Source organism: Anas platyrhynchos, chromosome 1 (genome assembly GCF_047663525.1).
Source record: "Anas platyrhynchos isolate ZD024472 breed Pekin duck chromosome 1, IASCAAS_PekinDuck_T2T, whole genome shotgun sequence".
In the NCBI taxonomy this organism is placed as follows: domain Eukaryota; kingdom Metazoa; phylum Chordata; class Aves; order Anseriformes; family Anatidae; genus Anas; species Anas platyrhynchos.
This window is the reverse complement of record NC_092587.1, coordinates 33,024,795-33,168,973: the sequence shown is the minus strand read 5'-3', so window position 1 is coordinate 33,168,973 and position 144,179 is coordinate 33,024,795. Positions and strand designations below refer to the sequence as shown.

The window sequence follows — 144,179 nt, the reverse complement described above, 5'->3', positions numbered from 1 at the left end:
TTCTCAGTCCAGTAATATAGGTATTTTCAAATTATATAGGAAAGCAAGAACAGGCTATAGCAATTTGTGGAGGCAGGAAAGATGCTAGAAGAGTGAGCTCCACAGCTACATTTCATGGCAGTCCTGTTGTGAGCCTTAGAGATTGTGACTGAGGAAGAAGCTCCTATTTCCCTGCACTGCTGGATACAATCTACAGGAATCTTCTACTAGTAGGTTTGTTTGTTTGTTTGTTTGTTTGTTTAATTTTTTTTCAATACAGCTCTTAATTGATGAAACCCTTATTGTGCCACTCATTTGCCAGAACACTTTTCCACAGTTTTGTAAGAGCATTCGCTATCTCCACAGAAGGTCAGCACTCTTATACCACAAACAAATTATCAAGACAGACAGTACCTTTCCTAGTTCACAACTCTGCTCCAGCTGTTCCCTCAATTTCTTTCCTACGCCATTTCCTCCTGCTCCAGGATCTCTTCCTGCTTCTCTTCTTGATTTCTCCCATACTGCTTTCATTGCCTGAAATACACTTTCAGATACATGGTAAAAGACAGTTGCTTTGTCTCCATTTAATTCATATCAAACAGACAGGGCTTATACATTTACAGCAGAAATGCTGCACAACCTTCATTTCACAGGAAGGCAAAAACCATTACTCCCTGGCTAAGCTCTCTTCCAGGTAGACAGCTGTGTGTTGTTGTTTGTCTTGTCCATTGCTGACAAACAGTGGGATTGAACCTTCCCTTCCTGCCCATAATGTCAGCACTGAATCACATCTGGAAGCACCATGCTGATTGTATTTTAGTTTATTTTCCTATAGGAGAAAGCAGCGTTTGTTACATATTTGTTTTGTAAATTCCATTTCCATTTTAATTAGAAGACAAGTTCCTGCAATTTCCATCATAATTACCATAATCTGTTTAGAGCCAATATGATGAGTACAGACAGGAGAAGCAGCTGTGGTACGTTTGTTTTATGCTGGGTGGAAATCTTTAAACAGATAAGTATTGGAAATAGTTCTACAATCACTCTTTTTGAGGCAATATCCATGTGCAGGAGTTACTTGATGGATGGTGTCTAGTAGAATCTACGTAGCAGGGAAGAAACAGTTTAAAATGTGTCTCTGGATGTATAACAAAGATTATAAGCAGAACTCATTTTTCTGGTTTTGTTGTTTATGGAGGAGATGATATTGAGGATGCTTACATTTTCTTGGGAAATGACTTATATGGGTAGGCATATATTATGGATTTATTCACTATTGAATTTTATGCCTGTGTAACTCAATTGAGTCCAGAGTTAGAGCAATACAGCAGTAAATCAGACTCTATTATTCTTAGCTACTTATATGGAATCGCAAGCTAAATTCACTGTGATATAACCATGAAGATGTGTGTTGGAGGGTGCTTTAAAGAAGCCCTTCAGAAAGCACCATCAATCTTTCTGATTGTACTCACCTCTGATCAACAGCACACTGCAGCCGAAGGAGGGTTTCAGTGGGTACTTCTGCAAAACATCGCTGTCTCCTTAGAGCAGAGAAACTGCTGCAGAAAATGTGGGAGCTCTCCCTGCTCTCGCTCACCTATAGTGGCTTCACTCTTCATCAATATCACAGAACTCAGCTGTAAAGCTGGTCTGGATAAAAGCAGTATAAAAAAAAAATAAAGGACAATGTTAGGAAAGTGGGGGAGGGTCTTATTTTACGAAATGTCTAGGCAAATATGTACCCTCCTTTCCCTCATGCTCTCACACCCTTGTACTTACAAGCCCCAAAATGTGCGTGCCCGGGTGGTCTGTCAGGATCACTTGCGTGCAATAAGGAGGACAAGAGGCTCTGGCTGTTGAGCCTTTACACCTTTTAATTTCCTCTTGACTGGTGATGACAAACCACCTATCAGACAAATCTGTATTCTTTAGGAATTACAGATTTTGCAGAGTGCCCCTTTGCTTCAGAATTGCACGTGCTTCAGACTCCACAAATCTTAGGCAGGGTTGCTGCTGTCTGCTCAACCTTATTTGAAATACATTTTGTAAACATATACATCTTTATGGCTATTGTCCATTTTCCCATTGGGCTAACACAAAAAGGAATGGCATATGTGATGTGCAGTAACCTTGCTGCCCCCATCCTGTGGTCAGACACCAGCGTCTTCCTCTAACAAAATGTATCTGCTGGGCTCTCAGCAGAGTGCAAGCCTCTGGGGAATGAACAAACTCCGTGTTTCTCAATTTGATTGACTGAGAAGAGTCAGTGCCAATAAAGGTCAGTCTTTTAACACTCACTGCAACCTTAACATTTTTTAAAGTCTCTCGAAACACAGCTTCCCCTAAAATACTAATACTAACACTAACACTAACACTAACACTAACACTAACACTAACACTAATACTAATACTAATACTAATACTAATACTAATACTAATACTGATACTAATACTAATACTAATACTAATACTAAAACTAAAAGTTGTGGTAGTAGGGAATTTTTGCAGTATTTCCAAGACGAGCCATTGATTTGCACTCAACTCGATTTTTAAGAAAAAATATTTTTTTGTTTCTGCTATAAATGTGTGCAACCAGAGGCAAAGAGCATTTCAGTTTTATTATTACTATTATTTTAAACAGTTTTTAATAACATTTGAGCACAAATATAAAACAAACTAAATCAAAGGTGTTATTTATGACTTTTTAATATATGTTCATATAGTCACTTCCCCGGCTTGTATTTCTGACCTTAAATTACTCTATGAATGTGTTTAAGCTTTATTTGTTTCATGTTGGCTGCCATTTGCTAAAGTTAATTTTTAAGAAAGTTGTTTATTAATTGCAGGGTAGTATGATTTTAGCAGTACCCTATTAAAAAAAAAAAAAAAAAAAAAAAGTAAAGAAAACATTCTAAATTGCTCTGGTTACAAGTTACATGATGTTTTCATTGCACACACCATTTAAAGAGTCATGATTTGTTTGGAAACCTCTTTGTGCAGATGTACTGAAGCAGCTAATGTGAAGTTAACCACGTAGAAAATGATTGTTTAATAGAATAAAAGGTGTAAGGTTTCTTATCAGGATTTCTCACTAGAGAAACATTAAATGTCCAAAACATTGTTTATGGGCTGGATGGGCTAAGTTAAATTAGCCTGGTTTTCTTGCTACATAAACTAAAATCAATTTTCTATGGTTATTGATACAGGATTTTTTTACTACCAACTCATTTGGAAAGACAAATATGCTCTGCATTAGATGGTGGCAAAGAACTGCAAACTTAGTTATAAACCTTATAAAAAAAAAATTCAGACTAAGGATTGCCTTTTGTCCCATAGTTTTCACAAAAGCATAACATTGGCATTAAGTTAGAGCCAAGCTAACAAACTCCACAATGTATGGGAAATGTCCCCAGCCTTGCAGGAGTCCCAGAATGGCTGAGGTTGGAAGGGACCCCTGAAGATCATCTAGTCCAACCTCCCTGCCAAGCAGGATCACCTAGAGCACATTGTGCAGGATGGACAGGCAGTTTTGAATACTTAGTGTCATAAACCTGGATCCTACCCCTGCATTTAGAAAGTATGTGTGGGTACTATGTGTCCCAGATCTACGGATTAATTAATTTGATGATTAAGTCTATCTTGTGCACAACTTTTGACCTTGTGATGTATAGTGATAGTGATAAACTCTACCTTCAGGATAAATTAAGATATGAAGTATCTTACTGTCTGAACTTCCCTATATATGAAAGAGGAAATAAATATAATATATAATCCTTTAAGTAACGTAGATAAATAAAAAAGCCACAGTTTTCAGATACTCTGCAAACATGCCTGTCTGCTGCCATAACACAGTAGAACATCCAAAATAAGCATCACTCTGGTTTTGACTGCATCCAGAGAAGAGGTCAAGCACGTACTTGGGTATGCATCTCAGCTAAGAGACACTCTTGGCTTCTGAGCTACTACCGCTTAAAGAAAAGAAAAGCCTGACTTCACCCTGAACTATGATTTTCTTGGGAAAACCGTGTTGGTAAATTCCCCAACAAAAGAGTCAGAGGAATACCTGCCAAGTGTTCAGTGTGCCGATCCCTCTGCATGATTTATCAGTCAGTTTGCTACTGTTTAAGCCCTTGACTTGGCTAGAAACTGTAAAACATTAGCCACACCATCTGGGTCTGATGAGAATAAAGCAGAAGGCAGCATTTTCAAAATGACAGAGTCTTACCCTTTCAAATGCTCAATCACTCATACCTTTTTCAGTCTCGGTCGTTTAGGTGAAGTTGATTTTTTTTTTCCCCATAAAAATCTCTCTCACAGATTGATGCTATTCTATTGCTAAGTGTCTTCCCCTCCACACACACTCTGAGGCATCATGTGAGTCTTGAGCAAAACTGATGACAAAAGCAAGCTTGTGGGAGCTTCTGATCAGGTGGAGCTAGTAGAGGATTTCCTGAATGCTTCTCAGAAGCATGGAAGAGGTTAATTTGTTGAAAACAAAGTTTCCCATCAAACTCTCATTAAACTACAGGCAGAATTTGGCTGGAAATCTGTCACAGCTTCTGCTGGTGTGTCTCACAGATGCTGGCTGTCTCAGCACTGCCTGGATCCAGGGCAGTCTTACCATGTGTCATGCTCTAGCACTGGAAACCACTAACTTCCACAGTTTTCATGCACATATCCCATCCACCTGGGAGCACTGAGATAAGAAAGGTAATGTAACAAGGTGTCTGGGGTACCCAACAACCCCAGACCAAGCCAGACAGCCCTTCTATCGTGGCAAAAGACTGAACACCCCCTGGCTAAGCAGGTTGGTTGTAAAGCTCCAGGCACACTCGTTGCTCCTCATGGCTCCAGGACTCCCAGCTCCCCAACACCAATAGGATGCCAGAATTGGCCTTTAAACTCCACACAGCAGACTCAGATTCAATTTCACCTTTTCAATATTTTAATATAATATTTTCATTAAGGTAATAATAATAATAACAATGATAATAATACATTATGAATATTATAATATAACGATAATAATAATAATAACAATAATAAACACTCCCCCCACCCCCCCCCCCAAAAAAAAAAAAAAAAAAAAAAAAAAAGAATTATTCAGAATTTTAGAATTTCCTAAAGAATATAATCCGTTTACTTACTGACTTTGGACCTTTGGACCAAAAGAATGAGAGCTCAGCACCATTCAACATCAGCATCACACAGAAGAGGGAGGGGACCACCATCCCACCCAGATACTAACTAACAGATATCCTGGCCCTTCCACAGTCTCCATTATAAAAATATAAGTAAAAGGAAATAGAAGGAAAAGGTGGCTGAACATTATTATTATTATCATTACTTAAATAGAAAGGCCAATGTCTACATTTTGAGTAAAGATCACTGCCTTTCAGTAAGAAAATCCTAACAATGTCCAAAATCGAGCCTTTTTTTTAAAACAAAACAAAACAAAACAAAAAAAAAACACAACAACAACAACAAAAAGACAATGTTGTGGGTTTCATAGTTCAAAATGCTGACTTTCTGATGTGCTTTAGACAAGCTCCTTTAACATTGCCCTGTTGGGATTTTTCACTAGAGGCTGAATCCCTGGCATGTGTTTTTTTTTCCACTCTTCCTAAGGCCATATTTCCTTACAGCAAGATGAGAATTCACTTTCAAGGCGGCAGCCCACAAACTTTGTAGAAAGTGATCTTTAAATAGGATTCTGATGAATTCACAGAGGATTGGAATGAAACACCACAAAACATTTACCTTGAAGAGCTCCAGTTTCTTAAATCAGATTTCCCAGAGTACATTTACAGTAGCTGTCACCAAAGATAGCTCATTGCTGATGAGCCTCAAATGAGCACTTCAAGTCCATGAGACAGAAGGTGCATAAGCAATCACATTAATGTCATCTAACCAAGCTAAATAACATAAGACAATTTTAATTTGCGTGCTGACAAGAGCTAAATTGCAGGGTTCACCTGTAGCAAAAATAAATCCAGTGGTGATTATCGCTTTTGCTTTTCTTAAATTAGCATCTGCCAAGTACACAATAAAAATTCAGGTCACCAAAGGAAAAACTTATTCCAAAGCCAAATGTCATCATTATTTTGAATTACTGTGACTTATGATACAGAAAGCAATATTTGGTAGCCGCTAGCTATACAGTGGCCTTTTCACAGTCATCTGCAAGAAACAGTAATAGTGTTGATAAAATATGATACATTTTTGTAATGTCACAGGCTTTCAAATACTTGGAAGAAAATCCCTGATAACTGATGGAATGTTTTTTTGACATTCAAATATGCATTTTTATACATGGGGTAGTCAATGAGAAGTGTTAGCTTAATAAATGGTGGTGCTTGTGGGTGCTTGTTGTGATAGTTTCAGGTGGCTTATTTTCTGAGAAATATTGTGGCATTATGTTATTAACATCAATTACAAATCACTGGTAGTTTTAGCTCTATATATTGTTGTACATAAGGATCTCGTCTATAACACATTAGGATGTTCAGCTGTAGAATATAGCACCACTGATGTAGAAGTATACATTTACATGTTTTAATGAAGATGGTACAAGGAGCTCTAAAAATATATCCATCTCACTCAAAGTGTGAAGGTGCTGAACATTGTTTTTTGAAGGAGTGGGTTTGGGTATGGAGTGAGTTAAGGAAAAAAAATGACCCTTATAGTAAAAACTTTTCACAAGAACAATCCTTTTTGGTTAAAAGTTCACCCCACAAAATATTTCGTCAGATCAGAGTGTAATTTCCCATAGAAATTAAAGAAATACAGCTGTCTGTATGCTAAATTCTCTCTCCCCACAGGATGTGTATCACAGTTGGTTTAGGTAATCTCCTGGAATTTCCTTTTCTTTTTTATTATTTTCCCAGGGAAAATCAAAAATAAACAAAACAGCAAAACAAGTTTTATGGTTTCTCATTGAAATTTCAGCTTTGCATAGATAGCTAAATTTCTAGCCTCATTCAGTTAACAAATCATCAGAGAAAATACTGCAGAAGCTAGTACTGGCTCCTTTTTCCTGTCACGTTTTGTGACTTTTTTGTAGTTTAATCACAATACCACCTCTTTTGTATTCCTTGGCTGAGCCTTATGAAAATTCTGAATCTCAGTTCTCATTGATGCTAATGTTGTAGTCACAGCCATTTCAAGAGACAATGGACTCCAGAGTGCCTAGGGAAAATAATCAGATAATACATGAGAACATTAAAAAAGTTTGTTGTTGTTGTTGTTTTAATTTTTTTAAAGGCAAGCATTACTCTGAGATAATTAAAATAATTCCATGAATTTGAAGCAATTGTGTTGTTACATGATTTCTTGTTGCATAATCAAATATCTTTGTACTGAAATCACCCACTTGATTTTTGTGTGATGAGCCCCATGGCAAAACAGAATCTGCAGTGCAACCTCCTACTTCCCTCCCCCTTCCAAAATAAAAGTACAGAGAATTAGAAGTCCCTAAGAAAAATTGGCCTAAATAACAGAGAGACTGTATCACAATTTACAATTCAGTCATTTTTACTGCAGAATGGTTCAGCTGAAAGGTAATCCATATAAAATGGGTGTTCTTTGTAATGCATTTCAGATTTTGGGTGCAGCAGAGATAGAAAGCCTACTATGACATAAGAAGAAACCACACAGTAACAAACATTCATGTGGCAAATCTAACACAGATGTAATCATACAGATAAATCACACAGAATCACAGAATTTCTAGGTTGGAAGAGACCTCAAGATCATCGAGTCCAACCTCTAACCTAACACTAACAGTCCCCACTAAACCATATCCCTAAGCTCTACATCTAAATGTCTTTTGAAGACTTCCAGGGATGGTGACTCCACCACCTCCCTGGGCAGCCTGTTCCAGTGCCTAACAACCCTTTCAGTAAAGAAGTTCTTCTTAACATCTAACCTAAAACTCCCCTGGCGCAACTTTAGCCCATTCCCCCTCGTCCTGTCACCAGGCACATGGGAGAACAGGCCAACCCCCACCTCACTACAGCCTCCTTTAAGGTACCTGTAGAGAGCAATAAGGTCGCCCCTGAGCCTCCTTTTCTCCAGGCTGAACAAGCCCAGCTCCCTCAGCCGCTCCTCGTAGGACTTGTTCTCCAGGCCCCTCACCAGCTTCGTCGCCCTTCTTTGGACCCGCTCAAGCACCTCGATGTCCTTCTTGTAGCGAGGGGCCCAAAACTGAACACAGTACTCGAGGTGCGGCCTCACCAGAGCTGAGTACAGGGGGACGATCACCTCCCTAGCCCTGCTGGTCACACTGTTTCTGATACAAGCCAGGATGCCATTGGCCTTCTTGGCCACCTGAGCACACTGCTGGCTCATATTCAGCCGACTGTCCACCATCACTCCCAGGTCCTTCTCTGCCTGGCAGCTCTCCAACCACTCATCTCCCAGCCTGTAGCTCTGCTTGGGGTTATTGCGCCCCAGGTGCAGGACCCAGCACTTGGCCTTGTTAAACTTCATGCAGTTGACCTCAGCCCATTGGTGCAGCCTATCCAGATCCTCCTGCAGAGCCTTCCTACCCTCGAGCAGATCGACACATGCACCTAACTTGGTGTCATCTGCAAACTTACTGAGGGTGCACTCAATGCCCTCGTCCAGATCATTGATGAAGATGTTAAAGAAGACCGGCCCCAGCACCGAGCCCTGGGGGACGCCACTAGTGATTGGTCTCCAACTGGACTTGACTCCATTTACCACAACTCTTTGGGCCCGGCTATCCAGCCAGTTTCTAACCCAATGAAGCGTGCGCCAGTCCAAGCCAAGAGCAGCCAGTTTCTTGAGGAGAATGCTGTGGGAGACGGTGTCAAAAGCCTTGCTGAAGTCAAGGTAGACCACATCCACAGCCTTTCCCTCGTCCACCCAGCGCGTCACTTTGTCATAGAAGGAGATCAGGTTCGTCAAGCAGGATCTGCCTTCCATAAACCCATGCTGGCTGGGCCTGATCGCCTGCTTGCCCTTCAAGTGCCGCATGATGACTCCCAAGAGGATCTGCTCCACGAGCTTCCCTGGTACTGAGGTCAAACTGACAGGCCTGTAGTTCCCCGAGTCAGCCCTCCGGCCCTTCTTGTAGATGGGCGTCACATTTGCTAGCCACCAGTCAGCTGGGACCTCCCCCGATAGCCAGGACTGCTGATAAATGATGGATAGGGGCTTGGCCAGCTCCTCTGTCAGTTCTCTCAGTACCCTTGGGTGGATCCCATCCGGCCCCATCGATTTGTGGACATCCAAGTGCCGTAGCAGGTCACCAACCAGTTCTTCGTGGATGGTGAGGGCCACATCCTGCTCCCAATCCCCTTCCACCAGCTCAGGGTACTGGGTATCCAGAGAACAACTGGTATTACCGCTAAAGACTGAGGCAAAGAAGGCATTGAGCACCTCCGCCTTTTCCTCATCTCTTGTAACTAAGTTTCCCCCCACATCCAGTAAAGAATGGAGATTCTCCTTAGTCCTCCTTTTTGTGTTGATGTATTTATAAAAGCGTTTTTTGTTATCTTTAACGGCAGTAGCCAGATTGAACTCCAGATGAGCTTTGGCCTTCCTAATTTTGTCCCTGCACAGCCTCGCTACATCCTTATAGTCCTCCCTAGTGGTCTGCCCACTTTTCCAAAGATTATAAACCCTCTTTTTTCTCCTAAGCTCAAGCCACAGTTCTCTGTTGAGCCAGGCTGGGCTTCTTCCCCGCTGGCTCATCTTGGGGCACATGGGAACAGACCGCTCCTGCACCATTAGGATTTGCCTCTTGAAGAGCGCCCAGCCTTCCTGGACCCCTCTGCCCTTCAGAACCGCCTCCCATGGGACTCCACCAACTAGTGTCCTGAGCAGCCCAAAGTCAGCCCTCCGAAAGTCCAATACAGTGGTTTTACTGGTTCCCTTCCTGGCCTCGCCAAGAATAGTGAACTCCACCATTTCATGGTCACTCTGCCCAAGACAGATCCCAACAATCACATCCTCCACCAGTCCTTCTCTGTTTGTGAAGAGAAGGTCTAGTGGGGTGCCACCCCTGATAGGCTCACTAACCAGCTGCGTCAGGAAGCTATCTTCCACTTTCTCCAGAAACCTCCTAGACTGCTTTCTCTGGGCTGTGTTGTGCTTCCAGGATATGTCAGGGAAGTTGAAGTCCCCCACGAGTACAAGCACTGAAGATTTCGCCACTTCTGTCAGCTGCCTGTAGAACTCCTCATCCGTCTCCTCATCCTGGTTCGGCGGTCTATAGCAGACCCCGACCAGGACACTAGCCTTGTTGTCCCTGCCAATCCTAACCCAAAGGGACTCGATCTTGTCATTCCTAGCCTCGAGTTCTACAACATCGAAAGACTCTCTAATATAGAGAGCCACACCGCCACCCCTTCTGTGCTGCCTGTCCCTTCTGAAGAGCCTATAGCCAGGCATCGCAGCACTCCAGTCATGAGACTGGTCCCACCACGTTTCCGTGATGGCAACCAAGTCGTAGCCTGCCCGCTGCACGATGGCTTCCAGCTCCTCCTGTTTGTTACCCATGCTGCGTGCATTGGTGTAGATGCACTTCAGCTGGGCCTTTACCTTATCCTCCGGCCTTGCCATTGCTCCCCCTGGCACAGCCCCAACAAGCCTTGTTTCAGCCCCATCCCCCTTCTTACCTTAAAGCAGAGGCATTCAGTGAAAAGCCAAAAGGCTAACCTGATACTTCATCATTTAATAATATATATATATATAGTTGCAAGAGAGTGGAGAATCAAGATTATAAACATTGCATATTCTAGTTAGAACTGTAGCATTTGTCCTAAAACCATTAGTTCACAAGATGTGCTTCTTGGGTTCATTTTCAATTTACCCTAAATCTACACATATATACCCCCAACTTGCATTTCAGCTCTTTCAAATGTATATAGAAACTGAAAAATGCTGTGCCTAGGTTCTTCTAGGAATCTAAATCCAAATGGATGATAGCAGAGACAGTAAAGATTCAGTCTGTCCCTGGAAGGATTTTAACCACAACTCAAGTTGCTTCATAAAGAAATATATTCAATTTTTTCTATGCCAGACTCAGAGTATGAGAACAGATACTGGGTTAATGAAGATTCAATGCAGCAAAATCGAATGTAGGCATCAAGAACTTCCTGTAATCAGATATTAGAAGTTATTGTTTCATTTCTTTTCCCCTTTAGCAGCAGTGAGACAGAAAGAACAGGCAATTACCATACCCCTTTCTAACTGCCTCATACAGCCACAGCTGAGCCCTCACATACACAACATTAATCTCCTTTTTAAAATTAATGAAGACTAATTAGGGAAAACAAGACTCCACAAGGAGGAAAAAAAAAAAACAAAAACCTTTTGTATAAAGATAACTATAGTAACTGCCACAAAATGCCATTCTGTTGAAGAAGGCCATATACAGTGACTAGCTGTAATATGAACTGATAAATGTTATCTCTTTAGAAGAAGGTTAGATATGTGAATCAAATGTCAGTTTTAACTCTTATTTTAAGTGAGATTAATAGTAACAATAATGGTATGAAGCTGATGGATATTCTGATGTGAGTGAAACCATATGGTGCAAGAACAGAGAAAAAAACACACATTGAGTTTTAAAGAAAATGTTATATTTTAAATATATATATTTTTAAGATATGTGCTGCTATTATAGGGTGTAAATTCTGAAATGTGGAGGTACTGCAGGATAATGAAAAGAGACGTGTTTTCTATGAGTATACTGAAGACAACGTTTTTAGGAATAACATGCAACTGTTGCATACCAGTTATGGTATAGACCAAGATTCAGAAATATTCAGCTGCTAAAACCTGTCCCTACAGAAAAACATATCAACTAACAAAGGGGCACTGGAGGCTGCGTAACTTCTCTCAAGTAATGCTGAGTCATTGTATTTCAGGCTGATATTCAGGGCAAAATCCTCACCTATAAATCCCTTTTAAATATATTTTTAAGCTCATGTCAATCTTTTATCCCAGTATCTACCATGTAATCTCTGTGATCTCATCTCATACGCAAAGACAAATGCGAGAGAGAAATTGTTCCCTGTTCATCAAGTAATCTTCCTAGAACTAAGTCTCTGCAAGTGTCGGGACAACACTACCACCACAATATCACCCACATCAGCTCTAAGCGTGTTGTGATTACTCACTATCATTTGATGTATGGCAATCTCTTTCTCCCCATAAATCAGAAATCTGAGCATCAAAACTGGGATCTCTAAATATTATGTGGGTTTACCAGAGATCAGTCACGTCAGATCAATCTGCTGCCTTTGAAGAGGTAAGTGAGTATCTAGTGTAGTGAGAGATGGAAAACTGCACTTATGTTTGGCATTTGGCTAGGCATAACATAAAATTTTATGTAGAGAATTCTTACTTATACTACAGAAAATTAGGAAAATTGTGAGGTCAGTAAGGAAATGGTTCAAAAGAAGACAAAAATAGTGATGAATGGCAACTACTAGACTGAGTGAAATATTGTGATAAATTTTAAAACAAAACCAACTATGCAGCCCAGGATTCTCTGGGCATCACTCTGTGTCACACAGACAGAGTCAAAAACGTCATTACCATGATTTCAGAGGCACAGAATATTTTACAGGAAACTGAAATGTATGACTTCATTGTATTAAAAGTATAGTGTTATTTTACTAAACCTTAACCGAACTGAAGTTTCTTCCATTCTGCTGGAATTAACAGAAGATTGAAACCCTACAAGCTGATTGTGGAATAATATTGAACTACATGTCATGAAGCAAGTTCAATTCTAAAATACATCCAGTTTGCTGCAGATGTGCAACTGGCATTGACATTTTACCAAAATAAAAATTATAAATAAAATAAAATATATAAAATAAAATAAAATAAATAAAATAAAACAAAATGAAATAAAAACTTTAAAATTGCTTCTAACCATCTGAGAAGTGAGTTAAACAAATGCAACTTTCCAGATGAAGCACTGGAAACAATCACATCACATTGATTTTATGAGTGATGTTGTCTAATGTGTCCAGCTATTTGCATAATAAGCAAATAATAAAAGAAAAAGGAGGACTGCACAGGGCTACTCTGCAGTAAGAATGAGATTAAAGGTCATCTAGATATGGTCACTTTGATTTGATTAACTGTTTCTATGCCAAACCTGTTGGACAGAGACTTAAACAAACAAACAAACAAACAACAACAAAAATGAACACGACAACCAAACAAAAAAACAACAACAACCCAGGTATCTGATGCTGCATAATGTTACTTCAGCTGTGCTGTTACTTCAGAGTGTGCTTAATGTTAAAGTTGATGGGAAAAAAAAAGAAAAAAAGAAAAAAGAAAAAAGAGGAGGATTAATTTGCTGGTATTAATGAACTGGAGCTAGATCAACAGGAATGCCTTCTGCTGACCTGTGTGCTGACCAGCTGTGTTTATGACACATAGGCATTTGGCCTGGCTTGGCAGAACCTTAAAAACTATACTTCTATAGAAAACTTCTATTTAATCTTAATCATAAAACTTTGTGAATAAGTAGAAAAGAATGCCATAATCCCACATAAACTAGAGCAAAGCATGAAGCAAACACACACACACACAAATTAATTACTGTCAGTGATCTCTGTGACTCTCACACAGTCACAGATTTCCTCAGTGACAAGGGGCAATCTTCTCCAGAGAGGCTAGACTGCTTTGTCATCTCTCTCTAAGGACTAGCTGTGATTTTTAACCACATTGAAGATCCTCTGTTCATTTCCTATGTACTGAAATTGATTATAAGATCCTGTAACAGGAAAGATTACTCAGGAGAGACTGCGGTACCAGAGACCAAGTTCTGTTTTTGGTTTAAACATCTAAAAATGGTATAGGCCCACAGGACATCTATTGTGGTTTCCTAGGGTGCAGCTCTCAGATCTCCTTGTAACTTTACTATTCCATATCTCTTTAGATTATTCCATAATCTTTACTATTCTATATCTCTTAGGGAAAAGGGGTCTTCTTTTATTAAGTTAAAGGGGAAGGGGAATACACAATATTTGCCTTGGGGTGTGAGTAAAAGGAAGGCACTCATTTATAAAGTTCCTCATGGAATTTGAACACTAAAACATTCTGTGTGGGATTAGAGGCATGTATGTTAGCACATGCAAACAAACTGGAATAGGGAAGCATTTACTCAAACTGTTGACGGCTGATAGTAAACGTGGGAAAGTAGTATACGTGGGAAATATTAGTTGGAAAAAAAAATAAATAAATATGAACTGTATAGAAGAACTGAAAGATTAGAGGACTTGCACTGCATTGGATAGGAATGGGATCTTCCTAGAAGGAGATTCACTTGAGGAACTAGTTTTAGTACCAAAAGTTTGCCCAGAGACGTTGTGGATGCCCCATCCCTGCAGGGGTTCAAGACCAGGTTAGATGACGCCCTGAGCAACCTGATCTAGTGGGTGGTGTCCCTGCCTATGGCAGGGGGTTGGAACTAGATGATCCTTGATGTTCCTTCCATCCCAGGCCATTCTAGGATTATAGGATTCTATGGTCCACAGGCACATGGGCTCCCTAAATGTTATCTCCTCCTGCCACTACTGGGGCACAACTCTGGGCTAGATGGACGACTGGTCTGACTCAGTGAAGTATTTCTTATGTTCTTACAACAGCTTAATTTTTCATTACTGACTGCAACATGAAGTTTGGGAAGTTGCTAATGAAATCTGCCAGTAAAAGAAAGCTGCCTGCCAATGCAGAGTAAGAATGAGCAAGAGAAACCTGGATAACCTCAAGGATGTGAGCAACAGAAGTATCATCAAATTTATTAATGCAATAATGAAAACCCATGAGTATATTCCTAAGGATTTTTGCTTTAAACTATAGTTGATATATTGGTGAATGACAAAGTAATAGATAGACAAAAGTAATAGATGACAAAGTAAAAGTTAGGATGTGGCCATGAAAATGGAGAAGCACAGCAAAAGTATCTTCAATGATCACATTATTTTCATTTTATCTGTACTTTTGGGGGATATTTTTTGACACTCTGGACACTAATTTTCAAGAAGATTTACCCAAATTATACCAGTATTAAGAAAGAGCTTGAAGGTTGCTCATAGGAACAACATGAATCTTATGAGAGTCCAAATATATTGCTGAACTACAGTCACAGTGCTCCATAGAAATACTAGCTTTAACCTAGAAAGCCTGCATACTGTCAACAGCCCAACTCCAACAATAAACAGTTCATTATGGGCTAAGTTACTGTCAAGTTTGCTACCCACATTCAACCTATTTAATTAAAAACTGCTCACATATCTCTGCTCTTTACCTTGGTCACAACAACAACAAGAAAGGTAGATATCAGGTTTTGCACAAGGGTATCATTTATAGCGACAATATAAAGCAGCCTAGTTTGTTTGCTTATTACAAAACTCAATAAAATTAAAATAAAAAAATAGAATTAAAATCAAAAAATAAAAATAAAAATAAAAAATAAAATAAAAATAATAAAAATAAAAATAAAAATGGGAGGAAATAAGATCTTAAAAAATACAAAGCAAACATTGAGAGGAGAACTTGCCATTAGGAGATATTTAACTTACTAGATTACCTCAGAAAAATAAATGGAAGTATCCATGAATATATTCAGCCTGGAAATGAGGAAAATTTTCTAATTAACCAAATGGTGAGATGTTAAAACAGACAGAAAAAGTCAGAACTGCAGGTCTAAAATCTAACTATTTTTAATATAGGGTTTATCAGATTACAAATCGGATTTAACATTGAGATCATTTGCAGTAACAGTAATCAAAAAAGTTTCATGTACTGTTATGACTGGAAGTATTTATAGATTGCATTACTTACTTTGCTTTTCTTTAAATAAGAAACCAGATCTCTCCCTTTTATATTAAATGTGAGATTAACCCAAAGCCTTATAGCTAGACAGTTCCTTTCATCTTCTCAAGTATTAATCCTTATGATCAAGATTTTGGATGCATGCAATAATCTGTTTACTCTTTAAAACTTTGCAAATTGCATGGTACAGGTGAAGATTTCCAACAATTACAACTTTATTTCTCATTCAAATTCAAAGGATGGAAGAATGCAGATTTGTATTCATTCCTTTCCAGTCTGTGCATACACACTTAATTTAAAAAAAAAAAAAAAAAAAAAAAACTATTCTGAAGAGAAGAAAACAGAATAATTCCTTCTTATTTAGAACCAATTCTGATATCTCATTAAGATCACATCTCAGTAGCTCTCCAGATACCACTGTGGTCTTATTCCAGTATAAGTAGTATAAGTATCATGAAGTATCATAAGTATCATAAGGATCATGAAACAGAAACCTCTTAAATTTCTCTTAACATGGAAAAGCAGATGCAGGGCATAGGTGTACAAAAGACAGACCTTATGAGTAATCTGCACGTTTGAGTAATTTATTTATTCTATGAATAAGTGTTTGAAAGAAAACTACATTCACTGACATAGAGAAGATTAACTAGGAGGAGATGCCAAGCAACATTACTTCTAGGTAGAAGGTCCCTGGAGCTCATGAAAAATTGAAGTGTATGGATTTCACAGGAAGCACATTTCATAACTAGAGAGAAAATTCTGAGATAATGGGAAAAAAATGCATCATCTACACAAAATATTCATATCTTGTCATAATAGAAGAGAAAGACAATGTTCATACTTCCAGAGGAAAATAAAATTTCTTGTTCCTTGCTACAACCTAACTGCAAAAGGAAATTCTAGAATAAATAAATAAATAAATAAATAAATAAATAATTTTTTATATATATAAAGACTCACCATCTGTCATTGAAAAACTTCTTGGCTAGTTTACACAAGATAAATTACTTTAGGCTCTTTCAGATCAGCAATTGACTGTTCTGAACAGTGGATTGATTGAGGGGACAATGCTATACTTGCAATAAATGATGTGAAAGAAGTCAAAACAGACAATAAGGAAACCTACTAAAACTGAAATAAACATTGAAGTGCCAGCTTTGAGTTAAGGAAAGCATATATTTATATGCATAAGGATAGATATGTTTCCCTCTTGCATGTATTAGTGATTTAATCACTGTGTAGCAGAAAGTCAATATCTCCACTCAACCCTCTCCCCAGAAAAGGAAATTAAAGTGCTTTTCAGGGTAAAGAAATGTGGTGGTGACAGTTTCTGTTTTTAAACTAGTAAAGACATGAGGACTTTTAGAGAGAAAAATAGATTTCATTTGAAAAACCTGCCATCTGTACTATTCTGGATTTCTTTATATGGATTTTCTTTCTGAGATAAAGTCATCTGTACCATAACAGAGGATCATGTTCTCATTTACAACAGAGCTCCATTACACAGCTCAAAGAACCTTTCCCATTCATTTCTAATCCTGCCTGTGAACAGCTCTAGCTGAAACTGGGTGAGAATCAGTCCTAAGAGCATGTACCTAAAGAACAGATAAAGAAAGATAAATAAGAAAGAGCAACAGAGCTAAGCTCAATGACGTTAACACCATAACTTAAAAATAACTGTGTTTTTGTTTTGTTTTATTTGAAGCAAAATACAAAGAGCTATAATGCTTTTTCTATTCTCCTGTTCTCTATGGAACATGAAAAAAAATGTCTGCATTGCTGAGTTTTATAAGCTCTAAAAATAAACTGGAAGAAAAAGTCATTAATTGAGGTAGGAAAGAAGAATAACAGACTGGGAGTCTGGCCTTTGGGATTCATTAGTCTCTGCTTCTGTATCAAACATCTAGGGAGTAAGAAAGTATCTTTAGATAACATTTCACAAACTAATTTTGTCTTTGAGCTGTGCATTTCATCCAGCTGAGTAAATATTATTTGCAGCCAACCAACTAAGTCATTACATTAGCTATAGTGAAATTGCTGATTTTGAGCACTTAGAGTGAAGAAGGTCAATAGCAACAGAATGAATTAATAGGCATGTGGCTTTTACAAAGTTCCACAAAGTTTAGCCTCCCCTCATTTGAAAATAATGCTTGGTTTGAATCTAGAATCTTCAAAGGCAAGGTAAATCTTGCCTTGGGTTGCTGTGACAACCTTAACACAGTTTCTGTGAGCAACCTGAAATTGTATCTGAGAATACCGTACAACTACAAGCTCCCTGCCGGACTCAAGGGTAAAGGGAGAATTAAAGGAGAGGATTATTTTATGGCTTTTATAGTCTCTGCAAAAAGAATTTGGCAGGTTTATGAACAGCAAAAAAATAGAATTTAACTTCCGTTGGTTTGGGTTTATTGATTTTTTTTTTTTTTTTCTGGTATTACAGGCTCAGGGTCTCCATTACCCTGGAAGGTTATGTCTACATTGAAACACTAGGACATCAAACCGGTAAACTCTACAGTTTGCCCTGGAGGCTCAGCTTAGCTATAGCAATGCCTGGCTCCATTTAATGCAAAATAACTCTATTTTCTTCATAAGGAAATTAAAACTTATGAAGGAAGAGAAGCAGAGCAGAGGGGAAGAAAAGTGAGTCCAGATTTAATTGAGATATTTACCCTGGTCAAGAAGATAGGAAATATTACTGAGACATCCCTGTTCAAGAAACTTGAGGGTATATCTGTTTATCATTACAATTATTATTTCAATTTCAAGGCCAGGCAAATCAGAAGAAAGGACATATCTAATATCTGCTCTGTGACTCTGTTTTTACTGAAGGATTAATACACCTAAACATCTGAGTTCTCTGGCATGTCAGACAAAATCCTTAGATAAACTTATTGTTAGTAATACTAACAATTCCAGAAGAGATTATACAAAGAGAAGCAATTAAGTCATATTCTGTGTATCATGAAGATGCAACAGTGGGCGGAGATTTTCTTAAGTATGTAAAATAGAATTCTTCATAAATCACTTTTCAAAACAACTTTGGTATTTGGAAAGTCTGTTCTTCAGAGAAGCTAAACACACAGACTTTACTTTGAGTAGATGAGTGCGTCATGAATTGATATTTTGAATGTAGTTAGCCTTTTTTTTTTTTTTTTTAATCAACATTGTTTATTTCAATTAAATTTGGATTAAAACCAGGAATAATAACAACAACAACAACAATAATAATAATTGAATACATTGTCTACAGAAAACACTCATATTCGTCATAATAGGGTAGAAAGACAAAACAAAACAAACAAACAAAGCCAAACAAAAACAATGTTTATAGAAGAATCTTAGACGTCCCCAACAAATCTGTTCCAAAGTTTTCATGGGTCTGAGTTTACCCCACTGCCCTCTCACACACAGCACACACTGAAGTGCATTTCTGAATGAAAGAGCTAAATAATATCATCATCAAAAGAGCTGATGTAAAATGAACATTGCTGAATAATCACAGAAAAGAAAAACTAATATCATATATTGTATATTTTAACAGAATCCTAAGCTTAAAATTGCAGTTCTCTAACTAGGGAACAGAAAACTTGCCATTCACCTTGTGTCTAATAAAAGTCAGATAATCCGTGACCAGATTTTTTATCCTTCTTCATATTGGTTTATTTTACTTCATATATATTCAGTGAATATAAAGATAGAATCATTAAACTGTGCAAGACCAGATATGTTCACACATTTCAGTTCTTCAGAAATGTAGGGCTTGGGATTTACTTCTGGATAAATGAAGTATATTAAAAGGAGTAAATGAATTAGCAAGATTAACTTTGTTTATGAAAGACACTGTCACACATTTCATACAAGCATATATAGACAGCACTAGATTAATGTTGCAAGGTTATGATCTCCAGAAATTTGTACTGAATTTCAGTCTCCTGATGGCAATTTCTTGTAATAATAGGGACTACGGGTCTTCAGAAGAATTGTCAAGATAATAGGTTTTATTTCAATGAATAGTTGTTCTGCTCAGGGGAAAAAAAAAAAAAAAAATCCTGAACTGTTCTACAAACTTAAAAAAAGGTACTCTATAGAAAATATTTTCAAATTCCAATGTCACAAACAGCAGAAAGCAAATTTTTGTGGGGGTTATTTGAAGCTAAATAGCAAAGATCAAAATCTCTGTGGAAGAGAAAAAAGTCTGTCCTGAGAGGACGTGATTTCATATGATCCTGAGATGTTCCATCAGACAGCTGTCTCACGGGGGATCACGTGTAACTCCTTTTGTCCATAGTTTTTAGAACACTGGGTATTAAGCACTCTCCTTCTATTTTCCCTCAAAGCTTCTGTGCTGGCTGCAGATATGTGAGGGATGAATCAGAAAGGAGGAAGCTCGGAGAGAAGCTACTTCTGTTTCTGGCTCATTGTGATATAAATAGTGTCCACAGCCTGGTGCTCTGCCAGCAGTAGGAGCAAAGGAAGTTTTCTCCTCCCCTGTGCAAATAATGCTTTTATCTCAGTAATTCACAGATGGTCTATTAGTATTGAGGGAGTATTACCTTATAGGAGAACCCTGTCTTCAAAGAGCAGATCTATCCAGGTCTTTGTTCAGCAAGGCGCCTAGTCACATTCCTGACTTAAACACATGGGTGACATAATTATTCAATTCTATCAGTAAGTGACAGCAATAAACTCACACAACAAGGCCAAGGTGAGTCTGATAACCTCTGGATTATGAATGTCAAACTGTGACCATGTGCTCTGCTGTCAGCATGAAAACACTGGGAAACAACAACAATCCAGCAACTTGATAGCTTCAGGGAAGGAAGCTTAGTCTGAGTGCCTGCTTATTCAGCCTGTATTGTGTCTGGCTAATGTGTCATATGTGGTCTTGATCAAAAGCCAGCAACATACCATTTGCTTAGCAGAACTGTTGGCTAACACTCGCTTTTTTCCTGTGGTGAGTGGTGTGGTGTGTGAAAAATGTGAAAGGAGGATTTTACTATTTGTATGATGTCACTGAAGGCAGAGAGGAACTGGCTGAAGCAGAAATGCAAAAGACATCCTACCAAGAAGGTGACTCTGAGGAAGAACTGAGTACTCCAGGATAAGCCATGAATATCAGAAGAAACAAAAAACTGTCTCTGCACCCCATTTTCAATTAAAGCAAGATAAAAGCTGAGACAATCTGAAGTCAGCACTCAGAAAATAGGGGATGTTGTTTCGGTTGAAATTATACCTCTAACTGAGGATCTTAGCCAAACTAGTAGGAGTATTAGAAAGAAGACAATGAACTTCCAAGGGTTCAGAAAAGTTGTTGAGGTTTCCCTTGGGAGAAGATTGTTACTGAGTAAGAGAGGAAACGATATAATTTTAAGTTATAGGATTTATTTGCACTTAAGATTTTCTGCATATTTTTCTTTATTGCATTCATGAAGTTTCATTGCTATACTCAACATACTTTATGTGTAAACGGAAATAATTAAATAGATAATAAGGAAATAATTCAACTAGCTAAAAATTACTACTCCTATTTTAAGAATTGGCAAAGTAGATTCCAAAGGTTGTTCTGAAACAGAAATCTTTTAACCATATCACCCATGAAGACAGCCTTACTGCTTCACATGAAGTGCCATTTCCTAGTTCCCCTATCCAATGGTTACCAAGGCTTTTTTAATCGTATCTGCTGTTTGAAACCAGGGAGTATACCACTTGAATGGAAGTGGAAGAAAAGCAGAATAAAAAATAAAGTTATCTATGATCTTTAAACTGTTGCTTATAATTCATTTATATTTAGCAAAAGAGTACCTATCTATAAAATGCACACATATAGTGTTTAGATTAAGATATTATCTTCTTTTTGTTTATTTCAAGCACTTCAAACATTGTAAATAATTAGTAATTTTAAGTCAAAGAGTATTTCCACTGACTTCCCTTGGGCTGCTCTGATGCAAACAGGCCCAAGTATATGACAGGCTTGCACAGTTGGAAGCTGAGCTGCATTAGAGACGTGAAAGGCTATATAGGATTGATTAAGAATTTCTCAATAAAACATTAAGTCAGAAAATGCTGTTGCATCAAACAATCAAATATGATTTTATTATTTATTTATTTATTTATTTTGGTAATGCATGAGATTTCTCCATCTGAAGCAAAGGAAAACTTCACAGTGGAAGAGTATAAGTGAAGAAAAATTCACACCTGAACAATCAGAGCTCTTATCTGGGCTGTGAGTGTTTGATGTTTACAGCTCTTTTATGCATGATTTAAACTAAGAGGCTTTAGTTGAATCCCCAGCTAAAAACTAATTTCTCAGCTGAACTTGCTAGAGATTTCATATACTTCCAAACTTACCTACACTTATTCCTGCACACAATCTCTATACCACAAATACCACAATGAATTCTGAATTATAAGTGATTACTAGTGTTTATTTATATCAGTGTTTCTAGGACAATGTATTATAAACTGGAATCATTTTCCTTAGACAGAAAAGCCAATGGCACTGTACAAGTCATAGCTTAATCGTTTGATGTGCTTTACCCATCTTATGCTTGCAGCAAATCCCAGTTTGATTATATGGTCAGCTGTTTGCCCTTCTTTCCTCTCTTGCTTGAAATGTAATCCTAGATGCTATAATTTCCTGAGAACTGCACTTCTGAGAAATGTTAAACAATATCATCTGAGAAAACAATAGACACCATCTACTCCAAAGCCTTTTCTGTTAGCACAGTTTCCTCTGTCCTCCTTCCCAAGGAATGCTCATGGCAGGACACAGCTCCCCATCAAATTTTCTTCAGCAATAAAGCTAATTAAAAAGCTAGCTATATCTCCTAGAGTTTATCAGCTCTTTCCTGAGCTAACCCTATTTGTAAGACTATGCCATAGAACAGATCTGTGAAGCAATTCTCTTAAAACAAATAAAGGATTTTCCACTCTGAGAATACGAAGCCATCATACCACACAAACATAATGATTTTGAATTTAAATCATAGAATCATTGAATGGTTTGGGTTAGAAGGGATGTTAAAAGATTGTCTAATAACAGCTGTTTGCTGGAAAAACCTGGATGAAGTCATGTAAGTACACCATCATTCTGGTTCAGGGATTATTTCACCATTTTATATATGCTTATTGAACTATTTATAGATAAGTATAGACCTTTAAAGTTATCTATATACACAGAGTACAGATGTGTAGGTTTTTGTATATATTACCCCACTACAGAACCATTAATTATCTTGTATATTGTTATTGTTTTTTGTTTTAACAGGGTATCTACTTAGTGCTACAGATGTCAGTGAGGAATCTGATACAGATAAATTAAACACTGCATCACTGCTGTCTCATCTATTCTATGAAATGGGAAGCCTAGTGTTACCTGTAAGCATAGTCACTAATTTTTGTAATATACAAAACCTCCTAATAACCTCCTAATGTCTCGCTTCCTCTTTAGCATTCTGCTCTATTATGGATAGAATTAAAGGAGCTTGCCACCTCATTAATAGTTTCTAATTCACAGTGACTTATACTTGGATTAATTTTTAGGCTTTTACTATTTTTTTCATACTTGTCTGTTTTTAAAATTGAGCAAGCATGGTAGTTGGTCCACTTCACATGAAAGCAACAGGTTTTTTTAGCTCAAGTGATACTTTGTTTCTTTTTCTGTGTGATAGTAAAAGATTACAATGGCAATTTTCTAGAATATTCAATGCAAAAAAGTAAAATTAATGTAGTTAATTTTAGGTGGCAATCTTGATGATACAAGTAGAAGACTTCAGCAAGTTTCAAGATTTCAGCCATAGCAGCATAAATTAGAGCTATAACTGCTAGAGCTATAATCCTTTCAAAGAAAGCAGATAAATATGACCTGTTTAGAATCAGATTATGATTTTCTCATTGTATTAGTCCACTGTTAATCTTTTCTGAGAGCAATAGTCATGATTACGATTTACAAATTGCTTTGAATGTTTAGTAGAATATGCTGAACAAGATAAATTGTTTAGAGTTGTTTTCAACAAAAAGCTTATTCCTTTCTTCCATAACTAATTTAAAACAAAATAAGTTATAGAATTTAGTAATATTTGGAGATAAATGCCTTATTTAACATAATAGGAAAAATGTTATATTTAAGCAGGTTTCCATTCTTAGGAAGTAGACATATACAGCCTATTGATTTGTTAAGTTCTATTGAATACTTTCTTAAATATCACTCTTTCAGATTTATGAGCTATTTATTTATTTATTTATTTATTTTCTTATTTGCTGTGAAAGAGATATTAAACGACCATTATGCTTTGCCCAATGTTAGCAAGACAAGACTAGATAAGTGGCAAGTTCAGGGCACCACACTTTTAATAAAAATGTGAATAAAAGGAGAAAGTCTAGAAATGTGCAACAGAAATCAAATTCTGGAAATTAGGAAAGAATGAGAGATTGGGGATTATTTTTCACAGCAATAAAAATCTGACTGGCTTCGAATGTATGAATACTTTAAAAAAAAATAAAATACATAAAAGGCTGTTCCAGAGATTATAGTAATTTGTTCTCTGTGTTCGTCTTGCACAGAAGAAGAGGTAATGGTCTGAAATTGTAAAAGAGGAAATTTAAACCTCAGAGGAAAAACAGGGAGAGCTGGGAGCAGGGAGTTGGGAGTAGGTTTACTAAGGTGGTCATTGCACTTCCTAAAGTTGTCTTCAGGACCTGGCAAACACCTGTCAAGAAAGGTGTTGGAGTCATTGAGCCTCTTGCAAGAAAAAGAACAACGGACTATATGATATTTCAGGGTTTCATTAAATTAATCTTATACTTGGCTCATGTTAACTGCACAGCACAATCTAACCAACTTCTTAGCAACAGTAAAGTCACAGTGATACAGACTTTACCAAATCTTTACTTAGCAAGGCTTGTGACTTCATAGCACTTGCTGTACCCAAGTCCTTTTTCCATTTGCCAGCACATGTTGCTGCCTCTTCCTATTTTTATTTGTGGTTGCTAGTTTCAGGTGGTACAGGTTACAATGGTCCCTGAGTTTCTGAGAAGGCCAACTCAAACAGTACTGATCTTATCAATAGCTATTGTATCTAATCTTACACTTACAGAGATTGATAGCTACAATTTGCAATTTCTGAATCTAAGTATACCTGCTACTACATGTACCCTTAGAAAATTATCCTGCCATAATTCTCAAGGCATCACCACTCATAGACAGTAACTGTTCTAAAGCAAATATTTCTGTCCCATACACCCTACCCCTCTCCCCACAGTTCCTAAAGAAAACAAACAAAAAGCTGAATTACATCACCAAAAATGTTTTGATCTCTAGAGGCTCAGCTTTGCTTGCTTGAGCAAATTTCCCCTCTTCTTGTTGCCATTAAGAATTGCCTTTCAGCTCACTCTGTCCTCTTACATGGCTCCCAAGTTCCTCAATAAGCAGTATGTGATGGTGCCTAACAATCATGGAATCACAGAATGGCCTGGGTTGGAAGGGATCTCAAAGACCATCCAGTTCCAACCCCTCTGCCATGGGAAGGGACACCTTCCACCAGACCAGGTTGCCCAGGGCCTCTTCCAACCTGGCCTCGAACACCTCCAGGGATGGGGCATCCACAGCTTATCTGGGCAACCCGTTACAGTGCCTCACCATTCTCTGAGTGAAGAATTTCCTCCTAAAATCATACCTAAATCTCCCCTCTTTTAGTTTAAAACCATCCCACCTTGTCCTGTCATTGTTTATCCGAAGAAAAAGTTATTCTCCATTTTTTTATAAGCCCCCTTTAAGTGTTGACAAGCTGCAATAAAGTCACCCTGGAGACTTCTCCAGGCTGAACATCCCCAACTCTCTCAGTCTCATAGGAGAGGTGCTCCAGCACTCTGATCATCTTTATGCCTTCCTCTAGACCCATAACCCTGCTCTGAACAATTGGCTATCCTAAAGGCTGCTTAATCTGTGGTTGGCATGTAGTTAACACACTTTTTGGCCTAGGTTAAAACAATATCTTTAGAAAATGTCCCCATCTCTCAGGTCTAGTATTTGCCTTTCAGCCTTTCTGTTGAAACTGTGGACTGGCAGAGCCATATACATTTCATGATGTCAGGGGAGAACTAAACAAAGAGAACCAATTTGTTCCTCTTGCTCAGATAAAACCAAACAAAATTTCTCTTCAAGTACCTGAATGATACTACAAGAAACGAAGATGATATTCAAACAGAAATATAATCATTTTTTTCTTATGCTAATCTACATATTTTGCAGTGAATAAACTAAAAAGCAATATCAGAAACCAAGACTAAACCCCAGCATTAACCTCTTCCAGCTAGTTGTTTTAACCACTACGATGTCTCTTTTCCTCTTCAAGAATCACAAATTGTTTCCGCACTGGAGCACAAATTCAGCATTAAGTATGTGGTGAAGGAGAGAGGAGGAAAATTGTCTCCCAGTCAAACGAGCCTAAGTCTAATCATAACTTAATTCTCCTGTAGGTATAGACTAAGATCAATGAATTAATACTTTCAGTTTCCTGAGTGAGAACTACAACCAGAATATAGGAAACTTAAGAGGTAGAAAATGCATTCTCTGTAGAATTTCTTCAGAATAAAAATTACATGAAATACAGTTCTTCCAGTTATAACACCTCCCTGAAGGAGAAAGGTCCAGGATGGAAAATGTAATTGAAAATGGCTAATTTTAATTCCTAATGCTAAAGAAGAGGCATAATTTGTGATATTTTATTATTTTTCTTTATTATGAGATAGTTTTCCCCCTTAAGAAAAGCCTTGAACAAAGGCATTCTATTGCCTGAGGCTATCACTTTCCAGATTCAAGGGAGTCACAAGGAACATTTGCCTTTTCCATGATAGATTTTTTATATATCTTGCAAATATTGCAATATTTCCATGAATGAAAGTAATGATACACAAGCAGTGAAACTACTTTGTCCACAGGTCATGAAGGAAAATAAAGGGAATGAAATGGAACCACAATGGAAGAAGGAGAGGTATGGTGTTTAAATAACAGGAAAATCTTCACTTCATGCTTTTATTCTTGGATCAAGTTTCTGGAAGCATCAAATGAAAGAATAGATTATGCAATATATGGAGGAAGCTTCTAGGAAGCTCAGATTTGTGGGACTGGAGCAACAGAGAAGGGAGATGGAAAGACAGGAGCAGATAAGACCCATGTCCTGATTGCTTATATTGCTATCTTTCAGTTAATAAACTGCGTGGGATTATGGGGACTATTTATGTCACTGGATTCTTAAACAATACTAAAATCTAGCCTTTAGCAGGGCAAGACTATTTCTAATCATTGTTTTGGAAAACATCACAAGAATAAAACTTTCCTTATGAAACCCTAAATTTTCCTGCAGTCATGGCTGCAGGATCGCACACACACAAGATAATAGCAGCTGCCAGGGTTTAAACCAGCCCATCAAAGAGACAGGCTTTGCTCTGAGCAGAACAGGATAAGACAGAACTACAATTAGCCAACAGCCTTTCCACACACTGGGCTTGAAACTGTGGAGGCAACAGCAGGAGTTTTCATGGAGATTATCCAGAGCAAACACAGCTTTCTGTTGCCATAGTAGATATAGTGCTTCTATCTTCTTAGCTGCAGACAAGGGTGGGGAGAACAAATCATGGCCTATTATAATATTTATATTCTGAGGCAAACACAAAAAAATAACCTAATACACACATAACTAGACTGGTTTATTGTGGAGTTAGCCATTTTTTTCTTTTTCTTTTCTATATATCCTTTGGGGAGGGGGAGGGGGGTTGTTTGTTTTTCCACTGCCTTGCACGGCCTACGACAAAAAAAATAAATAAATTATTAAGTATACAGGAGCAAGTTCTCTTTTATATTAATAGGCAGTTTTCATTTAGCAATAAACTGATGACTTACATAGGCAAACATTTCAGTATTTAAAAAAAAAAAAATATAAGAGACTTGGAAAAATCACATCCTAAGGAAAATAAATGTTCCTTGCTTATGCTTCTGTATATGGATATTGAGTAATATTGGCTGAGGTAGTAACTTCCTCGTAGGGAAGAAGGACCCCAATTATGCAGAATTTTACTGAGGAATTTGAGGCACTACTGCCTCTAATAGAAATGGTTTTTTTAGGTCTGGGAGAGTGTCCAGGCTAAGAAGGGTTAATTAATATTCTGAAATCACTAGTTTAGCTGATGATTTTACTATATTGTGAGCTTTTTCTGTCTCATCACACACACAGCTCAGATCTACTCATAGGATAGAAGCTAAAAGAAAGAGGGAAGATTGCCATCCTTTCCACTTGCCAGGATTTTGACCCTAATATTTAAGTTTGGTGTAGAAAATATGATAATTTTACCATTATTTCAGACTTGATGACTACTGTCTCCAAACCATTCATTTTAGTTGTCCTCCCACTCTCACTGCTCCTTGCTCTATCTGTATGATGCAGAAACAAAAGAACAGAATATATGAGAGATGATATGCACAGTAGCTTACTAGAACAAAAACATTACTCATCTCCTCTGGAGAGCTTGGGGACTCATAGAAAGAAGACTAGCTTTCATCCCTGTTCAGAACTTAGTTGAATCTTCATCCGTGATCTGAGATGGAAGTGATGAGGTAGGTTTTGCAAAGGCCATCACCACCATCAGAAGGAAAAACAAGATTTACTCCTCCTCTGGACTTTTTACATAGCGTGCAGTTCTCTGCCCTGTGTGCCTTTCACTAACATAGGAAATAATTTTAGTCTTTATAAAATTTCCTATGATAGGACACTTTGTCTAGTAACTAGGTGAAAAGCTGCTTATTGCCCTGAAGCAATCCCACAACTGATGGCAGCAAGGAGCAAAGGCACAAGACTAAAGCTGAGTGATTTCTTTATTTTTAGCATATACACTAAAAAGCTGTTCTGATGATGCTGAAGACACTCAAAAAAGTGGGCTGTATTCCTCATGTCCCTTTAGCTCAAAAACTTTTCCGGACAGATACAAAGACTGTGCCAAAAGCTAAGGAGTTAGGCCTCTCAATAAGTGTATAGACTGAGTCTCTCTGTGGCTGAGGACCTGGAAACCACATCTTTATTATATGAAGATAATTCTGGGCGCTCTCAGTGTCTTCTAGACCATGTCTTATTCTCTATTATACATGTATAGCGCCATATTCACCAACACAGCCATGTTCCCTTTCTGGCCCAGTGGAGAATGCAGGTAGGCCACAGCACTTAACCTTGAATATAACGATCTTTTGCATCATAACACCTAGCTGAACAATGCAAAATAAATAAACAAATAAAGAAATGAACTGAAAGATTTCAACCTGATGAAGGGCAGTAAAGGGGTGAGTGCCCTTCAGGCCGTGAGAGCCACTAAGACTTGAGTTGCATCTGAGAAGGGTGCAGTCCCTGTCCTCAAGCCCACTTTCCCCAGTCTGAGCATGTTGGCTGTGGGAAACCAGGAGAAGCAGGAGCTGCTGGTGCTTTCCTCTAGCCCTCTGTAACCCTCTGACAGAGCTCATTGTTAAACACTAAAATTTCTTTCTTCCTTCCTTCCTTCCTTCCTTCCTTCCTTCCTTCCTTCCTTCCTTCCTTCCTTCCTTCCTTCCTTCCTTCCTTCCTTCCTTCCTTTCTTTCTTTCTTTCTTTCTTTCTTTTCCAGTCCCTCCCTCTGGACAGAAATCCTGAAGAGTTCAAACGTGGCTTAAGCCAAGTCAGTCTTCTTTCCCTCCCCCTGCCTTTGTATAGTTTGGCTGACAAAGCAAGAAAAGCATAAATGTTTACTCAGTTTTCATTTTACGCTATGCCGTCCACATCTGCCTGAGCACTATTCACATAGCAGTATCCAATGCCTTCAGCACCAATCTTTGTCATTTAGTCACCATGGCTGAAAACTTTTCTGTTTGCCCAGATAAGAATGAGTCCTAACTAAAGTAAGCCTAAAGCAGCAGCAGAAAGCCTTTCAAATTTATCCCTCATTTAATTATTCCTCAAAGGGTTTATAAACATCTTGTTTTGTGCCTGAAGTTGAGATGTTTGTCTGTCCATAAATTTGTGATATATATCACAGGAAGAAAGCAGAATCTGACAGCACAACAATGAAAAAGATAGGCTTTAATAAAAGGTTCTACAGTTTTGCAGCTTGTTCTCTTACTAAAACCTCAGAGAGTTGAGGACAATAACTAAATAAAAATTAAGACCTGATATTCCCAAGAAAATCCAATTTCAGATTTTCAGGAATTTAAAGAGTAAAAGTATTGTGGATGTCAAGAGGAAAAAAATAAAAAATAATAATAAATAAATAAATAAATAAATAAAAGCAATCAAAGTTTTAACATGCTTGCATGCTTAAGTACATACAAATTTTCAGAATAACTTAAGATCCAATAACAAAGAAACAGACAACAACACAGTCAAAAAGATCAAAAAAGTCAGGATTGCACAGAGTAAATGGACCATATTGTTCACTGACTTGAAACTCAAATGCCAATTCATTAAAATAATATTTTACATAAATTCATTTTCCCTGAGAACAGAGTGGTTATTTTGATACATTCAAATACATTTTATATCTTAGATTTTATCAAAATATATAACATCATATATCTTTTTTCATCATCTTAATTTTTACAAATATACTTTACAAGTTCTCAAAAAAGTTCTCTCAAAAATTCTTAAGATTTAATTCTTCCATTTTCTGTAGGATTGAAGGACAGCATATAGATGCCAATGAAGCTGATATACCATGGTGGATCAGCTGAGATGCAGAGGAAAAGGGTTGTCTATCCCAGAAGATTTAAAGAGATTTCACATCTTTCTCCTATCCCAAACTGGAATAAAAAGATGAAATACACTAAAAGATTATGGCTGTAAAACCAAAAGTTTATGGTTAACGCCCTTACCCCCCAAAAAATGTGCTTTAGGTCCAGCAATTTGCTTTCATTGATTTTTTATTTTTTTTTAAGATTATCTTCCTTAAATTTTATATTGAAAAGTTCTTTGTGACACCAAAAAACTTGGAATTTGTAAAAACTGAAAGGAGAATATTTTTCAATTTTGCATTTTTCTCAAATTAATTTTCAGAACATGGAATTTTGTCAAACATCTCTATTATTAACTTTTTGCTCAGATGAGGTTTTGGAAAATACTGAGGAACTTTTCAACTCATGACATTTATGGTGTTTTGCACAGTGAGTGAAGGCCTTTCTTTTTGATCTCTTCCAGATTACTTTTTGACACAGAGAATATTTTTTGGTGTCATCATTTCATGCTTTTGTACAAGTGCACTAAAAAATCTGAATAATTTCATCATGCCAGAAATACAGGAAAAGCACAACAAAACAAGACAAATTTCTCATGGGCTATTTTATGAATTTGTTTAAGCAACATAATGAAAAATTAAACATTTAATATATATTTTTTAAAGGTATTAAAATAAATATACAGAGAATATAAGCCCTACACATAACACTGTGAGGGAGCTGGGTCAACAAAGCACTAATTAACAGCATGAGGCTCTCAGCAGGAAAAATAATGTGACTCAAAAGGATTTACCAGCCTGGAGAAAACATTATTACTTTATGAAAATTCTTATAAACACGGTGAGCTAGTGAATGTATTTTCTCAAGAGCAGCATATTCATGCAACGTGTCATCAAGCCTGTTGCCAGGATTCAAATGTTTCTGTACAGTACAAATCAGTAAATCTTATGAAGAGTAAAGCATAAGGGTGTAATGTGTAACTAGGTACACAGAGGAGCACACATCTATCCTATAAACCCTGTTCTGATATTTCAGGACTTAAAACCCCTTTAAAACAAAGTTTATATGATACAACCACAATAGATGAAGCAAGCATTCCTAGACTGTAACAGCAGTAAACACTTAGAATTATTGGTTTTAAGGAAGTTTTGATATTATTTCACACACACAGGTTCAGCTACAAAAAAAAAAAAAAAAAAAAAAAAAAAAAAGATGCTGTACTGGCTATGTGGGTTAAATAACTCAGAACTGCCCATGGTTGAAAACCACTGTTCTCAGTGTGGAAAGGATAGGAATATTCCTCAGAAGACGTATTTTGGCAAAACCTAATCCAAAATCTAAGGCAGTGGGATAACATATTACCTCCTTGGCAGGCCATAACCATTTTCTGGGAGTAGAAGCTCATTACACCAGCCTCCATTCACTGAATTCTGGGGTGGAAGCATTCAGTTTGCCCACCTGTGCATTGACAGCAAGAGTATGGGCTGCACTTGTACCAGCTCTCTTTCTAAATGCTTCAGACAAAAGCTAGGCTTTAATGTTTGCAAAGCACTTTGAAGATGAAAATTGCCAGAGATAACACTGCAAAAGGTTTGAATGTTCCCCTGGGATGTTTTAATGTACACTCTCCAGCTAATATTCATGAGCAGAGGTTGACTGACTTTCAAAACAGAATCAAATCTGCATCATGAGATTGCTCAAGCCAAAGGTAAACATTTTCACCCAGACCCCTTCTGTGTCAGTGATCTCCCTTAGCACCTCTCCAAAACAACTCAGAATGTCCCAAGATCAAAGATCAGCTTTCACAGCACCTGACTGTATTTATGGTGTGTGCAACAGGAAAAAGGGGCTTGGTACTCAGCCAGAATCTGGGGGACCCTAATTTCATTTTGTTCCTGAGGATAGTTCAAGCCAAGCACTTGCAGGAGAATTTCCAAATATACAAGTTATTCTAGGAGTGGAAAACATACATCTCTACTTTGCCCTTAGAGGTCTTTTCTCCTTGTCTGAATTATAGACTAACATAAGGCCCATAACCTAGGTACCTGAGGGAAAGTTCTTAGACATTAGGAGCTGCCTTGCTAGCTACCTAATGCTATATTCCTTAAGCTTTCCTGACCAAACATTTCATTCAAAGAATCTAGATTTTACTCCCCAGCCCACCTGCCATCCTCTGACTGCAGAATCTTCCTGGGAAGATGGTTTTGAACCCTCTCAAACCAGAGTGTCAAAGCTGTGTCTCCTTCTTGCAAGTGTGATCAGATCATTTATCAAGTTTGCTCATAAGATGGAAACCAAGTAGCTCATCATTACTTAACATCGTTAAGTTTAATAACGTCATAATTTAAATTTCAAGGATGCACTGAAGAAGGGTCTGGGGAACAGCAATATCAAGATGCTAAGCTCCCCCACAGTGCAAACACTTCTTGCATTGCATAACACAGATGGAGGTCTAATGGATGACAAGTAAACCATCTTTTCTGGACCAGGCCTGTTATTGCTTTCCCATGTTCTTCAATACAGTCTACTTAATTCATACTTCCTGTGATCAGGAAGTTATTTTTTGATTGATATTTTGATTGAATTTGGAGTTGCATGCAGTAGAGAAATTGGACGTAGAACTGACCACACAGAAATACACCAAGAGGGAAGTGTTTGAAGGTTTGAGGAAACAACTGACTTACTTCCAGAGGCAAATAGTCAATTTACAAGCAGTTCAAGCAGACGCTCATTGGAGTGGTTTTACACATGGACAGAAGGAGAAGGGCTGCAGCCTCCTGTTAGTTTTGCTTGATAGTGCTCAAAACAACGTGATGAGGGAGGTACTATACAGTTTCACCACAGAGATATTGCTAGCCCTGCCTACAAGCAGTTTCATTTTTCAAAGCTGTTCCACTTACTATGCTTCAGAAGCATTCCTGATACTGAAAAAAAATTAAATCATGCTGTGGAGTAAGCGAGTGTTTTCTTCCACAGAGCCAAGAATGACAAAGTCACGGAGAGGATATTTTCGACATATAAGGATATGTTTTAGACATCCTTTCATGCTCATAAGTATTAGTATAAGTAGCTGAAAGATTTGCTTAGATGTCCATGCTTTTAATAGCAACTAAAGGAAAGACTTCTCAGTTGCTAACTTCTGGGTACGTCATTTAAAACAGAGGATATCAAAAGACTTCGTGAATCACTGAGTGCAATACTCTTTAATAGTGCCAGCATATAATCCTAATCTCAACAGTTTAATGAGTCTGTAATATTTTATTTCATTGATAATAAATAAGTAATTAAGTTTCAGAATGACTTCCCTTATTGATCCTCAGCTGTATAAAGTAATCATATCTTTGAACTATCTATTCCTTGGACAGGTTTATGAAGCAAAAAGTTAAAATTGTCTAAAAGGTCGCTAGAATTTATAGACTGTTCAATTACAAAGAAGAAATATTGGTAATTAGTTAAACAAGCATCTTGCATCTTCACCATCGAATTTATAGCAGATAAGTAAGAGCTTCATTTCTGACTAACTTCATTTCTCTAATCATAAACACTTTGAAACTTCTATTATCTTACTTAACTTGAAGAAATAAAGAAGCAAATGGAAGTGTGCTTAGGACAGGCTAATTACAACTTTGCCTATCAATTTGAGAAAAACTCAGTCATTTAGACTGTATCTCACTGTAACTCTTAGCTTTTAATTCTCCAATAAACAAATAGACATGAGAAAAATGTAATGATATTTCCCATGAAACATTAAAGCAAAAAATTAAAATTAAAATTAAAATCAGAAAAATGATATAAATTTACAACATAACTGCAAAGAATACTGTAGGGAAATTATTCTTAAAAAGATAAGGTGACTTTAAACCATATGTAGCATTTATAACCACTGTGCTCAAGCTGAGTCTTATGTCCCGTGTTTAAGAGCATTTTTTATTAATTTGCTCAGTGGTTGTTCAGACTGAGCAACAACTTAATTAGTTCAAGCATAGTGTCAGTAAGAGAACAGGGGTGAATACCCTTATACCAAAGAAACAGGGATGTATGCTTCTCAAGCTAAAAAAGCCCCTGCTTAAATCAAACTTTTGCTTAAATCAAGCCCTAGGGTCCCTTATGTCTCTTCTGTTAAAAATGAACAGAAACGGGTGGTTTCCCATCACTTATTTCAGAATAAAACAAACTGGAAACTCCTAAGCTGAGAGCTGTCAAGTCCTAAATAGTCCACATTATCTGAAAATTGCCAACAGGTAATTGTTCATCTTAAAATGTTTGTCCAGTGTTTGCAGTACTTCTGGATACTTCAGCAACCATTAGTTTCTTCATTTTTTCCATGGAATGGCATGCGGATGTCCACAGTGTGAAGCAAATTTTCCCTGAAATACTTGAACCCATACACTAAAGTTGCATTGCAGATAAAAGTGCTTACATTTCTAATAATTAAGATGCCAAAATAAGTTTAAAGAAAAATTGCATTACTATCAAACCATGAAATGATATCAAATGAGACCAACAATCAAATTGAGTTTGCTTTGGAAATAAAGACATTACAGAGGAAGCAGAAGAACACAAAATCTTGAAAAACATAAGGGGAAGAGAAACTGTACACAACAACCAAAAGAAGAGCTTTCCCATCAAAATGAGCTCTGCACAGTCTGTCAGTATCAATGTGACCAGAAAATCCATTCTGAACAAAATAGTCACGAATAGACATGAATTTGACCCCTTGGGATTTTCTTCAGGACTTTAGAAGCAACCCATGGGATGAGTAATTTTCTTGCATTTGTGTTGTTTTCTGGGACTTGAAATTTATCTATGTATTCTTTCTATGTATTCTGAAACTTCTCCTTCCTAGGAATAACATCAAAAGAAAAGTAGATGTACATGGCCTTCATCAGCCTGTCCTGGACCTGACAGCATGACCCAGAGGATGTGTTTACCAACACAAAGGTAAGCAAAGGGAACAACCCGACCTCTCTCTCTTCTTCCCTTCCTTCCTTTAATACTCCACTTGTAGTTATATTGTTTGAGAACAGCAAAAGAGGCAGGAGAGGAAAGGCTGGACTAGTGTTTAAAAAACACAGAATGGCATTGGGAGAGAAGAGTTTTAGGACATGAAGGAGCCCCTTTTTCTGGAATGGCACACTGGCAGGAAATGAGCAGGGACACATAGCAGGAGAGACTGGGAGCTGACGGATCCTGTGCAGATGACACCACAGAAGGGAGCTGTGGAGCAGGTAAGGCAGGCAGCCTTGGGCAGGTGGCCTCTGAGAGGGCATGAAAGGCACAGCTCTTCTCAGATGTTTCTGCGTGGAACCATAATTTGAGGCCAGACACCTCTCCCTTTCTGACCCTATATCTGCAACAAGCACAGCAGAGCCACCATGGCTGCTGCTTTTCTGTGTTTTCTCTTCAATTCTGCTTATAAATGTTATTTATGGCTGAACCAGGGCAAATTGCACTTCCAAAATAATGACTTCAGACAGATCAACAGAATCCATTTGCATTTCACTCGTTTTTGGCTTCAGTCCTTGTTTATGCCCTGAGGAAAATGTTGGTAAATTTGGGGAATTGTCTGCTATTGAGTAGACTTTGGCAAAAATTAATGTCATACTAAAAGAGAGTTGTCTGCTCAAAGGAAGGATTGCTTTATTATTAATTTTATTTCTCTATAACATTAATTCTCTAATTCATTTATTTTCAGAAGTAATAATGCCATGTTGGTCATTTGCTATAGTAATAGAGGGTGATGTAATGAAAGTTACAGATTTTTGATGCTTTCCAGTAGGAAGCTGGCTTGTTAGAGATGTTCACATCAAACGATTAAGAAAAATTCTAATGGAAAGAAATCCTCCAATAGAATGGGATTTGGAAAACACAGATTTTTTTTTTTTATTTTTTTTTCTGGAAAAGTTTTTAGGTGTAACAAACAAGTAGGAAGAGTGGAAGGAGGATGAATATTATCACAGAGAAATGCACAGACAGTACTGTCAGTGGGATGCTTTTGCACAGAGCACAAATAGCTATTAAATATTTCCAGTAAATTTCCTCTTTAAATGATTACTCATTTTCTGAGACATTCAGCTCTAAAATGTGTGATTTGAAGACAGATATTAAATAAAGAATTACACATGGCAAAAGGCATAAGATCTTAAAAAGTTAGGCCAAGTACAGATCCTTTATTATTTTGTACTTTGTTGTACATTGCTTTTGCAATTGAACAAGCAATATTGAAAATATATTATAGAATGCAGCATAAAAAAGATCATGGAATTGGAAATGGAATAAAAACATAAATGCATAACTTTATATAATGTAAATATTTTATAGAAAAAAATATTGATAGCTACCTTGGATTTATACATACATATAAAAACACATTGTTTATTCACAGTTCACACTCACTTAGATACCATATACATATGGCCCACAATATTTTTTTATAATCAGGATTATCTTGTGGGCCAAATAACAAAAATATTTCGATTTTGATAGATAAATTATTAAGACTTGGTCATCACAAACCTTAAACATCAGCCATACCATGTCCATGTAAGAATTTGACAACAGACATTGCACACACTTTCGTATGAAAGTCAGAATCCTCACTGAAGTTAGCATTATAATGATTATTTGCATGAAGAATTTTATTAACTACAACAGCATCTTTTTTTTCTCATCTCTTCATACTGTTAAATCTGTTGGTAGGCTGCTGTAGAGCCATAGCTACAGCAGTCTACAAACCTTGTCTCAAAATGTTGTTAATGTTGGACTTAGAGGGATTTTTCCAAGATTCCTAGGAAATGCTGAACTATTCCAGTCCTGCTCTGATCACCTTCTAGGAGTTGTTATTTGTTTTGTTTCTTCTCAAGAATAACATAACGACCAGCAAAGTGATTAAAATATCAAGCACAAAATATTGTTTTATATATATATAAATGCCTTAAGTTTTAAAGTGGCAAAAAGACTGATGAAAGAAGACATGAGCCACCAGCTATGTGCCAAAGCAAGCATTTCTATTTAAAGAGTACCACTACAGCTCTGTCTCTGCTGACAGTATATACCATAAGCACAGTGCCTGATAAGAAAATATTAAGCACCAGAGGACTTCAGACTGGATTAACACACATTATGGTCCAACATAATCATTATGATAATCTCAACCTATCCCTGGAACTACAGGTCATGTAATAAAAAAAAAAAAAAAAAAAAAAAAAAAAATAGCCTGTTTTACTCCAAGGTTTTGAGGAGAAGGAATTAAGACAAAAAGCTTTAAACTGCCCTCCCCTGGGCATTCTGGTATGGGGATGCTGAATTTAAACGTTGTCTCTACCAGCATAGTAGGATGGAAATAGCTCATTAGTTCCTGATTATGTGGCTTTAAAGTAAGATTTTCCAAAGTCTTTCAAATGTAGACACTTAGATCACTTTCAATATGAAGGAGATATGTAGGCTTTAGGATTTTTAAAGCTGTTCTCTGAGAAAAATAAGGGATTTTGAAATTTCTCTGGGTCTTTTAAAGTCTATTTTTTAATTTAATACAAGTTTTGGATATTGCTTCAATATTCAAGTCAAGATACTATTTAAATTAGCCTTATCTTAAACATATATAATTAACTTAAGAGCTTGAATATTAAATGCCTCATGTGCATCTATGTGCAACATCTTATGATTTTCAAGCATGGCTATAAATGTCTTTTCCTGAGAGAAACACATTATCTAACCTATTATCTTTTTTTCCATTACCTTCCTGTAACATCTGAACTGTTTGGGGAATGAGGTGAGACTTCATGCAAAGATGAATGTTACAGAAGGGAAAAGACAGTATTATCAGATGTTATTATTGATGATATTCTCCATAAACCTTATGATTAAAAAAAAAAATAATCAAAATTATAAATTTAATCAGAATACATTTTATCTTCGACTACAAACAGAGCACAGACCCAATAGATTGGCTTACGTGTACCTCTTGATGCAGGATTGATTTTATTTGGCTTTTTTTTGTTTGTTTCTTTGTTGCCTCCTGGGTCCATGAGCCTGGCTATTTCCACGCTGGTACATATGGGATGGCCACAAAACAACCTCTAGTGTCTAACTTTTCCTTCAAAAGATTTGTGTTGCAATGCCAATGAAACTTGACTGCTTTCTCTGGAAAATCTAATGATATGAAAGCCTAGGGTAGATCTATAACTACAGTGCATTAGACCTTCCCACGGCGGATCACCACATCTTATACAAAAGAGAAGTTTCTCCTACAGAAGTTCCTACTGGTTTTATATTTCAACATACCAGTCTGAACAAGCAGTTAATAACCTGCCTTTTTGCAAAGACAATTTAGAATTACCAACAGCCTTTATTTCTTCCAGTTGTTTTGCACTCACTGTAATTGCTAAATATTAGTTTAAATACTGCCATAAGTAAGTCAAAAAGCATTTTTGTTGCATGGAGCAATAAAAAATGGAGTTGTGGGACTTTGATAAAAAGGACGAGGGGTTCATCTGGGAAGGCTCAGGGAAGACTGAAATGGCTGTGACAATAGTAACATTGAAGGACTGGGGAAAGGTGTTGGAGTAAACGTAAGGATTCTGGGTATATTGTTGAGGACAGATACATCCAGGCTGAGGGGAAGCCTGGCACTGAAGAGGCTGAGCAGGAAGGACAGAGGAAGAAGGACACGTCCTCTCCCGACTGTCACTTTTGCAACAAGGATACACGTCTGGAGGAGATGAAGCATGCATAGGACTTCAGCCACAGTCCCTCCACTCACCTGCGCTACTTGTGCCAGGACCATGTCAGCTGTCAGCAATGGATGTGTTCATTGTATTAATTTGGCAGGCTGAACAGAGTGCAATCCAGAACCAGATGCTGCCTCCAAAAGTGGAAGCTGTAATGAGAACTGTTTGTTGGAAACACCATGGATCCTTCCTCTGAGCCCTGCACTGGAAAAGAGATGTAATTTATTCTCCCCTTTCCAACATAAATGCATCTGGACTATCAACTCCAGATTTGCTTTATTACCATTTTCTTTGTTTCTCTTTAATTAAGCTTCCTGGTACCTAAGAGGATAGTAAAAAAAAATTAAAAAAAAAAGCAACAACAACAAAACAAACAAAAAATAACTATGAAACAAAACAAACCCAAATAGCTTCTCAAGCAAAGAATTCAATGTCAGCACATTTACCCAGAAATTAAAGTCAAAGACAAACATCTTTTCCTTAAAATTTTCAGTGTTGAAGTTTTCATCTAAACTGTCATTGCATAAGTAGATTCAGATCACACACAATAATAAATAAAAAAAAAAAAATCAACATTTTCTATATGGTCTTGTATGATGCTTGTTTCTGAAACAAGTTAACAAACTGCCTTCTCAAATCTACAAAATATGTAAATGAGAAGAAAGTGTAGAACTTGGATTGCTGCCCTTGAACACAATCCAGCCTGAAGTTCATAATTCAGCCCAACACAGATCTTAGCTTTCTTGCTATGAGATATTTCAGTAAGGACTCTATTGTTATTATGCTGATGATGGCTCCTAAACTTCTGAAATGTCAAACCATGTTTAGCAGTATGAGACTACTTTTCCTACTATTAAAAGAAAACCAATGATGCCTATATCCTGTGGCTAAAGCATGGGTCCTTTCTCCCTGGATCTGCCACAGAAGGGATGCTCCCCTGAAAACAAAGGCACCACTGCTTCTCTATGATGGCAGCCATGCTCCTGCAAGAGTTTTCAGCTCTTGGATGAAACTGTTCTCCTGTGCCAGTTCTTCCTCAACAGCTGTTCCACTGTCTCGTTCTTCTCTACCTTTCTGATTACTTTGTTCAGCTTTTCCTCCAGAAGTTTACTACTTAATGAGCAACCTTTTTTCCTCTAAATAAAAAGCTCTGTAGATAAAATTCTTAGTGTGAAAATGAAGCAAGTAAAATGATGTTAAGACCATTTGGACTAAAACAAAAAGTATTCTGCTAGTAGAATAAGGAACACTAAATTCAGCTTCATCCTTTCAGACCTGTGACATGAATTGTACCACTCATATGTCAGTACTGGAGAATTTCACAATGAGATGAAACAGAAATGATTGTGCAGTAAAGTATAAGGAATCAACAAATGGTAAACAAATATATATATATATCGCATTTTCAACACGCAGTATGGACTACAGTATGTAATTAAGAACTAAGAAATAGCAAAAAATAGCATTGAGAGTATTCCAAGAGAATACTAATATATATGGTACCTACCCACAGACTGAGCCATTTATAGTATCAATGAGTAATAAATGGACTGTATAATGAAATAATTATCCCATTAAAAATTGTCTACTTAGAAAAGGTTGAGACTTCCAAATTACAGACTTATTCTGTGGAGGAAACACATCAACTGCTTATTCTGTAAAAAATAAGGTTTCAGAGCCAGACAGCAAAGGAAAAAAAAAAAAAAAAAAAAAAAAAGCCACCATCTTACATGAGGGCTCATGAGTCGAGCAGTGGGAGCTAACTAAGATGGCAAAAAAAAAGGCAATATACTGAAACAATCCAAATAGCAAAAATCACTGCATTTTGCTCGAGTACTAGATAGAGTCCTTTAGACCCAGTGAGAAGGTGCTACAATACCACTCTTCATAAGAGTTTACTTACAGCAGAAGCAGAGGTGTCTACAATAGAACAGAAGTAACGCTCCTCTCCTGCTTTGACCTCCTCGAAGTGCTTTATGACCATTTCTTTGTGTTATATGGTCTCCTTCTGTGTCAAGGAGGAAGAGGAGACATCTCCTGAGGGTGTTAAATACCATCCCTAAGGGCTTCAGGGGGCAGTTCTTTCTTTCAATTCACTGCAAAAGTAAACTAGACAATTGCCATCAAGATGGATAAATTTAGGAAAGGATTCACAGCAAGAGAAAATCCAGTTAGATAGTAGATAGCTTTCACAAGAAAGGTGGCCACACATTGGAACCAATGTCTGGAAATGCTGTGCAATCTCTACCCTTAAATATATAGAATTGTTGAAAAAAGCCCTGAGCAACTTGGTGTAGCTTTGAAGTTTGTACTGCTTTGCGTAAAGTGGTTCCAGAGGTCTCTTCCAGGCAAAATTATTCTATGTTTGCATTAATCTTTTCTGCAGATTGCTTATATTATTGATGCCCCCAAAGCTCCTCATGCCTTCATGACTTTTTCTCCTTGGGTCATGCTGTGTTTTCCCTGCACACAGCCAACTGAGAGAGCTCAGAGTGGTCCAGACATTGAAGGAAGCATGACACAAGTCTAGCTTGCCTCCACACCATACACATTTTTCAATCAAATATTTTCATACCATATTATATCTGTATAGGATTAAAAAAGGGGAATTTTATTGAATATTTTCAGCTACAGATACTGTCATATCTATCTAAACAATTGCTAGTGGGTATACAATTTTAGAGGGTTTTTAGCAAGTGAAAATATATTAGCTGAATGTTTACTGTACAAAACAGATGTAGCATTCAGAAATGAATAATCCAGTGATGCATTTATGAATACATTAATTTCAAAAAAACAGTTATTTCTGAACATATTTGAATGCTCACTTTGACATAGAAATAGAAAATCCACGGATGCATTTTCATCTGAGCTTTTTTGGACTATATATGGTATTTAGAAACCCTTAACAAAACCTCACTTTTATCTGTATAGGCAGTTCTGCACCATTTATATATCATAAATAAATACAAATAAATACAATGAAAGTTGAAGAATGAGGCACTGCTGAGAGAATATACTTTTTATATTCTTAATCTTTCATGTTAGTCAGGTTTAATTAGCTCCAATTAAATTTCTATTATGCAAACAGCTTCAATACATTTGTTAAAGGATCTTGTGTTTAAAATACTGATAAACAGAGCCCAACAAATATCAGATTAAGAAAAATACAGTTCCAGATTCAGTCTAGCTTGAAACTGCTGTAAGCTATACGAGAGCAAACTGTGAATTTAGGTGATGTGTCATTAACACAAAGAGGTTCTGTCCCACAGAGGATTTGTTCTCTACAGGACTACTCAAAGAGCCTGTACTAGTATTAGTCTGAGTTGATTCAGTACAGGTGGCTATTAAAGGCAACATGAACCCCCAATCCAGCTGCTAGAAATTGTTGCATGACAGTCATCCTCAGCTGTTGTTCTCTCTCCCTCGAGCCATGACCCAAGTTGTATTGGGTTTGTGTGGTAAAGTTGTGGTAACAGGGGGCTGCAGGGGTGTCCTCTGTGAGAGGAATCCATAAGCTGCCCCATGTTAGATGAGGGCCAGCTCCAGATGGCTTCAAAGGGACCTGCTGCTGCCCAGAACCATGCCAATAAGTGATGCTGTTTACAGCTCTGTGAGAACAAATTCAGGAAAGGGAAAACTCCTGTGCAGCAGCAGCTGGGAGAGTGAGGAGTGAGACCCAGCCCTACAGACACCAAGACCAGTGCAGTGGGAGGGCAGGAGGTGCTCCAGACACGCAGCAGCAGTTCCCCTGCAGTCTGTGGAGAGGCCCCTGGTGGAGCAGGCTGTCCCCCTGCAGCCCACGGGTCCCACGCGGAGCAGATCTCCACGCTGCAGCCCCCCCATGGGTGGAGGAGCCCCCGGTGGAGCAGGTGGATGTGGCCTGGAGGAGGCTGAAGCCCATGGAGAGCCCCTGCAGGGGCAGACCCTGGGCTGGAGCTGCAGCCCGTGGAGAGGAGCCCACGCAGGAGCAGGAGGTCTGGGGAAACTGCTGTCCATGGGGGACCCGTGCTGGAGCAGTTTGCTCCTGGGGGATGGACCCCGTGGTACGAAGCCATGTGGGAGCAGTTCTTGAAGAGCTGCTGCCTGTAGGCAGCCCCCACAGGCTCAGTTCGGGAAGGACGGCATCCCATGGGAGGGACCCCGCAGGGAGCAGGGGTAGAGAGTGACCAAGAAGGAGCAGTGGAGGTGAAGTATTGACCGCAGCCCCCATTCCCTGTTCCCCTGTGCCACTCAGGGAGGAGGATGTAGAATAAGGTGGATGGGGGAAGGTGTTTTCAGGGGGAGTGAGAGAGTGGTTGTGGTGGAGCTCAGCTGCCGAGCTGAGTAAATTCTCCACAGAAGCCTCACCAAGGAGCATCCCTGTCCTTCTCCCCATGCACCCATAACTGGGGCTTCTCTGTGGTCTTGCTGCATTAGCACCAAGGTGCAAATAGATTCTTATGGCAACTCCATCAGATGAGCCAGTACGTTTAAGGGACATTTTTTTACAACATTTCCAAACACAACGTCTAAAACTCAAAGTTTTAAATAAAAAAATAATAATAATTAAATTAAAAATTGGCTAACCATTGGACTATTGCAGCTCAGGTACAGTAGCAAAGAAATATTTTACCATGTTTGTGGTTAACTAACAAATTCTAATAACTGATATTGAGCTTGCAAGATGATTTGATCATGTTTCCAATCTATGTAGAATTAAACTCCGTGTTACATATCAAATAGGTTAGGTCAAATTCCTAGAAACAGAAAAAATAGTATTGCAATTACTCTTGGATTTCATCACCTGAAATGTATTATCTCAAATATAAACTGTTTTCTAGGCAGTACACTTAGGATGCTCAGATACTGAATCTGACACAGAAGTTCGCATCAAATCTGATGTAGATAATATAATAGATAAGAAATAGCCTGATGAATTGCAATGATTTCACATCACAAGTGTCCAAATTAATTCTAGAAGAATGAACTGAGATTCAGCCTACAGATCCCTTTCTACTATGCTTTTTTTTTTTTTTTTTTTTTTTTTTTTTCCCAGCACTCTTTCCTGTCACAAGGAATGGAGTATCCACCAAAAAACAATAATGCAAGCTCTTACATGACATGTCTGAAATGTATGTTTGGGCTCTCCCTATTTTCTAACACAAAGCTGGATAGATGTCCATCAAGTAATGACCAATGTTTTGGTGATGACAGCCATACTTCTGAGTACAGAAGGCTAGACTGGCTTTGAGTGTCACTAAATAACTGCATGGTCTGACCTCAGAAAAATGTGAAGGATGGCCACTTTACATAATAGGATTTTACCAATAAGTTGTTGAATCCACATTATCTTTGTTATTCATTACTTCTAAAGGTAAACATTAAATCTGAATAGAATATAGTCCCACTTAATAATGGGGCATTTCAACCCGAGGCAGGGATCATGATATACAAGGAACTAATTTAGAGTTGTCCGGTAATCTGTATTTGCTAAATACTCCCCAGGGCACAGCTGTGCTACTGTCTGCTAAAAAAATAGAACAGTCCCCAATTTAATGTGCAGCTGTGGTTTGGGAAAGAAAAAAGAAAATGAAAACAACAACAAAACCGACAGGGAAACATGCAAATCCTGTACTTACTCGATCTTTTTGGAAGATATATCTATTCAAAGTCCTGTAGAAAATCTGAATATCCAGAAAATCTACAGAATATAAGCACAATGAAAATAAAGCAATTAGGAGTAGTGTCTAAAGTTGCAACCCCCCCGGGTTAAAAGTTTTTTTACCATTAGCCTTTTCTAGCCTTTTCTTACCATTTCTACTAAGAAAATTGGTAAAGAATAGGCATGTGTTCTGGAGTATGGCATACTGTCACACCAGAAGGTCTGACATGTAAAGTAACTCTAGGCCCAAAAGCCCAATACCTTTTATTTCTCTTCAGGCAAGCAGAAAGAATCCTAGCCAAAGTTATCAGACACCATGACAATCAAAAAGAACAATCAATCAAGTCAGGCTCTCTAACATGAAATCTTCATATGGAAGGATGTCATGTTCATGTTCATATGGAAGGATGTCATGATGACAGATCCTCTGTTCATCAGAAATTAAGACTTTAATTAATTATAGTATGTGCAAGTTCGTGTTGAATTATTGAATAGTTCTGAAAAGAGAGAAAGAGAATGAGAGAGAAAGACTACCAAAAAAAAAACAACAACAACAAAAAAAACCACAAAAGTCACTTTTTTAAACCTTCAGATTTTTTTTTTTTTTTTTAATAAAGAATGAAATAAATAAAGGCACTACACTTTGGAATATATATATTTCCAAAGTAAAATGGTTTATCTTAGGTCAAGTAAAAATCAAACAAAAAAATACTTGTTCTTCCAGCAAAACTAAATGTATATTAGCTATTCACTTTGCTCTAAACTATAGACTAGTACTTTCAAGCAGAAACAAATTGGAAAGCACTGAAATGAAGGAAAACAGGTGCCTTTTCAAGAGAGAAACCAGCCCAAGGCAAATCAGCAAGGAGATCATGAACATGATGGGGATGAAATGCACAACATCTAAATATCTTCATGACAGCCCCTGCTGGCAAAGTTCCCACAGAGGCCAGGCTGTTATTGAAAATGTTTTTCTTGGCAGAACCATAAAATGACACCTGATCTCTCTAGGGATGGGGTTGATCCCAGCTGGATCCCCAAAATGCCACTTGCAGGAGCCTGCATCAGCAATGACAAATAAGATGCCACACTAAAATACTTATATATTTTATATTTTTATATTTTTTATATTTATATTTTATATTTATATATATATTTTAATGAAAAGCTACTCATAGACTTTTAGACCCACAGCTTTAAGTTTTGTTTTTAAAGCCCACTTCCTCAGGTATTTACTACTTAGCTTATTTACATTCACTTTTCAGAGCTGGAGTGACCATGTGCTGAGATGCTGGGAAGAAAGACCCTGTAGCACAGGGAGGTAGGAGGTGAAGCTGTGTTAGTCCTCCCCCCCCCCCCCCCCCCCAACTATTCACATCTCTATAAACAGAACAGTGTAGCTGGTCTTACTTTTCTTCAGTCACTTTCTCTTTTGTTTTTTCATGGACTGCATCAGCATACTTTTCATTCAAAAACAATGACAAAGTTTCAGGTGACTTTTCCATCTTTAGGGTCAGAATCCAGATCAATTAATCTATCCAAATGAACTTCAGACTGGCAGTGATTTCACCACAATTAGATCATTTTTTTCTGATAAAATCAGGAAGGGCTCTTGCATCATGAAGACCAGCCCTCCTTCAGCCAGGCTGCAGTATTTCACTCCTGTAATAGCCCAAAACAGTTGTATTGAAGGCACATCTTCTGAAAAGCAGCTTCATTTTAACATTTATCATTGTTACTCTAAAAGGCAAAAAACAAACAAACAAAAAATAATCCTGTTTTTCTACAGGGCATAAATACAAAGTCTCAGAGGTGTTTTTGTGGGTTGAAGTTTGTGAATGCAAAGCTGGTTTCTGTGAACCCAACATTTTGCCCCAAACTGTCATTTTGCTGGTGGAAAATCAGTAGGTGGAAAGAAGAGGGAAGGGGAAAAAATGCATCTGAAAACATTTTTCAGATTTTGAAAAGAAGTATGTTTAATTCTGCTTCTGTATTTTATTTCCTATTGTATTTTATTAAAAATACAATATATGGTGATTTTTTACACAGAATTTTACAACATCATTAACTGTCAATGCACAGCTTTCAATGCACAGCTTTGAAGGCTGATAATGTATTCTGCTGGTCAGCATTGACCATGTGTTAATATACTTTTTTTGGAAGCAAGTACAAGCAATCCATAATTATATATTCCTTTACACCAGATACTGTCTCCCCCTGCTCCCCTCTGGCAGTGGCTCCTCATTCTTTGGGTCCCCCCTGAAGCTGATGTTGGTTAGCTCAGAAACAAGAGGGTTTGACTCAAAGACTTTATGACCATTGTGAAGAATCTGCATTCCTGAGCTTGGTTGTGGGCAGCACCCCTGGCCACCCCATGCAGAGCAATCACTTCTTCCTAGTTCCATGGAGAAAACAACAGGGCAAGGCTGGGAACACCAACACCAGCACCAAGACAGGTGAAAGATAGCGAAGTGCTGTCACCTTTCACTTCCCACTCCTCTGCCCCAAAAGTCCCATCCAAAAATGTGCGTTGAAGAGAAGAAAAGTAACTGCACTGCTAAAGATCACATTATGATGTGTACAAATGCTATTGGGGATGCTACAGTAAAAATGATAATTGTAGCCTAAGGCAAGCTCCTGCCTATCTTTCAACCCACACAATGAAAGTTTGGAAAGCAGTAGAAAGTAGGGAGTTCTTCACAGTGGGCAGCTGATAGCTCCAGTTTCTGAGACCAGGCCCAGCACACACATAAAATTATTGGCTTCTGCTTCCTTAAGTATCTCTTAATTAAAAGAACTGAAAAGAGCTGGTTCTTGTGTTATAAGAAAGTGTAATTAAGCATACTTGAGGGTTTCTTGTATGTTTTAAATTGAATAAAAAAAAATCATTACAACTGAAAACCTAAGACTGAGGTAGCTAGGTCAGCTCTCACAATCCAGTTGTGTTTCCCAAATGGTCATCCATGGTCAAGCCTCAACACTGCACTCCAGCAGGCAGTTCAGGGTAGATTAACCCAATAATTAACACTTTAATTATCCTGCTTTTCTGTAGCAGTATACTGATTTGCAGTAGCTTCAGTAGTGGAAGAACCCTGGAAGTATTTAACACTTCTCTTTTATTAGTGAAGTCTGCCTTTTATTTTATAGTTGTATATAAAAGTATTATATAGGTAGTGTATATATGAGTATATATAATTATATATATATATGTATACACACACACTGTTCCCCAGTAATTGTATCTTTATAGTTTAATTTCTTGTCTAAGTCCTCACTGTATATAAGAATTAGAGAGGTCAGTTTTAAAGAGTTGAAAGACAAGTGACAGGTAGCCCCATCTTCTCTGCTGAAGTCTGAAGGTATCAGAGGATGATTGTTTTCATCTCTCTCCTTCTTTTCTTTCTTTTTTTTTTTTTTCTCTCTCTCTTCTCTCCCCCTCACCACAAAAATCAGACCATTACCCAATACAATCAAATGACCTATGGGGCTCATTCTGTGTGTATTCAAGTCATGAACCTCCCACCTCTTTTGAAAAAAAATCTGCAGAAGCTGGCATTACTAACCCGTGTGTATATGATGGGCTTGGGTCCTCACCCCACAGCTGTGCTAAATGCACACAAAGAAAACACAAACCCAGTGCAGGACTCAAAGCCATGTGTCCATCATGCAGCCGTTCAGAGCACCCAGTCTTAGCCTCATCTAATTTTATATCAGTGAAACTGCGTCACTGCTCCATAGAGGACAACATGTTCCTTGCATTTTGCTAGAACTGGGCTGATCATAAATTATTTTGGGGCATATTTTCCCTTGGGTAAATGCACTCTCCAGTAATGTGCAATATACTTGAGAATATGCTTCTGCAGCTTAGCAAAATGAGCAGGAACACCAACTCACTCACCCATTATTGTATGTAAAACAGCTTTGTATTTGCAATTACCAGGAGAAGTGACAGGACAGTACCCAACTGGGAAAAGTGGAAGCTGCTGAGATTAATTAAATGTTCCCATGGCAAGAACTATTCTGGAGTACATGCCAGGTTTCAAAAGAAAAATCTTTTGTGTTGCTTTTTTGTTTGTTACTATACAATATGTGATCCGTCCCCACCCCCAATCCCCCCACCTTCTTTCTGTTTTTTGACAAGCAGACACTTTGAAAAATGAAAGCTTAAAAGGTCGACTTCTACTAACAAAGTACATTCAGTGTTTGTAATGTCAGGTTTAATTCTAAAGTGAACAGTAGTAGAACTGATGAAAAATACTTCTAATATGTGGCTGAATAGAGGAAAAAATCCAACATAATAATTTTTAAACTGTATTTTAGAAAAGGAAAAGTAGGAATCCTTTAGGCATTCATAGCTTGAGAAAAAGTCTTGAAAGTTTTCAAAAGACCAGTGTTGATCAAATGATTACTGCCATGGTCACACAGACACAGTTTACATTTTACACTGCTGCTTCTGTAAAATTATACATACTAATTGCACAAAGTTGAAAAAGATGCATTGCTCAAGACTAGATGAAACTCTGAACTGGGGTCCAAAAGATGCCATTTTGAACAGTGCTTATACACCAAAAAGGGGTTTACTTCAAATCCATAAATTCATATGGAAACAGCTGTAAAAATAGAGTTCCAGCTCTCTAAATCTTCAAATAGTTGAAACCTTGCCAAAGGTTGATTCTACTCACAAATTGTTTTGATTGGAATCATGCCTACCAGCTGAAACAGGCTCAAAATCCAAACATGGTAGATACCATGCACAAGATTTTGAATTCCCGATATTTAAAATGCTTCCTGGTGGTTTTTTTTTGTTTTTTTTGTTTTTTTTTTGTTTGTTTGTTTGTTTGTGTGTTTGTTTTTTCTTTTAAAATACTGAACACTAAATAAACACCAGGCTAAAATGTTGAGAGTGTGAGTGCCCATGGAATCAGCCTGATTTTCTACTACCATGTACAAAAGATCTGGGCTGGGTTTAGACCCATATCAGCAGAACTTCAGCACCAGATGCCTCTTTCCCCACAGTGTAGTCCTGTAGATCCAGACTATGGAGGAACATTGAATGAGGGAAAAGGGAAGGGGATGGTGGTGCAGGGCATAATGCAGGTGTACCCCAACAAGAATGTGAATACAAACAGAAGTGTCATGTCAAAGCTTCTCAAAACTGGATCATCCCAGTAGGGTACCACAAGAAAAAAATTAGAGATTGTGGCATGGCAGTCCATACAGCACTAATTTCTTATATCCTTTTCAGCCACTTCACCCCAATGCTGTACTCCATACCATCATAAAAGCTTCTTTGCAGTCTTCCCATTTCCCCCAGCTTATGAAAGAAAAAGCTCCTCTGTATTTTTCCCTCTTGAAAATGCACGTTTGATTCTTTCTAAAAAGAGAGTGATTGTATGTCTTGTCAGCAGTTTTCTTGGAGTTAATTTTTGGAATAAGATGGAGTCACCTAATAGACTTCAAAGAGTTTTTTCAGAAATAGAAGTTCAACTTTTTCAAGGAAGAATATAAGGGGATTTAAGGATTTTTGGTAAGGGATGTTCTCTCACAGCTCTGTTCCAGCCATTTGAAGCTGGAATAATCAGCCATATTTTATTCCCAATTCATTATATACAATTTGGTTTCCTTATTTGTAAATCCTCTCTGCATTTTAGTGCAGAATGAAGCACTCTAAAATTTTGATTAAAGTCTTTATTAAGTGACCATCTCATTATATTTATTAAAAGTCTGGGTTCAAAAGTTCACGTGACTGAAGATTTACTGCATATTTTCCTGCAGGCTGCAGGCAGTGCTAATTTTAAGAGTAATTAGCAGATTACTGGAAGCTGAACATGTGTACAAGAGGCGACTGGAGATCCAATTTATTTGCCAGAATCTTTAGAAGTGACTTATTCATTCTTGATTCAGAGCCAAACAGCATAAAAAGCATTTTCGCATAGATGTTTATAATTTGCAGCATGGCAGTGCCTAGAAATTGCAGTCCAAGTCCAGAGGACCAACCTTTTTATGTATATATCACTGGAAGACAGAGCCTGCCCTAAGGATCTAGATGTTTCATTTAAACAGCAGAGTAATGAAATGATGCCCATGCACTTTCTAACAATTTAAAGAAATAAATCAATTCATTAAATAGTGAAAGATTAGCCATACTTCTTCTTTTACTGGAAAGCACAACATCTTCTACATGTCAGAAATCATTCATTGCATTTTACAACCTAAATAAGGTCTTGTCTTTCTCCCATTACATTCTATAGATGTTTTTCCAAACAGGAAAAGCAGTACATTTTTGTTTTTTAATTAGCTTAAATTGTCTGATTGCCATCTAAGAAAGATATTAAATACTTTAGGTAACTACAGTGTCATTTAATAACATTTCTGTTTAACAGATAGGATTAAAAGACTAGACATTTTCTACTTCCAATCATTAAATTCCTTTCAGTTCAGTGTTTAATACAGTATTAAATTGTACATGGTGAAGTCTTGTGTTTTCTTGAATACCACCAGGTTTTTTTCTACCCATCTTTAGAATAATTTGGAAGGTGCATTCTCAAGCTTGTGCAACATATCTATGTTTTCAGTATATACAAATTTGAAGAAATTCTACAGGTGATCTGCTTAGAGACAGTAGTATCAGAAATGCATTTCTTTAAGTGCATGTTTACTCAGACATCATCCAGGTGTGTGGGAAATAGTAGAATAGCCCAAATTATAAATTATCAGAAAACAAACAAAACAAAACAAAACAAAACAAAACAAAACAAAATAAAAAAAACTCTGACAAAGTGTGGCTCTTTGGATCAGCTCAACCATGTACCGCAGTATAAATGAAGTTTCCTGATTCTATAGTCTCTAAGTTCTGGTATGTGACAGTTAACTAACAATAAATAAATAAAACAAAAAATTTCCTAATATTCACTCTTTTTAGGTACCTCAAAAAGGACTGATTGGAGATAGGATTTCATCTATTTCTATTCTTTTCTATTTCTTCTACAACAACCTCTTTAACTTTCTGGATTTAGTATGAAGAAACAGTCTATACAATGAACAGCCATTATCATGAAATACTTCACACAACTGTGAAAAGTAACTAGAGAAATCTAGGATGGATATGGCAAGTCTTTCACAGGCCAGTCTGAGGAAAAAATCTGATGTAGGGTGGACTTGAATGTATAGGAAAGGCTCAAATTAAAAAAAAAGAAAAAAAAAAAAAAAGATAAAGAAAGATGTTGAGAGATCAATGTTGATCTCTATATTGAGAGAGGTAAGATGGAGATGTCAACTGTGGTAATAAGGTAGGAAAGTGAAGTGGGACTGTGCATCTATTATAGGCAACAGCAGAAAAGAAAGGTTAAAGGAGAGATGAGAGAATGAGTGTCCAATTGCCCTGAAAACAGTATTTCTTATCAGTATAAAAGAGGCCTCTTTCCAGCCAAACACTTAACCACATGTTTGGCTTGAAGGTCATGAAGAGGTTCGTGAAGCCAAATGAGCTAATGTCTTCAGTAGGCAGTTCTCCGGTATTCAGCTATACAGAGCCACCACTACACCAGCAGCAGTATAGACAGGTATCTAGGCAGATTTACATTTAATTACATTACATTTACATTAAATGTAAATACATTAGTATTTACATTTCAGCTTTACCTTGGTTCCTTTTAACTCAGTTTATAGGATAAAAAAGAAAGTCGGCCACTAAGGCTATACCAAGAAACCAGCCAGGGCTCAGCAGTGCTCCTGCGCATAGAACTGGACACACAGCTTGAGGGTTTTACATGAGATGGGGACTACGCCTCACAGGCAGAAAGGGCAAGGCAAAAACAATTTATCATATGGACATCAGTTATGCCATGGACATTTGTCCACATGACCAGAGAGCACGCCTTGTCCTCTTTTATTTACTAACACAAATGTCACCAAACCAACCCAGTGCAGAGATATCCAAATTAACTCTAATTTGCGACCTCAGCTACAGGCCTGCATCTGTACTACATTCTGTAGCTTATCAAGGAAGTAAGTTCTGGCACTGCACTGTAAAGAAAGCTTCATAAGGATATACACACACCATGGGCTGTGTTTACACTATAAGCTTTCACCATTTTGGGAAAGCAAGTCTTCTTTTCCTGCATAAAGCACAGCCATGATATGTTTGAACCAACCCTTTGCCCCCCTAGAGTATAGAGGCAGGCCTACAGCTGCACAAGTTTTAGTCTTTGCTTGCTTTTGCTTTCCTACCACTCTAATATTTATTGTGCCTCTCACATTTCTTCCACTTAGAAACCAGTTGCAACAGTGCTAAAATAGAAAGCTCAGTGGCAGCACTAGTGTTGCTCCTACAGGGTTTATAAAGCCTGCTTCACTGTTTTCACCATCCTCTCCAGACCCACTGAAATAACAACCCCAATGCAAGAACACACAGCCCTAACAGTTTTTTTTGTTTTTGGTTTTGGTTTTGGTTTTTTTTGATGTTTCACTCCAATTATTGTGCACAAAAATACAATTAGCATTTGCAATGATATGAACAGCTATGCTATTATCCTTGGTTTAGCTAAGAGTCTTGGATGATGTCATTTGCTTGCACGGAGTTCTGCTGAGTTGCTAAAAAGACAGAAAACTAAATTTAACTTAGTTGTTCAATGGAATAACCTCAATGGACTTCAGACCTACTCAAAGAATGCGTTTGGCCTAATTTACACTGAAGTGCTTTTATATGCACTTTGCAAAAGGTATGTTTCATGATAGATGCACCCATATAATATAGAGCAAGCAGGTTTGATCATATTCCAAGCAGATCAAAAGCAGCTGTGTGGTCATAGCCATAAAGTGGCAAACCCACATTAGCACACGTTGCCTCTTCAGATGGGTTGCTTTGGAATGAATAACAATTTAACAGAATCACAGGGCCTTTCAGCAGGAACTAACTTGCAGAAACACCTTATCAGGCTTGCAGACATACCTTACATCACTGGAGATTAATTGCTTCTTCACAAGGATTACAGGATTGCTCCGTTGATATAATGGACTGCTATTCCTTACAAAACTCTGAAAGTACATGAGAAGAATAAATCTTTTCAGAAGGTGCTGATTTTAACTGACTTATGCTTCTTAAATTCACCTTTGCAGTGGATGGGAATTGCTTTGCTACTAAACCCAAAACAATTTGTTTTAATTTAACTCATGTTTAGAGAATCTCTCTTTACTTGCTTTCTATTTGATAGACTGCAGTCTTGTAGTTAAAAGGAAGAGATTAACTAGGACTGAAAAAGAGGAATAGATACTATAGGTTTCAGATACTATAATAGGTACTATAAGATCAGCAAGTTAATCATAATATTAGGTACCATCACCTTTTCCATTCTCATTGCTGTCAATGATGTGTTAACCATTGCTGGTTTTCAGCCTTGTAATTGTGTTCCTCAGATTCCAAAATCATGGTGTTAAGCTTCCCCTTCCAGTGCTCTGACCATGTCCATGTGGCACCAAGTCCACAAAACCACATCCTGACTTTTCATCAAACTTTATGTCAGCCTGAGCTCAGTGTTGCTCTTACAAAGTAAGATGGCTTTTTACTCAATGAGGCCATAAATATCCTGATGAGCATTAAGTCTTAAATTCTCAAGGGCAGTAGTCATTCTTATGATGTATGATTTTGGTGGCTGTCATACTTATGATAATTAGAAAGAGTGATACCTTTCAGGTCTTTGCTTATACAGTGGTTGTTTCATCTTGTCTACAGATGCTTCCCCTGTGCAAAAATCCACTCAACCTGCACTGGCTTCTTGATACAGCCTCAGCTCTCTCTGATTTTCATATTAACCCCTCTTCTTCTAGTACATGACTCTTCAAAGAAATTGCCTAAGGAAAGGAAAAGAGACAGCAAAATATGATGATCAGCAAGTTAATCACAATATTAGGAACCATCACCTTTTCCTTTCTCATTGCTGCCAATGATATGTTAACCATTGCCATACTGATCTGCGAGTTGTTGAGATCTAATTGTGCCTATTTAGAAAGCCTAGGCTAAAGAGTATGTTATCATTAGGTAACATAAATATTTTATTTCTACCTTTTATACTTTCAGGTTGCATAATAGCACACATGCCCAGTCTCTGCTCCTTATGGTCTATGAATTTGTCATGCTGCTACCAAGAAAGAACATTCATATGCAAGTCATACTGCAGTCACACAATAGCAAAGCAGCTTTCAAAATTACATAATTTCTTCCAGTTTATCATATAAAATTTTCCAGTTGGATTTCAGTTCATCATTCCTTGTGAACCTTAACCTCTTCAAAGTCTGGAATAACATTTCAGTTTTCTTTTGCTTGCTTTTCTTCTTATCTTTTCACTTCACTGCCACCAGGTACTATATCAACTGAGACACACTGATGTTGTCACATTTCCAGTTATTCCTTCTCAATCTAGTTTTCTTAAGATTATTTTTCAAACAGCATGGTGTGATTTAGGAATCTATTAGATAAGCTGGTAGATAACAGACTGGCTTTAAAAGCCAGAGGACTTAAGCTGGCTCTGCTATTTTAGGCTAAATTTACAGGCAAACCCTATAAACTGGCTGCTGAACAAACTGCCCTTCACTTTTCTCTAGAGTGTACTTCTTAAGAAGTGAAACAGTCATTGAAGCCACCTCCACTGTGGTGTGATAGTGCAATCACAGTATTATCATAGCATGTTTACAGTGCTTTTGGAGTGCATGTAGTCAATTACCAGGGATTAGCTCATGTACAGCTCCCCTCTCAGCCAAGGTGACACAGACACCTGTGACTGTGTTGAAGTTAGCAACAAATTCTGCTGAAAATCTTCTAAATCAGTAATCTTCTTAGAAAGACACAGAAGGTACCACGCAATGAGATTTGAAGTACTTGGCCTAATCACTACAGAACACTTTTTTTTTTAGCTTAGAAGAAATATTCCATTGTCACAGTGAAAGACCTGTTTACAATGTATAACCCCCAACAAATAAAAAGGCTTTTACATGGCAGTATTGACACAATACTACTGTTCTTCCACATATATCATTAAAAGACTGGTCTCTCAGCAGAAGCAGCAGCTCCAGCAATCCTTACCCTAGGTTTATGTTTGGAGAGACAGAGAGACAGAGAAAGATACAGAGAGAGAGCTCATGAGACAAGATTGCTAACAACTTCATTCTTTTGTTTTGGGCTGCTTTAGTTTCTGACATTCCCAGAGACTAACCAGCTGACAGCATAGTTCTAACTTTAGAGCAAAATCAGTTATTTCTTCCTTCCAAGTGTATTGTATGTCTAAATCATATTGAGAATTATATTGTTTAACTATCTTCACAACTGTTATAAACTCACATAAATATTTATTTTAAACAAGCATCTTCAAAGTGTCTCCTTACAGTCAGTAACAGACCCTTCCCAGACAAATACAGCTGGATGTTTTGAAATCCAGCATGATGAACTGTGGAAAAAAAATAAATAAACAACAATTGTGAACTGTGCACTCTTACGAAACTGCATTTTTAAGGCAGTATCTTAGTCCTCTGAAACATGAGTTGTTTATACTGCAATGACTCTAGTAAAATGTGCAGTCCTTGGTGGATGGCTGAATGTTGAATAATGATCATTACACAAAGAGATTTTAATTCTCAGCCTGCTGGAACTGAGGTGAGGGTGAAGAATGGCAGGTAAGACTAATCTTACGTTATTTTAGCTGTCTAAAATTTATGTCTTCATAAGAGCTAGTTCTTATCCATTGTGTTCATGAAGAGATCAGCCAGCAGAACCTGACAAATTATTCCTCCTGCCCATAAATAGGTGCCTACATTTGATCAGAGATATCAAATCTTTCTCATCTTGAACCCTAGTTGGCTAAATGTGATCAGTGATATATATAAACCTGAGACATGAGTCTGCTTTTTAAATCATTGGCATTTTTAGAGATTTAAAGGGAAGCAGGATCAATGATTTTCAAGACATAGAAAAAGTAATTATACTATAAAATCTTATTTAATTTCTTCTTAGAAAGCAGCATGTCTAAAGGGACATTAGGTAACTAAAATCTAAGTTGCAAGACTATCCTAGATTTCACTGTATCAATGGTAAACATTGTTACATTTACACATTTTAAATGGGAATTAGATATATATATATAATTTTTTTTCCTACGTTCATGGGGAAAAAAAATACTGGAAAACAATAGCTGGGTATTATCTTATTACCTCAGAAAAGTTTGCAAAATTTCTGTGACAACTGCAGAGTACAACGATGTATAAAATAACACATGATGAAGTGGAATGACTTAGAACAACTTACATTACAGATGTTTTAGCTAAAGTAGCATATGTATTATATATTTGACAAGTTTCTGTCTCTGTAAATATGTACTTGTTTTCAAAGCCATAAAGAAATAGTGTGTTAGTATGAAAACTGATGTACAAGGAAAAAAAAAAAATCTTCAGAAAAAAAAAATGTTTATTAAATAATTTCAGCTGTCAGAGAATGACTGAACTTTAAATATATAACAGATGTAAAATATTGCTTTATTTGGATGCTATTAGTATTATCGATGATTAAATAACCAAGGCACATTTCAAGTCATTATGCTGAAATTTGTATTTGCAAACAAATAACCACTGTCCCATTTCTGTTACAGAAGTGCTCCAGCATGCAGGTAACCTCTCTCTGAGCAGCACCTGAGGCAACACTGGAACAGTTCTATCAACCACCAGTGAGTTTTAGAAAGTTACATGATCATACCTGCACTGTTTAAAGTTCTTTTGCATGATCTGGAACAAGAAAACATCACAAATATCAGTACAGTATAACAAATAGCAAAATAAATGTGAAAACTAAAAGTCATGAATGTTGTATGTCTATGACAGTGGCAGCCAACTAGATCAGTTTATTTCTGTTTATTTCAGTTTATATATTCTTTACTGCCACAGATGATCACCTTTAGATTTATCACATGGCACTTCATGAGATTTAAAACAGCATTTGCTGCAATCTTTCTTGATATGTATTCCTATCTGCAAGCAATAAGGGTAGTGCAAATTTATTATTTTCATGCAGAAACAAGCAGAACAGGAACTGTAGTACTAAAGAGTGGTCAGAAGTGATACTCAAACTGCACATATTGCACTCATGACCCATCATGGTAAGTCATAAAGGCCTTTTTTTGTCCAATACTGTTACTTTTGTCTGGTTTTACAGAAGGTATGATAATGCAGTTATCTGGATAGAGCCAGTCACTGATTTACTACAAATACCTGGCAGCTATGGTTTTAACTGTAAACACCAAACCATTGCTCAACTAGTTGTTATGTTAGCAAAAATTCTCCAAACCAAAAGAGCAGCAGATGTGGAACCAGAGAGGGCTTTAAACAGTTTCAGTCAGCATTAGCATTACCATTAATTCTCCTTACCCTCTGCATAGCCAGACCAGTGACATCACTGCTAATTGTCTGCTATGTGCTAATATTTAAATCTAAACAAAACAGAAATTTGCATAGGACTTGCCCTATTATGCTGATCATGGGCTTCAAGGGTCTAAGAGAGGCACTATATATCTAAAATTTAGGATATAAACAATGTCTAAAGAGAATAGGCTACAGCTGGACCAACAGCTTCTAACAAGAGCTCAGCAAACAATTAGAATGGACTCAGGAAGGACAGTACTTTTGCCATTTTTACACATATAACTTTTATTTAACTAGTTCTTTCTCCTGAGCAAACACTACTGTGGTCCTAGCAAAAGGTAGAGCTACTGTTGACTGGCATAGACTTGTTTCAGTTTGCCGTGACCTCACGAGGATGTTCCCACTGATTCACCCCCACAGGAGCACCTCGTGTGCTGGACAGCAGGAGGAGATCTGCTGCTTCCTCACCTTGTAATTTCCAGAAGCATCGGTCCCCAACAGCAGGGCCATATGCATCTTCACATTACATGTATATCTCAGTGTTAAGCCAGTTCTCCAGCTCTTTTGTGCCCAAAGAAAGAGGGATGGCCAGTGACACCATAGCTAAATAAAAGCTCAGGGTAAATAACTGTTTTATTTTCTTTGTCTATCAAGATGCTACTAGGTTCCCTACCAGAGAATTCAGTGGGTCATGGCTAGAGTACTGAACAAACCATGAAATCTGAAACTAGCAAATGGGAACTATAAATATCTACAGGTATACATGAAGGAGTAACTCAACTAGAATATGCCAGATACTAGGACAATGTCTCATTCCTTTTTAATTAACAGATAATTTGATAATAAATGCTGATATTAAGAAAGACATTAAAAATAATGAATTTATATAAAGTTGCTAAAGCTTAAAGATGTTTTTAAAGTGATTGAATCAAATGAAAGCAGATGCCTGTCTGCATACATCCAATATTAATACTGAGAATGTAATACCTACATCTAGTTTATTCAAAAAATATACCTTGTTTCAAATAAATTCAAGTTCTTTTATGTCTGGCTTTAGCTTTCCTGAATTGCAATCACAACAAGATCTGAGTGTGTATCTGTTTTTTCAGGCTTGTTTTGGTTTTAATGTTATTATTTAGTAATTCAGCTGAGATGGTCTGAAATTAAATTTAGCTAAAATTACATTAAAGTGGAGCAACAATCACTAGACAGTCTAAAAAAAAAAAAAGAAAAAAAAAAAAAAAGAGTGATGCTTGTTGGTTTTGCCTGAATAAACCAATTACAGCAGCCTATTGAGATTAAGAGCAACTAAACAGAACTCTGGAATAAATGTTGTCTGGCTGACTTTAAATGGGGGCCATGAATTTTCCCTGCTAGTACATACTATATGATGTTGCAATGAGAAGTAGAATAGAGAGTCATAAGCTTTACAACACAGGTGACATTAGAAAACATTGACTGTGGGACCTCTTCTCTACAGATCATGGCAATTGCATTCATCATTCATCAGTTCTTTTAACAGAAAACAAGTTCCATACCTTTCACAGCTACAGACTATGTTTACAAAGAAAGTAAGCATGGACTAACTTCATTAAAAGTAAGTCATGACTTCCCCCTAATTTCAATAATTTCAACAGAAAAAAGATATGTTCTCCTTGGTCATCAGGCCTACTGGAGTGTGTGCTTACAGAAGGCTGATCTACATATAAGCTCTATTTTCTTTGTCTTTATCACAGCATGCAGGATTTAGCCTTTGAATGTGCATTTTGTTTTTCCCTTTTTAATTTCCTCATTATTTTCTTCTTAAAGCATCATTTAAATATTAAACAGCATGAAGTAATTGCCATAAAAGCACAACTGATTACTGGGTATTAGAAATTGGATGTTTCTTCACAATTTCAGTGCAGCAAATTGCAAAACAACCCTGTTAGGATGAACAATTCTCCAGGACTCCCTTGGGTTTGTTATAGTGAAACTAGACTGCACTGGGAAAGTACTGACAGGTTTTTAACTTCTTTTCATGCAATTAAAGGAATGGAAACAAAGTGAATGAGCACTGCACGATCCCATGAGCTCTCCAGAGAGAGCCACAGAACATTCTGAAGAAGACTGGTGGCCCACAGAGCACAGTCAAGGAGCTGCTGAAGGAGAGGTGTCATTGCAATAAGCCTGATTTGCTTGCAAGTGAGTTAAGCATGCATTTTAAAGCACATTTTACTACCACGTATTTTACATTCTGTACAAAACTCATGTAGACAATTCCTTAATTTAATTTTATTGCATCTGAGAGGTAATAACCAGGCCATCTAAAGAAGAAGCGCACCAAAGTTTCTCACTATGGGACACTCTAAACAGAAAAAGTACAATAGCCCTTTTTAGCATTAACATTGACCTGAATATTATGAGACACAAGTCTTCAAATTGTCTTCCATTTCTTATTTTTAAGTTCTTATCATATTTATAAACTATTTTTAGACTGTGCTTCATAATCTAATTTAGTTTTTTATAAGAATTCAAAATAAAATTAGTCACATTGCTATTTAACATTGATACATTCTTCCACACAATCACTCAAGGGTAGACTATGTTATGCACTTTCTGATTATAGATATAAATGGGCTGGAAATTACATGGTGTGCTACACAGAACAGAAAAGGGGGAGTAAAGCAGAAAATATAGACAGGAACTTTCAACGTCCTTGATGCAGAAATACACACCCTTCTCTGAATAGGCTTCACACTGTATTTTATCACAGTGTTTTTTTAAACACTGCTATTCAGAGAACAATTTTGCTAAAGAAACTACCCCTAAATTCTGGGGGGGGGGGGGGGGGAAGAGGGGAAATATTCTTCCTTTCAGTTCTTTCTTTTTTCTTCTTAAAGGAAATTAAAAAAAAAAAAAAAAAAAAAAAAAAAAAAAAAAAAAAAAAAAAAGGAAAACCTATTTGTCCAAGAATTATTCTAACTACTGCAATAATGCATCTGCAGATCTAAAGATGAGCAACACAGAGGAATCTGAAGCTTTATGAGACTTTGCTTTGCTTTCACATATGCAACATTTAGTAAGCATGTCCTGCTTAATATACTGTTCCTTCAATATGAGACTTTAATTTATCTGCGCTCTCAGTTGTGTTATGATTGCAAGCATTTTTAGCCATGTATATAAAGCCCCAATACAGGTGTAAGTTGTGAAAATGTAAAACATTTCACAATAGTTCATAAACCAAATCTCACTAAAGGAAATGCACAGTGGACATTGAATCAGACACACAGTGCACAATGGTGCACACCTGGTGCACAATAAGAACACTGAACTCCATTAAAGAATTAAAAATACTATACACAGCATTATATATATATACATATGGATGGTGGCCAGTCACTAGCAGGGATCAGTTCTAGGGCCAGTTCTGTTCAACATTTTTAACAATGATCTGGATGCAGGAGTTGAATGCAAGTTCACTGATGACACTGAGCTGGGAGGTGTTGTTGACTTCCTGGAGAGTCAAGAGGCCTGAAGAGTTGTCAAGATAGATTGGAGCATTGAACAATGAGCAACGGCATGAAATTCAACAAAAGAAAATGCCTGGTTCTTCACCTGGGATGGAGAGAGTCTAGACACAGGTACAGACTGGGAGACGAGTGGCTGGAGAGCAGCACTGAAGAAAAGGACCTGGGGGCACTGGTTGGTAGCAGGCTCAGCATGAGCCAGCAGTGTGCCCTGGCAGCCAAGAGGGCAAAACATATTTTGGGGTGCATTAAACACAGTGTATCCGGATGGTCAAAAGAGGTGATTCTCCTGCTTTGCTCTGGCCTCACGTTGAATATTGTGTAAAGGTCTCTGCTCCACAATAATAAAAGACATTAAGGTACTTGAAAGCATCCAGAGGAGGGCAACAAAACTGGTAAAAGAGCTGGAAGGCATGTCCTATGAGGAGAGGCTGAGGACACTTGAATCATTTGGTTTGGAGAAAAGGAGGCTCAGAGGCAACTTCATTGCTCCCTACAGCTTCCTGAAGAGGGAGGTGCCAGTCTTCTCCCAAGGAACTAGTGGCAAGATGCACAGGAACAGCACAAAGCTGAATCCAGGGAGGTTCATACTGGGTATGAGGAAAAATTTATTTACTGTGAGGGTGGTCAAACACTAGAACGGGTTTGCTAGAGGGGTAGTTGATGCCCCAAGCTTGCCAGTGTTCAAGAGGCATTTGGACAATGCCCTCAGTAATATGTTTTAACTTTTGGTTAGCCTTGAAGTGATCAGGCAGTCCAGCTCAACGGTCTTCATAGGTCCCTTAGAACTGACATATTCCATTCCATTCCATTCCATTCCATTCCATTCCATTTGATTCTCTCTATATATGTGTGATTTTAAGACTGCCAAAACATAGCATAGTTGTTATAACTTTATTGTAATTATTTTTAGCAACATAAGTTACTAAATATGGCATGAAAATAAATTAGTCAGGCTATTCAGGCAGATGTAATGAAACCATCTACCTTTGGGAAGAACTAATTTCTAATTTAAGAGAGAGAGAGAGAGAGAGAGAGAGAACAAGACAACTGTTTAAAATCAACAACAGTGAAATATTTGCTTTTAACCACGGAATGATTTACCTTCTTTCATTCAAAGTTGTTTTCCCGGGTGTGTACTTAGCTGTGTTTATGTCATGTTTATTTTAATAGAAGAAAGATTAATTTTTTATACATTAGTACAAGTGTAAACAGTTTAGACATAAGAGACTTTTCCAAGACTTCTGATTAAAAAGGACAGAAACTTACAACTACAGGACCTATATATACTCCAAAATACTCTGAGAGTGATGTCTCTAAACTAGGGATTGCAATGTCTAAACTGAATAAGCTTTTAATATATCAAGTACATGTGTGTGACAGATATTTGCTGAGTCAATGAGCATATGAGATCCAACAAGATCTGAAAGATGATGTAAGATACATTCAGTTTTAAAATAAAGGTATTCTTAATAGTCAAAGAAATTATCAATAAAACAACATGATGATGCATTTGAAGTTTTTGCAATTTTTTATTTTTTATTTCAGGGTGTTATGATTAAATGTTAAGATTAATGATTATATTTTGAGATTCTGAGCCACAATGTCAATAACAAAGGCTCTGCAACATGTAAATCCCCTAAATAAAAAGTGAAGTAGTTACATCCTTCAAATCTAATTTTCCATTTCTCAGATATTTGGCCATTTTCTTCTTACTCATCCACTTATTCATCCAGAGGGACTGTGGTTCCCTCTCTCACCTTAAGCACCATCTCACTTCAGAAGTTCAATAACATGCAAATGACTGAAAGGAGGAGTGCCAGCATGGCTGTTTTGCCATTACATAGGCTCAATAATATCAGTGGACTTAATGCTAGGAACAGCATTTGGGGAGTGTACAAGACACAGCCTAGATTCTCCATATTCTTAAAACACAAGCTCCCCATTTCTTTCAGATCCTGCTATTACAGTTCAGAAAAAGAACTGAACAAAGTAACAATATTTGGCACAGTATCATAAACAGTATCCTATATTTAATAACACTGATAATACTGCAATTGTCTTTTTTTAATTTACTTTGAGTTTAATCCCAGTTGTCATATCTTGAGAACTAAGAAAATGTGGTGCCAAGAATCTTCATATTATCCAGTCAAGCTCATTTAATGAAGTCCTCAGCAAAAATAATCCATGATAAAATGTCAAAGTAAATAAAATGTCTCAATGTAAATGGCTTGAACTTTCCAACACGCAGTTTTCACAGATACGGCCAATTCAGCTTCTTATTCATGAAGATTTGAGTATCGAATATTGCTCCAGGAAGTCTTCCAACTAACTGTATAGGAACTGAAAGATGTATTTATAGTATCACAATGAACCCACCAATCAGCACAAGCAAGAATATATATGGAAGGGAAAAGCTACAGAATAAAGCATGAGACAGCTTCTTGGATACTTTCATGGTCTCTAATGGGACTGTTTAGTGTGGCAGGTGTTTACTAAATGACAGAGATGCAATGCCTTCAAAGTAATAAGACATAAGAATTATTTCCTTGTTGTCATTTAAAACAGAAAAATGAAATGAAGTGGATAAAAACTGGGACAATGGTTGTATAAAAATAATTAAGCCAGCAAGTTTTTCCTCAGGGGTGCAGAGGAGATGAAATTGCAGTCATTTACTCTATATTAAGTGCTAAGAATGTGCATAGGGTTATACAGAAGTGGGAGAAAAGATGACATTTCCAACTAGTTTTCTAATCAGTGATTAACAGAGATTAGTATATGCCACTATAAGTAGATTTTTCAATAGATCTACTCAACATTTTCCACTGATGGCTTTATTCTGTAGAAATTCCTGTTTCTAAATGGGAATCATCTGGAGCTCTTCCACTTTGGGAAGTCAAGGTAAAGTAAAATTAAGGTATTAGCTTACACCCTACCATTGACATTGTTAGCCAGGTATGTTCCAAAGTGTCACAAAGCTAGAAATATCCAATTCCATCCTATTTCCTGCCTAACAATGCAGATTTGCTTTCTCCAAGTGCTGGGAATTCAAGCTTTTAGGTGAAGGAGCTGCCTTCTCTAAAAGTACTTCCAGCTGACCTGAAGTAGTTCTTACACTATCAAGTTGAAACCTTAGCGTATGATCACATGTTAATTTCACTAAGCTGACAAGGTATCACAATAAGCATTATTCTTCTTCAATGAGAAACAGTCAGTAAAATCACAGGAAGACACTCTGGTCTCTTAAAAAGGTAGATAGGTAGCAGAACCATAAAATAACACCTGATCTCTCCAAGGATGGGGATGATCCCAACTGGATCCCCAAAATGCCACTTGCAGTGAGAGAAAGGAAGGAAGGAATGATTAAAAGAATAAGGAAAAGAGGAAAAAAAAAAAAAAAGAGAGAGAGAGAAAGAGAAGGGAAAAGGGAAAAGGGAAAGAGAGAAGGGAAAGGGAAAGGGAAAGGGAAAGGGAAAGGGAAAGGGAAAGGGAAAGGGAAAGAGAAAGAGAAAGAGAAAGAGAAAGAGAAAGAGAAAGAGAAAGAGAAAGAGAAAGAGAAAGAGAAAGAGAAAGAGAAAGAGAAAGAGAAAGAGAAAGAAAGAGAAAGAGAAAGAGAAAGAGAAAGAGAAAGAGAAAGAGAAAGAGAAAGAGAAAGAGAAAGAGAAAGAGAAAGAGAAAGAGAAAGAGAAAGAGAAAGAGAAAGAGAAAGAGAAAGAGAAAGAGAAAGAGAAAAAAGAAGATAGGTTCATATTACCTTATGACAAAGGCTGTGTATCTATAGGTTGAGATTTCTTAAGGATTTAAGCTTGTTTGTTTGTTTATTTTTTCATTTATAGAGCAGACCATAAGTATTTATAGTTAGAGGCACTGAAAACAACCAGCTTCTGGCAGACAAGATGTGACTGAACATACTGCATGAAAAGTGGTAATATTAATCTTTGTTGTTTAATACCACAACCCAAAGAGGCCATCTGCCTGTCATTTGCAAATGTTTCAAAAAACCTACTGAAGCATAGATGTGGATGGCTTGTTGGAACTGTGATAAGACCCAAAATTGTATCACGTGTATTAATTATATTCATTCCTAATTGCTCATCCTTTAGGAAATAAACAATACTGTTTCCACTGAACATGACATACGAACGTTTAAAAATGCAGATGGGTGTGTGGGCACAATCAGTTGCCTACCGAATGCTTGAAGAAATTCAAGCCTGACATGTGAATCCTTTATCCCATTATTTGTTCTTCCTGCTCTTGGCTTATGGTAATTGAAAAGAGAAAAAAAAAAAAAAAAAAAAAAAAAGCAATTTGATGTGCATACTTCATTATTGATAAAAGGCAAAGGCAGAAAGATTTATAAAAATGATGTTTTATTAAGCAAGGCCAACCCAATTCTAGCAGCCTGACTCATGGTCATGATGAGGAGTGGCACTTCTAAGCACACAATACTGGTTCACTGGGTTCACTGAGGAAAAAGGCAGTACTCAGAATAAAAAACAAAATCAAGCCAACAAAAAAGCCAATGTTCATGAGTCACATTAGCTCTTTGTTCCCCTCAGTTGTCTGATGAATGAATTTCAGGTCTACGTAAATACAAGGAGAAACTAAACAAAGATGCTTGCACTTCTAATTCCGAACTTATTATTTTTCTCTTGAACTTAGAGTCTTTGTCATTTCCAATATACTACACATTATATTTTGCAAGCTCTCTTTCAGTGAATACAGTTGAGTAATTAGCAGTACTGTCAAACTTGTCTACCAGTGGCTTTAATTACCTTAAGGGAAGTATAGTTTCCTTAGCAGACAACCTGGTCTGGGACACGCTATTGTGATCTAAGTCCTCTAATACTTCAGTGTCAAGGTTCATTTTATAGAAAGGAAAATTGCTCCTAAACTTTCACTGTCAACTGACTTCTGTTACATTGATTTTCATTTATTTTTTATAATATCATAGTCTCTCTCAAATGAATGTGGTCAAAACACTGTATAACCTGCCTTTTTCCTTGTTTTCTGAATGGCTGAGGAGCCTTTCAGCAGGTAGCTTCTTCCAGGGCTAGACAGGTCTTTAGCCAACTAGTTATGATTACACTGCTAGAAGATATACCAGAGACTAAGATGATTACAATTTCCTCTTTCTCTCCCACTAGTATTATTCAGCACCACTTGTGCATGACAACCCCATTCACAGCACGTCTGGCTCAATCCCCAAATCAGACATTTTTCTTTTATTAATTGATGACTGTTCACAATATGCTTTCTACTGTTCTGGTTTCTTGTCTCTCATTAGCAGAAGGGGTTTTGATTGACTCTTGATCCAGAGAAGCATGATTTACTTTAGTCTGTTACATTTGCAGACATGTCCATTTCAGGGAATAGTCTTTTAGATTATTTATGTGGAAGATTGTGTTTTGCAGAAGTGGCCAAGGGCCCATACACTGCCTTACATTTACAGTTCTGTAGCACTCTCAGATGGAGGTAAACAATTTTAAGGGTGATTCTGGGTATACATACATGATCACACTAAGACACTTAACATGTTCCTCCTGATCAGCTGATCACCGATCCACAAATGAGTATGTGTATGTTCTGAGTTTATCCATTTGCAAAGTAAAACATCTATAGCAAATACTAATTTTTCCATGTCAAACACTTCAAAAATTTGTAAAATACCTAAAACTGCATTCACTCTTTATCAGCACAAATATCCCAAAACAATAACCCTCACATGCTAGGTAGGTTCTTCCCAGTTGAATTTAAATATTTCCAACCTCTAAGCTCATCACAGACAGTAAGTAGATATTATAAGAATATTTTGGGCCATTTCCAGAAACTGTGATTAAAAGTGATGGTCCGGTATAGAACTGATCCACATCACTGAAGTACAGCATGCAGCGGCTTTCAAACTGCGGGCCCTCAGGACAGGTCTACATCTTTGTCACAATGCTGGAGATCAAGAATACAAAAGCTCTTCTAAACATGCAGAATTTGATGGTTACTGCTCTCTTGTTAAGGAATAGGTCACTTTAAAGCTTCCTAATGGAGAAAACATTTCTGGAAGATCTTCTGTGAGATGAAAATACAACCTATTTTTCTACCTGATTGACTGACTGTGGATTTTTCCTAGGCTAACAGAAATGTAAGGCATCTTAGAGACCTTCAGGACATAGGATGATAAACAGCCTGAAATTTCAAGATTTAAAAAAAATAATAATCATTTTGATCAAAGAAAACATTCACAGCACCTGTATTAGCTGCTGTGAAGCTGAGGCATTGTGCATGTAATGCAGGTCGTCTAAAGCACTGCAAGATGAACAGTATTGAACATTGTGCTATTTTTACCTCCAGCTCATTGAAGTGTTCCATTGTTACTAATATATTTAAGCAAAACATTTCTACATGTCATTACCAGTATACAGTATAACTTAAATAATTATTATATACACAGTAATGTATGTAACACATGTAACATATGGCTTATAATGCATAAAAACATTCCAGACTCTCAAACAAATAAATGAGAATCTACACCAGCAAATATTCACAGTCTACATCAATACAGATGGTGCATTTGTGTACAATTAAGAAAAGATTTTGGCTCTGAAGATAAAACTTCATCATTCCTGCTTTTAACTGTGGCTCTGTTAGTAAATCTAGGAAAAATTCTACAGGTATCAGGTGACAAATCCTGACTAATTTTCCCATGAAAGATTATAAAACTAAGACACTTTTATTTTATTTTTCTTAGGGGAAAGGAATTGTATTTTAGCAAAGTATCTAATTCTATTTGAACAGCTCTTCTGAAACTTTTAATTTATCTGTCTTTCCACACGTAACAGCATTTTCTATTGCAAATTTTACAGAATTCTGGCAGATTGTCCTCCTGTTTTCCTAAAGCTTAAGTCATTGAACTCTTTTGAGAGGCCCATTGTCTTCCTTTTCCCCTAAAAAGGAAATTTTTCTTTCTCCTGTTACAAAGACACTGTCAGTACAAAAAGGACTAATTAATAATGATAAATAATATTTTAGAGTATTTTGCTGTCAATATGTTCAGCAGGTTCTCACACTACATTTTAGCACAATGAAGACAAAGGGATAAGAGCTCTCAGGTTGCAGATGGATAAGAGCTCAGTTTTGAGCTCCTATTTTTCCCTAGTAGAGCTCTAGACGGAATAGCTTTCATTTTCTGCTCATATTTAGCCTCGGAAAGGGCTCTACAAACCTACATTTAATAACTATATGGCAATAGTTTCCAGCTTTCCTACAATACATCTCACTTCATATGCCTTCTCTTCTTCCTTGTTCCCTCTCCCATTCCTCATTCCCAACCTCCAGCTTAGACTCCAGCCTAAACCATTTCTCTCCATGTCAGAGTTATCCTTCTACAGTGTATACAAAAGGCAGAGAGAGAGGGTCAGGAGAAAACCTGCAGCATTCACTGTGTACTGCAGAGTCTTACTCAGCTTGTCATACATACAGAAAAGCCTAAGTATAGCTAGGGCTACAATAAAGAGGGGCTACTTTCAGCTTCTGGTTAAACTAACCTCTGTAGATAGCTCTACAGAAACTACCTTCGCTGAATCTCCACACCTTTCCCACATGTATAGTGTTTTCAGGTGGAGAAGCCTTGAGAAACTCAGAGAAAAAGACACAAACATTTCAAAATCCTACATGCTATAGGGTTTTGTTCCAGCAGAGAAAGCTCATATAGCAAGACTGTTACAAACATTTGAGCATTTTGGTTTTTGTTTAATGGACAATTTTAAATTCATTTTTTGTTGATCAAAATGTTTTATTTGAAAATGCAAATTCAAAAAGGGGTAACATAACATTTGTAACAGTTTCATTTTCTTCATATACAGCTACTGCAGTTTATGTTGCACTCAACATATAGCTTTAGCCAACTAAGAATTGCTTACTGTTTTGGTGTGCAATCTATCTTTGTCCAGTTGTGAACTACACTTTAATAACAAGTTCAGTAGAACTGTGAATGTAATACTGGTACCTACCCATAACAAACATGCTGAACCATACATTCTACCTTGTGTTCAGTCAGGTCTCTCTGATGCAACAATAAACTCATTCTCCTCAGTGGTTCATGAACTGTATACTGAAACAACATAAAAGAATGTCAAGGTCTCTACTCAGGAAATTATTTACAGAAATGCTGTAGATGGAGAAGTCTCAAGAAGTCAAGCTGTGCACTTACATAGGTGGATTTGTCTCTGAAGTACTCCTTTGTACAACCTCTTTCTGAGTTCCCCAACAAGTACATCCTTGCCTAGCTTGTATTTTTTCCATACAGATTACTCAAAAATAAGTGTTTACTCAAAATGAAGGCTGCAATGAATTGCTTTTCCTCATTCAGCCAATGCCAAATCCACCTTCCTAAATACACATTTATCCAAAGAGATGGCTGGACACAACACCCTGCAGATTGGTTCTTGTCTCCCATCTAGATCCCAATCTACTTTTACTCTTTCCCTCTCCATCTCGTTTTCTGCCTGGCTCCCCAGTGCAGCTCACTGAAACAGAAGTTTTTAGAAGCAGTAGACTTTTCGTCCCTGAGTTAGTTTGCTGATGGTTTGGGAAGCAGAACTGGCTTTCTAGAGACTGGACAAGCACTAGACCCAGCTGGAGGGAAGCAGCAGGAATATACAGCCAGATAGGTGAGGAGGCAGAACTGTCCCTGTAAAAGCAGATAACAGCTAAAAAGAAACAAGAAATCATACCTTAGGAGGCTTCTCATTCCCTTCTTGAAGTTTTAACCTCTTCTAGAAGCAAAGGAGAGGGTATAATGACAGCTGTTCCCCCAGAATATTTTGTCATCATGTGAGAGTGTATTAGGGACAAAGATTTTTCTGGAAGAGATTGTTTACTTTGTTATCTGCATGTATTTTGTGTATATCTAAGATTAAAAGATCATCTACTAACCTTTAGAAAGAAAAAAAAAAAAAAAGTAAAATAATGTATGTATCTTCTGCATTCTACAGTTTAAGCTGGAATGTACCTATCTAGTCAAGAATATAGAAAGCATTTCACCAACAGCTGAATTCAGTACAACAAACAAGATTTAATTTCAATATTTGAAATTAATAGTGGCCCCTCACCAACCACATACCAAGAGGTGAACTTCCAAAAGCCCCCATGCTTCTTACAGAAAGCAAGTTTTTCATTGATGCTATCTGGCCTAAGTTGCTGGGCCATTATATTTTTGGACTCCTAAAAGATTAAAATTCCCTATACATTTATTTAAATATTTTTAATGTTAGGATTTTTTCTATTAAATAAATATGTTTAAAATGGATTTCAAATTATGATTGGTTTAAACAAGATGAAAGAAAAACTAAAATTCGTTAACTAATACATAACCTTGTACAAAGTAACAGAGTCATCCCTGATTGTCTGGATGGAGGGTGTTTTTTGAATTTTGTAAAGAATTAGTGGCAAATGTATATTTAACCTCTTATGTCAACTCTAGCTTCATAAAAATGATACAGTTCCATATAACTGATGGAGGATTTAAATCACAGTAATGGACATAACATTGGTATTTTTCCTTTTACCAACCTTTATCATTATTTTTTCCAGTTTAAAAGCTCAAGTTTTCATTTCTATTTTTTGTTTATTGGAATCTCTTGTCATTCTTCAGGGAGAGTTCCTATAACACAGGCAAATATCCATAAAGATCCTGTATGGAGAATTCTCGAGGAGATTCAATAAGTTTTGTTTTGGTTGGTTGGTTGATTGGTTTTGTTTTTATGTTGTTGTCGTGAATTGTTTTAAAGTAAAAGAAGTATGCATTTCTTTGCACAGCAAATGCAAATGTTCTTAAAACAAGCAATAAAAATGAAATGACATTAGGATAATTATTCTTTTGAAAGCAATGATTAGGAAATGGTGTTAGCATGAGTGAAAGAATTAACTGAATTCCTTACTTATTCTTTATTATAAAGCATATTCATAGCTTTCCTCTCATCTACTATCATAAAAAATAATATTAATTGAAACTTAATAATTTTCCTAAGTCTATCTTTGTGTTATTAATACATATACTGGAAATATTATTAATTATATATGTTACTTTAAAGATACTAGCTATTCTATATCAAAGCTCCTTCTGAATTTCTAAAATAGTGCTTTACTATCCAATATTTTACTTACTACCAAACAAAGCTTTAGGTGATGGTTGGATTAATTTTGCTGAGAATGTTGATGAGATGTGGAAAGACCTCCAAAAAATTTTATGAAGGAACTGCCAAAGGTTGACATTAAATAGCAGTTTGCAAAATGGTAGATCAACAAAGCACTTGCCTCTACTATAGATATAAGGTACTAAATTAAATGCCTAAACGCAAAAGGGAAAAAGAGTTCCATGTCCCTAGTTATTAGCAATCACTCAAACCAAGCATTAAAATGGTAGTCAATGAAGTAGTACAAGATTTTAGGAAGTTTAAAGAAAGTTGACAATGATGGACTATATTGGCTAATTGCCTAGAACAGAAAGTGACTAAAAAGTTATCATTTTTTCAGGACCTTGTCTTTTTGCCCATGAATCAGATTATTTGGTTGAGAAACCAAAAGTCAAGAAAGTGATAAACCCTGTATTCTTCCAGTTCAGAAATAAAAAAAGAGATGCAGAGGATCTATTAATTCTAAATCTTTGAAAGACTCAGTCATCTCCTGATTCAGTTAAGCCAATAAGCACAACCAGTATTTCTTCCATATGACAGAGCAATTTAAGTACCTGATATTTTTATTGCTTTTATTAAAGAACTGAAGAAGGGTTTCTAATTCAATAGAAAGGAAATCTGGTTTGCGTGTAAGTGGATCCTAATTTCCAATCAAATACAGCTTGCCACAACTTGCGAACTGTACATTAGTTACTTAGTAAAGACTAAATGTATTGTTTGCATTTTTCTATGTTGTAAACACTTTAAAACCATTTATAAATACATGTAATACTGCAGAAGTTGTTCAGCTTAGATGCATTTTGTCTTTCGTACATCAAGATGAATCTTCAACATAAAAGTGTAAAGGTCAAATTTCACTGAAAGTCAGGATTCAAATGAGTTATAGTTAGCATACTATTATGCAGAATCTTAATTACCATGCAAAAAAAAAAAAAAAAAAAAAAAGTTAAAAACAAATACTTAAGTTTTCCTGATCATTGATTTAAATCATGATTAAAAATCAGTGAATTAAAATGCTTAAATTCAATTTGATTAATGGGCATAAAGCAGACAAAGACTGAAGCATGTATTATAATAACTAAGAATATATCCTTAAACAAGATCTGAGAGTGAAACAAGCATACTTTTCTTTGAAAATCCAAACACTGAACTGCTGTTTTAAAAATATTAGACACGATCCTCACCTTACCTTTGAATAAAAATATTGACTTCTCAAAGAAGTAATCAAATAGATTAAATAATTCGAAAATTGTGTTTCATTTCCATTTGCAGTGTAATGATGATATGTGAAAGACAAATTATTTTTTCCTTCAGTGGTGGATTAGATAAATTGTTCCAGAGTCTTCTGGACCTCAATGTCAGTAGGTTATCAAATGCTCCAGTTTGTTGGAGATTAAACCAGTGACATCAACCATGGTCTTTTTCTAATTACACAAATAATGTAAGCAGTAAAGCCCTGGATTACACTTTTTCCTAAAAGTAAGCAATCTGCTGTTCTAATTCTGGCTTGCACTAAGCTTGAATCAAATTATATGCATGTTAGACATATCCAGGATAAACACACAATTTCAGAATCAAAAGGATTTCTCGCAATTGCATGTTCCAGTCTTTTTCAGACAGACTCAGTATCAGTAATGTTTATTACTCCTAAGCAAAGCTAGGTCAATTTCTAATTAACCATAAAACAAAAATAACATTCTTATTTATTACATGCAAAAGCATGGTTTTTTTCTACTCTCAGATACACACAAGCTTGAAGCTAAATTCCCAGACAGAGAAGGCTTACTGAGTCATGTGTTGGTATGATGTAACAGAAAGGCATGATAATGGATTTGGGCATGGGTTTTTGTCAGGGTCATGCCAAATTGTTGACATCTTGGAATGCCTTTGTCTTCCACACCTATCAGTGAAATGCACATGTTGAAGATGCAAACAGAGCCAATGATTTAAATCCATACAAAATCAAGGTTAAAATAAAGCAGAGGTTACTATGGGTAAGGATGAGTAAATATTGGAAAAGACTATCATGGAGAGTGGTGGACGCCCCTCTCATTTAAATTTAAATTTATCAACATTATTAATGTTGATAAATTGTGCCTGAATGCATTTCTGAAAAACAGATTGTACAAGTATCTGTGTTATTACAAGGAAGTATCTGTGTTATTACAAGGAGATCGGTATGTATCTTAGGCTGCTTGCATAGACAACACAAGGCGTCACAATCCATTCTTTCCCTGAAGTGTATGTAGTGAAGAAGCAGCTTAGTGCTGAGTGTCACAGAAATTACCTTGCCCCTTGCTTTGCCCCTTGAAACTCCAACAGTTTTCATTCACCCTCACTATTTGATCAGGCATTATGTCCATGTCTGTATTCTTGTAAATTTATTGCTGATTGATGATAATTTTGATGATGGTAAATATTAACTTTACAGTTGGGAAATTAGCTTTTGACTACCAGATATTTAAAAGGAAATCAAGTTTTTCTAATATATACACACACACACACACACACACACACACACACACATATATATATATATAAAGGAATCCTGATGTTTTTGTTGCTGTGCAGAGCTCATTTAAGACATTTACTTAAATACTTATTTCACTGCAGAACAGACGCCAAAGCAAAACCTGCTCAGGAAACGTATGCTACTTTGTGTGTGTGTGTGTGTGTGTGTGTGTGTGTGTGCTATATTCAAGCTTCACTTTCTGGAATTTTTACCTCTAAATACAAGTAAAGTGACAGATCACTTAATTAACTTGCAAAGAAAGGATTCACATTGTAACATAACACCCATGGTTTAAAAAGTACTTTAGAAGTTACATTTCTTACCTCAAAGTTGAAGCAAGATTTTTTTTTACCTAAAATATGCTGAAAAAAATGGAGAGGAAAAGATAAAAGTGTATACGACCAGTTTCCCCATTTACCCCAGTTCATTTAGAAAATCTGTCATTAGCTGTCTCTGTTCCTCATGCTTTTCATCTGTGAAATGATAGTAATCATAGGAACCATCTTCATAAGACTCTTGCAAATCCATGCATTGTTATCTACATATGAGCTCAGCAATACCACCATTATACTCCTCTGTGCTCAACTCTCAGAAAGAACAAATGTTGAACTACACAAATCAAACAACATTCATAAAAGTGAAGCAATTGATTCTTTGCTCATTCTTTCCCCCCAGTATGTTGGAAAAGTTCCAGAATTATACTGGATGGTCCAATCCAGTATAAATTTAGTATCCAGTATACTAAAGTCTGGTACTAACACAGTACTTGTAAAGCACTTTGTCCTCTCTGACTGCCCGTGAGAAAGTAATCCAGCTTTGTCAAGACATCAATTCCTTTGAATTTTCTTTCTGATCTGATTGGGAAAAGTTGAGGGTTTTCAAGTTTGTTCACTTCAGATTTCTCCATGTTATTTTCCTTTCTGGAAGGCAATTAGACCTGAAAGTGCCATTACCTAAAAGTATGACTTTGAGCAGGCATATCCTCCTTCCTTGCCTGAACCTTACATGGCTCCAAAGGGACTTTTCTGGCTTCTTAAATTTTTATGAAGACTATGTGGAGAGCTCCCAGAGCTATCAGAAAAGGAAGTAGAAACAAGGCAATATAATACCACAACACAACCAGAAATGAGACATCAGTCACATCTGTGATCTTTTTGTGACAGAAGAGGAAGATGTTTTTTAAGGTTATAAGTGCTTATAAAGCATATAAATGTCATTGTAAATTAAGTGTTTCAGAATAAAAATTTACTACCACACAATATACTAAATGGTTTGGAAGGAGTGTACTGATTCCAGGCCAAGCACAGGCTTCATAAAAGCAGAACTGTGCACTCATACCAAATCCGGCAAAGTCCCACATCAGAGTTCAGAGCTAACTGCAAGAAGGCTGCAAGAATTGCATTTCACTGTGGGGGGTATCTCACTATAAAGCATCACCATAGTTTAAATTTCATATTTTGCATTTAAATTGCAAAGTATTGAGTTCTTTCAATGATAGAATTCCTGAGGCTTTGTTTCTCACAGGTCTTGCAGCCCTGTCATAATCCCAGGTTCTCTCCTTTAGATGAGGCCCCATCACCTCCCCATGATGCCACCCATCTTCCCCCACAACCCCTCACTATCCATGTCCTCCAAGTCCAGTGCTGGGACTGGTTCACAGCTCTGCTGTGCTCAGTTGTTCAGCATTCACCTGGTGACCAACAGACAGAAAGAGAGTCCTACAGGTTTTCCCTCAGGAAGGGTTTCTTTTACACAGTTTGATATGCAATAAATTTTAGTAACTTAATAACAAAGCATCTGTTCATCTAAGAAATGTGATTAACATTGGAGAGTAGAGTAAAACTTTGTTACCACAGAACAGAGATGCACACAGGGACCTAGGGACTGCGTAATCCTTATTGCCTTAGGAAACCTGCTTAATGATTCTGTGTTAATGAAACCCATGCAGGAAATCTGCATGCATCACCTTACACTTTCAAAGAGAATCTTAACAAGGTTTTTTTCCTCTTTTTTTTTTTTTTGGTCTATTTAGACCCTACTGCCATAATCAAACCATGTGTTGATGTAAGTATTGCTCACACTTGTAAATTTCTGCAATATTTGGATGCAAGACATATACACATTCTTTTTTATTTAGGAGGCTTTGTCATACAACATTGAAACAATCAAATACTGATAATCAAAATATTGATGAAGATTTTCAAACATTCTTAATTAGTTTGTAAAACTAGGAAGGAGACAAAATTAGCTTTTTTTTTTTCTTTTTTTTTTTTTCCTTCCAAGTGTACTTTTAAAAAAATATTGCTACCTGGCAGTGTTTTGTGATACGCTTGGGTGGATGTAAAGATAAATTGTAAAGCTGATTTCCCCAAGAACCTTGAGTTCTCCCAAGTTAAATCCTCAGGCTGAATGGGGCTGCTATTGGGAACAAAAGGAGGTTCTCTTAACCAATGCTGAATGCATGCAGAGCCAGACTTCACTGAACAAAAGCTTAGTTTCCAGTAAAATCTCCTTCCCATTAGATTAGAAACACATAAACTGGGAGAAGGGAGAGAAGGCAGGGAGAAAAGTACATTTCTGTCTTCTGCAAAAATGGTGGGAATACAGAGAGGAGCTCTGTGACTCCAGACAGGTGCTGTACCCATTTGCTTCACTTTATGCAAGTGGTTGTCTCAGAAAATCACTGTCAGAAAGCTCATAGTAAACTGCTAGCTCCTGTGAATACCTACACCAAAATTAACATTCTTAACCAAAGCAGCACTGACTGATTCAGAGGTTTTCTGCTTAGGAGAAATCACCTCTTCCAGGACTGGGGATCTAGGTCTCTCTTGGACAAGTTGAAGTGGGACACAGGAACTGGTTGCTCAGAGAAGCTGGAAACTAGGCCAGAAAAATATTTTTTTTCCTATCATACCAAATTAAATTCCCCTCAAAAACAACTGAACTATTCCTCCACCATTATGACAGGGTCCAGAACAGTCTGAGAGAAGTAAATAACTGCTGGAAACTAACCACCAGAGGTGAATAGACAGGGTCAGAAAATAGAGTATTGACTGTATCTTCACAGTTTCCCAGCCAGAAGATCTAAAGAAATGGAAAGGTAAAATCATCCTGCAGTTGCTAACAGCACTACCCAAACTATGGAATATATGACCTGATAGCCTCAGAAAAACAATTCTTATGTACCATCTGAGGACATGCTTTGATGCTTACCTGGGTCCAAGCCACGGGTCACATCATAAATCTCATAAGTAACAAAAAGATAAAAGAAAACTTGCTGGTGTTGATGACTCAAGAAAAGAAAGGTAACAATGACCAAAGACCAAAGCTGGAAAAAGACAAAGGTGTTCCAGTATAAAAATCCATCTTGCTCTCAAAATTTAACTCTGTGAGTTGGGAAAATTTCTTTCATTTCACTCGGGGAAAAAAAAAAAAAAAAAAGAAAAAAAAAACCCTACTAGCAAAAACAGAATCAGATTCTTACCATTGTCTCTACCCATACCAGATTTCATGATGTCCTACTGAATGCAGACACAACTACAGAAATCAGCACTAGCAAATCCAGAGAGGTATTAATGGATCTATGTAAGGCAAAGGAATCCGGAAAGGATTCCCAGATTGTCATCTTGCCGCTTCTCCCAATGTGTATGATCAGAATTATTGTAGCTATGCCATCAAAATAGGGAGTTATTTTTAAACTACAAAGAAGGCATTTGGAATTCATGCTGCTAATCATATTTGCATAGAAAGGGAAAGAAAGTTCGTAATAACATACCTATGTATTGTACTGCCTTATTTGTGTTCATTAAAAGCAGATGCTCTCTGTAGCCAAAAGAACAGAAGCTTGCAGCAATAGAAAAACAGGCTTGGCTGGTTAAAGCACAGCAGTTATTTTACTTCAACATGTGTTGTTTTTCAAGCTTCTAGCAGTCAGCTGTCTTCTGGAAAAAACATGGTCATCCATGAGGGCACAGGGAGTTGATCAAGAAATAAAGGATTTGCTTCAAAAAAGCTGATCTAGTTCTAGGGGCAAAAGAGCAAAACTCCTTCTAAAGATCACAATGGCAATTTATTTCCACTTCTTCAAATGCAGGATACCTGTTTAATGTGTTTTATTTAATAATACAAATAAAACATTGCACTACTGTTGTTTTTTTCTTTTTTCTTAAGCACAGTAGAACACGCGATAATAAACTTATAAAAATCATCTGAAGGCAGATCTGACATTCTTCCAACATCAAGATTTGCTGCTTTATAAATCTCTTCCCTCTGGTTACTTACTGACATGAATGATAGAGATGTCTGTGTCCTGGGCAAAAAATGGCATCGTGATCTTAGTCTCAAATTTTGCATTTTAAATTTGTGGTAGATCTCAAAAGCATTACAGGTGAAATTATAGTCCAAGAAAGGAAAACATAAACTGAGTTCAGGGAATAGTGGTAATGATTGGATGAGTTTACCTGAATGAATAATGGATGGAGGGATGTCCATTTTGCCCTGCACTTTTAAAGGTTTTTGAATTGAGCAGGTCAGAGGACTGTCAAGAGTTGTTTACCAGAATTATCCAATGACTTTTTAAAATCAGAAATATCTGCCACAGTAACTCCCTTTTGCCAATCAGTTCAACTGTAAATGAGGCTACACTGGCTCCTAAGTGAAGGTACCCACTGAAATAAATTATGCCATATGTATATAGCTATAAACATATCTGATTGCACAGTTAAAGGCACGAATGACAGATGATGCATGGAGTCTTCCACTTTCTCTTCTTCAGGCTCTGGGTACTGTAGTCTTATGCTCATCTGTTCTGTTTCTAAGGCGGTACCCCCAAGTAAATAAGGTTTATGCAGACAGGCTGTCTGTCTCTGTAGCTTTCTGTCTCCCTGGGGACTGCAAGTTTCAGTGAAACTTACAGGGGAGTGGAAGCTTCTGTCATAATGGTAGACCTACAAGCCTCATAAAAATAATTACCTAGATAAAGTAGAAATAACAAGCAAATGCTCTAATTGTGTGAAAAAATACTGACAAAGTCAATGCGAGCTTTGTGGCTTTACTAGCAACTCCATATGGACAGGACACATGGCAGATGCTCTGATCACATGAAAAGCTTCAGTTGGAGCTTGCAATCAAATGTAAGACACAAAGATTAAAAATAAATAAATAACTTTATTGTTTCAGGTGTTGAAAGAACTAGTTGCTTTTTCAGGACACCAAAATGAGAATAGAAAGGGGAGGCACAGCACACCAGTCTTTACCATATGCTCTTCCACGCTCCCAAACATTTCTGCTTTACTTAATGTTACCACGGGTGGCTACAGCAGTGGCTTGTGGAAGCTTCTATTTGCAGCAATTATTCTTGCACAAGAACAAATGGTGCTTTAATATTAATCATTTTTCAGAATATTATTTTCCCTCATTTAAAATTTGATCTTAAGTCCTAAGCTTGTCAAGATTTTTTCCAACTATACTTGAAGTTGAAATGACAAGATGTTTCTAAATATTTTGAAATTATTCTGAATACATTATCTTTTTCTCAGTTCTCAGTTTCTCACAACTAAAGTACTCAGATGCCATCAGCCATGTATATATCACAGGGTATGCTGTCAAGTCCACAATTTGGTCTCAACTTTTGCCAGATCATATGCCTCAAAACACAGTCAAATAATACATATATATATATATCTACACGTATATATATGTAATTCTTGCCCTTTATACCAATAAAAAATTTAGAGGGCACTTAAAGCCAATCCTCATTATGAAACTTTGCCTAGATTAGATGTTGACAGTGATTTTTACTTCAGTGCAAGACACAAGGCAGACCAAGAAAGCAGGAGATTCCAGTTGCTGCAAACTCAAACTTTGGAATAAAATGTTCTGAACAACACTGACCTTTTCAGCCCTGAAATCTAAGGATCAGGACAAAGAACAGAAAGGTCCTCTGCAAAATCTGAAATGGGTCAGAAGCATGCTTAGTGTGATGGGGCACACCAGTACTCCCATGGGCACTGCAAATGAAAAGGCACCACATGGCCATTATGGAGACACACTGCTGTGCTGGACCATGTTGTTTATGAGCAGCACACTCAGCACAAAAGTCTACCCTTACAGTAACTCTTGTTGATTTCAAGATGCTTGGCTATAAATAACAGGAAAATGTGTTTGTTTATTTCAGCTAATATATTGCCAAGACAAATAAGCAGGGAAGCTGCATTCATATCCAGGATCACAGTGTCAGTTCCTGACTTTATTTCATATATCAAATTTATTTTTTTTCAAAAGTGAGTAATGATAATGGATGGTTGCTCTCATCCCTGTTATTAGTTCAAGTGAAGTCCAGTTTTGGCCTGGACTAATACGGATCATAAAAGCTTTTGCAAAGTATGTGTTGTTCACCAAAGTACTGTATATTTTTCTTTATTTCCTGCATAGTTTTCCTATGTTATTTGGCAAATGCTTGCTAAGTGCTAGTAGTAAAATGTTTGCTTAAGACAGAAAAAAAAAAGCACAAAAGAACACCAGCTGGCAGAAGATGTCATAGTAATCGTTAGGAATTCCAATTTGTTGTTTTGCAAAAGGTAAAAATATGACATTGGTCCACATCTCACAAAGAACATTTCCAATCCCTTACAACCATAGTGCATGATTATGAGGAGTCACAGATCTATAACTGCCTTTTGTAGAGATTTGTGGGCAGAAAATTATCTGTCTTTTGTAGCCATATAACTACATCCCCCAGAGCAAACTCTCAGCACTGATGTACCAGACCTAGAGTCGTCGCATCAGCCTCCACACACCCTCAGCATCATGCTCTCAGGCAAGTTGTGCTGGTCACAGAGAGGTGGCCCACGTCTAGCGCCTCCAGTCATATGATAAGGAAAAGATGCAGAGGAAGGCTGCAGGGGGGGACTGATCTTGTAGACAAGCTTTCAAAATACTTTTTTTTTTTTTTTTTTTTTTTAAATTTTGCATGGAACCCTTGTCTGCAACGTGTCACCTTGTGCTCTCCCTTAGGCTGTGAGTCCAGGCACAAGCCAGAGTCACCTGAGAGATCAGACTTAAGACTGACCATTCCCGAACTGCCATAACTTCATGTGGGGTCTTGGTGTGGGAGGGAAAATGTGAAGAAACTCCATGAAAAGTGTGAGGGGGAGCAGGAGGTAGGAGCTAATTAAATGAGTCACACGCTCAATATGAGACACTTCACAGAACCTCCCCAAGTTTCCTACCAGTGCTGCATATCCACAAGATGGGTTTCCACTGAGAATTGTAGCCACTGGAGTGCAAAGAAGCCCACTGCTGCATTCATGAACCATTAAAGTCCAGAGGGGGAGATCTTTCTTCTTCCTTTTCCCTGTGTTTCATATTGCAAATCTAGAGGTTATTCACAAATACTGCATATATTGCCACGGGGTAGTATTAATGCTTTAATAAAAAAATCCCCTTGCATATTCTCTTTTTAGATGTTTAGAGTTACTGCAGTAAGTCACTACAGCCCATTATACAGCAAAATGAATCTGGTATTCTAAAAAGCTTTCCTGCTTTTGGGTATGAGAGAGACATTTGGTGTCTCAAGAAATAAGTAACATCTGACTGCATTCAAAAATCACCTTTTTAAGTCCATCAGCAAGGTTTATTTGCATGGAGAACTGCATTTTAAAGGTTAGGTTACCTACCTGTTATCACACAATTGCTATCGTACTGCTTTAAAAGAGAGTGCTTGAGGCCATGACAAATTACTTTCCCAAATGTTCTTACTATTAAAGGCTAAATTCAGTGAACCAATAACTTTCTGTTAATTTGTAACATTTTCTGAAGTGCTGCCTTTGGAATAGAAAATGAAAATAAATTATCCTCCAGTGCTTAAAGATGCCTTCCTTGCATGTAAATGCGATCCAAAGACTTGAAGACTACTGAACAAAGTTTCTATGTGTATTTGAGATCTGCAGACTCTAAGACTTAAGGACCCTGACAATCCACGAGGATTCACAAGGACTCACCTGTGTTGTTTCTAACCCTCAGGTTTCAATGGCTAATCCCATCCCAAGTAGACACGTGTCTTAGAATGCTCATTTCTTTTTGTAACACATAGGAAGCACACCTCTGTATTGTGAACACCTAGGTATAAGCTCTTTGATTGTCTTAGAAATCAACCAGAATCAACTGTGCAGAAATCAACTGTGTGTTCTGTAAGTTATAAAAATGGGACTAGCACATAAGACAACCCTTAAAGTAAATCAGTTTATTTAACTGACAGAGACATCTAAGATATATCTGCTGGTCTTTTTCCCATCCTCAGTCCTATGAAATCCTAGAGGTAGCAAAGACATCACAGAAGACTGCAAGTGACAACAGCAAACCTGCCCAACTGAGAAACTGACATTTGAGGTTTTAAAGGAACATCTGAATGGAGAAAGGGCAAGAAGTCAGGGCCAAATCAATAAACAGAAGTACTGAAAAGCTTTTATCCTGTAGCATACTCCCCCCCTAATGAGAACCTCAACTTAATGCCAGCCACTCTGTCTCCCTGTTCAACAGTACTTACCAGCTGGTGGCAAGTCTGAGAGTGGAGTGGGGAAAGATGATACTCCAGACAGATGATACTCCATAGCTCTTTGAGCATCCCTTCCAGACCTGCAGATCTATAAACCTGAAAATAAAGAGCAATAGAATAGGTTTGAGTGACAGAGAGGAACAAAAGACACTTCTGATGTAAGGATGGGGAGCAAGGAATAGCTTGTCCCTTTAGGGAGCGAGTACAATCCTGATAGGTAAGAGTTCCAGTCACAGGGCTAAAGAATCGGGCTTTTATTTTCTTTCTCCTTAGTCTAATGACTAAGTTAGTCTAACGACATAGTTATTCACATGGGGGAGTGATAAGGACGTTTTCAGCAGGAGAAAGAAGAAAAGAGGCTGAGCCCTTAGAGACTGAGAAGGCTGGTAAGCAGTGGTGGAATGAAGCTGGGCCCAGTGCACAGCTCTTCCAAACTGGGCAGAAAACAGAGCCGGAAAGAGTGATTACAACCCTCAGGTGACAGTCCTGCTCATCATCTGACATACACGGACAGCCTTAAAACCCAGGCCTGGCTCTTCCATCACTGCCAGACCTCTTTGTTCTTGTCAACCCCTGAGGCATGGCAGTATTTGACCCTCCAGTCTCCAGCTCCCTGGACATGACAGCAGTTATGTTGTGCTTCAGGGCATGCCAAAAGCATTACGGTCTTGACAGGACTCAGTGCCTGTGCATGTATCTCACACTGAAGCTCAGACAGAATCCATGGACCCAGTGCTCTCTCCCATGGGGCTTGATCCACTAGGTGTTGTCCGAGCTCTTTGGTTTTAGACAAAATATATTGTTGGATATTGCTTTCTCCTAAAACATGGCTGGGGGAAGAGGCGATACTATTCCTCTTAGGTACACACAAATCAGTGTTTAATCCTCATGTGGCAGCAGCTCTGAGTTCATTCATGTGGGACTGCAGCCCATGGCCCCCAGCACACTGAATTACACTGACCATCCGAGTAGACCTACACTGGAACAGAATTAATTCAGTACTGAGGCAGAGGAATCACAGAAAGGAAGATGGCTGTCTAACCCTTTTTACTGCATGTTACCCAGTGGCTGTAACTGTATACAGCAGACCTTAGACTGGAGACTGGCACCCTTTCTTTCCGTGTGAGCACTATGGTAGAAAACCATGCTCCAGCCAGAAGCAGAGCATGACAGGAGAGGTGGAGGATATTTCTTTCTTTCAGCAGCCCCTTGGCTTCTCCTAGTCAGTCCCTAGCAGAACAGTTTTGTTGCTTGTTCATGAAGGGACTGTAAATTCCCTGAAGCCAAGTCAAATCAGGATGCTGCTTTTGAAAAAAGTCCTTTAATGATCAGTTTAATGATATAACTGTAATAAAGTTGCTGTTTTACTAAAAAGAGATATACACGTATTTTTATTTTTTTTAAAGATAATACAGGCATTTAAGTATTTGTGGGGCTTTCAAGAGCACAGGGAAAATACTGTTATTAAAAGCCCATCTCAAGCCCATCAGTCTCCCTGGTACTACACAGGACATGAAAACAAGAACAGTTCCATCACCGAAAAGCTTTGACTAATAGATAGTTTTGACTAATAGATAGTTTTGTACAGGGGCAGGGAAACACAGGCAGGATCCTGATGTTTTTGGAAGAAGGAGACAGCTATCAGCAATTCTCTGTAATAAAAAATCTCTACTGGTGGTGCCAGAAACCTTACATTTGTACAGATTATCACAAGAAAGGCTTCATGTCCTAATTAATGGACTGTCAGCTTCACACAGCTTGTGCCCACATACGATCAACAAAGATTTTGGATAGGTACTGTTTTCACACCAGTACTGTTTGCTAGAAGGAAGATAATTACTAATTGTTCCCATCCAAGTTAGAATTTTAAAAACAATATTCATTGTAATTTAGTACGTAACAAGTGTCAAAAGCACCTTTAGGCTGTGAATTAGCACAATGCATTAGATTGCGTCATGCCATGAGCAAACTTGTCAACATTCAGTGGGAACAAAGAATTGCTGGGCTCACAACCAGCTGTTCTCAGACTTACAAGAATCCTGTAGCTCTGAACTCCCCTCAGCCTGTTTGATGCATCCCTTGATCACGATTTCTGTGCAAAGTCTGCTCCTTGACAGATGGCCTCCATCCATAAGCTGAGCAGGTCATGTAAAGATCATCACAACTCCCGTTGATTTCTTGAGCATCTGGGCCCTGACATCTCCTACACAAAAGCAAATCCCAGTCAGCATTCATGAGGAAAAAACAATCCTGGAAAACAACATTTTTATTTCCTTAAGTATTAGGCACTTCGCTATGATTTGGATCCTGCCTCCCCAAAGTAATTATCACTATGCCAAGATTTCATGGTTGAAATCTAACTAAGTTGGCTACAAGTAGTGCCATCACTGCACCTACCTGTGTTTCACACTTATCATGGTCTGAACAAACCGCAGTTAAAACTGTTAACATTTCAAAACCAGGTTATTTAAAGAAAGCATGCAAAGTACAAATGGATGGCTACTCCATATGTTATCACATCACCATTCCACAAGAAGGACTGTAAAAAGAATTCAGGCTTAACATTTTCAGTTTTGATAGCAGGGGAAGGAAACAGAACACTAATATCATCTTCCTCAGAGTCTATTGACAGTGTGAACAATTTAAATTTTACCCATTATTTTATATATTGAGGCAACTAGAAATGCTTAATGGTTTATTCTAAATGGAGATAACTAGCTTCTTTAAACAAATTCAACTGGAGTGTCTGAAACCAAACAGTGTCAAATCAGTAACCTGGAGATTGAAATTATTATTATATATGGTGCATCATCTAAACACCCAGAATTGCAGAAAATAAACACAGAATATGAATGATTAATAAAAAGTTGAATTTTTATCATAAGATAGTGATCCAAAAGTATTTGAAATTGATAGCAGTATCACCCACAGCTCACAAGGCTCTAATCTGCACGGAATCCAATTTTTAACAGATCTCTTGTACTATACTAAAAAATTTCAGTTTGCTTGTAGCATGAATTTTAGGGTAAGAAGGATCCCTTGAGCATTACATGTAGCCACGAACGCTGATATTAAACACCAGTTCGATATGTGCCCTTGCAAGAAGTGTGATTTACAGCAGCTTTAAGACACAAGCCCTCTTTGCTGAGAATTTTTCTATAAACTGTATGCCCGGATGACAATAAATCCCCAACCCCTGCTATTCGCTAAGCCAGTCCCTGTTCAGCTTCAGCCTCTACACGCAGGGCGCTCGAAACGATGGAGGAAATTTAGGCAGCAACTTCACCGGGGAAGGTTAACAACCACCCAGGATCGGAGGGAAGGGTGCTTGGATGCTTGCAGCTTGCAGCTTTCCCTCTCCCCGACCTGGCAGCGGCTCTCGCACAGCTCAAGGCAAGCCCGAAAGTTGCCGGGGGAGCCGCCGCCGGCTCGGTGAGGAGCGGATCGGAGCGGATCGGGCGCGCCCCCCCGCGCAGGGCCGCGGAAATCCCCGCGGATCGGATCGGATCGGATCGGAGCGGGGCGGATCGGGTCGGGGCGGTGCGGAGCGGAGCGGGGCGGAGCGGGGCGGGCGGCGCGGCCCTCCCCGGGGCACCGGCGGCTCCGTCCCGCTGCCGCCGAGGGGAAGCGGCGGCGGGGACCAGGGGCGGGGGCAGGAGGGGATAAAAGCCCCAGCCCGCTGCTTGCTGCTGTGGCTGGCAGTCTCCTGCCTTCTCTCTTCATCATCTTCATCCTCCTCCTCATCATCATCTTCATCATCATAATCATCATCACCATCCTCAGCCGTGCTGCCGGCGCTGGCTGCGGCCCCAAACTTGCCCCAGCCGCCGGAGAGGAGAGGAGCGGAGCGGAGCATGCGGGGCTGGCGGCGGGGCCGGCACCGGCACCGCTCTCCCCGGCCATGAGGCGGCCGCCGGGCGCTGCAGGTAACGCTGCCCGCCGGGGGGGGACCGGAGGCGATCGCAGCCCGGCAGGCGGCGGGGGGAGAGGAGAAGAGAGGAGAGTAGGGAGCGGTGGGCTGCGGGGTGAGCTGCTCCCCGCCTGGCTCGCCCCCGAAAGGGTTGCTAAAACTTTGTCCCGGGTCCCAGCACTGGTCCTCGGGGTGCTGCCCCAAGCCCTCTTGGCGCGGGGGTGGGGGCTCTGAAGTTTAGGCTGTGGGAGAAGCTCCTGGAGGCGGTGGGGATGCTCCGCTGGGCAAGTAAACTTTCGTGGGATCTGGCATCGCTTGGAGACTGGTTGGTGGTGCTGTAAGTGAGGCACCGCTGCTTGTCACTGCGTTTTTCTTAATTGTGGGGCGATCTCCTTAGCAACTGAAGTCGTCCGCGAGGTTGGAGCTAGGGCGCAGCCTGATTTACAGAGAAGCATGGCGAAAGGGGTGCGTTGCTGGTCCGCTGAGCATATTTCCCTTGAGCTCTTAAAGAGGAGCAGGAGCTGTGGGGTGTTGACTTCACGTAGATGGTGGTGCCGTAGCCAAATTGTCGCGATCAGCCCAGCTCAGACCCGTGGCACGTCACCCAGCTGCTCAGTTTTCTTTAAGCCAAGTGAATTGCCACGGGTGGAAAGAAATAAACAAGTCTGTCTTCAGAGAGATTCGGTCTTTGGTGAGGGATGTGTGGGAGAAAATAGTTTTAGCTGGCCAGGTTTACTGGGACAAATTCCTCCCCAGTCCAGCACTGCTGAGGTCTGGCCAGGTGCTGGCCAGAGAAATCACTCCATTTGCCAGGCTGACCTCAGGATCGGCTTGCTGCAAAGGTGATGTAAAGCCATTTTTTCATCTCTGTTAGGTCCTGCACCAAGCACAGCTTAGCCCAGTTCAGGGATTTAGTCCAGTATATCAAGGCATCACCCAGATGTAGATCACAAACAGGCTCTGCTTCCCAATCCATCATGTCACTGAATATCATGGATTATGATGTCTGGGTAATCCAGATCTGCTCTGTCAGAAATGCTGAGCCCAGCTGTCACAGGCAGGTTCGACACAGACTGCCTTCGCATCCTAGAGTGTTAAAAGCAGAGCGAAACCTGGAGATATGTGAGGTGGCCACTACAGCAATGTTTCCTTGGACTCTTTCCCCACCACACACAGAATGGAAGTGTGTGCAGACCTTCCTAGTAAGTCTAACATTTAGAAAGATTAATCATGTGAGATGCCACTAGTCTGTTCGCAATTAATGGTTCTATCGTGTACTTAAGCAGGATTTGTAAAGTTAGGCTTAAAAGTATTACTAATTGTACTTCTATAATATCGTTGCTATAACTGACTGAAACCCCATTTTGATGGTCTTCCCCCCCCCCCATTGTTCATGATGAAAGCTTTCTTAATTATGATTTTTTTCATAACAAAAAAGGACTGTGGGGAAACTGTTTTGACACCTGAGCCACCACAATTTCATTTCATCTGTTATTCTGTTTAACTAATAAGGCCTTAATTCATCTGATATCTAGAAAAGTGAAAGGGGAAGAGCAACTGTGTGGGCATTCAATTCAATGGGAAGGTGCAGAGGTGGGTGAGTGACTTGTGGGCTGGTGAGATGGGCTAAGGGACTGTATAAAGTGCAAGGATGTGGCATAAAAAGAGCTAGGAGATGTGGAAATAGTACAGACCTTTTAGAAGTCTGTACTGAGGTCTTTAATATTTTCTAGTGTTTGAGCTTGTGATTCTATAAACTCAACATTGGGGTGGGGGAGTGGGGGGGTGTATACAAATATTTGCATTTTCACTGTGCAGAAAGTGCCAGCCAGGAGTGAGACTGTTTGTATCACCAGTGTATAGGAAGATGTTATTCCTACTGTGAAAGCAGATCGATCCACTTTAACACTGAAAAGACTAGTGACAGTGTTTGCAAAAGCATTCAGGTGACTTGTAATCTCCAGTCCCTTTCACTACTTAAATTAAAAACGGTGCCACATATATATATATTTAAGCAAAGTCTCAAATGAACTGAGAGAAATAGTTCGGTATATAGGTTTTCCTGGAAGGAACAGAAAGCTGGTGCAGAGATTACAAATGTAGCATTAATAGGAGAGAGAACCCAGAGAAAATGGTAATGACTGTTTAAGACATTAGTTGATTTTTGCAGTGATAACTGATAATGAGGAAATTCACAGGCTTCCAGCATTCCCACTTTCCATAAGCAGCTCTGGGTGCTTATTAATTCCAAAAAACTTATGAAAAAAAAAAAATACCAAAAGCAGGAGCCAAATCATCTAGGAGCTGATCTATTGTAGTCAACTGTTACTGACAACAGAGAATATTCTCTGTGATATGAGAATACATCCTGCATTTCTTCTTAAATGGTTAAAAAACGTGCACCATTACTGCACAGATGATTCATCTCAGGAAGTACTGTGTTTTTGGCAGTTAACTTAAAATATCATATTTAACACCACAAAGAAATGATTTATTTGTAAAGAATTCAAGTGCAAGTCCCCCAACCATGCCCTTCACTCAAAAAAAGCCATTTACCAAGCCCATTCAGAAATGAAGTGAAAATGGTGAAGTACTTTTAGCCAGAGCCTGTTGACACACATTAGCTGCTAGTATCTAACAACATTAATTCTTGAGAAAATATGCAATATTGAAATTTACAAAGTGATACTTTTATAAGACCCAAAGTAATGCTTTTGGGATGAAACAAAATGCTTTTTAACATAAGGCTGATTATAAGCCTTATTCTTCCTTGCCAGTTAACAGCTGCACATAACCAACACCTAACTCTTTGTGCAGACATTTTGAAAGGGTTCAGATGATCACATAGATTATAAATATTTGTGTTCGGTATGCTTAGCTTTGCTACCAGCCTGTGTAAGTTATGCAGAAGTTTGGGGAAACACAAGTACTCAAAGGATGGAACAAGCTGCATCTCAGCAGCCCAAACCTCCAGAAAGGGAAAGGCCCCGTTGAGACTGAAGACACTGCACTGTGATTTGGGCACAGCAAGGAAGGTTTCTGCTTGGTAGGGTGCTTTCAGAATAACCTGGTTTGGCCCCTGATATATGTGCGATATCCATAACTTGGCTTTGCCTTCCCCAGCAAGACAAAAAAGTTTGTCCATCTGAAGTCAAAATTATGATGATTTACACCAGCCCCAAATCTGCCCTTGGGATTTGGTTGCAGGTGAGCTCAGAGTTTCTGGTGAGTTAATTGTAGGTGTGGACAGAAACAAACATGCGCGGCTATTTAGTGTATTCAACTTGGTAAGCCTTCTCAAGCTGGGCATTGACCTAGTACTTTCTGTTTGGAGTATCTCCAGGATTGCAGTTATATTCAACAGAGGAGATGATTTTGAAAGTGCCATTCATCTTTTTACAAGTGAAGTTCCATGAGAAATTAGTCTGCAGAGGCTGCAAAATCAGACAGTCAAATATTAGTGGAAAAGGCAACCTATGCAACATTAAATTATCCCCCATTTTGTGTATGTGTTATAATTCAGTCTTTATGCACCTAGTTTTATGATATACAGTTTTCACATACCTTGTTTTGAGCAATGTGCTAACTAAATGAGCAGTTAGGAAAATCTTTTTACATCTTTCAGTGTTTCCATTGTGCCTTATGTACTGCTTGCCATACAAATCCACAGTGGAGGGAGTACAGAATCATTTCCTTATGTTCAATTCTCTAATGCTTTCATAGGTCTCACTCTCTAGATGAACTTATATCTATTAATTGTTTCCATAAACGATGAGCTGTCTAGCAAAAACACCCCAGCTAGGTGCTTAGGATTGGTTAAAACTAATTCCTCTTGGTTCCTAGCTTCCCACTGACAACCCCATGTTGTTAGATACTTCAGAATGACCTGAAAACCTATAAGACTTTAGAATAAAATCTTAGTATCAAGATTCATAATCAATTAATTTATGTTTACAATATTCTTATACTTAACATTATGTTTCTATATCTCTTTTATACACAGGGAAGCAAGGAGAAAACTCAATAGTCAAAGCTGTCAGCTAGAGTCGTAAAATTTTGACTTTCATCTCGACACTTCTTCAGATCAGCCCTTCCCAGATTTAACATATACAAGCTCCTTATTTGCTGAGTCTCAGGCTGATGACTGCAATAAGCTCATGATTTTCTAACAGTCATCAGTTCACATAATTTGCCTGATGTCACAGGAATTGTGTAGCAGAAGCTAGGATATGTTGCAGTTGTCATGCACAGGCATTTACTTAGTTCTTGGTGTAATCACCCTAATCACCCTTGCTTTTCCATGTTCTTCAACAGATCCTTTGCACAGTATGAGAAAAGGTTTTGGGAGGGGAGAAATCTAACTGAGCATGTAACTAAGGGCAGTATATAAAAATCTAAATGACACAGAAAACCTTAATTGTGATACTAATTTTTGAATATTTGATATGGCTGCCCTGTCATTCTCTTAATATAGTTTTGGGTAACACAAGCATTTAAATCCAATGTATATATAAATTCTTTTGCAAGGTGAATTCTCCCCTCCTGCTGCCTTCATATTTCTTCTTTTAATGGGTCATTAGAAGGGTTCGGCTCTCTAGATTCATAGCACAACCTCTACCATTTGACTTAAGAATAGAAGACTTGGCAGAAGACAGCAGCCTGTCAGGTTGGCAGAGTGTTAGGGAGGAGGGGAGTAAGGAACTGAGGGACAAGTGGAAATTAGTGCATTTCACATTGATTAATTGATTGCATAGGTAATCTTAGACTCACAAGTACCAGATGCAAATTCTCCATAAAAGTATGTTTTAATGTTCACCTCTTGAAACACTTGTCTTTCTTATGCTTAACCCTTTTATGTCATTTATTTCCTCCCTATCTGCTTTCCCAGGCTTATTGTATGCTTTAGCTGAGTTCTGTGCCCTGATGGCATCCAAACTACCTCATGCTTGCTCCATTAGCTACAATGATGATGCTCCATTAGCATCCTCCTTTCCTGGCTTTGCCCTTCCTTTTCCATGCATCTCTTATCTTCCCTTTCCCGTTAACCCCTTCTTTGCCTGTATCTCTGCATTAGTCCTCCACCTTCCAGGTCTTGATTTTAACATCTGAATCCTTTTTTCATCCATCTCCCCTCATCAACGAATACAACTCCTTTTATTCTGCTTCTCTCTATTTAATTTCCATTTGATTCTCCCTGCTGCCCCTTGGCATCCTTCCATCTCCCAGCTCTGGGACATATCACTGTCAGCAGCCCAGAGCAACTGTCGGTGTGGGGTTCCCTGCTCAGATACTGTACCAATGGGTGGGTGAGACTGGAGGAATGAGTTCAAGTTTAATATGTGGGAGCTGAATACCACGCTTGATCTGTGAAGGGGTGGGGATAATCAATGCATATGGATTCACCTGGGAATTTACTGGCAAACTCTTAACAGGTATCCAGGGAGAGCAAGAGTGAAAATAAATGTTCATTGTTCTGCTAATTATGTGTACATTTTCCTAGGAGATGGCAAAAAACATATACCTGGGCATGGAACCACCAGCCTGACAAATTTTAAGTCCCTGCTTCAAACTATAGTGACACTAAAATATTCTCAGAAGAGTATGATAGGTTTTGTTCTTATTACTTGAGAAGAAAAATTAGCAAAACATTTTTTTTTCCCCTTTAATGAGTTTTGAGAAATGGCTGACTCATCCTAACTGAAAGGTCCCAAAACTTCTGCTTGAGGTAGGCACAGGCATGGGAAATTTCCTCCCCTACAATTATTTTGGCAAAGGTAGAAGTAACAGAATATGAAGCATTCCAGTTGAACAACTTGGAATAACTTTAAAAATGGACTGTTGATTCCTGAACTATCAGTTACTGAATTAACAATAAAAATAATAATAAATCATATGACCTTTAAAGTTAAAGAGACTTATAAAATTCTTTGCTTAAAAATGTGAGGCATTCTCTGGGAAGAAACACATATCATAACTGCTCCTTGCTAGACAAGGCAATATTTTTGGATAAGATTTTTTGTTTGTTTTTGTTTTCCTCCTCTCTCTACCATAAGTTTTTTTGCCTAGGCTGGTTTGGAAACAGCTAGGAGATGCCATTGTCCATTCAAGTTCCACAGATGAGCATTTCGTTTTTTTTTTCTTTTTTTTTTTTTATTTACATATATTTTAAATTGTCAGAAATTGCATTCCTTAGTCCAAGACTGAAGAACGGTTGCATTTTTTTGAAGAGCAAAACATGTCTCTAATGTGAATGTTTACAGATGAGTGAAGAACGTCATGTTTACATAAAGCCAGCGCTAAGCTAAAATCGTCTAACAACTAGATTTTCTAACTAATTGTATGAAGCATTGATTAATTCACTGTGTTTGTTCAGAAGGCATGCATAAGAAATCAGGCAGGGTATGAATGTTAAATGTTAATGTGCTGTACCTCTGTATTCCTCTTTTGACAGCGATTAGTGCAAAGCTAGCTGCACATGTAATCTGTGGCAAGAAGCACTGGGAGCCAGCTAAGAGCCAGCGACAATGTCTTTAAACTGCCGGATGCTTCCTACTCGACTTGGAGTTTGTAAGGTGAACTGCAGAGGGTTGGCATGCCTCTTGGTCTTCACAGTGAGTGTCTGTGGCAGTGCCCCGGGGATGTGTCCAACAGCCTGCATCTGTGCCAGCGATATCGTAAGCTGCACCAGTAAAAACCTCTCTCGGGTGCCAGGAAATCTCTATAAAAGTATGAAAAGGCTGGATCTGAGTTATAACAGAATTGGATTCTTAGAGCCTGAATGGGTCCCGGTGCTGTTTGAGAAGCTGAACACTTTAATAATCAATCATAACAGCATTAGCAGCATTATCACTGGAAGCTTTTCCACAACCCCAAACCTAAAGTACCTAGACTTGTCGTCCAACAGCCTGAAGACGCTGGGCAGCCCCGTGTTCCAGGAGCTGAAGGCCTTGGAAGTTCTCCTGCTGTACAACAATCAGATAATGCAGATAGAGTCTTCAGCCTTTGGAGGATTGTACAAATTGCAGAAATTGTATTTAAGCTATAACTTGCTCTCGCATTTCCCACTGGACTTGTACATTGGCAAACACAAGCTGACAGAACTCATATTGCTGGATGTTTCCTTTAATCACATCCAGTCAATGCCTATCCAGCGCCTGAGTTCGGTGCCAGCCAAGCATCTCAGTGGAGTTTATCTTCACGGCAACCCATTTTACTGTGACTGTACACTGTACTCCATGCTGATCTTCTGGTATCAAAGGCACTTCAACTCTGTCATGGACTTCAAAAGCGAGTACACCTGTTTGCTGCGATCGGACCCAAGAGGTTACAATAAACTGCCTTTACTGCATGACAACTTTCTGAATTGCTCAGAAAGCACCATCAACAGCTCTTTCCAAGCCTTTGGGTTTATTCATGATGCCCAGGTTGGTGACAGGCTGATCATTCACTGTGACAGCAGAATCAGTGATGCAGGCACACACTTTGTTTGGGTTAGTCCAGACAATAAATTGCTGGAGCCAGACAGGGACACAGGCAACTTTAGGGTGTTTCATAACGGGAGCCTGGAGATAACAGATGCCCAGCTAGAGGACTCTGGGCTGTACTCCTGCATTGCAATAAATAAGAAAAGACTATTGAATGAAACCATAGAGGTTAGAATAAATGTGAGCAATTTCACAGTTAACAGGTCCCATGCTCATGAAGCATTTAATACAGCTTTTACCACCCTTGCTGCCTGTGTAGCCAGTATTGTTTTAGTACTGCTCTATCTCTATCTGACCCCCTGCCCGTGTCAATGCAAGACAAAGAGGAGGAAGAGGAAGCTGAACCAAAGCAGTGCCCACTCGTCCATACTGAACTCCACACCACCTCAAGAGCTGCCTGCCGATGAGAAGAAGGCCAGCACTGGCAAACGAGTGGTTTTCCTGGAACCTGTACACGAACCAAAACACGGTCAGAATGGAAAAGTAAAACTGTTTCCTAATGACAATGCCATAGCTGAGAGTATCTTAAAAACCACTCGAACAAAATCCGACTCTGATTCTGTCAACTCTGTGTTCTCAGATACACCTTTCATGCCATCAACTTAGTTTGCTGCCTGTGTTCGTATTGTGCAGTCACATTTCTGAATACCTCCTTTGCTTGTAGCAGTCATCAGGAAAAAGAAATAAAGAGAGAAAATGTTTTAAAAAAAGTATCTATTGTCAGTCCTTGAACTGCATCTCCTCTCCTTTGTGAGTGCAGGGCCATGCAACAGGGATACCTTGCTTGAGAAAAGCAAACAGCATGGCATTCATGTGAATGCCTTTGGTGAAAGCCTAGCCTTGGTTTTTACTCTCTAGGATGTATGCAGCCATCTCTTGTGCTTATTTAGAGGTACTTCCAGTGCATACAGCTGATTTCTCAGGGCAGATGCTGACCCCCACACAAGACTCTTGGTTCTTGGCTCCCCTCCTCTGCAAGGAGCATACGAGCAAACTGAGGTGGCTACAGAGGAAAGTGCCCAGCCTTCCTGCCATTCCTTTCACAGGTCCATAAAATCTTCACATTAAAATCATAGAGGAAAATAATTTTCCTAGACTGATCTTAACAAAAAGATTAGATTTGCCACCAGGATGCCTAGCAGTACTGGATAAAAGTTTATGGCCATAAACTGATAATGTGTTTTCTGAGAACTGTGTGAAAACTTTAAATGTGTGTGTTCATTTTATTCCAATCTTAATCAAGGGATTGTTTATGAAATGTAGTAGTATTTGTTTACAAATACTGACACATAAAGAAAACTGGTAAAAGTTAACAGGTTACCTCCTTTTTAATTGCCTTAGGGGAGTTCTCAGTCATGAGGACTCAAGCTAATCTGCAGTAACTCATTAAGCTGCAATAACCTGTTTGCTTGTTATCATTTGTCTAAACCTGCAGTGTTCACAGTATGCTTGGTGTCACGTGTGGTAAACTAGCCTGACGCTGTCACCAGGGCTCCTGCTTCATCTTAGGGGTGGGCTGCTTCTGTTCAGGGGTAACCTCACATAAGAGAGGTAATATTTTATCCTTTCAGAGTACTTGGTTCCAGCAGTCTCACAAAATTTGCTTCTTACTTTTTTTTAACTTTTTTATTGAAGGAGGAAAAAGTGCTTGGACAAATTCCTGAAAAGTGCAGAACACACAGTGAATTCAGAAATTGCAGCTTTTCCTCCATGCTTGGCCCAGTCTTATACGTACTGCTTCCCTCCTTGCCCAAATGTATCACTGCCAAAGTTTATGAACAGTAATATTGGCCTGGACTGGTCAATCAGCATTGTTTACATGAAGTGTCATGTTATTGTAGAGAACTTACTCTTATAATTGCTATTTCTTTTTTTTTTTGTTGTTTTGTTTTGTGTTTTTTTTTTTTTGTTTGCTTAAAGTTTGCTTATGTTGGGACTGGGCTGGGCTTTGCCAGTCTTTCTTGCATTGAACACTACCAACTTCAAAGGCGTTTTAGAAGGAATTACAGCTTACCAAAGAATAATTGGATAGTGTCTGTTTTGTTAGTTCTTTGGGGAATATACTGAAATAGAGAAAGATAAACAAAATCAGAGTCAAAAGGCCACAGGACATGGCAACTGTAATTTATTTTTGTGAGGCTTACTGTAATAGTTGCTTGCCATTTTTCATGATTTCTTTTGAGAGGCCTGTTGTCATGCTCAAGCTTACATCTGGCTGAGCCAAAGCTATCAACAATTGATTTGCTGAGTGGAAGGCTTGATGTAGCTAATTGTTTGAAAGCAAGCTGGCTGGAAAACAGATAAGATCAGGAAACAGTGTTGCTGGGTTGTGCACAAAGTACATGGAATTAAACAACTGCATGAGATTTTCATTCGGATATTCAGGGAAGATAGGAATTCTTTTTCTAGGCTCAAAATAAATATTTAGGAGAGAAGGATCACTAAAGGTTTGGGTCTTTTGCTTATGCCTTTATCTATGTCAATTTAAAACTAGCTTCCACTATCAAGCAAGTCAGTGTCCTTTTTATAAAGCTCTTTTTTATCTGTAAAGACACATTAAAACAAAATCAGTAAGCTTACATGTAAGGTCTGATGGAAAAACTGAAATGAGTGCTACAGTTGGGTCATCTAGCAATGAGGGAAAGGCCTGACTTTTAAGACACTGATTCCTTTTTAAGATTTATTTATTTTTTTTAATAATTAAAAAGACTTAAATAAGCTGCATGATCTTCTGATGTGCCCCACTTGTGCTGCATGTACTCCAGTTTCTTTAAGGAGGGAATCAGGGACTGGGCTGAAACTGAGAGGAGACAGAGTAGGAAACTGAGAGGCAAATATTCCTGTGGAAAGCTGTGTGTATTAGTAACAGTGCTGGACAGATGTCATGGTCTGTTGTCATACATAACATTAATTGACCCAGATTTCCGTGTTTACAAGTGTGCTGACGGTCAATTCCAAATTGGAGTGGAAAAGCAAGCAGCCTGGTGCCTGGTGGCTGAATGCCAGCTGCACTCATCTCCTGCACAGCTGGGGCTGAGCAGGTGCCCCCTCTCCTGCTCGTGGGGCAGTGACACAGAGCACTGAACTATTCTTTTTAAAACTCTATTTAATCTTATAAAATATGGAGAGATCCCACACCCTTTCTTTGCCTGTGGGGCTGTTATCCTGCTGGAAGAGCATAAGGCTTTCTGGGATCAGAGTAACGCTGCCAGATGAGTGGAGCAGCTGAGCGTTGATCTAAGCTGTGGATATTTGCTGTTGTTATTAATTGACTGTGTTTCAGTGACTGCTTCAAAGCGTTCAGAATTGCAATAGTGATTTATGAGCAAGGTGGTAAAACTGAATTTTTGGAGGAGCTGTTGGCTTGTTTGCTGCTGCTTTACATATCACAGTCTCTTGAGTTCAGTAGGTGCAGCTTTAATAAAGATTTTTAAAGTCTTTAATGAATATTCATCATACCTAAAAAATGCCATGGATATACAATCCCAGTCTTTTCCTGGGGAAAGCAACTCTTCCTTTTTTCCCACCAGGAAACTAGCCCCACTGAGGCTTCTGAGCTGGGATCTGGCACTGCTGGGCCTCTGCACAACCTCACAGCACCCAGGGGAGCTGCAGAGACAGGAGGTCTCCAGGCCGGTGCCACCCCAGAAGCTCTGGTGTGGTCTGGCAGGCCTGTTCTACTGCTCTGCCATCCCCATCAGCACACATGTTGGTTTTCAAGTTACTGTTTCCAGCAAACTCCAAAGAGCTGGATGTTATTTTTAATGCAGAGTGAGCTTAGTTCTGCAAGGTGCCGAGTGCTTTGGCTCCAATCCAACCATGCTGTTTAATCTCATTTGCAGGAAGGCAGAGGTACCAATCCACTGGCAAAATGTCTCTGGGTGGGTGTGGGGTTGCTCCCTGCCTCTGCCAGATGTCCAGCAGGTGGTCTTCCATGTGCAGCTCAGATAACCTTGGTTGAGTTTTTTTTCTATTTTGTCTACTTCCAGTGCCTGATCTTGCCACAGAAGGTCATAGGAAAGGGCTCTAATCTATAGATGAATACAGGATCTTTTCTCGGGGCTCCCTTAAACCTAGGTCCTCCATTACTTTAATTTTGGTGAGTGGCTTTTCTTTTACTCAAGGATCTCTTGCATCACCTCCGGCTGTGTCACAGATCAAAAATAATGATAACAGCTGCAGGTGGCTCTTGGAGGCAATGTCATTGCTGCCGTGTGTTTCTAGTACTGCCCATGTCTGCAAGTCATAAGTTTTTGTGCATGTGCTGGAAAACAGTTATGTTAGGCCAGCGTGGAGCCTCTCCAGCCTGCCCTGAGTGCAATAGCAACTGCATAACTGTACCAATAACTGCATAGCAAGCGTAACTGTACCAATATCACCTACTCAGCACGTAGAGCAGCAGGTGAAAGACTGCTAGTCTTTTCCTCTTGAACTCAATAAAATATCTGAAGGCGACCACTTCACTGAAGATAAACACATTGTGGCCTTCTCTAAAGCAATGTCGAAGTGACAGTCCTCTGTGGACAGACACACTTCTCTCTTTAGTGAGGTCAGGGGGCTTTAGAGGCTGATCCTTTACCATTTGGCTGTGGCAGGTGCAGGGACTGTTTCCAGTCTGGTCCCTAATAGTTCTCTACGTCAAGACTGATTCTTTGACAATATCATCTGGACCTACTACAAAGTTGCTGGATCAGTTAAATTGATACTTCCAAACAGTTATTTCCAAATGGCTTCTAAATGATGGGAACTGGCATTGATAAATAGATAAATTTGATAAATTTATAGATTGATAAATTTATAAATTGATAAATGTCATTTACAGATAGGACAATTTAGATTTTACTGACTTTTTTTTTCATCTTTTTGGCAAATGATGCTTGAATCATTATATATATAGGGGGGAAAAGTGCATGTTCAAGTCATTTTTTGTGTTTCCACTATGTTTATACCTTGCAATTAGTGCAATAGGGCTCAGATGTGGATAAGAGAGAATTTGAGAATTAGGGGGATAAGAGCAAGAAATAATTTTGATCAAATTTAAGTTAGTATTTTTAGAAGAGCTGATATCTGAATTTCTACCTTCAGTGGGCACACGATAAAATCATTAGATCAAACGCTTTATGAGTTTGCCTAAATACAGATTTTTTTGGTGTTCTGGAAGGTATTGGTGTTTCTAACAGGGTCCTGTCAATAATACACATATGAAAGTGATTTATAAAAAATCAAAGTGTAAGAATATAAATGTTTGTTTCTGAAGAAAAAACATCCTAACTTTGCTGAGGAGATCATGTCATAAGTAAAAGGACTGTGCTGCTCTGCCTTACTGAATATAAAGCTCTAATTTTAATATTAAAGAACTGAACCGATACAATGGAGAACACATTTTTCTTTTGAATTACTGTTTTATTCTCCTGTTATATTAGGTAGATTTGTTTTCCTTATACAAATAGTATCTTCCTTTGCAGAATAACTTAATCTACTGGAATAAATATCTTCTCATTTATTTCTTCTAATGAAGTGACCTACACTCGGTATGTGAGGAGAGGACAGTCAAGAATGGCACAATCAGTTTGGTGACACACAGGTATCAGGAAAAGTCAGTTGGCAATTGAGTTGTTTTCTTTACTCAGACATGAGATTAACCAGCCATCAACCTGAACTTTATGTTAATTTAACTGAAATTTTCTGTCTCATTTGACTTACTTACTATGAGTTAAAGTCTCTTTAAGCCTTTTATTTTTCAGGTAAATAAGACTATTCATGCAACTTTTTGCATCAACTTCATTGATCTAAAAACAATCAATAACGTGAAACAACTCCTTTAACATTTATGTTAACATTTATTAATTTTTTCAACTGTGGTATGCAGAGAGACTGTGAAGTCTGCATGAATATTTCTGAGGACAGTCAAGGATCATCTGAAAATATTTCCTTGGCAAGCTAGAGCCAAATTGCATCATGCAGACCTTTCCTAGACATGTGGGAAGATGCTTTCTTCAATCAGATTAGTTCAATCAACAAACTCAATTGAAATCCTCATTTAGCCCTACCACAGATTGCCTTTCCAGTTCGGTGCCTCTGTTTGCACTTTTGAACTATGTGTGGAGCACTACAGGCTGTTACAGCATGTATCCCTGATGGGAAGGTCAGTAGATGGGAAAAGCATCAGGGAGGGATGGAATATGTTTATTCAAGAGCTGCCATCTTCTCTCCTCCAGGGTTAATAGCCAATGGAGTCTAAAACCAAAATGCTTACCAGGACCAAAAAAGCCATTATCAACAACTCCAGAAGGGGTTAGAAGCTCTGATGTGTGCTCCTTCTGCAGAGCACAGAGCCTTGGCTAGTGTAAACACTGCCCTTTGCATAAGACACAATGTCCTTTCACAGAAATGAAAGGATTTCTAGCACTTTCCCTGGTAGCTGAGGTGCTGTTGGCAATAATACACCACAAAATAAATTAACTCAGATAAGCACCGCTGTTGCCTGGAGCAGTTCAATTAGCCTTTTGCACTTGGAGTTGAAGGGTTTTATAGCACTAGATAGAGCTTTAGACCAGACTACATCTGACTTTTGTCCCCTTTGCTCTTTTTAACTGGCACCAGAATCAGTGAAAAACACTGTATTTCTATATATATATTTAACTATTTAAGACAAGTAAAAAATCTCGAGTCTTTCCCCAGGCAGTCAGCTATTGCTGAAAACTCAGTGGAAAGGAAACAAAGCTAGATTTCTCCTGTTTTAGTGCCAAAACTGAGATTCTGATTTAAGCTGTGGAGGGAACAGTATTAGTCTGATGTTACTATTGCTGCTAGCATGCTGCTCAGGTTTGTCAATCAAGGCTAGTCCTGCTGAAGATGTTTATCAAAGTAGAAGAGGGTATAAATGTTTCTCAATATTGTTTTTTAAAGCAGAAAGTATATTCAAACTAAAGCCTGAAAGCCTTTCAAACCCTAATTTTTAAACTAGCATTTATGAGGATAAGTGAATGACATTTATTATTGCAATCCAACCTGGTTATAGTGATTTGTAATTCTGGAATGAGAGAACTTTCCCTTAATTTTTTCTCTTCTTCCATAAAGAAGATAGCTGATCTGCTTTTCAATGCACATGCCTCCCCTTGCTTGTTTATTTTCAAGCACAGATAATTACTGCATACAATTTAAGCAGAATGATCATGTTGCAGTGAATGGTATCTGTGATCCATATGTGCTGTAGAGATAAGCTGATTTGTTGAGTATGTTGTCCTGTGCATCTTTTCACATTTTAAAAATATATTTAGACATGCAGTTATTATTGTTGCTACATTTGTGGTATATAATTTTCTTAAGATTTCTATTCCACTACAAAAATATATAGAGAGAAAATATATCAGAAATCATGGCATTTACTAAAAACATATTTTTTTTTTGTCCTTTATTTTATTTTATTTTTTTTCCGTTGGTAGTCCCAGCTATTAATTTGCACCTAATACAGAGTCAGTCTGGCTTTCAGCAACACCTACTTCATATCAGTTGTGAAAACAGTCTTCTTCTCTTAAGCTAGCTATGCAAACAGGTTTTTTTCTTTCTGAATATCAATATTTTAACCCACATCTGCAAGGTCTGTCATACAATTTCATCCTAGGTGTAGTCTGTGTCTTGTTTAAGAAATGTTGCAGGTCTGTAGAAGCCATATTCTCATCATTTATTCTGCAAGAATTTTATAGCGTTAGCATTGTGGCTGCTGCTGACATTGTTTTGTACTAGAGAAAATGAATTCTCATTGGTGCTCCACCTGTAAAATTGCCATTGCAAAGTGCCTCTTGCTATATGCAGAGTCCCTGTGATGAATTCCTAGTCAGTCATGTGCCTGTCATGGCACATAAGTGCCTGGGGTTGATAAGAACACAAGCAGCCAGACCCTGTTCCTTCCATGTTTAGCAGAGAGAAATTGTTGGAAAGCAAGCCAGAAGGATCAACATGCTGTTTACTTGGCACATCCATGGTGGTTTGTAATTGTTTCATAATAAAGAAATGGAACAGAAGGAAGTTTTAAATTTCTCATCATTGTGATGCATGGTTATAAATCTACCCTGTTATTACTGTGCCATTTTCATATTCTTCAAAACTTTAAATAGAGCTCTCTCTCTTGTATATACAACAATATCAAATTAGACCTATGCAAAATACTACGCTCTCTGGGAATAACAAACTTCCCACAGCTCTTGTACAGCCTGGCACAAGGCATAAGCATTGTAAAGGATACATTCAACTATTATAAAGAATTATGGACTATTTCTCATTCTTGTTGCAGGCATGTCCTCTTCTGTACCATGTAGGATGCATTTCATTAGGGTGACATGTGTGAATACTTCTTTTTATTGAAATGGTGCTCAAGGGGCAGAGTGAGGTTTGAGGCTCAGGGATGGCCCCATTCCCTTGTGGCCCAGAAGCAGTGAGCTCTGCTTGGACCCTGAACTGCCATTATTATTGTTATTGTTATTGTTATTATTATTATTATTATTATTTATAACATTAAACATAGAAACACCATAAAGGGGCCTTTCTGTCAGAGGAAATGCTACCCTTTGAGTTAAACGTGAGAAAATAACATGCAGGGGTCAGATGTGAAAACTGGAAAGTAACAGCAGTACCTGAACCTTGGGAGGAACTCAGGCTTTTGAAAATATATTAAATTTTAATACTGCCTTAATGATTTCCTCCTGTATACCAAACTGAAACATTATTTGTTGTCTCAATAATGCAGATACAGATCATTTAATCCCATAAATGAGCAAACCTTATACTTTCTGGGTTTTATCTTTAATTGTCATCATGTCATGGGCTTAGGCAACTTAGCTCACAGTAGGAAAATGACTGTAATATTAATCTATGATCTCCCTAAGAGGCAGTGAATAATTGGAGTGATTTGTAAGAGGTGGCACAGGACTAATGACCTAGGTATTTCCTTAAGTTTTTGTGCTTTTGAGTAGACCTCTAGCTATCTCCAAGCTCTTGCTTATAAAAATAAATAACTTTCAGGAGAGATGCTAAAAACTCATTAAAGAAGTAGTAGCATTTAGGATTTTATTTTCCATCTACAGAAAATCAAGTAGCTACCTTAATTGTGCCCTAAAGACAGAATGTAACATTTTCTTCTTTAAAAATATATTCACTAGATTGTGTGACATTGCAACGGGTTATGTGTGCTGCTGTCAGCTTCACCAATTAATATTGCACCCTCGTGGTGGGAAAATAGCTGACACATTAATGGGGAAATGTGTACATCCCTGGTGGTTAAATATAGAAAGGTAAGGATGGTTCTCTAAGGTTCCCCAACCAGCCAGTGTGGGAAAGCACGTCCTCATAAAGGCCAGAAGAAACACAGCTCTTCTGTCTGCTACTTTTGCCAACTGCAGCTGTCACCAGAATTGACAAATGGCACAAATTTCAGGTATTCTAATACACTGATATAAAGCAGACTAGGATAAGCGTTATCTTTCTGATGAGGAAATTTTCTCTTTCCCAGAGCTTATGAGTGGAGTTTGATCAGGCCTGTAAGATTTGAAAAAGGATCTTCATGCATGCATAGGAAACTGGAAGCCACAATTTATGACTCCTTGGATAACAACTACAGAAATACTGTGTAATGATATTTTGGTAATGCCTGCTTTAATATCTGACACAGAGCATTCCTGTGGAGCTTGATTCATCAACAGCTGAAAAACATTTTGATTTCTTGGGTCAGAAAGCATTACAATAGCTCATGTTATATTAGGATCTGTCCACACCATGGATGCTTCTTGAATGTCTCCTGGCAGCACAGTAAGTTTGCCTTCTACTTTACAGGAAAAAAAAAATCTTTCACAGTTACCAATTTCATGGATAGTTACCATTGTTACCAATATACAATGACTGTATTTTCAAATAAATGGTGACTTTACTTGCTGTGACCATAATATTTTCACAGAGGCGAAAACAGACTCTTAACTGTAGCCTGCTGCTATCTGCTTAGGTTTCCTGTAGAGTTAAAGTAGAGAGAGGAAATCTAGGAGGACAAATGTCATTGAATGTACATTAGCCTATGGAAATGATGCTATAGTCTAACTCTCTGAATCAGAAGGTCATGATGCTATTGGCAGTGGCACATGTGTTTCTCTAACATCTATGCTGAAAGACTCTCCAAGACCTGACATATGAAGTCAGCCCTTGAAGTCTAGATCTGTGCTGTAGTAGCCAGAAAGGAACCCTGCTGATCAGTGAGGATTTGATGCCAGCTGACCTTTCCCAGCTGCCAAAAATGCTGACTTTCACTACAAGGATTCAAAGCCTTTCACTGCTGAGAAAGAGCGGTCAGTACTCATTGCTTCATGGAGTAGCACTGGTGACACCAATCTGCTGACAGAATCTGAGTTCAGGCTTTGCTTTCCACCATCTCTGCTTCTTTCTATGAACAATAGCAGAATCTGGAAGTACTTTTTTAAGCTCTTGTTTTCACTTGATTTCTACATGAATTCATGAAAATAAGTCAGATTTAACTGCACTGCTCCTGTGCAGCCTTTTTTATTCCTTATCTCCTTTCCTCTGTATCTCATGGGCATTGCTCATGGTAGCCTGAGGTTGAGACATGCACCTAGCAAGAGGTCCAAAGAGAACTCAGGAGGTCCAAAGAGGTCTTTTACCCTGGAGGAGTCCCTGTAAAGGTGAATAATTTGGAAATATCCAGGTAAAGTCTGACAACATAGAACACATCATTCTGGATTGAAGCCAAAGCCCAAATTCATCTCTTAGTATTCAAAGCAAGATTTTTTGAACATTTCAAAAATCCTCTGAGATTGTCAGATTGACACGAATAATATATATAAATGCACTGTGTCTGTGAGCAATTTTAATTTTGGCAGCTGAAGCACAAAACCACTGCAGTTTTCTATCATTGTTTCCAATTTAAGAATATAAGTAACAAAACCCTCTAATTTAGTCACCCACTATCTAGCAATCACAACATCAGTGAAGCTGTTAAAGCTAGAAAAGATTTCAACCATATTTTAGAAGAAAGGACAATGAGAGAAGCCTAAAAATCAGTAAAATTAAGTGTGACTTGAGTCTCTGAATTAGGTAATCTGAGGGATGGAGGACATCAGGAAAGGTAGGAATTGCTGATATCTACATCAAATGCACAACAATAAGCTTAGAGGAGACAAGTTAAAAAATAGGGGGGCAAAGTGCATTACACAGCATCGAGACCTTGATAAGAACATGAAATAAAAAGGAGTCATACAACAAGTAGAAATAAGGAATATAATTAGATATGAAGTTAAACAAAACATAGAGAGATCACAATGGTTAAGGTGTTGATGTTGTTTTGGGACATAAAGCCAGCAAAAATACGTAAGATATAATAAATACATGAGAAACAAAAGAAAGGAAAAGTAAAAGCTCTTCACTTAACAGGCAATGCACAGAATACTGAAGTGTTCACTGTCTACACACACGAAGTTTAATTTCTGACCAGATACTTAACCACATTTAATGTGAGAATAGAAACATAGCCAGAATAGGGAGAAATTAGGTGAAAAAATGTCTGAATAAGCTAAGTGCAATTGAAACCACAAGGGCCTGATAACATTCACCTTTGCTTGTTTGAAGGAATAGGAAGAAATCTCTGAAGTACTCACTATTATCTTTTTTAAAACTCACAAAACATGGGTAGCTCCCAGATAATACAAGAAGATCAAATACAATACCTGCCTTTTAAAAAACAGCCCAGGAATTATAGATTATTCAGTGTAAAGCCAATTCCTGGAATGATTCTGGAACAAGTGGCTAGGTAACCAATTTATAAGTGCCTGGAGCATACTAAGATGATAAAAGCTGCTGACAGATTTGACAAGAACAAATTGTATTGACCCGATTCCCTTCTGACAAGTTAACTGGCCTTGGCTGGATAATAGGAACAGCTTTCAGGCCACCTGGACAGTAAAACAGTGGAACAGGATATTGACTGAGGCTCTTGTATTTTTTTATTTTTTTTTAAGTAGAGGTTTTTTAAAAACATACAAACATGTATGTAGGGCATACATGTGTTGGAAATGCTGTAGGCATCTTTGATCTCTCTTCAGTGTACGGTGTTGGTCTAGGGGATCTGTAATGTCATTTTTGGCCCTATAGCTCTTTGTAAGAGATGTTTGTTTAGGTCCCCCTAGCCTTGTCCCATGACTTGTCCTGCAGGTTACTTGTCCTGGATGCTGGCAACTGAAGACTGTCTAGGATTACATACAAATTCTTTTGAATAAAAATGACTGGAAATTGAAATGGTTCATGTATGCTGCTGCTTCTTCTTCTTCTAGAAATATGAGCAAATGGAAGTACCTTTTTTTCCTTTTTTGGGGGAAGGGGGATGGTTTAGCTCTTTAGGTTCATACAAATGGTAATTCAGAAATCTCCTCTGTCCCAACAGTGCGTTTGAAATAGTACCAGAGGATGCTAAATAAATTAGTTGTCAGGCAAACTGTGGTCACTCCATCACCAGAGTGAATGCAATTCGGTCCTGAAATCATCTTGCACTGAACATTAGGCTTTTGGGAAAGGCGTGGGCCACCGTGGGAAGCAGCTCCACAAACCAAGTGTCATTTGGGTTCACATTTCAAATGTTTCCAAGTCACTGGACCAAGATATTGCCATGGCTGAGAATGCTGATCATTCCATATGAACCTTTCTCTGTTCCATAGCCTCTGTGAGAACCAGTAGGTTTAACTTGTCTTTGGGGTGCAGAGATGGGAAAACTTGTCAAACACTTTGGGGACCTTGAGGAAGTCTGGAGTCTGCTTGCAGTAAGGGAAGCCTAGCATGAAAGAGGGGGGTTGCTGGTTTGGTTTAGTGCCACTCAGAAGGAGGAAAATACACAGTCTGGGCTGGGCTTCTGAAAATGAAAGAGGTTCACTTCCTCGCTCAGAAGATGGGCCTGTCACCATAGATGGAACAGAAATGTTCCTTCTCCCTCAAAAAAAAAAAAAAAAAAAAAAAAAAAAAAAAAAAAAAAAGTGATTGCAAAAAGTGTTCAAAAACAATGTGACTGTAGGGTTGCCTTCATTATGTAAGGTACACCTCATTTAACTGCTGACTACTTACTGGTATAGCCTGTAGGTGTGCTTTCAGGTATTAAAATATTTTATCCTCAAGTCCTATTGCATTTCCACTAGCACTTTCACTGAAATGGGGCATTATCTGCTGGGTGAGCAAGGCAGAGCCACCTCACTACAGCTATTTCTTTACCACTTTTTCTGCCTTTTTTTTGAGATCCAGCCTCTGTAGGAAAAGCAACCTTATGCTCACATCATATACTTCTTTTTACAGTGCGAAGTAATGAGGAACCACAACAGAGGTAGAGATCTCTCACCCTGTCAGTGGTAGACATCAAGATGTCCATAATAAGTGGCATGTACATGTATAAGCAGTCAGACCTGTCTCAAAATCTTGTTATCATCTAACAAAAACAGAGCTGGAGTCTGAACAAGCTTGTGATTTTAAACACGTCTGAAAACTTAATGTCTGTAGATCTTTCTATTAAAATAATGAGACCTTATTAAAAGCTAATTGCTACATTTCATTTTAAAGTGGAAACTCATAAAGAATACAAGATATATTTTAGCCTCGTACAGATTTAGGGCTTGATTGTTCTCTTTCATATGGTTGCATCAGAAGAAACTACTAAACATAATAAAACGACAATAAACTAGATTAAAAGCAGAATTAGGGCCCACTGTGCAGTCTGTTTTCTTCTGAGATCCTGACAGCAAAGCAGCAATGTGATGGAGATTTGCAAAACTAGTAATATTATTCTAAATTTTTACCCCAAGTGTGAACTTTGACTGAGACATTTTGGATTTCCCACAGTATTTATATCCTAGTACACTGAAGTATTCAGGGCACATTCAGTCATCAGAAGCATGACATTAGGCTCCTTAATAATGTATTTTTCATACTTGATGGAGTAAAAAAAGGCTCAGAGTTATCAACATTCAGCTGAATTATGTCTTTTTATGTGAGATGATTTTTTCTATCTTTTACATTAAGGACATTTTACATCTGTGACACTCTGGGACACTTTTGCAGAAAGCTGTACATGAGCATGATAGATGATAAAGCCAACTCTGGAGAGCACAAAATGGTGCTGAGAAGACTCTATTTTGGTCCAGGCTTCTCTTTAGACCCATACTAACGCTGAAACTGTATTCTAAGCAAGGAATGTGCCTTTACCTTGAGATGATCTTTGTAACTTCAGACAAAGTTCCTAAATTCACCTGTGCCTCAATTTCCCATAGATAAAATGTGAAGAACGTTCATGTACTGCTTCACAGTGGTGCTGTGGGTATAAAACCTTTGTAAGGACTGTCAGACCCCAGGAACTGAGGCAGCAGTGGGGGCACAGGGGCAGTTGTGCAGGCAGCTGGTCTGGGGCCACCAGCTACAGATACCCTCAGCTCAATCCAAAACCAAAGTGGGACCCAGACTCAGAATTTTCTGCCAGCCACCTGGAAGTGTGAACCCCATGCTGCTTGTCTTGCCAGTCCAGATGCAAAAGAGCAAAAGAGCTGCTTCCTGGTGTCGGGTAGGTGGCTGGAAGTTTGTTCTGGACAACTTTTCAATTTTCTGTCTATTTTGTAAATAAATAACATTTCTTTTAAAATATCCATGTTTACCGACTTATCTTGAAAATGTAACACTTACAGAAAAGGGCAACAGTATCCTCAGGTTAAAAATGGTGTCAGACTCAGATCCAGTTTACAACAGTACAGTCAAATAATTTATTTCGGGGTGTGCAGGTGTAGCTGAGATCAGACTCCAGCCTTTCGTAAGTAATCCATGCTCCTGTGGTTGAATGTCACTCACCTTTACACACATTGGATGCATCTTCCGGACAGAGATCTCATCTTGTGAGAGATGTTTCAGTTCACTGAGCAGCATTTCACAAAATATTACAACTGCCTCTTGTATTTTGCAGATGCAATTTCCATTCTATTATCTTTTCTCCTACACATTTTTTTCTGAAAGAATTATATAAGGAGAGAAACCTCGCCTGACACAAAGAAAAACTATTTGTGATCAATGTAATGTGTGCATTGATTAAGTTCCCTGTGGAGTCTTCAACTCCACATCAGCTTCCTGAATGCTACATTTTGCCTTTACATCTCTGATGTAGCCAAGATGTGTAAAAATTAATGTAAGCTGACAACTTCTTATTAGTTACACATCTAAGGAGTCTCAAGTGGATAAGCTATTCCTCCCCAAGTCAGTTGTGACTTATGCTTGCTAATTGGCTCAAATCTGCCTGTTTTAGATACTAGCATATAAATAACCAAGGGCAAATGGTGGCTAGAGCTAGGGCTTTTGAGTCATATCATGCCACAACAAATTTCATTAAAGCCACCTGTTCTCAATGTATTTCCTCAAGCCCAGATTCTTATAGAAAATATGCTTCAGAGCCAGTCCCAATTCTCTGTTTTGTCAAGCAACTGTCAGAGTCCTTGTCATGTGCTCGAAGATGGCATCATTGGCTTCCTACATGAGAAACGGGGCAGTCCAGGACTGTATGCTTCATTCTGCTGACAGCCATGGGAGCAGACACCAGGAGGAAAGGCAGAGACAGCTTGGGGAAAAAGAAACAAACAAAAAGAATAAAGCTATCATGCTAGAAGGAATGTGTAAAGAAAAAGTGCTCAGAGAAGGCCTTGCTCAGGTCTGAGCTCCAAAAAAAAGCTGTTCCAGATGCCTGAAACTGTGCTGGGGCTCAGGTTTTGTTTTCATGCACAGATTCAGTCATTATGCCACTGTACAAAAGGAGCTGTTCTCGTGTTGTCTGGATGCTCTTTGTATGCATTTGGGTAGCTATAATTTATTTTATTTTAATTTATTGTCATACTTTTAACATGTTTTTGAAAATATATAGTACTACGTAATAGAAGATGCAGATTTCATGCTGGTTTTATATACACAAACTCCAAACTCACAGCATATTTGAAATGAAAATAATGAAGCACAAAAATCTGTATTTCCACATAACCAGCAGAAAACATTTTGATGTTATTGTGACAGTTTTAATTTTTTTTCCTGTTACAATTCATTCATCTTCTGATGCATTCTGGGGAAAGATTTGTTCTTTGGAGCATTTCCAAAAGAAAATTATTCACTAGAAAATTCTCCAGCCACCTTTATTAAAGCTAACCTTCTGTAACTACAGTCAAAACTTTATTGGGTAAAATAAAATGCATTCCCAAAGGAATAAGTCTGAAGCTGTGAAGGTTATGGATTAGAAATAAAATGCTTAATAATAATTTCATCTCTAACTGATCTGTTTTGACCATGAGAGGAAAAGCTGAATAATAGGCTGTATGGAAAGGAGAGGAGGGAAGATCGATAAATAAACAAAAAGAAATATTCTGACAAAATTCTTTTGTACAAAACCGGTACTTAAAACAGTACATTTATTGACATGAACATTTTTTGTTGTTTGTAGTCAGAAGGATTTAGTGAACATATGAGAAATAGGGCTTAAAAATAAATAAATAAATAAATAAATAAATAAATAAATAGATAGATAGATAAATAAATAATCTCCAGGACCTCAGTATGGTAGTATGGAACAGAAGGGGGGTAGGGGCCCAGACTTTACCTATATTTTGATACAAACCTGTACATTTGTGGCAGAGCATTTGAGGCTTCTTTTTAAAAATATGGTTTTGAAACATTGAATTGTTTTCTTCTCACCATAGGCTGCTTATTCTGATACTCAATGCCAGGTAATAAAAAAACTTGTCAGGATCTTATATTTCGAGCACAGGCAACAGTAATGGACATTTGTCTCCTGGATGGTGCTGAAGGATATCAGGTTTGCATTTGTCTGCCACTGGGCATGTAGGCATTGCCCAGCAATACCCATGCATTTTTAGTAAAACAATCTGGAATAAAGCATGCCAGATTAGTGTCTGTGTCATTTCTTTAAAAATATTTCACATCTTTCTAAAATTCTGAGGACGTCCCTTAAATGGAGAAACTTTTCAGTATTCCCTTTATGCTATCTCCTCCCTCAGCAAACAAATGGCCAGTAAACAGCTCGTGGAGATGCCAACTCTGAGATTTCAGCACAGGTTGAGTTACAAATGTACAAACCTAAAGCAACAGCTGCACAGTCAGTGGTGTAACTCTGCATTCAGGCTAGTTTAGCTGAGATCGGATTCCTGCCAAATCAATCTGTATGTGCACAGAAAATATATGTCTCCTTTTACAGAACTGCCATTGCGAATATGAGGTATGTGTGAACGTGAGGCCAATTCTGCAGGATTCCTGTGCAGCAGAGACTGTCAGGTATTCCAACAGTTAATTTATGACCATTTTTTGTGGCTGCAGTCTGTCTCCTGAGGCAAAAATCAATCATTCCCTTTGAAAATCCAGAAAAATAATATGTGAGAGATGAGATTATATGGTTTACAAAAACTACTCCTTCTCTGATCCACATCCCTGTGATTTCAGTTAAGGTCAAATTTTACAGATGAAGTATTACCCTTCTAAAAAATGCCTGCCTTACGTGTCTTGAGATCTGGAATTTAAAAAGAAATCGGCTTAGCTTAGTCTCTCAAAAGATTTATCTTTTCAAATAAAGTGGGCCATGTGCACCGGATGGACAACCATGGCCCAGGACGTGGTTATTCAGAAAGGATTTGGGGGTCATGGGAGGCACTTACTCATTCTGAGGTCCTAAAGCAATATTCTAACACAATCCTTTCCTTACAATTTCAAATGGAAATCCCAAGTAGGAGAAGGAGAGTATGTTACCTTGTGGGAACAGTGTGCAGGTCTGGCGTCTGCTCAAAAGGAGTGTTAAGAAACTCCTGGGAGTTCAAAGAAGAATAACATAACAGACCAAGGAAGAGAAGGAAGAGGGGAAAGAAAGAAAAAATAAGAAAAAAAAAAAAAAAAAGATACTTTAAAGGCTGCTTCCTCCAGCTTAGTCTGTTTAATTTAGTGAAGTAAAGGTCAAGGATACTGTGAGTGCATCCCAGAGAAGAATTTATTCCACCTGATTTTAGCTGTTTAAAGCTAGTCATCTCTCATAAGCCACCCACTTCAGGCCCCCTCTGTAACCAATGGAAAGAGAAAGTATCACCATCACAGAATGTTTTTCCTCCAGCATAAAATAAATGTCCCAAACAGGTTGGATACATCATTATCTGTCTTCCTTGGCTAATGGTGGAAACTAAATGATTCATTCAGAGAAGGCACCTGACTCTGAGACAAGTGAATTAAGGCAAGATTAATCCCCACTTCTACTCTATGGGAACAAAGCTATGCGATAGCTCACTGGAGCAGGCCAGGCTTCAATGACATCTATCAGCTAAAAGTTGAAGCTATACTAATTTGAGCTACAAGTACAGCAAAAAGCTTTAAACTCAGTATTAACATAATTAACAACGGGATTGACTTACTAGAAAAGATAGATTCTTCATTACTGATCACTTTAAAGTCAAGATTTGTTGTTGGTAGTTTGTTGTGTTGTTTTGGTTTGGTTTGGTTTGGTTCCATAAAACGCTTAAACTTGAAAAATTAATCTCAAAGAGATTCCACATCTCACATTAGTTTAGTGGTGGGATTCACCCCAAGTTAAGGACCTAAAATAATATCATTTACAACTAAATTCATCATCTCATACTGTGGTACTTTCCTTACAAAACTTAGGTATCTCCAGAGGATGATATATTTAATCCTAAAAACAGGGCAGATAAATTGTTTACTGAAGGCACCTGTTTCTTCCCATTGCCCATTGTTCCCTACTGAAACAAATCCCACTGACACAGATATTTAACTTCTTACCATCCTGTCTGAGTGAGATGATTGTCATGTTAGGTTGTTTCTCCCTGCCTGACAACATGTGGTGCTCTGACCAAAATGATGGGCAGCATTTTCACATCTGGTCAAAGTTTGTACATATTTCTTCTTGCTAGTGAAGATCTTTATACAAAGCACCAAATTCCCTTTATTTTTCCTGTCTCTCAGTGCATTCATATTTATATGCTAACTATTAAAATATAATTCTGTTCAGTTACAAAACTGTGTAGGAACAGTGATGTTTTATTCATTGATTTGATTCCAATGCCCGTTGTAAGCAACATTAACTTATTTCAACGCATTTTTTATGAGAAATAGATAAACCTAAGCTATTCCCAATTTCTACTTCAGAAAGTCCAGCAAATCAGGATAAGCAGAACATTTGTATTAATGTATTCTCAGCTGAGGCAGTTCATCTGAAGAATCATTAAGCCTTGGTCATAATAGCATGAGGACAAAATAATGATTCTATATTCCCAACCCACCATTAGAAAAGCATTTTTTCCACTTCAGCCCAGAATAATTTGAGAAGAAAGCCACTTAAAGACAATGCTGTGCCCATCCTAGGCCTAGTTTTCTGACATTCAGTCTTTTATTCAGAGGGAATCTGAAATGTTACTGCTCAGATATACCTCACGGTAATGCATTAAAACAAAATTTGCCTCTCCAGTCTCCTGTCTTTTAAAGGTACCCTTCACAGACATATTTTCAGAGACTTGAAACAAGCCCAAAATGCTGTCTTATACAAAGCATTGATGACAGATGTTTCTTCCAACCCTTGACTAATAACAATATGTCTCCTGAAGTCTCCAAATAGCCTTTCATCTTCATTAAATGCAGAAGTGGTTTCAGAGCTCTCCTTTTCACAGTCTTTGGACAAATGCAATGAATCAGTCCCAGAGATGAATGTGAAGAGCTGCAGATTCAGCACTGCCATCAACACTGCTCTATCTTTCCTACAGAGATACTTGGAGAGGAGAGTTTGGTTTCCAGAGAGAAGCAGCACCGTCTGTGCAGCAGAACCACATTTATCCCTCTGCCAAAGTGCTTTATGCATCTGCAGTGCTGGGGCCAGATTTGCCTCTGCATGCCAATCTTTCAAAAGAAAAGCCTCTGCTTTCCAGATCAGTAGTGAAAGATGTTCCAGCAAATCAGCCAGGCAAGCAGACCAGATACACTTCCATCTGTACTGAGCCTGGACATAAAGCTTAAAAAGTCTTACTTCACAAAACTTTTGTGAGAATTTATAACATCTAATCTACCTAGAAACCCTAAACATGCAGAATTATGAAAGAGCTGCTTTGTTATGAGCTCTGTCAAAGTCCTACTGACGCATGCTATTCTTTATAGAGAAACTTTCACAGTAAGTACATATTCAAATGTACCCCAACAAATCATCAGAGAAGTCAGTCTGTCAGCAGACCAATGCAAGCACTGAGGGCATCGTGTCTCCAGGGCCATGGGGTGTTTGTATGACAACTGAAAGCAAAGACACCACGCGAAGCGACTCTGTTGATGTGGGGCATGTGTCTAGTTCACAGCTGTAGAGATCAGGCAATGTGCAAGCAGGGGAGCACACCAGGACCCACACACTGAAATCCAGTGGACAACCCCAGCCCTGTGTTTGGCTGATGCCTGCATCTGAGCTGGTTGTCTAGATTTCCTTTATAGCTTGTGAAGAGAAACACTTGTCCAACACAGGTCATAGGATGCTCTGCTGACTACAAAGCACATCCTTTGATTAGGTCACACATAGATATCTGCACCGCAGAGGTCTGAACTTCAGTGAAACATATGCCAGTACAAAAGTCTAATAAAGATACCAGGGTACAAGACTACCTATGGGAGAAGCATCAGCCCCCTCTTCTATTCTGTGCACAGGATTATGTCTAAGAGAGACTGTGAAACCTGTTCACAGAAGGAGGAGAAGGATTAGTCTTTTGTGGTAGACATAGGTCTGTGATTTGAGGCTCATCTACAGGATCAGGCTTTGGCACATATTTTTTTATGGGGTACGTTCACTCATAATTGCAGAAGAACCAAAGTGTTTACACTAAAGAATCCCAGATGTTCATTAAAAAATACTGTTTCACTGATTGTAAAATATTACAGAAAACACAGTCATTAGATTGCAGAGAAGCCTCATCTCCTCAGAAGTGATGAAGGTCAGTTCTTGTGGTGGAAAATCTTCCCAACTCTGGAAACCTAAATGCCTCAGTTGTTGCCTAAACTTTCTACTTTACATTTATTTTTATTTTTTTTTTGCTTAAAGCAGGCAGCTGTCAAAAATGTCAGTTCATTTTAGTTGCTGCCAGAGTCTGGGGAAATATATGCTGCATAGAAATGCTTTAATGCTCTCTAAATTATAATATTAAAAATTATCATCTTTTTTTTTTTTTTTAATTTTTTGGAAAACAAAAAAATATCTTAAGAAAATATTTTCTTATTCCACATCACTCAAGAGCAAAATCTGAAGAGACCAAACTTACTAGGAACAAGAAATCCCAAGTTTTGGTTATCTCCAAGTCAAGTGTATCTGAGACAATCCTCCAGAAGAATAACATCAAACCAGGAGAAATGAAGGCTTACAGACTAGAGAAATGATTTCCATAGGCAATATAGAACTTGTTCTTATACAAGTACTGTAAAATTTGTAGTGTCTTTCATTCAAAGAGACTGACAACCAGAAAAAATATTTCATGCTTCTAAATGAAATTCATGTGTTAGGCAGTTCTTTCCAGCTTAGTGACTGACAATCTTGATTTTGATTTGATTTTTATTCTTTATCCTAACTTACATTAGTAAAAGACTCATCAATTTTGCACTATAAGCCATTGATACTGGCGACATTAGAACAACACATTTTATAGTTCTGGCTTGTCATTGTGCAAAACATCATATGTCCATTCCCTGCCAACATAGGATTCTGCAGTTAAGCAGAATAGGCAAAGTATGGTCAGGCACTGGAAATCTGTTGCACTTTCAAGATTCCCAAGTTCCATCCACTTGTATAGGTGGCCCTGTTGAGCTGCAGTCTGTTTATAGAGGCCCATAGGACCTAGCTTCTGGGTACATGTGTTCATATCTAAATCGTGATTTCCATTAATGGGAAAAAAAAATTAAAAAAAATCCTTGAAAACAGGGAAATCTTTCCTTGAAAATAAAGTTGGCAAAGTTGACAAAGAATTTCTATAGGCAGAAAGAAACAACAGCAGAAAGGTGGGAAATGTATGATGTATCTTTGTTAACTGCAGGACCATCAACCTCAAGGGATCACAGCAGAAGAGTATGAAGGGACCAGTATGTCCACCAAAGAAAGTAGGCATGCCTTCAGTTCTGAGATAGTGCAGGCCCTTCTGATCTCAGGTGAAACCCTCCTAATTACTGGAGGAAAGAAGTCAGCCTCTCTCTCCTCATGTGCTGCTCTGGAGGGAACAGCAGTTTTGTCTCCAGCACATTTGAAGACTGGCAGAGGAGTAAAACAGATATCCATTTTGTGTTTATTTTAAGGATATGATTAGGTTTTGTGTTTTGTTTGTTTGTTTGTTTGTTTGTTTTGTTTTTGTTTTTTCCTAGTTATTACCGCACCTCACACTTCTCATGGCCTTTATAGAAATGTTTTCTGGATATGTGATACAGGTATTTGGCAGGGTTACCCCTCTCATTATATTTGCTTTATTGGTTATTTCTAGCACAGATGGAAAGTCAGCAATGTCACAGGATTTGCATATAGCTTGCTCTTCAAGCTTAGCCTCTAACACAATAAAAAAATGACTGACATGCAAGAAGTGATCAGAGGGAACATGGAAATACAGCCACCAAATGCACAGGCACGTACTGCAGCTTGATAGAGGGAAAAAGTCACAGTGCAATGCAGTGCTGAGTTCCTATGATTCACAGCTAATTCAATGAAATGTTACCCATAGGCAAGTTAGAGTTGTGCCACAAAAATTTCTTATTGTTTCTTTCTTTTCCCCTCCACCCCTCCATAGTCTCCAAGATCTGTATTTAATACTCTGGCTACACTGGGGACCTTGCTTTTAAATAGCTTTTAAATAGCCTCCCCACACTCAAAGCAAAGATTTTCAGCCTTTCACTACCACAAACTGAAGCTATAGAAATATCACCTTTCTCATGGTCTCAGTATCTCAAGTTCCTCCAGACACAAAGATGAGGAATAACAATGGTTCCTTAATTCTGTTGCCAACACTCAACTGAAAAAAACAGTCACCAATCAAAAGTAACCAGCAGGATACCTTCACTGTATACAGAGCATATTGCTGATCTAGTGCAAGTGAAATGTTATTTCTTAGAATCTGAGAATCCCCCTTGTTCCATTGGAATTTTCTTTGTAATTTTTTTGTATTTCTTGAATAAATCATATCACAAAAAAGCATCCAGAAAGTGTCCGGAGGAAGACAACAAAGTTCATGATAAGGCTGGAAGGCATGTCCTATGAGGAAAGGCAGAGGACACTTGGGTCATCTGGTCTGGAGAGAAGGAGGCTGAGAAGCAACCTCATTGCTCCCTACAGCTTTCTGAGGAGGGGAGGCACAGAAGGACCTGCCTGTCTGCTCCCTGGAAACCAATGAAGGGATGCACAGGAACAGCACAAAGGTGTACTAAGGAAGGTTCGGGCTGGGTAACACAAAAAATTTCTTTGCTGTGAAGGTGGTCAAACACTGGAACAGGCTTCCTGTACAGGTGGTTAAGCTCATGCCTTTCAGTTTTCAAGAGGCATTTGGGCAATGCCGTCATTAATATGCTTTAACTTTTCTGAGATCTGAGAGGTCAGGCAGTTGGACTAGATGATCTTTGTATGTTCCTTACAAGTGAACTATTCTGTTCTATTCTAAACATTCAGTCAATCAAGCCATTACATTCTGAAACCATAAAATGAATATTTTATCTATACAGTACTAGATTTTATGTTGGGAGAAGGTTTTTAAACAAGCATCTCTGATTTCATTGCAGCTAGAAACCTCTGCTGTTGAGTCATGGTCAGTAATACGCTTTGATTACCATGCCCCATTTGTGGCAACCTCATATTCAGAGTTAAAATAAAATGCAGGAAAACAGAAGATATTTGAAAGTCTTCTGAGGTTACACATGAGCACTTTTGTGTTTCCTCCAGTCACAGCTAATTGGCTCATTCCTCAATTCTCAAGATGAGACTTTGGCTTTTCATTTGAATCGATTCCCCCTTTTCACATTAAGCATGTTTCTGGCGTAACTCTGTCAATTTAGACACCATAGACAGATTCAAATAAACTAATTTCCACACAGCTTAGCCTTGTGTCTAGTGTATCCTATTGACCAGACAAGAAAATGAAAGAATAATATCTATGCAGAGGGACAGAAGACACATTATGACTTTGCGGTTATGAACCATGATACAAATATGGATGCAGGAAGACAGATTGAAAACAGGTAAATTAATGACACACTTGTCCTGATCCCTCATGGCTGATTCCCTGATTATTGAATATTAGTATTACCTCAGAAATTCAAATGTCATTACTGCTAGCAATGGCTGTTTCTAACTTGCCATTCTCTTGCCACTTGATCTGTTTTGCTATAGCACTGAGTGCTGATTTATTACATCTAATTTAAATATGTTGATCATTTAGTCTAGGCTAATCAGGTGGGTTTTTCCATAACTAGTGAAGTACATCTAAAATATGTATATAAATATTTTTGAAAAACTTGCTCTGTGAAGGTATCTTTTTTCTCTCCACTTTTATGAAAGAAGCTAAATGACTATCTTTGTTAGTCTAGATCCCCTGTGTGTCCCTAATTTAGTTTTGACAGCTAGAGTTAGGCATGACAGATTCCATACTAAAACATTAAATTGACTTTTATATTCAGTGATCTGTTATAATTAGCACATGTAATATAAGCTCTTTTATTTCTTTTTCTTTTTTTTTTTTTTTCTTCCCCCTAAAACTAATTATTCTAAGCAATCAGTTGCTTGGGTAATTTATCCCTTTACATTGGCCTTTCAGAGCTATGCCACCTCTTAGTGATGCAATGCAAACAAAGAATCAGGTCCAGAGGCATATTCTGTTACTCTAAGATAAAGACAGCAGAAATAAGCATAACCAACTTCTTACAGGAATGCCAATGGAAAATTCAGAGCAAGCAGTAGTTCAAAAAAATGTCTCCCAAAAGTAGGGTCTCCATCAGCCTAATTCCTTCTCTTACTGCTGCTATCATCAATAACACGAATTCAGACTAGTATTATATAGAAAAAGTTTCATAGTATATGAAAAGGTGTTGATCCTTTATATTATAGCTACTTACACAAGGAAAGTCACAAAAACAGTTGTGGTAGTTTAGAGCTTCAGATGTATTTTTGAGAAAACAAGAACATTCAGATCATTTTTTACACCACTAAAAAGTCACCTATGAAAATTTTCTCCCAAGTGGTATTATGTATGTACAAATCTGCACATCCATCAGTGTATTATTTGTGTGGTTCTTGTTAGTAGTACTGAATAGAATGAGTCAGGACTTACCTAGGCTTCCAGTTGTTTTGGCAACTGATCCTGGCTTCACCATTGAATAAGACACATTTGTAGCTATATGGGTAGCATGGATCTCTGCTAGATTCTTCTTGCAACACAAGGGGTTGAAGTGCACACTAACCCAGCACCCAGCCAAAGCTCAGCTCACTTCTCCAGCCCCAGTCTTCTCTTTGGGTGACTAAAGGGAAACCTGAGTCATCAACAACATCAACAGGAGACCTGTGAGCACAGCACAACTACCAGCAAGGTTGCCACACACCAGGTTTCTAAAAGTCACAACAAAAACATAGCAAAAGAGGAAAGCAAAAGAGAATAAGGTCCTCACTAATCCCTGCAACAGCAGAAAATATATCAGGAGGGCTTGGGGTCATGCTGGGGACAGTTGGGATGGAGATGGACACAAGGAATAAGCCTGATGTGAAAGGCTCCCCTGAGATACTACAGCATCACTATTATGCACAAACAATACTTACTCCAAACAATTTGTAGGCATTAGTTAGTAATATATATTACACAATATTTCTATTGTAATAATAAGCTATATTAATAATTAAACTTTATTGGTATTCCTATTTAATGCAAATAGTACACTAAATGTTACTCATCTGAGATGTTTGCATGCCTATACAGTTCAACCCAGGATTATTTTTTAAAAATAATTGTGTTACTTTAAGGAACACAGCTGTAAAACCAAATTAAGGCAATCTTGGTCCAGAACACCGGGTGGCTGGCCCTCTGGTCTTCGTGCAAGACCTTACCCTGCATTACAAATACACAGCTCCTGTTGCAAATAGCAGAGTTAAACATGTTCTTTGCAAACTCTGCAGCAGCTGGACCATGGAAAGGTCAAGCCTGTGTGCAGTGGGCCTTACTGAAAGGTCACAAGAGGTGCAAATATGAATCACCTTTAGTGTGGTCTGCACCATTTCTTCCTCTGGAAAATATTAAGTCCCTCTGGCAAACCTCTCTCCCCAGCTCCCTGTGTGCAGAGTGAGCAAGATGACTAGTCTGTACACTTCTCAGGTGGCTTTTCCCACAGGGCAGTGCTCCAAGTGGTGCTTCACACCAGTATGGGCCACTGCTGGGAGTGTGGTATGGCACAGACAGGTCATGTTACCACAAAGACATTACTGGAGTAGCCAGTGTGTCTTCTTTATTCCTTTACTGGTTTTCTTTACATATTTACTTTGTTTACTTTTATTTTTTTTCAAAATGTGTGTGCTACCCACATTCACTGAGGCTTTGAAGACAAGTGCATTCACACAGATTAATATGAAAAAATAGTGGTGTTGCACTTGCTGTGTTTTACCTCATTGCCTGCAATTAGTCATGCCTCTGATTAAACAATCTAAAATCTAACACATGGGCTTTACAGTAGAAACAATAAACACACGGATGACTAGTTCAGAATTGAGGCTTAGCTCACTGAACTCTGCTGACCATAGTTTTTCAATCATGCAGGAGTGCCTCCAAGTACTGCACATCAGTGTATAAATAAGAAAGTGAAATAATCAAAATAGGTAAATAAGTATTTTTCAAAATAATATTGATATTGGTGAATTCCAGGGTATTTCACTTTTCTGTTAGAATTCAGTACCCTACCACTTAAATCTGTTTATTATTTTACCAGCTGAGCACTTTAAGAAAGGAGGTCAACAGGCTACTGAAGTCAGATTTTTCACTCTATTTCAGTAAAAGTACCTGAAATCAATGATGCTTTGTTCAGGGAACACAAAGGCAGACAGTCTGTGGTGCCCTGTGGTGCAAACACCCTCTGAGCCAGAGCTGATCCTAGACATCAGTGCGACTGGGTGTCCTAGGGCACCAGGCGTTGCAGTCCCAGCTGGTCCCTGGGCATGGCCAGAGAGATCACCCTGGTGTGTCCATGACCTGGAGCTGCTCATCACAAGAACATTATTCTCCTAGCAAAGATGTGTTAATCCCACAGACAAGCATCACCTTCGGCATCCTATTCTTCCTGCTGATAAAGCTACCAAATTTATTGGCCCTTCTGCCTGGTGATCGCTGCCTGTCCACACAGATGAGAGGGTCTATCAAGAGGCCAGAGGAGGTGAGAATAATGGTATGATGGTCTTCTGTTACCAAAAGAGATTTTTGCAAAGGATATTTTGCATCTGGCTTACTGGAAACGCAAGGTGAACAAAAATGTCTTTGGAAGCAGCTGCTTTCTGATCTATTTAATGCTGCCCAGTGCTCTGTAAGTACTCTTTCTACCAAGAAAATTCTTTGTGCAACCATTTGAAAATTAAGCATTAAATGAGTAATTGTGAACTGACTTCCTTTTGAGAATAGATAGAATTAAACAAAATATGTAGTCACATATTACAAAACAGTATATATAGAACAAACTATAAATGGTTGCATTGAACACAGAAAAATATGGAAATAGATAAAAAAAATCAACCCCTCTCTGTTAATTAAAGAATTCCACCAATAAAGGAAGATTAAATATATATATATATATATATATATGTATGTATGTATAAGCTTTCTTTAAGTGTTTACAAACAGCAATGCAAACCAGACAAATTTCCAAACAATATTTTCCAAACTAGCAGTTGTTCTATTCCCTGAGGCAGGGAGCTTGAGAGAAGAGAAGGAGAAGACTTTTCCATCTGAAGACGTAATGGAGTGTTTCTGTCCATCTCCAAACCTGGATATTGGGCAGGAGCAGCTGAACTGGAGGTGGCCCTCTGCTTTTCCCTGCACATCCAGTGGTATTCACACAAGCAGTGCAGAGCACCAGTCATGGAGCCCAGCCACGACCCTGTGCCTCATATTCATCCCATTGAGCACCAGTGGCAGAATAGCCATTTATCTTTACATTCTACATTCAGTCAATAAACATACAGGTACTACATATGGCTCACAAGTTGTCTGGACACAGATTTTAACTTCATTGTACTAGATGGAAAGGCAAGCTATTTCTGTGAGCTGTTTTCAGCAGCAGACAGCCACCCCACATGCAGTCACAGCTAGACTTGTTGTTTTTTTTTTTATTATTATTGAATAAGGCCCTGAAAGATAAACAACTTTGCTATTAGTGCAGTACAATGAAAATAAAATCGATGGCAGATGGTCTCCAATGTGTCTTGTTCAGACACTTCAGATAAACATAGGGAATGGCAGTGAGACACAACAAGTACAGAACATAAATTAGTGGAAATGAACAATGTTGTAGATTCACCTCTCTTTTATAGACTCCTTTAACCATGGAAAAGCCAAAGTAGTTGGAGATTTATCATTTTCTGCTTTCTCAGCTGTCAAGTATATATATCTATATTTAATTGTATACAATATCCTTTGCATACTAGATAAAAACCCTGAATAAACAAACAAACAAAAAAAAGGCATGTAGAAGTCTAGAAATGTGAAAAAAAAGTATAGCATAATATGTCTCCTACACAGAAAAGAAAATAATAGAAAAATTTACATTGCTATTGTAGGAGTTTATTATTGTCATCTAAAATACCAGGGAGGATGTTTTTTTGAGTTGTCTTTTCCTATTGTTTAGACATGTAATTTAAGCAACAGGCTTGAAATTAGAGCAGAACGGAAAAATAACTATTTTTGTAAGCTTTTCACACAAACAAGGACTAGCTCCGTCAAAGGGCAGTGTCTTTTACTGATTTATTTTATTTTTCATTGAAGGCAAAATCCATTTACCTTTGTTAATAAGGAGATTGTAAAACATGGGAATGTTTGATTTAATAATCACTAGTATCTACGTATTTAAGTGCTGATTTTATTTCAGCATTTTACCATCATCTAGCTCAGTGTTCCAGAAAGCTATGGTTAGTCCAGCCAAAAGCTGCCCATGATAGGGATCATGAGGAGTACAGGTCAACAGTGTGATGTGTAACAAGTTTTATCTTATCAGTTTTAAAAAGGCTTTTTTTTCATTTTCACAATAAGTTTCCTTGTTCTTGTACTATAGAATTGAATCAAAGTGCTATTCTTGTACCTTGTGTTATATAATATTGTCAAATCTGTTCTTTAAACTGGATCAGTCCTACTCTTTTCTGAATTTTCTACTTGCATTTTCAGATTTAATTACATGTCAAACAAATTTTTAGATATTGATCAAAAACTTCATAGAGCAGCTTTTCTTCCAGTAACTCCAACTTCCAACACTGAAGAAAGTATATAGGAACACTGTTTCTTCATTTCCTTCTTTGTCAACCTGCCCAGCGTTGTGTGAGAAAAATCCCATCAAAATATCTTATCTGTTCTTATATTGTCTAGGTGTCTTATATTTTGTCTTATACTGCCTAGGTTAGGTGTCTTATATTTTTAGGAGAGAAATATCGTGACTCCCATCATGACAGGGAAATTTTTCTTCTCTGAGAATTATCTAATCTAATTTTACCTTGTAAACCATTATAATAATGATAATAAAATAATATATATATATATGTATATCCCATAGGTTTCATAAAAGACCTAGCTGCATTAACTTTTCTGATTTCCCACAGGTACAGAGCACACCCATACAGTCATCATACAGACCACCTATGCTACTATGTCACAGAAATAAGTAGAAAGCAAGAAAGCCCAACAGCAGTGAAGTCTACTCACGTAGACAGCATGTAAGATTTCAGAAGACAACACTCCTAACACCACTGCTCTCTGATACCTGTGCAGCGTAATATGCAGAGGTGGCATGCAGTGGGGACACTATCAGCTCTAGGCTGTAATAGGGAAACCACTTCCAGCTTCAAGTCCCTTCACACCACATGAAAGGATGGGACAAGACAAGAATTTATTGTCAAGAGACCAGAGAATCCCAGAATGGCTGAGGCTGGCAGAGCCCTCTGCCTACCTGCTCCAACCCCTGCCTGAGGTGGGACACTCAGAGCAGGATGCCCAGGGCCATGTCCAGGTGGCTTTGGAAGAGCTCCAAGGAGGAAGACTCTTCAACCTCCACTGTGCCAGTGCTCAGGAACCCACTCAGTACAGAAATGATACTGAGTTCAGAGGGAACCTCCTGTGTTTGTTTGTGCCCATTGCCTCTTGACCTGCATCTTTGAAGAAAAGTTTTCATTATTTTTATTTTTTCATATTTTTTATTTTAGTTCTTTTTCTAGTGCTACAAAAATCCTGCAAAGGCTGCAGAAGATGGCCTTGGCTAGCAAATATGGAGACAGCTACAGAGAACATCCTGAGCATTCCCCTTTGTACCCTAGGTCACAAAGTTGTTTTTCTTCTCTCAAAAAAGACAGGATTGTTGATGTTAGTTTTGTACCACTTTTGTCACTCCTTTATTTATGTTACCTTCAAAATCAATGAAACTGTTTTTCCTACCACACACTTGATTACTATCAGGCTTTATGCTGATTTTTTTCCATGTATTTCCATGTATTTTCCCCTTTTTAATTCTGAGTGTAGCTTGTTTTATTCTTCACGGCAATATGCAATGTTACCACCTAACATTAGCAACTAAGGAAACAGCAGATTTACTTTTTTTAATTCATTAGCAGCTACAAAATGCGGTGTTTTCTGGCCAGCTTAAACACTGAAATTTTTGAAAATGTTGCAACATCAAGAGTTTGAATTATTACTAATTGAACAGTTGTTATGTGTTTGCTTTTCTTTTTCTTTTTTTTCTTCCAGAAACAATAAATCAATGTGCTTTCAGTGTTGTTCATTTAAAACAATGTAGTGGTTTTGATGAAGTCAAAGGACAGAAAAATCATTTCAGCTTGGAAAGTGAAAGATTTCACTTAAAAAAAAAATAAGTTTAAATGAAGTATTGTGACATGTGCCTTTGATTACTGTTTCAAATTTGCCAAATAACACAAGCTCAGAATATCTCTCAATATCTCTCATTTCATTTTCCCCCAAACCATTTTTCTATATTTTTAATTCAAAGTATATTCTATAACTCTGTTTCTGTATTCTTATCCATACAATTTATTGTATAGCTATTTTTCTCCTGGCTGTTGAGAGCAGCAAAGGTTAGCTATGGATGCCAAATGAAAAGCATGGGCTCAATAACTTTATCAGGAAAATTAATTATAATTGTTTTCTTACCTTCACACAGCACTGCATTTTGTAAGACATAGAGAAAAGAAATCAAACAACCTGGTGCTAGTTCCAAATATGTTTTCATGATAGAGCACTGATACCATCAGTTCCTGCAAGTGAGGTGACTGTGGTTTGAAAAGCTTTTGGTCCATGTCACCATGTCAGAAGCTTTTTCTTTCTTCTTTTTCTTTTCTTTTTCCTTTTTTTCCTTTTTTCTCTGTTCTAGAAGCATTTTTCCCCAATGTCTCATTCTTTAAACTACTGAAACATTATATATATTTTTTTTTTCTCAAGTTATAAATATACTACAATTGACATTCTGTCAGAGAGAACTTTAAACCCCATACATCTTAAATACAGCTCAGACCCTTTGCCATTATTGAATAATTTTCACTCTGTTGGACTATCAAGTTTATTTGTCCTTTGCTTTCCTGATCTTGCATCTGTTCTGTCAGGTCTCATAACAAGAAGTCAAAGCAGACACTAAGTTCCATGTAGAAACGTAGGCTTTCTCCCACGAAGCCTATTTGTCCTGCTGTTGTATCCATAGGCACCTAAAGTCACAGCCTGTGCACTTAGTATCCTGAGAAATGCAAACTTTGCAAATTGCCATATAAGCCCATTTCAAAGAACTTCCAGTTACAAGCCCAGGGGGCTTGGGAATAAGCCCATAAGGTCTGCAGAGTAGGTTGAGAAGGTGCAAAATCATGGCAAATCATTATCAAGGACATCTAAAAGTGGTCTGTAAAAGTAAATGCCTGCATTAGAACATTATTTCTACTAATTGTGCACAACAGTGACAGCCTATTAAAATCAATGGAGTTTAACAAAAGAATTAGACCATAGCTCTTTGAATACTATATTGCACACTTCAGTAAAAAGTGAGAGAGATTGAAAGCATCAGTACATTTCTGAACATCTAACTGTGTGCTCTACTTTAATAGACCACAGTTTCCATGTACATTATTTCAACTACTAAAGCACTTTAGGACTCTTTTTTCTGCTACTATTCAATGAGACCACTTGAATAAAAACACAAATTTGGTGACACTGAAAAGTCTTGTGAATTTATATTGATTTTGCAGAATTTTGATGTCAGAATGTACTTTAACTTCTTTCTTGAAGTGTTTTCAAAATGACAGTTTTCAAAATCAGAAAAAAAAAAAAGTCACACAGACTTTAATAAGAGCAGACTCTTGTTCTTTGATACTCCACTTATCAGAAACTTTTTGTTTGTTTGTGATTGCAAATTCTTACAGGTTTTCCTGGTTTATTGTCTATAGCCCAATTATCTTTACAGAAGCTACAGGTTTCATTAACTCAGCATTTAAGCCTCATCTCTTTGTATTTTTTTTAAGTTGTCCACCTGTAAATGTTATTGTCCCTGAGGAAGAGTGGAATTGCTTGTGTTGACTTTAGTGTATCTATAACTCCTCCAGCTTTGTATTGGAACAAATACAGAAGTAAAATTCATCCTTCAAGGCCTTTATTGACTAACTGGGCTGAGAGGAGAGGGCATGAGGAAGGGAGCTTCCTCCCCACATAAATTTTCCTCTGTTCTTTTTTTCCTGTTTTCATCCATTTGCTTTCTCCTACTTTCTCCAGGTGGCTGGAGGAAAAGGTGCCTGATGTTACTGAGGTAGCAGAGAAAATGCTTCAAGTGCCTGGCGGATGCTATTTCCTCCCCTGGAGAAGGGCAGATGGCCATGGCTTTGGGTTTGTGAGACTTTCCAGGGCTCTGTGGCCACAGTTCAACTCATAGCACCTCATGGGTGACCATGCTTCCACATTGCAACAGTGCCTAATATTGCCTCTGGGGATGAGACCTCCCCCTGAGCTCTGGGGACACAGCTGCATGCCTGGAGCAGGAGGCAGTTCTCCCCATACTTCTGGTGTAGCTTAGGGAGGGAGGCAGCTTCCTCCTCAAGGAAAGGTGTTGAAGCATCCCAGTTAGGAACCTAGAGTGAAATCACCTTCCTAAGATGCAGGTACCACCTGATGAGGTGGGGAGCACAGGGACTGGACTGTGTACTTAGTCACATGGTCTGAACTTTTGGGTAGACCTGTGCAGTGTCAAGAGTTGGACTTGATGATCCTTAAGGGTCCCTTCCAACTCAGGATATTCTATGATTCTATGATTCTATGACTGGACAGCCACCACTAATATTCCCTTGTGGGGAATACTGTTTCATTTGGGCCACACACAGTTTTGACCTAACCACGAACTGTAGTCTTGATACCATGTTCCTGTAGTCTCTAAATGGGTTTGGCAGATTATTTGCTTCAGCACTGGTCACACACAAAACCATGGGCTGTTTTTAAGCCAGTTTGAGAAATGTGAGAAGTTATGTGGTAGCACTTAAGACTAGGCAGACAGCTTATAGTCATGTGTCAGTCCTTGGATGAAAAGTCCCTGTAGTGATATTTTCTGTATCTTTAGTGCAAAAAGTCTGAAGGAATTGTAGAGGATAGGGGGTTGGGGTGTTCAGCATGGGGAAGAAAAGACTGAGGGGTGAATGGCAGCAATCTTGCAAAACGTGTTAGTCCCTTCAGAGGGAAATTGAATAAACTCTGCCCAGTGACCTCTGGCAATGAAAGAAATAATCAAAAGAAATGTGATGAGGATGTGAAGTTCAAGGAGAGACTAGTTTGTACGAGAATGTCACAAATGTCTTGCTTACTGCATGGGAATCAATCAACAAGATTTATCTGTGATGATATCATGTTTCTAAAGACACCTTTTGCCAGTTGAATATATTATCATTCATTAGCCTGAAGGAGGGTGAGACAAACTTCACTGCTATTTCGGAAAGCTTTCTCTTTTCCGGGAATGCAATTATAGTTTTATTCAATGTGCTTCTGATTTTTTTCTAGACTTCCCAGGGGCATTTAAAAACAAAACAAAACAAAACAAAAAACACAACACATAATAAACACCCATTACTTGAAGGAAAATGTTGCTCCTCATACAATATTGAATGAACTATATAGTCAGCCACTAAACTGCAGTATCTTGCCCAGGGATATTTTATATTATATTTAATATCCCACTGTAAAAACACCTCTTCCATATCCCTTTAATGCACTAAATGTCCACAGAGGTTTTTTTTAGTTTGTAAACCACTTACAATTGAAATGACAAAATGAGTTCCTAAGTGATGAGTGCAGCTTTCAAGAGAACAGATAATAGTTCCTAAAGAACAGGAAGGGGATCCCAAAAGCATATGGGAGCCTAGAGGAAGCAAGTCCTTCAGAAAACCCCTTTTTTAAATTGGACGAGAATGTTTAATTTTCTCTGAAGGATAAAACATTTTTCATGTTGTCAATTCAACATATGAGCTATAAAAATAATAGATATTCTGTCATCCTGTCTGGCTTTGCCCCAAAATACAAGGTTTTTAAGAAGAAAGCTACTTGGAGCTAAGCCACATGTTTGGTATGAACATCCCTCAAGACGCAAAAAGTGTTTGTGAAAGAAATCCAGAAGGAATTAAAATAATATAAAGCACTTTATAATTCCATTTATGCACTCTCTCTCTCTCTCTGTCTCTCTCTCTCTATATATATATATGTTCTATATATGTGTATATATATATATATATGTTCTGAGTTACTGTTAACTCAAACCAATCCTTAGTAGGAAAGCTTTATTATTTTCAAAAAATAATTACTCATAAAACAAATAGAACAATAGCAGACTAACCAAGAAAGGACACAGCACACTAAACTACTCTCTGAAGAGTGGCAGTGTATTTTAAACGATTTACCAGAGCCCTATCTCCATCCTTTCACTCCCTCCTGTGTCACCCTCTTTGCATACCCTGTGTCCCAAGGCAGGCATCTGGGCGGAGGGCACTCATCACTCCTTGATGGACTGAGAGTCCAGGTGGGATTGAGAAGGGCCATGAGAGGGAGCCCAAAAAAGTGCTTGTGACATGAAAATGAGTTACCATGATCCAAGCCAAGCTTAGGAAGGTTCTTACGCCTCAGCTTGGCCGTACTTCACTTGGCCAGAAAGTTCCTGCAAATACTCCATATTATGCTCCTGAATCTCCAAAGAGTCCTAAACTGAGAAAGGAATCTCCTTTGAAATAATTGAGCTCTATCCAAATATTCCCAGAAGCTGCAATTTCTTCCAAGACCCTATCTGCTTTAGCAGCTGCCTGCTGCTTGTGCCTGTCTGTCCCAATTACTGCAGCTACCACATACACAGCACAGAGACTGTACCTAGCGATTTAACACAAACAAATATGAGATTTGCATGACCACACGGACAGGGCAGGTGAGATTCATCTTTGACAAAGGTTAGATGTATATTATGAACAAACCATGTAGGCATCTAGACTTCTCTTGTGGTTAAAGGACAGGAACGTGTACTTCTAAGTACTTCTGTAAGCTACATCACATTAGGATGAAGTGAATAATTTCTCAGAAGTTCTTTTCTTTCTGCATTTACCATAGTAGGAGTCCAGGTGACTGAGTCAGATCCTAAAGTTACCTGAGATAAATCCCATCCATTTTACCTTGCTGGAGAATTAGCAAGTCTTTGTATAGGGTAAACAAGATGGTATCAAAGTCTACTCACATATACATGAGTGTCTTCCATATCACTGCTAATGAGGAGAAGATTTGCTTAGAAAGAACAGGAGGGGACTTTTATCCTTTAGCATGCATTCATTCATTATCATTAATCACAATCACTAGCCTGGCAGACATACATTTGTCTGAAGCATACTTTCTTATGCAAATATGTAACTCATTTTCTCTGGAAAGACAAAATTAACCCTGAGGGAAAGCACATAGTTTATGCCTCATTTGTATCCAGAAACAGACCTCCAAGAAACTGGACTATGTATCTACAGTATCTCAAGCGAATAAGTGAGGTTGTGAACAGCTACTTTTTACTCCAGGATGAAAAGGTCACAGGTATCATGCAGGTAATTTCAAGCAAAAGTCACTAGAGCCATTCTACACTGTCGTATGTCTCCTTATGTGTCACAGGCAAAGTATTCTAGGAAGGTTTCTAGCAATTTTAACATTTTATTATTGGCACCCAGTTTGCCTTCTCTGGACTGTGGAGTCAGCTCCTTTAGTTTTCATCCGTCAGATGATATAGGTTTCGGCAAAAAACATAAAACTCACTGTGACATTTTTGTACTTCAGTGCCCAACACTTCAGGACAACAGAGAGTGAATGGTTGGTCCCACTGACATCCTTTCTCTTCATATCATCCAGCTTTCAGTTTCAGTCCTGAAAGTGTTGCCAATAATTTAATAGCATTTTACAACTCCGTCTAAATTTCTTAGAGTTGAGACCATGGCAAGTAAGATATCAGGCCTATTTAATAAAGAGGCTAGGAAAAAAAAAAATAAATGGAAAAAGGAATCGAAAGGACAATTTTCTGTAATTATTTTTAAACCATTTGTTTCTGAGAATGTTCAAAGGCCTGGGTGTTTCTCTGGATTACAAGGAGACAGAGCACAAGGCAGTAGTCTTCTGACAAGAGGACCAAAGACACAGGAGAAATTCTCTGCATGCATACATTAGCCTTTTCATTACTCAAATGTAGAGCAGATCAGCATGCTCACCCACAACATTCAGTTCTCGTTTCTTTAAGCATTTGCTCTGTCCATGCCCCATGCTCAAAAGCAAGGGCAAACAGACATTTTTGCTCCTCCACAACCAAAAGACAAGCTATGGAAGTAAGGCTTAATGTCAGGCGAAGATCTTCAAAGGGGTTATTATGAAATCACTGGCCTCCTGCACACACACAGAATCTACTACGCAGATGTGTGACAGTTAAAAAAGAGAGAGGACACAGGTTCTCCACCAAACTCCAGAAAGACTTGCTCTTCCATAGTGGGTAGAAGTCATTTGGTGATGCTACCTTCAAGGCATCTTTGTCCCTACATCCTTATTTCCTTGTGATTGTATTCACCCTACACAACAACTGCGTTGGAAAGAGCAATACTTGAATGTGTGAGAGCTCTGCACTGGCTTTTCAAATGGTGTTTTCAAGAACACCAAGCCAAGCCAAGTTAAGGTGGACTTCGGGGCCCTCTAGTGGCTTGGGAGAGTAGAAATTCCAAGAGAGGAATGACGGACCTTCCAAAAAGCTGGCCACATTTTCTACTGGTTTTGAGCCAAAACACAAAGCAGAGTTCGTCCATCATTTCCAGCAGAACTGAAAGTCTACATTAGCCCATTTCCATGTTTTGCTCTTCCCATCAACTTTTCTTCTTTGAAGTAGGACTAAACTGGATGTTGCACGTTGCCATATTTTTTTTTCTTTAAAATGCCATGCTATTTTGCAATAAATTTGGACAGCTGACTTTGTTCACCCCAAAACTTTTGAAGCCAGTCCTTTAAATATTTCTGAGATCTTTTTAAACACCTGAAAGTGATGTAAAACTGTAGGAAGACTTAAAAATACTCAGTGAGAATCTGAGATAGTTTCCATAGAGCCAGTTTCAGTATTGTTCACCCAGAATGTCTGAAATTCAGGGTGAATGTCTTTCAGTGCAGAATCATATGATTTTTATTTAATCTTGACAGTGTAAGAAAGGCATTAGGGGTTCTTTCTGCTTAACTTCTGATCTCCATCCTTCTCCATAGCATTTTCTGTGTAGGATTTCCTTCAGATCCCAGGTGGAAACCTATTTTTATGTAAAAGCTGAGATTTCCACAGGCCTCTTGGAGCCCTGAAGGAAAGTAGCTGCTAGGCAAGACTCACAAAAACAGTCACAATTGGCAGCAGAGTAATTTACTGTTGCAGTCTTGCTGACAAACATGTTTGCAGCATGCTTATATGCAGGTAATCTAAGATCTTTTTTTTTTTTTAATCAAGGAAAAAAAATTGCCTTATTATTGTCAAGTTTCAGAAGATATTTTACAACATGTACAGGCACAGGCAAAGTCATACAGATTGAGAGACAACAGAGAGGTCATGTTGTGCTGCAGCTGAGTTTATGGGCTGTACCCTGGTGGCTTTCAGCAAGTTTTCCAGGACCTGAAGGGCAGGTACTTGAGGACACCCCAAAAGCTCTGTTGTGGTCACTGCAAATGGGAAGGGCATGAACACAGAAATATCTTCAGCTGACCTGTTCTGTGACTGCTCAGTAATCACTGCAGACTCTTAAGACCCAAAGGTTTTGTTGACATGATCCATTTAGAGTCCATGCATTCTCTGCTCTTCTGTGAAAGCCTGATCTCCTGACTTGGTCAGGTTGCAGATTTCAGCAAGCTGTAAACAGCAGCAGACAACACAGCTAGACAACACAACAACATGTCATGCCCCTAGAAACTGTCTAGCTGCACGTACAGTCTTTTCTTAAGTATCTGAAATAAGGCCAGCACTGCAGTAGGGCAGCAATAACTGCTTCTGGTAACACTTACCTCTGCTGAGCACAGCGTCATACTGGTCATCTTACCTGAAGGGCGAATCAGTAGTTCTCCCACCTGAATAAAACATTATTATTCAAATGGGAGAATAAACTGAATAACTGCTTTTTTTTTCAGTGCATCTCCTGTTCAAAGCCTAGTTTCCTTTGTTGTTGTTGTTGTTGTTTTTTATTTCTTGCTGATTTCACACCAATTATTTCCCCTATGTAGGTAATAAAGCACGCTTGAAAGTTAAAACCCATTTCTATTGAGTGTGAATTTGTACCACCACAATAGCCTTTTCTGAATAATTTCCTGTATAGACAGGCTCACTGCTATAATAGGTTACAGGTTAAAAAAAATAAATAAAATAAAAAATAAAATAAAAAAAATAAAAATCTTTTCTTAGTATTTCATCAGATCACAGTTAAACCAACTCATCCTATTTCCCGTAGGCACACAGGAAAGTAGTCTCCAAGTGTCACAGCCTACTTTCTTGAACAAGATACAGCTTAGGAAAAGGGCTGTAGCTAGAGCACTGAAGACACCTGAAATGTTGAACAGAAGCCACAGGGCTGTGATATTTGGTGCCTTCAGCACTGATGGTGGCAGCTGTTCTCCACCTCCCACCATGCTCTGATCCACTACTTTCATGAGCAAAACCTGAACCAAGCAGAAGATATGGCTTTGTTTACCTTATATTTGATCTGCTATCTGAATGAACTTTTCTTCCCACATGCTGTCATAGTGAATTAGCAGTTCATCTGTAAGTCCTCTCTCACTTGCACTCTGATAAGTTGGAACAAAACATACTATGAAGAGCCCCAAAGGATCAAATTAGTGGAGAGTAGATTAAATGTGCAATGTTATCTGTTTCTCTAAAATTCACAAGGGAAGAAACGCATCTGTGGGATATTAGGAAATGTTGCACTAATTGACATTTTAACCTGTCTGTGACATTTCCTTTTAAGCCATCCTCTAAGTCACAATGTGCTTAGTCAGTACCTGTAGCAATGTATTGTTATTGTCACAATACTTCAAATACTTCATCTGGAGCATGCTACAAGTAAAATTATTGCATCTGCTTTTTTTTTTTTTCTGTATTATTTCTTTTTTTTTCCTAAGTCTCTAGTTTCCTTAAAATAAATAAATAAATAAATAAAAAGTTGTGGTAATTATTCTAAGTGGAAACTTACAAATGCTAGGGTTTAATTTTACATTTCTCAAAGCTGATTGTGGCATTTAAACCTAAAATAATTAAAGTGCTGAATGGAAGAAAAGGAAAAACTTGATGAGTAGTAGAAATGATTTCTAGATAATTGGTATCTTTTTTAAAATAACTGGCATATTTCTGAATAATATGCACTCTGTATGTTTTGGTTCAAAGCCCAGAGAAGTCATTTGAAATTCTCTTTTTAATTTTCTGCTTTTCTTCTCCAAGAGTCTCTGCCAAAATATTTGGTAGTATCCATTCTCAGGGAGAAGGTATCTGGTCAATGGTCTGGTGTTTTTAAAGATCCCTGTGTTTCTGGAAGTTAAACATTTGTGTTCTGCTAAGTTTACTATACAATTTCTTCAGACACATGGTTTTCTGAGTTTCTGAGCTCCAGCACATCTGCAATATCCAGCTGGAAAACTCCACCCAAAGTGCAGTGGCTAGTGAAACACGAGAATGGTAAGGTAGTTAAATGGAAAATAACCTAAAAATATATTTACATGCCTCTACACTGCTTCTATCACTGGACGTGTATATCTGCAATACAGGATGTAAGTCTGTAAACCTCACCCCAGTATGAAGTGTGGAGAAGCAGCATAAGAGGTAGCAAATATGAAGAAGATCTCAGGAGAAAGACCATTTTATTAGAAATAATTTAACAGAGACACTAAAAATCAAGAAGAGATTAAAAAAATATATAACTAGATTTTCATGCTTGGTATTTTTATAATATAAAGATGTAAGAAACTCCAGTAAAATGCTACAATTTATAATGGAGAAAGAGAAATATTTTTATTTATTTATGCATTGTTTAGTGTTAGATGTCTGTCAAAGACCCATAGCTGCCTCAGCAGATTGGGGTGGGGAAAGGATTAGCTAATGACTGGTTACGAGAGCTTTCCATCATACTTGTGAAATTATGTAAATAAAGCGATATAAAACTTGTGTTTCAGGGCATAAGGCAACTGTGAATTTATGTGAAAAGAACAACTACCTTAATGGGAAGTTTTTTGTGTAACTCTTTATTACCCAGTGTCATGCTCCTTCCTATAAAGCGCATGGCATGAGCTGGTTCCTGGGCCAGAATTCTGATGGATGGCTGCACTGGGATGTTTTATAGGGAATGATGACCCTACACCATCAGAGACTAAGGACCTCACACCAGGGCAAGGTAATCCTGAGGATATCATCTCATCAGTTCTCTAAAATAAGGAGGCGGGAAACTGAAGCACAGAGACTGGGTAGCTCTTTGAAAACCACAAAAGTACCTTTCACAAAGTTGTGGAAGGCTGTCTTAAAGCTCAGGTCCCCGGGGAATGTGAATTTGGGATACAGGAAGTTTCCAGCTTCCTTAAAGTAGCCCAGGGATCTGACCCTGGGGTTCTCAAGAGCTGCACTAATATCTCAGTTGATGGAATATCTGCTTCCCATTGTTAATTAAATAGGCAGTTTTTCACGTTGTAGAAAGAGTCTCACCAAAATTAACATGGGGCAATGCAAAGGGTATGAGTACTGAACACAGACTGCTTTTCTCCTTTGGTTGCATTTTCTTTATTCAGTAGAAATCTTTATTTCCTTTCATACCATATGCAGATACCTAGAAGGTTTACTATTTCCTTATTCTGAACCAAAAACACAACTAAAAGCCTCACTTGGGATTGTTTTCCACCTTTGGTCATCTGTCAATCACTCTAATCCTTAGGTTTGTCCTTCAAACCCTTATAAATAAGTCAGAGGTATGGAAAGGTGAAAAGAAAATAGCTTGGACTACGTTTAAAAAGTGCTTACTGATACACTTGCCTAGTGGCATTTCAGCTCAGAGTTTTCTTTCCTCTCATTTCTCCATCTTGCGGTGTTTTCCTAACAGCTATCTAGGAACTATATGACTCACCAGTCAAGAACACAAACTTTTGAAAGTTTAAGAGAAATATAAAGTGTCTAATGGCAGACACATGAATTTTAAATAATTTCCACCAAGGTATGAAAAGAATTTAAAATATTGGGACATGCACATACACAAGAAAAAAAAAAAAAAAAAAAAAAAAAAAAACAGACAAACAACAAGATTTATGCTTTGTACCGGGAGTGGAGCAGAGAGATTTTTGTCAGATTGGACCATAGAGATTACAAATCTGAATACATGACTAAAAATATACGTACAGATGGGAGGGTATTAGAATCCATGTTGCTTTTTTCAGAACAGATGGAGACGATGTTGTATTGCAACTAATATTTGGGAAAAATACTAAGCTGTGCAACTCCCAAATTAAAGTGTAAGTACAACAAAGCAGGCGGTATTTTTTGTGACAGTAATCAGATGCTTTTAAAGACAATATGTTAATAAAAATAAATAAATATATATATATATAAAGCAGCTGAACCACATAAATAGTTCTGTTGCTTTCTCACAGGTGCTCAAGCTTTAGCAAAACTTAATCACCAGTTTCCTCCTTTGTAATTAATAAGACAACTTTTTCCTTTTCAAAAATGCTATTCTCTGACTCAGAGTTTTCCTACCAACATTATGGGGTAATTTTAGGGCATTCAGTGTGATATACTTACATTAAGAGAGGGAAAAAAGGAGGGAGTAAAAAAGATTTAAAAAAAGAAAAGAGCTCAAAAATAATAATTTGGCAGAATATCAAGAAAAACTTCATGATAATGAACTCTTTGATGATTAGAAAATAATCACTTAGTGGAAGAAGTGGAGATGGTATCCCTTGGGACTAATTCACCAAGAGGCTGAGAAATAAACAATGTAATAGGTTAGTGATCCCTCTGACTTCTGTGACTCAGCAGTTGCAATTTCAAACTGAGCTTCAGTGCAGGGTTCTGTAGAAGTATTTGAACTCCCTAAAGATTTTATAATGAGTTTTCAAAGAAACCAAGGTTAGCAGAATAGGGCACAGATTTGTTTTTCTTTAAATCAATGAAAAAGCCCCTTTGACCCAAGGCCACCAATTTAAAATGGGTGAGTCCTCCTAAGTGTTTGCTGCTCCAGGGTAAAAGTGTCTCATCAATGCACTGTGATCAGGTATCTCAAGTTGCTTTTCTACTTGTCTTCTTAAGAACAGTATCTCAGATTTACAAACTACTTAAGACAGCTGAATACAGTGGGGAAATCTGACAAAATTAGTCAAGCATTCCCAATACTACTGTCAAATAATCAAACTGATATAATTTCTGTTCTTTTCCTAATGGAAAAGAACATTTCTCTCCTCAACCTGGTGACTCTGGTGATTCTGACCATCTAGTGTAATTACAGCTTTTTCTTTTTTTTTTTTTTTTCTCTCTCCCAATAACAGTACTTAGCTGCTTAGCACTGAACCACTACAAGATAAAAGACACAGCTTAAGGAAGTAGCAGTCCATGCAATTTCTTTGCTTTCTTTTATCCTGCTCTGTAAGAGAGGTCAAGATGTATTCAATATTTCTTCAGTAATTCCAGAGTTTTGGTGTTGTGACATAAACAGTTGGTAGGAGATGTGCTCTGTCAAAACTTACAGCATTTGAATTGTATTCGGGCAGCTCACTGAGTAATGCAAGATGAGAAAGAATGTAAGACAATGACAGACATAGTTCAGAACATACTTACTGAATCTGATAGCTCCCCAGCCATTTTTATCTGGGGAGTAGCAGAGTTAATGAATAACTAAGTTATATTATATTATAAAGATAGTTCTTCTCTCTTATAGCCTTTTGGTCTTTGTAGATACAGTATCTGCTAGTTTCACATTGAATATATTTCCAGTCTTGAAGGGTTTATACTATACAAACTTCAAAGGTTTCTACCATATTCTCCATTTAAATTTTTGCCTCTGGGGGGGGGGGAAATAAAATAAAATAAAATAAAATAAAATAAAATAAAATAAAATAAAATAAAATAAAATAAAATAAAATAAAATAAAATAAAATAAAATAAAATAAAATAAAATAAAATGAACTGCACAAGGTGGAGGTTTCGTTGCTTTTGTAGCTAGTGGAAACCTGGTTTCCTTCCTCTGGGTAAGGCAGGGCAACCCAGCCCATGCAGGTTCTTCACCTAGCTGCCAAATCAGCCAACAGACAGTGCCATAACGTCAACTCCCTTCCTGGCTGTGTTTGTGAATCTGTTCCCTGCCACACAATGGGTATAAAAGTTTCGTTTTAGTATTTGCCCTTCACCAAACCATGGCTGTTATCTCAATAACTTCTCAGAACACTGAGCTTGATCAACTGTGCTCTGAATACAGATATAGGCAAAATACTTTGGAAGTGTAAACTAAATGCCTTGTTCTTCTGTATTCCGTAGTTTCTGTGGTATGGGCACCAAGATAAGATATCTTCATTACCCAACGCTAGATAAAGGCTCATTCATTAATCAAATACACTGAATTGTGAAGTTTGTGTGATCCAACAATCACTATACATCACAGAGAATTTTTCAGAATAAAATGAAGAATGATAGTGCCAAAATGGAGGAAAAAAAATCAAATAAGCAATGGTAAAAGAAGCATCTTACCAGTAACTAAACAACATACCAAATAAAAGGTAATATATATGTGTGTTAATTATGCATGGAAAAGTTTTTCTGTTTTACAAGTACTTTTTAGCTAAATAGAATCATTAGATATTTAATATGTTGTCATCATTGACACCAGTTTAAAAATATTTGTGTTTGAAAATAATGAATATACTTGGTAGCTCTGTTCATACGTCTATTTTGGAAGTGACTGTATTGATTGGTCAGCTTAGTCATATGCTGGGAATATTTCTAAAATACAATAATACATTATGTACAATAATCTAAAAATGTACAAAAATAAATTATATGACTCCAAAGAAAACATTTTCATTTTATTCTCATTTCCATACTGCTATTTTCAATCAGGTGGAGAACAACTCAAATAAAATCGACAAAGGACAGGTTTTCACTTATTACCTTTCAATTTCCATCCTTTATAAGTGCATTTCGCTCTGTAAATCTCTGAAGCATTTTAAAAGCAGTGTAACAGACAGTTGTTAGCAGTTCAATGCAAAACATTAAACACAATTATTTGAATGTTTAAGAAAACCTCTAAGTCTTCCTTTCCACTAGCAAGAAATTACAACAAATCCAAGATAACAGAATGAAGAAATTCCATGAAGAGGGTCTTTACATACTTTTTTTTTAATTTGACCAGTCCCATTTTATCAGTCAGTCTACTCATATGCCTAAAGCCAGGTACTAAGGTAAATACCCTGCAAAACGGAGCTTTCAGAGAAGAGCCAGAAGGACAGATTTGTATATCCACACTCCAAGGTTGAGTAGCCTACACCTCTCCAAAAGAAATGACAAGGAAAGCCCCATCAACCCTTTCTCTTTTTCATGAAAAGCTTGATGACTTCCTCAAATATCGCTGTATATATATTTTTAAAAACTTACTGTACAAGCAGGCCAAATAATTAATTCCCTTTTTGGGGGGAGAGACATTTATGCCATATAAGAACTGCATTTTCTACCACTTCTTGCCATCACCAGCTCTTCCAGCTGTGCTCTGCTGGGATCTTACCTAAGGGACCTACCATAGATTTTAACACTGTTTAAAGTCATTAGCACTGTCCCTTGTAAATTAGGGTATTTCCGATGGTGCTACATCAGTGTGGCAAGCAAAATTTTTACCTTCCATCTATCACCATGTTCCTTCCAGGAAGAAATTGTGCCAGTGTTGAATCTGTTTTTCTCCTTTGATTGTTTTTTGTTTTGGTTGGTTGGTTGGTTGGTTCTCTACCTATAATTTTGTGCAGTGTACTTCTGTTTTGTTTCTTTGTTTGTTTCCCTGCAACACCATCTTAGTACTCAAGAAATGATTTGGACTGAAAAGGAAAAAGGAAGAGCATACCCCAACCAGTCTTCTGTTAAAACGAGATCTACAAACCATTGCTCTCAGCTCTGATGCTATATATCCTATAACACGTAAGTCAAAGCTGTGTCTCCTTTGCCTGCATTGCCACCAAACAAGCTTGAATTGTCTGCAATATTACTGAAAATTTCTTGTCCTCCTGGGTGGCTCAGACTCCTCAGTCTTTCTGACGTTGATGCTGCCATTTTCTCTTTCAGCCTGTCTCACTAGCCTTTAATTTCCCCTTTTAAAAGCTAACTAAAACTACTGAGGAAAATTCCTTTGTATAAAACCTGCAGAATAAATGAGCCCATATAAACTGAGTTTGTCACAAAATTGAAATTTTCCCCTTCACTTTACAGTACTTTCCTAAAATGGCTCTTCTAGCTTCTCTCTTTCCCGTCTTGCTCCCTTGCAACTCCTTAACATGATAGAAATAATTTCATAACAACAGACCCAGCATCGCTTTCCATCCATAGCCTCAGTTCTGCTGTTTACAAAGCCAATCTTCTCTTCCAGCCCTTCCTGCAGTCAGGGTGAGAAAAGTTAGTTCTGCAGCTGCTGAAAATGGTTATTTGCCATTTTGGGGTACAGAGATAACAACAACAACAAAGTCTCTCTCACCAGTTTTCCCTTCCCTGTGGAGTTTCACATCTGAGACTTTTCACAAAGAAAAATTTTCCCAAGCAAGGTTCCTTTCTTCTTTAATGTCATTTGTTCCGTCTGTATTTATATCTGAAATGACTGGCTGATCAAAACTGCCTGAGGCTCTCAGTGGCCTGTTCAGCTGAGCATACTGCCAGGTATTGAAACTCCTGTGACTTTATTTAATAAAATAAAATTAAAACTGATGACAAAGGCTTCAGACTTGGCTGGCAGTGATAAACTGGGACTCTGTGGTCCATGTAACAGTAGTTCGTCTCTTCCCAGCAACCTATAAGTAGTACCAGCGATTACCATCTGTAGCAATAGTCCATGTACCCCTTATATTGAAAGGAGGAAAGGGTGTGTGGCTTATTACAGGAGGTGAAAATATTCTTATATTTCTCTTATGCTTGAGTGAGACAAAAACTAGGCACTACAGAAGTATCACCCAAGCCCTGAAATGCCTTTTAAATATTTTTAATTTCCTATAACTGCAGGTGATGGATTGCTGGTTATGCCCAAACCCAGCTTGACTCCCTGCATGTTTTAACCTTTTTCAGACTGATCAGGGAAGCATTTGGCTGGGATGAGGTTCCAGTCCTACAGTCAATGGGATACTTGAAACACCAAAGAAGTTTATAAACTTTTACTTGCCCTTATGGTAGAAATTGTACATTTGTGCATATACAGGTTATCCCAGAGCAATGATCTTGGAAGAATTTTGTTTTAATAAAAATTATCTAATGAACAGAATATACTTGAAGAGGTTGACAGTGAAATTAAACTAAGAAATGCAAATGGACCTTAAGGTCTGTGCAGCAGCAAGTTACTTGCACATACAAGACGAAAATCTGGTAAACTATATATGGGGTGTCTGTGAATAAATATCTACACATGGAACATACAAGAGACTGTCAGATGATCACAAGAGATTTTTAACTTTCCTAATGAGTATTCATCCTTGAAAAAGACATGTTTATAGCTGTCTTAACAAAACAGACATAGAAGAGGGTGTTTTTTGTTTTGTTTTGTTCTTTGTTTGTTTGCTTTTGTTTGTTTGTTTGTTTGTTTTTCCATGATGGGATATTCATTTTCATTTGGCGAAGTAGTGATGCTACGGTTTTTTTGAACCTATGCTTTGTTAATGACCAGTTAATTAGAATAAATAAATAAATAAATTTTTAATTTCAAGAAACTGGTGGAAAAAATGGGAAAATCTGTAAGACAGGAAAAAAAAATTATTGAGGATTTAATGAAAATAACCTGTTAGAACTGTATCTAATGTAGAGAAGAAAGGATTAAGATGCACTGTAACAGTTTATAAGTATGTAAAAAGTAGCTGCAAAATGGGAAGACATGCACTGGTTCTCTATGTGCATAATAAATCAAGTTTTACTCCCCCCTGTGGGCATTCAGATGTTAAGATACACTTGCCACTAGCAGCAGTTTTGATGCACTGGATCTGTGCCATCCAGACAGGTTTATGAAACCATCAGAACCAGAAAATTTTGTGGAATAGAATGAACAAATCTGTCAGGTCAAATAACTGCTCAGGTCTCATTCATCCTGCCTTGACGTGCCTTCTCCTTGAAGACCCATTGTCATACAACACTTTCTGATGTACCACTCAGATTCTACTTTTTGAGATTCCTCGATACTTGTATAAAAATAGGCAGGTTTGTTCTCAGAGCCTTAGAGAAAACTAGGGTAACTAGGAAAACAAGGTTAACTCAGGGTAACTAGGGTAACAATAAGGCCTAAGATGGAGATCAGCAGTTGGGTTTGTACAGCAGTTCTCCTGTGGAGTCTGAAAGTTGTCCACACCTCGATTCAGCATCTGCTCTTAAAGAACCAAGAGCAAACTCTAAGAATAAAATGTTAATTAATGACCATTGAGCAGAAGGTATTGGACTTTCTTCTGCTAACAGATTACTAAAATTGAGTAGCAATAAAATAAATAAATAAATAAATAAATAAATAAATAAATAAATAAATAAATACAATTCGTTTTGGTTTTGGTTTGGTTTTGTTTTGACAGATCTTTACACTGAGATGATGAAATATGATATAAAATTAGTTCTTCGGTGTGCCACTAGATGGCAAACTAATAGTGTGATAAACATCAGACATTATCACATAAATCTCTGTTTAGGCGTATAGTAAAAAAAGCAGGCTATCTGTATGCAAATAAACAGTGGCTTAATGTGGTGCATACTAACAGCAAACAAAGAATATTTCAGCTTTCGTGTTTCAAATTAATTTGTGACTTCCCAAGGTTGGACAATACAGATCTTGTTGGAATCACAGAGGTCTCTACAGCAAATGTTTTACACAGCTTTCCTTCTCCTGCCTACAGCACAGCCATGTACCCCAGGGTAGGGCAGGATAAAATGTCAGACAGCTCCATGGTGGGCTTCATCTGGAAACAAGGGAGGCAATTCAAATAAAATTATCCCAAGGCTGTTGAAAAGGCACTGTGACATGGTACAGAGAGGTAAGGAAGTACCCAGAGGAATGGTGTCAGTCTCTTTCATATAATCATAGTATCATAGAATGGCTTGGGTTGGAAGGGACCTTAAAGTCCACCCACTTCCAACTCATGGCCATGGGCAGGGACACCTTCCATCAGAACACGTTGCCCAAAGCCCCATCCAGCCTGGCCTTGAACACCTCCAGGGATGGGGCATCCACAGCTTCTCTGGGCAGCCTGTTCCAGTGCCACCCTCACAGTAAAGAATTTCTTCCTAATATCTAATCTAAATCTTCCCTCTTTTAGTTTAAAGCCATTACTGCTTGTCCCATCACTACACTCCCTACAAATAGTCCCTCCCCAGCTTTCCCATAACTCCCCTTAAGGCACTGGAAGGGTGCTGCAAGGTCTCCCTGGAGCCTTCTCTTCTGCAGGCTGAACAACCCCAACTCCCTCAGCCTGTCTTCACAGGGGAGGTGTTCCAGCCCTCTGGTCATCCTCATGGCCCTCCCCTCCATTCACTCCAATGGGTCCATGTCCTTTTGGCTCTGGGAGCCCCAGAACTGAATGCAGTACCCTAGGTGGGGTCTCATGAGAGCAGAAGGGGAGAACCACCTCCCTCCACCTGCTGGCCACACTGTTTTTGATGCAGGATGTATCCCATGCATCCATTTTGTAGGGGCCTCATCA

At 38.0% G+C, this 144,179-nt stretch overlaps 1 protein-coding gene and 2 long non-coding RNA genes across 7 annotated transcripts; 2 read left to right on the top strand and 1 right to left on the bottom strand.

The window, feature by feature from the left end:
• Positions 1-53,875: 53,875 nt before the first annotated feature.
• LOC119715503 (uncharacterized) lies at positions 53,876-86,170 on the bottom strand. The gene is made up of 4 exons (XR_005262557.2): positions 85,124-86,170; positions 83,083-83,187; positions 54,613-54,777; positions 53,876-53,964 (listed from the first exon to the last, which is right to left on the bottom strand). It is a non-coding gene; the product is annotated as an uncharacterized lncRNA (long non-coding RNA).
• Positions 56,434-63,347, top strand: LOC101790195 (uncharacterized). Of its 2 annotated transcripts, none has more exons than XR_011807319.1 (6): positions 56,434-56,592; positions 57,561-57,635; positions 57,980-58,064; positions 59,807-59,923; positions 60,359-60,510; positions 61,770-63,347. It is a non-coding gene; the product is annotated as an uncharacterized lncRNA (long non-coding RNA). The 2 variants fall into 2 exon arrangements; XR_011807318.1 differs by having other exon boundaries at positions 61,314-63,347.
• Positions 86,171-86,380: 210 nt separating the features above from the next.
• On the top strand, positions 86,381-95,798 carry AMIGO2 (adhesion molecule with Ig like domain 2). Of its 4 annotated transcripts, none has more exons than XM_027456690.3 (2): positions 86,381-86,523; positions 93,453-95,798. In XM_027456690.3, exon 2 carries the CDS (start codon positions 93,526-93,528, stop codon positions 95,089-95,091), a length of 1,566 nt encoding a protein of 521 aa, XP_027312491.2. In that variant the 5' UTR covers positions 86,381-86,523; positions 93,453-93,525; the 3' UTR covers positions 95,092-95,798. The 4 variants fall into 4 exon arrangements, with proteins under 4 accessions (XP_027312491.2, XP_027312489.2, XP_021128955.3 ...); XM_027456688.3 differs by lacking the exon at positions 86,381-86,523 and adding an exon at positions 86,642-87,017; XM_021273280.4 differs by lacking the exon at positions 86,381-86,523 and adding an exon at positions 87,103-88,203.
• The last annotated feature ends 48,381 nt before the right edge of the window (positions 95,799-144,179 follow it).

Bases quoted from the DNA above. Each gene is read 5' to 3' on its own strand.
- AMIGO2 (XM_027456690.3), top strand. From the start codon at position 93,526: ATGTCTTTAAACTGCCGGATGCTTCCTACTCGACTTGGAGTTTGTAAG.